We start from the raw sequence: 144,179 nt of genomic DNA on the forward strand, positions 1-144,179 counted from the left end.
TTAGATTGCATGGACACAGACATGCACAAAAACAAAAAAGAAAATCCTTAAGGAAGAAAGAAAATATTTTCCTAATGTTCCATAATTTTGCAAGACCACTGCACCAAGGCCAAGCCAAATATTAGAAACTACTACTTGGTTTGGCCCATGTAACATTTTAGACAAAGGTCATCTTCCTTCTCAGGCTGTGACTGCTTTTGTTGGTGGTGTCTTTGTTCCTCCAGTCACATTATATAAAGTCCAGGAGGATAGAGGTAGTTCTCAATTTTTGAATGATAGACACTTTGAGAAGCTGATAAAAGGGGTATGGACCCTCACTCTAGAGAAATGCACACTGTCATTTCTTGCTGAGTTTCAGAGGTTCACAGATCCCCTGACCCCAACCATGGGCCTGGTTATAAAATCCCAGTTAAAAAATCAGTTAGTAGAGATGGTTTTAAGGTTTCTTTTTGCTTATCTTTATTTTCTAACTTTCCCGAAATGGAATGGATTATTTGTGTTAAAATATACAAATGTTTTCTAAAAAAACCACTCCATGCTATATGGTAAAATTAAAAGATCTTGCAAAATATGTTCATTATGTAGTGAACTTGCTGAAGACTGACAGAATTTGAATGAGAAATGGCTGCCGTGTAAGGCACTCAGTTTTCCCATCTGTAAAATGGAGTAATTAATATTAATCAGTCATTATGTTGTGTAGACTAATTCTTGCAAAATTCCAATCACTGTGACTTGTCTGTGCTCCCTCTGGTAGTCTCTGTGATTTCGGCTGTAGTTTTCCTCCCTAGTCTTGAAGCAGATATAATGCCCCAGCTGTTTCTTCAGTTATTCTGTTTTCTGGGAAGAAACACCTGCTTAGAATGTACCTAAGGAGTTATTTCTTTGTTTTTTGATAATTAAAGCACTGCTATGGTGATGGGTGACATCTGGATTCACTTTTAAAGACTTCGCTGTGTTTTTCTGGCTCCTGGGAGATTCATGAACTCTAAAGCATTCGATGGAAATGTGGTGAGGTGCTTCATTTTGCAACAGCAATTTTACTCTGGCTTTGTTATTTCCCCACTGCAATGAGTGAGAGCCCCCACTCTGTTACTGCTGCTAAGAGATTAAGGGAACGGAATTGAGCTCCAGAAATTTAATACGCCATATAATGCCTGATTTATTTTGATTCTGGCTTTGACTTGAATTGATAAACTCATTTGGGACGGCTCTGCAGAGTCAATATCCAGGGATTAAATTTTTTTTTCATAAACTGGTTCTGAAATTATTTCTTCTGGGCAACATGAAAGCCCAAGTTCTCTTAACTATTTCCCTTAGTAATAGAGAAGGAGAAATTTGGCAAAAGTATCCTAATATTACATATACTCTCCTCAAAAGCTGCATTTCTCAATCTCCACTGAATTATAGCTCACTAAGCTTTTCTAGGATTTGCTTTCCAGAATTATGTACCTTTGTTTAAAGTGATTATAATTATACTGTTACTGCCTCTACCTTGACATTCTTCTTGGCCTGTTACTCCCAGGTAACAATGCTTCAAATGCAGAAATGTGTATCAGTCAGGGCTCCTAGGTGCAAGTAACAGAAGCTCATTCTGGCCGAGTGAGCAGAAAATAAGTTTACTAAAAGGAGATGGGAGAACTCAGAAAATTGTTGGGAAGCTGGAGGAAGAGCTATGGAACTAAGCTTCCAGGAACGATGCTTGCAACTACCCCATAGAACTGGTCCACTGAGAAAGTCAACGCCACTACTTACCACTGCACCAACAAACCTATAGGCACCTGCTGCCACTCCCACTGCCCACCAAAGCTGCTTCTGCACTAGGAATTCAACCTCACAAGCACTGCCACCCCCAAATGTCAGATGCTTTTATTGGCAACTTGGCTTCCAAGAAGAATCTTTTCTTCCCCAAGCTTCTAACTTCCAAATCTCATGCAGGTGTGCTGAATGGGGATGCCTAGGTCACACGTGTGCCCCCAGCTGTGAGAGCCTGGAGATTTCATTTTCAGAGTCTAGCTTGGGGAAGCAGCACTTATGTTAAGATTGGAAATTCCCTAAACATAGCAAATATGTTCAAAACATCCTGAGAGGCCAGAAAATAAGACAATATTAATTACAGGAGAGAATTAATATTTGTTGAGAATATATGCTAAGTGCCAGGTAGTTTAGATACATTACATTACTATATTATTTAATTCAAACAAAATAAATATTTTAACCCTATTTTAATTATGGGAAAACTGAGTCTCAGAAATTGTTACCAGTCCAAGATCATTTTATTGGTAAAATAGAGAACCTAGATTCATGTCCAGGCTTTCTTCCCTCAGAATTCTTCCTTGTCTCACAAGGTAACTCTGATTTCCATTTCCCAAGTTCTAATTCATAAATAAGCAGAGGTGTACCAAGTGGTGGGGTGGAAGGGAGAATGGAAGCATCAGCTCCAGGTGCAGACAGCAAGGGAGCATTAGCTGCAAGAAAATTTAAAGACAATGCTACAACAGGCTAAAAATAGGTCTACTTTATCATCATCATCATCATGTGACAGCAATTCTAAACGATGTCAGCAATAAAATATTCCTTCTTGCTGAGGTGAACTGCTCCCCACTCCTCAGTACAGCAGTATAGATAAGAAGCCCTCAACTTAGCTTTCACTTTTTTTTAAGAGAAGCTTGTTTAGAACTTGTAATCGGAGTGCCATAAACAGTTTTATGTTCCTGGAATAGACCATAAAGTGGCCATTTAACATATGAGTACCTAAGTACCTATCTTTTAACACTACTTCTAAGAAACGACGAGCTGTAATTTTCATTTTAGTAGTACCTCTCTCCCGGGGCGGCAGTGCGAGCAGCAGCTCCTCTGTCTCTAGCAGCGTCAGAGGCTCTGACAACAAGGCAGACCCTCCCGGGAGAGGCCTTTGGTAGTACAGGCTCTCTTGGTGAGATCGTTGCTGGTGGTCAGGAGGAAGGAGATGGATCCTAGCAACACATACAGTGGAATAGGAAAAAGTATCTCCTTAAGTCAGCATGAGAAAGTTACTGTTCAGATGATCCCCCGTGTAGAGAATATGAGAGCTTAAAGAATTACTTTACCTCCTTATCAAGTTTTATAAATTCTATCTCCTAAACCTCTCAAAGCTGTCCTCTCTTCAGATCCTAACATTGTTTAACCTAGACTACTGCAACACCCTGCCAGCTGGTCTCCCTCCCTGTCCTTAGGCCCAGCTAACCCAATCTCTGATCCATATAACTGTCAGAGTGATCCACCCATGCGGGAGTGAGATCATGATATTTCCTTGCTTAAAACCTTACAATCATTTTCGTGTCCTTCAGGATAACAATGTAAACTCCTTTGCAAGGCTCAGAAATTTCTTTGAGTATCCTACCTTTTTATCCTCTGCCTCTCTTGAGCTCAAACACTGTAGTATAGTGAACCCTGCTTCACTCCAAACCCGCGATGCTCTCTTAGGCCTTCCTGCTACTGCCTATGTTGTTAATTCAGCAGCCTGACTCCTATGGCTGTCCTCTAATATGTCTTCTCTCCTTCCCATACTTACACTGTATTAGGTACTCTGTACTCTGTGCTCTGCCCCGCAGTACTGGAGGTTTACTTTCGTATTAGAACTCAAATTACAGAAAAGTAACTGCACTCCGGTCTGGCCTCTCCTCCTAGACTATAAACTTTTTTAAGTCAGTGGTGATGTCTTTTGTCTTTGCCACCCCACGATTTAGTGCAGTTTTTGGTATAGATATTATGAACTCAATGAAATTTTTTAAATGAATGTCAGGGTCTACACAGTATACAAGATGTCAAGAAGACAACTGTCTAGTAGTAAGGATGAGTCAAACTCATATAACTAAAACACAAGGCATAAGACGTGCCACAGCTGAGGTTTAAATGAAATGCTTCAGTTATTTCAAGGAGGGAGCACTCAGTTCCAGTTTTAGGGTGAGGTGGGGATGCAAAATTGAGAAGGGTCAATATAGAAGGTGGCATTTGAGATGGCCTCTGACAAAAGGAATCTTAATACTTGGAGATGCAGCAAGCGTAGGGAATAGGTTAGGTCACATACTGATAGAGTAAAGCAGAGAGTGTAATAGAAGATCATAGAATAGCCCCACTGAGCATCGAAGAGAGTACTAGAAAAAAGCGGCAGAGGTAGGTTAGGCTTTAAATGCTTAATCTAGAAGGGAACTGTAGTGTAACTCAAGGCAGTAATTAGCAGAAGGAAGACTATTAGAGCAACTGTAATAGTCTGAGTAAGGACTATCAAAGTCATCTTTGACAGGCAGTACTGTAGAGACAGGCAGACAGACCTGGGTCACTCACTAGTGACATGATCTTGAACATATTACTTAAACTCCCAAACCCCAAGTTTCCTCATTTATTTCAAAAGACTGTTGTGATTAAATTTATGTAAAGAGATTAGCACAGTGCTTGGCATGTACCAAGTGCTTGAATTAATCAGTGATATTTCAGCAGCAATTGATAAAAATTCAATTCAAATCAACATAAGCAAATAGAAATTATTAGACGGCGACTGACAAGATGATTGGAACAGAACAGAGAGCCCAGAAATAGAATCACATAAATATAGCCAAATGATCTTTGACAAAAGAGCAAAGGTAATACAGTGGAGCAAAGACAGTCTTTTCAACAAATGGTGCTGGAACAACTGTACATACATATGCAAAAAAATAAATCTAGACACAGATCTCACACCCTCCACAAAAAATTAACTCAAAATGTAAATGTAAAATGCAAAACCATAAAACTCCTGGAAGATAACATATGAGAAAATCTAAATGACTTTGGGTTTGGCAATGGCTTTTAGACACAACACCCAAAGCACAATCCATGAAAGAAAAAGTTGATAAGTTGATTCATTAAAAACTTCTGCTTTGTGGGGCCAGCCCCGTGGCATAGTGGTTAAGTTCAGCACACTCTACTTTGGTGGCCTGGGTTTGCAAGTTCAGATCCTGGGCACAGACCTACACCACTCATCAGCCATGCTGTGGTGGTGACCCACATATAAAGTGGAGGAAGACTGGCACAGATGTTAGCTCAGGGCTAATCTTCCCCAACCAAAAAAACAAAAGAGGAGGATTGGTAACAGATGTTAGCTCAAGGCTAATCTTCCTCAGCAAACAGAAAAAAAACCTTCTGCTTTGTGAAAGACTGTTAGGAGAATGAAAAGAGAAGTCACAGGTTGGGAGAAAATCTTTGCAAAACACATATCTCATAAAGGATTGGTATCCAAAATGTATGTAGAATACTTAAAACCCAGCAAAAAGAAAACTAACAACTCAATTTAAAAATGGGCCAAAGATCTGCGCAGACACTTCACCAAAAAAGATATACAGGTGGCAAATAAGCATATGAAAAGATACTCAACATCATATGTCATCAGAGAATTACAAAATAAAACATTGAGATAACACTACACATCTATTAGAATGGCTAAAATCCAAAACACTGACAAAACCAAATACTGGTGAGGATGTGAAGCAACAGGAACTCTCGTTGTTGGTGGGGATGAAAATGGCACAGCCACTTTGGAAGACAGTTTGGCAGTTTCTCACAAAACTAAACATACCCTTACCATACGATGCAGCAGTTCCAGTCCTTGGTATTTACCCAAATGACTCGAAAACTTATGTCCACACTACAGCCTGCACGCGAGTGTTTATAGTAGCTTTACTCACAATTTCCAAAACTTGGAAGCAACCAAGATGTCTTTCAACAGGTCAATGGATAAACAAAATGTGGTGCATCAGTATGATGAAATATTATTCAGCAATTTTGAAAAATGAGCTATTATGTCACAAAAAGACATGGAGGAAACAAATGCATAGTGCTAAGTGAAAGAAGTTATTCTGAAAAGCCTACACACTATATAATTTCAGCTATATAACATTCTGGAAAGGGCAAAACTATGGAGACAGTAAAAAGATCAGAGATCGCCAGGGGTTCAAGCGGAGGGAGGGAAGGGTAAATAAGTGGAGCACAGGAGATATTTAGGTAGTGCAGCTATTCAGTGTGATACTGTAATGGTGGAAACACAGCATTATACATTTCACAAAATCATAAAATGAACGATGGATTTAGTTAATAATAATGTAACAACGTTGGCTCATCAAACGTAACAAACCACACTAATGGAAGATGTATACAATAGCACAACTGGGGTGAGGGGCTAGAGAAAATATGGGAATATCTCTGTATTTTCCACTCAATTTTTCTATAAACCGAAAACTGCTCTAAACATAAAGTTATTAATTTAAAAATTCACTAAGCAGTATATATCCAATTCATGCACATTAATAAAAAATGAAAAAGTTGTGCTTTAAAAAAGAAAAGGCTACTGAGGTAATTCCGAAACAAAAGCAGCCTAGGCCTTCAGGGACTAAAACTAGGGATTTGATCATTCTCTAGTTTTCCTTTGTTTTCATTCTCTGGTAAATGGTCAGGTTTTCTTCACATATCAGGAATAATGACATTCTCCCCTGCCTCCCCCACCCCCACAAAAGGCCTACATTGATATTTGAGGCTGGTGGCAGTGTGGGGAATCTGGAGTACTACACAACCACGAAATTATATTGCAACCTTGAAAAATGGTGACCAATGTTATGTGATAACAAAACTGTTGCCTGCAGTAAGAAGATCAAAAATGAGCCTGATGAAATTTTTAAAATTAAACTTATTTTCAAATGACTGTAGATTCATGTGTAGTTGTAGAAATAATACAGAGAATTCCAGTCTATCTTTTGCTCAGGTTCCCTTTATGGTAACATATTGCAGAACTATAGTAATTCTCTTTGCTCTGAAGTCTACTTTATCTGATATTAATATCACCACTACTGCTTTACATTGTTTAATGTTTGCAAGATATATCTTTTTCCATCCTTTTACTTTTTATCTGCCTTTATCATTATATTTGAAGTGAGTTGCTTGTGGATAGGATATAGTTAGGATGTGTTTTTTAATCACCTCTGCCAATCTCTGTCTTTTAATTAGTGTACTTAGACCATTTACATTTAATATATTATTGATATGTTTAGGGTTTCAGTCTGCCATTTAAAGTTTTGTTTGTTCTCTTCCTCCTGGTCTGCCCACACCTGTCTTCTTTTTCCTACTTTCCTACAGGTTGCTTGAGCATTTTCAGAATCCCATTTTGATTCATCTATGGTGTTTTTAGTGTATCTCTTAAAAGTGTATACTTTTAAGTGGCTGCTCCAGGTACTCCATTATATATCCATTACTTGTCACAGTTTACTGGTATCATCATTTTACCAGTTCGAGTGAACTATAGAAACTTTACCTCCCTTTGCCCCTCCCCACTTATAATATAATTGTCTTAAATATTTCCTCTATACATTTATATATGTATATAGAAGAAAAATTATAGCATCAGATTGTTATAATTTTGGGTTCAATTGTCAAACATAACTTAGAAAATTCAAGAGGAAAAGGAAGGTCTATTGTATTTACCCATATTTTTGCTTACTATGTTCTTTCTTCCTTCCTGATATGCCAACATTCCTTCTTTTATTGTTTCTTTTCTGTTTAGAGAATTTCCTTCAGCCATTCTTTTAGGATAAGTCTCCTGGTGACAAATACTCTTAGCTTTCTTTCTTCTGAAAATGGCTTCATTTTCCCTTCATTCCTTAGAGATATTTTCACTGGGTATAGGATTCTTGACAGTTCTTTTCTTTCAGCACTTGAAAAGCATTGTGTTACTTCCCTCTGGCTTCCATGGTTTCTGATGAGAAATTTGCTGTCATTTGAATTGTTTTTCCCCTGTGGGTAAAGTCTCAGTTTTCTCTGGATGCTTTCAAGGTTTTTCATTTGTCTTTAGTTTCCACAAGTTTAACTATGATGTGTCATGGCATAGATTTGTTTGGATTTATCCTTTTTGGGAGTCATTCAGATTCTTGAATCTGTAGGTTAAGTCTCTCGATAAATTTGGGAACCTCTTTTAGCCACTATTTCTTTAAGTACATTTTCAACCCTACTCTTTTTATCCTCTCTTCCCACTCTAATGGCCCAAATGTCAGATATTTTGTGATACTCTCACAAGCCTCTAAGGCTCTGTTTGTTTATTTTTTTTGCAATTTATTTTCTCTCTGTTGCTCAGATTTGGTAATTTCTATTACTCTATCTTTAGGTTCACTGATTCTTTCCTCTATTCACTGCATTCTGCTTTTGAGCCCAACCACTGTATCTTTTATTTAGGTTCTTCTTTATATCTTCTATCTCATCGTTGAGACTTTTTCTTTGTTGAGACTTTCCAATTTTTGTTTCAAGTGTGTTTGTAATTGCTTGTTGAAGCGTTTTTATCATTGCTGCTTTAAAATATTTGACAGTTAATTCTAATATCTCTGAAGTCACACTGCTGTGAAATTGGTTGTCTTTTCATTCAGTTTGAGATTTACCTCATTCTTGGTATGACAAGTGGTTTTCAAAGGAAACCTGGAATTTTTCATATTATGTTATATGACTCTATATCTTATACAAACCTTTGGTTTTAACTTGCTTTCTTTGATACTACTCCAGCAGGGGAGAAGGGTTGCTATCTTGTTACTTCCAGGTAGAGGTAGAAGTCCAGATTCCCCACTTGGCCTATTTCAACAATAAATAAGAGGGAAGGGCTCCTTCTTACTGCTGGATGGAGATAGATATTCTGGCTCCCCATCTGTTCTATAATGACACTGTGGTAGGAGTGGCTCATAAATTGCTGGTCAGTGGTCAAAGTCCTGACTCTGCATGTGATATCCACTGACACCGTGTGGGGAGGAGAAGGCATGTTACTGGTGATGGAGATGAAAGTCTAGGCTCTCTCCTTGGCCTTCTCTGATGCCACCCTGGCATGGATGTTGAGCCACCTCGTTATAACATGAGGGCAGAAGTCTAGGCTCCCCTTTTAGTCTTTGCTTGTTGGTTGGGACCAGTTTTTTCTGTGATATTTGGCTGGAGTAGAATGGTTATTTTCTAAAACTTTTCTATCTTGCAAGGCTTCCCCTTTTCCTGGTGTTTTGTTTAGAGAGAGCAGGCTTTTCCTGAGACTTCTATTGTCTTTGCCATTGGAGTTTCTGAGTTGCTGGGTTCTTTAGCTTCAATTCTGCAATTTATGAGGCGAAAAAGAAAAGCCAAGATAATCCCCTCTTTATTGTTCCTTGATTCCCAAGGTCCCTGGCCTGTCTCCTTTATTTTTTTCCACCTTTCAGAGTCATTTTATGTTTGTTTTGTAAATAATATCTTAGCCAAGTCTACTTATTGGCTAATATCTTAGCCAAGTCTAATAAGTAGACTTATTTTATTCTCCTTGTACTTCAGTTCAAAGATCTCTAAATTCTAATGCATCTAGAGTGAAACCTGGGTGTGATTGTTTTAAAATATGTCCATGAGAGTTTTGACACTCTTCCTTAAAAACGTAGAGCCTATTTCTCCTCCCCTCAAGTGTGGGCTGGACTTAGAGCCTAGGTTTTAATTAGTCCTCCTCCCCAGCTCTATGTAACCACTAATCCAATTTCTTTCTCTATAGATGTGCTATTTCCAGACACCTCATATAAATGGACTCATACAATATTTGGTCTTTTGTGACTAGCATTTTCCACTCAGCATAATTTTTTCAAGGTTAATCCATGTTACAGTATATATCAGTACTTCACTCCTTTTTATTACTGAATAATATTTCATTGTATGAACACACCATATTTTATTTATTCATTCATCAGTTAATGGACATTTGAGTTTTTCCACTTTTTTGGCTGTTACAAATAATGCTACTATGAACATTTGTAAACAAGTTGCTGTATGGATATATGTTTTCATTTCTCTTGAGTATATACCCAGGAGTGGAATTTTTGGTTATATGGCAAAGCTATGTTTAACATTTTGAAAAACTGTTAAACTGTTTTCTAAAGTAGTTGCACGGTTTCTACCAGCAAAGCATGAGGGTTCCAACTTGTCCGCATCATCACCAACACTAGTTATTAGCTGTATTTTTTTGTTATAGCCATCCCAGTGTATATGAAGTTGTATCTCTTGTGGTTTTGATCTGCGTTTCCCTAGTGGCTAATGATGTTGAGTATCTGTCATGTCCTTATTGTCCATTTGTATATCTTCTGCAAAATATCTATTCAGATCCTTTGCTTATTTTTTAAATTGGGTTATTTGCCTTTTTATTGTTGAATGGTAAGAATACTTAATATATATTGGATCAGATATGCGATTTCCAAATATTTTCTCCCATTCTGTGGGTTTTTTTTTCACTTTCTATTAGTGTCCTTTGAACCACCAAAAGTTTTTATTTAGATGAAGTCCAATTTGCCTATTTTTTTCTTTTGACTGTTGTGCTTTTGACCATAATAAAAACGGATTTGGCTAAGGCAAGGTCATGAAGATTTACTCCTATTTTTTTTCTAAGAGTTTTATAGTTTTGGCTGATATGTTTAGGTCTATGATCCATTTTGAGTTAGTTTTTATGTATCGTGTTAGGAAGGGGTCTAACTTCATTCTTTTCATGTAGCTACCCAGTTGCCCGAGCACCACTGTTGAAAAGACTTCTCTCTCCACTGAATTATCTTGGCACCCTGTTGAAAATCAACTGACCATAAACTTAAGGTTTATTTCTGGACTTTCAATTTGATTCTATTGTTCTATATGTCTATCCTTATGCCAGTACAACATTGTCTTGATTACCATAGCTGTGTAGTAAGCTTTGAAGTGAGGGAATTATGAATCCTCCAACTTTGATCATCTATTTTCAAGACTGTTTTGGCTATTTTGGGTCACTTTTAATTTTAGGATAAACTTGTACATTTATGCAAAAAACGCAACTGGGATTTTGATAGGGATTGTGTTGAATCTGTAGATCAATTTGGAGAGAATTGCCATCTTAACAACATTCAGTCTTCTGATTTACAAACATGGAGTGTCTTCCCATTTATTTAGGTCTTTTTAAATTTCTTTCAACAAGAGTTTTTAGCTTTCAGTATACAAGTTCTTCACTTCTTTCATTAAACTTATTCCTAAGTATTTTATTCTTTTTGATGTTATTGTAAATGGAATTGTTTTCTTAATTTCATTTTTAGATTGTTCATTGCTAGTATATAGAAATACAATTGACTGTTGTATACTGATCTTATATCCAGCAACCTTGCTGAACTCATTTATTTCTAATAGTTTTTAGTGGATTTCTTAAGATTTTTTATATACAAGATCATGTCATCTGCATGATTTTACTTCTTCATTCCAATCCGAATGTCTTTTGTCTTTTTTTTTTTTCTTGCCTAATTGCCCTGGCTAGAATCTCCAGTAAAATGTTGATTGGAAGTGGCAAGAGTAGACATCTTTATCTTGTTCCTGTTCTTAGGGAGCAAACGTTCAGTCTTTCACCATTAAGTATGGTGTTAGCTATGGGTTTTTCATAGATGCCCTTTATTATGTTGAGGAAGTCCCTTCTACTCCTAGTTTGTTGAGTGTTTTGTTTTGTTTTTATCATGAAAGGGTGTTAGATTTTGTCAAATGCCTTGTCTGTGACTATTAAAATGATCATATCATTTTTATTTTTTATTCTATTGATATGGTATATAATGTTAATTGATCTTCTGATGTGAAACCAACCATGCATTACTAGGATAAATAAATACTACTTTGTCATGGTGTATAATACTTTTTTTATGTTGCTGGATTTGGCTTCCTAGTATTTTATTGAGCACTTATTAGTTTTTAATCAATTTTCCTACCCTTTTAATAGTGGGTAAAGTTCAACGTATGCAAGGATGGTCAGCTAAATCATTGCATTTGAGGATTTGAGTGTTAAAGATAATTCATAAGGTCTTGACATGTAGTGATTTTATTTTGCTGAAGCATGTGCTTAAATCATATGTATGAGAGTAGTGTAAAGGGTGTCACTTAGCTAGTGAGACAAGCCAAAAAACAAGCTTTCAAATCCCAGATGAATTTGTTCTTTAATCTCATTATATCAGGCATTTTGGAGGCAAAATTATGTTCTACAGTTGTTGCATACCTCATACGAAGCCCACTCCTCTCAACGTCCAGTTTTGGTACAGAGGAGTATTAAAATACAAAAAAATGCCTATCCAAAACAAAGAAAAATTGAAAATAATAGAAACATTTGTTGGAATCTCTCAAAGAATATCAAATGGGATCTAATTCAAATCTCATGAAAAAGCTTTTTAAAATCTGTTTTTCTCTATTCCTTTCCTACTCAATCTCCCACAGGAGTCCACATTTAAGGTCTTCTGTCTCCCCCTGCCCCTCCCCCCACCCCGCATTCTCTGCCTTACAGTATCCATTTATTTTACCTTTTAGTTGAGAAATTGCACATTTATGGTCCATAGGCCAAATCTGGCCTATGCATGCATTTAATTTGATACAATGTTTTTAAAAATTTTAATTAGTTTTCAACTTTTATAAATTGAGAAATGACACATAAAAATTTTTGTACCTCATTCCCTTTGAGAAATTTGAAAGTTTGTCAAAATGTTGCCTTCATTTTACAGCTGGCTGGTATTGAATAGCGACAGCCTTCTTCGAATATGACCTTTCCCTGTAGTTTGCTACAGTCTACCACTCCCTATTGTACTACATATGGCCAATTTTACTATTTATGATATAGCCTAGTCTCTGCAGATATTGGAGTTTGTGACCTTCTAATGCTGTCCTTTCCAATGTAATTAAGCCTTTCTCAGATTCCTTCCAATTTTTCAACTCTTTCTGTTTACTATATTTAGTAGTTTAACGAAAGTTCTGAGAGCCCCACAGGATCCCTTGAGAACTGTCAAGAGTCCAGAGATGAGCTGTGGCCTTTTGGGCACTATAAGCATAATAAAATCCCTGTGGAGATCTCTATCTGTTAGAAAGGAGGGGTAAACTCAAATAACTGGTTGCAGTAACTTTGTATACGTAAGACCTCTTACAGGGAAGGAAAGCCCAGCTCTAGGAGGGAATAAAGGGTGAAAGGGTGGGGTTGTCTGTGCCTATGCTTGTTAGAAAAGTAGTCATTTACAAAATTGGTCTTCCTAGGGGATGGAGAGAGAAAACAGATATTATGGTAATATTAATGAGACCTGTGAGAAGGAATTACAATGTCAATGACTTACCAGCAACAATATACATACCTCAACTGATGAATTGAGAGCTGTTACTTTGTCCGAAGTGGCTCCTGTAAGGTTGTGTAAATCCTTGACTGTGGGAAAAAAACTTGTGCTTACTTTGCTCTGTTTCTTTACTTTTGCCCTTTAAATATTTATTTGTATTTCTCAAAGACCTCAATTATCTTACATATACTGAGACAACCTGGTAGTATTTAGTGTTTACTATAATTAATTTTCTTTCTAAAACACAAGAACTCCTCATCCCCTTCAATACTGACAGATTCAATTAGAAGGTCCACCTAAAAACAAGGCCACAAAAATCAAAAGCTACCTTTGGAGTACATGTATATATTTGGGCTTTTGGATTACATTTCAGTAATCCTCTACCTAACAAGAGAAAGTAATAACATGTATGTGATTTGTAAAATAGACTAAAGGCTAAGGTTGCCTAAATATGGTGATAGATTCAATATCTATAATTAGCTTCTGCTTCTTTTTAGCTAGTTATTTTTAGAAAGCAGCAGATCTATCTATTAATAATAATGAAATAATTTTTGATTGGTTACACTATTATGATGTCAGATGGAACCCAACAATTTAGACCAGAGTAGGTTAGCATACCTCTGTGAAGTCACTAAGCATATATAAGTATACATAAGAAAATTATATTTCATTATTTGCTCATTTGTGTCTTAATTTAAGGCTCTTTGTTAATATTTGATATGTAAGGAAAGAAAACAGTATGTGCGCTTAAACCCACACATATACGGACTCAGAACAGTTAATATATGAAGTGCTTAGTTGGATTCTTGGCCTAGAGTAAGGCCTCAATAAACGTTGGCCATAATTTTTTAATTCTAATATTCTCTCCCCCAAGATTTTTGACAGAGCCTTGCCTCACAAGCAAGCCACTCAAGCAACTTGAGTTTAGAATACCGGCCCTCCCCTCTCCCTTCCCTGTCTTTAGCGTACATTTGGCCTATCTTATTCCTACACAACTGGCCACAGATGGTTGTTGGGGACAGATGACTTTCCTACTGTTTAAGATGATTTTTGAAAACCCTAAAAGAGCAAATCCTGTTGGCTGCAAACACCACCGACAGCAAATGCGTAACAAGTAACCCTTCACTTCCATTTGTCCTGTTCCTGTCCCTGTCCATGTGCCCTGCTCCCCGGTACCAATCACAGATGCAATAGACTTCAGCTCTAACCACAAATTCCCCATGACCCTAGAAATCTTCGTATATCTACGAAGAAAACTCGAGGGTATAAAGGGGAGATTCCCTTCAGCCAGGGCAATTGGAAGACTCCCTACAGATTTCTCTACAGGACACAATTATACCTTTGGGGCTGTGTCCCTTTCAAGGCTCGAAGGACGAGACAAACCTCACCTGAAAGGCGAGCCTACTGACGCGGGTGCACGGTAAACTCAAAACTCTCTACTCTCGATTATTGGACAGCGACCCTCGGGCCGCCCTTGCTGCTGTGCATGCGTCACAACTGCAGCCCTGCGGGCTCGGAGTCGGTGGTTCATTTACACCCTTTTCTTTTGTTCTCCTCCGGCTCTTCCCCAGACCTCCGTTCGAACTTCCCGCCGCGGCAGAACCCACCAATCACAAACGTCCTCCCTCGGGCCACGCCCCCACCGCCCTCTCGGGAACTCGGGTCGGGTTTCGCGCACACCCGCCCTCCCTTACGCACGCTGCGCGCGGACGTCGGCCTCTGACGCCGTCGTCGCCCCCGCGCCGAGTCCCGCGCGGGCCCCTGCCGCCTGCCGTTGGGCGCGAGGCCCAAGTCCCTCCCTCGGGACCTCCCCCACTCCCCGCAACCGCTCCGGCGGCGGCGACCCATGTGGGGGTTCAGGCTGCTGCGGTCGCCGCCGCTGCTGCTCCTGCTGCCGCAGCTCGGAATCGGAATCGCCGCGTCCGGCTCTCAGGCCGCAGCCATGAACCCGGGCGGCAGCAGCGGTGCGCGATGCGCGCCCCCGGCCGAGGGGCGCCGGCCGTCCTGCCTGCAGCTGCCCGCGGTGCCGGGAGCCGACCCGCAGCGCAGCAACGAGCTGCTCCTGCTGGCGGCGGCGGCGGAGGGACCGGAGCGGCGGGACCTCCCTGCCGACCGGGCGAAGGAGGAGCCGCAGCCGCCGCCCCAGCACCACGTTCTCTATTTCCCCGGGGATGTGCAGGTAACTTGGGGCCTGCCTGGGCACCTGTTCCCTCCTCTCGGGCATATGCGCATTCCCTAGATCCCGCCCTCGTGGTTGTGCCCAGGTCCTTGCCTCGCCCGGACACACCCACACATGGACTCCGGGGGGTGGCTCTGCTGTTACTCCACGGACCCCTCAACCGCACCTTCCACACCCCGGCCCCTCCTCATGGAGCCCCAGAGGGAGGGTGTCCTTGGAGGTTAGGACCTCGAAAGAGCCAGCTGTCAGTCCAGGCTTCGAGGGAGTGGAATTTGAGACATGGAAGGAACGAGACGCATAATGTATATTCATTCTATAAGTTGGTTTCTCAGAGGAGTGTCTGTGCACGCGCAGGAGATAGGGAGATGGCTTTTAAATTAACTTAGCACGTAGTGTTCCCGAAAACGCTGGTAGTAATTGAAAAGCAAACAAGTAAACAAAAGACTATTGCAAGGGTATGACACTCCATAACCCTAAGAAAGGGAGGGTGGGTGGAAGAAAAGGGACAGTAATTACTAAGCATGCCAGTATTTTGATGTTCGCCTAAATTCTGCGCTTTTGTTTTTGTGTGTGATTTTATCTTTATTATTAATTTTATAGCTGCAGGCAAATATCCGTGGATACTTGTCCTGGAAAGCTGGGTCTTAATCTAGATCTTAATCAAGAACTGTGTTGTCTAATACGGTAGCCATTAGCTATATGTGGCTATTTAAATTAACTTAAACAGAATTAAAAATCCAGGTCCCCAGTCGCGCTACCTGCATTTCAAGTGCTCGGTAACACACAAGGTTTGTGTGTGCTGTCATGGACAGCGTGAATACAGAGCGTTCCCACCGAACCTTTGCATCATTACAGGAAGTTCTGTTGGATAGTGCTGGTGTAGACAGGGACAGCTAGAATCTGCCTAGATGTATTTCTTATACCATGAAACATTATTAGTTTATTGTTTTAAAATTGATGCTTCAAAACGATATACTTAGTAACTTTGTGCCAAATGATGGTTAAGATATATGTAGTGTTTTCTCTTACCCTCAAAATAATTGACTGAGCTAGTTGACTGCCGATAAAAACTATGGAAAATCTAATATTTATATTTAAGAGAAGAAACTTAATTTACTCAGTTGATGCCCTTTTGCTCAGTTTGGGAAAAGAGCCTGACATTGCTGACAGCGACTTGCAGAGATTTGTGGACCAGCTACTGTGTGTACATCTGTAATAACGGCGATGATGACAGTAATAACAACTAACCTTTGCTGAGCACCTGCCTACTGCATGTATTTAAAGTGTGCCAGCCGGAAGGTGGAACAGTTCTGCAGATGAGGTGTAAGGGGCTAAATGCAGTTAGAGTAATATCTCCTTTCATTTTGACATCATCCATTTCTTTATGTAGGCTGAGATTCCATTAGCCTTTTGGACAGTGATATACTGTTGATTTATGCACAGTATGATGTGCTCTAAAAACCCAGGTCTTTTTGAGCAGAAATGGAGGATAATGCATCAAAAGGCTTTGAGGCCAGATTTCTTAGGTTTGAACCCTGATTTTACGTTTTTTAGGTCTAACATCTCTAACCAATTGCAGCTACCTCAACTATAAAATAGGAATAATAATGTATAGGATATCAATGAGGATTAAATGTGTGAATACCCAGTGAGTTACAGTCTCTTCTCATCTTTCTGGTGACCTTTTTAATGATTAGACTTACCCTCTGTCTGCCTTCACTCCCTTAGTGATCTCTGTCGGTCTTGTGGCTTTCATACTACTTGTACTCTGACAGCTTTCATCATTTGTCTATCTAGCCTAGACATATTCTGGAACTTTAAACTTACCACTTGCACACACCATGTTTCCTTTTGGATATTAAATAAATATCTGAAACCTAAAATCTCTGCATCTTTGCCCCTAAATCTATTATTCCCACAGTTTTCCTCATCTCAGCTAAGAGAAGCTCTTCCTTTTTACTTGCTCAAGTTAGAAATCTTGAAGTTAATCCTTTAGGCCTCTTTCACACTTCATATCTTAATCCATCAACAAATAAAGTGGCCTGACTTTCTAAATGTATCTAGAAGTGATCAGAATAATCATTTTACCATGTAAGTCACATCCTACCACACCTCTGCTCAGAACTCCCCCACAGCTTCCCATGTCACTGGGTAAAAGCAGGAAACCTCTTGATGGCCGGCAAGGCCCTTCACTGTCTTTTTCTTTTTGCACCCTGTTACTTTCCTGACTGTCTCCTTTTTCTGTTTTGCTCTGCTCCAGCTGCACTAGCCTTCATATTGCTTGTGGTAGGCACACTTCACCTCAAAGCTTCACATGCACTGCCTGGAGCAATCTTCCTGCAGGTGTCTGTAGGATTCCTGACCTCTCCAGTTTCAAGTCTCTGCTCAAAAGTTGTCTTCACAGTGAAGGCATCCTATTTAATAATCATACATATGCACAGGATGCATGTCAACTTTTCTGCTTTACTTTATCCATTTCGTTTACTGTATTAGGCATTCATTTTGGTTTTTGTCTGTTTTCCACCACTGCAACGTAAGCTTCATGTCTGTTTTCTTCACTGGTATATCTGTGATGCTGAGTGACTGGCACGTAGTTGTTTTTCAGTAGATAACTTGTTGAATAAATGAATATATGTAAGTTGCTTTGAACAGTGCCTCAAGTGCTTGGTAAGTCTTGGCTATTATTATATGAAATACTTTTAGGCTCAGATTTCCTGATCCATATTTTTGCACTTGATTCTTTTGAGCCTATTGTTTATCCTTATGACATTTACCCTGTTAGATACAGTTCATCTTTTTAGTGCATTGATCCTTTTAGAACCCTTATTTTGGTTTGTATCATATGTAGATTAAATAAGTTTTCTTTCTATATCTTTATTCTTAATTTGGATAAATATGGAACAGAATAAGGCCAAACAGAACTTTGGTAGGGTACCATTAGAAGTTTCACCTTACCTTAACACAGATTCATTATTTGGTATTAATTGGATCTGGTTGTTCATGTAATTTTAAATCCTAATTACCTTTTTTTTTTTTTTTGCTCAGTAAAATTCACTCTGAGCTAACATCAGTTGCCAATCTTCCTCCACGCCCCCCGCCCAGAGCCCCAGTACATAGTTGTATATTCTAGTTGTAAGTCCTTCTAGCTCTTGTATAGGAGCCGCCACCACAGCATGGCTACTGACAGATGAGTGGAGTGGTTCTGTGCATGGGAACAGAACCCAGGCTGCTAAAGGTGAGTGCGCCGAACTTTAACCGCTAGGCCATCAGGGCTAGCTCTGCCATTGCTTTCTTGATGTTCCTTTCGCAGTCATCTTTTGTTGTATGTCCTTTATTCTATACTTGCCCTGTCATCATTTGAATCTCAGGAAAGCTGAGGCTATAGTAATTCATACTTCGTTAGGTACCTCTTGATGTTTTTCTTATCAGTAATGATTTTGGAGGGGGATCAGGATTTTTATAAGTAGGTGCGTTTCAGTTTTCTTGAGTTATCTTGCTTTTTAAAGCCTCAAGATATAGAATTATACTCACCTCTCTCTTTTTCTTAAGTGTGAGCTTACAATTTGATGATAAATTTTGACAAATATTACAATTATGTAACCACCACAATCACGTTATACAACGTCTCCATCACCCTTGTGCCCCACTTTGGTCAGTCTCTTTTCTCAGCCCAGGGCCACCACTGATCTCCTTTCTTTCAGTATAGTTTTGCCTTTTCTAGATTTTCATTAGGAATCATATAGTATGTAGTCTTGTGTCTGGCTTCTTTCATGCAGCATGATGCTTTTAAAATTCATTCTTACTGTTTCTTGTATCAGTAGTTTATTCCTTTTTACTGCCAAGTAGTTTTCTGTGTATGTGATATACAGTTTGTCTACCAATTCAGTAGTTCATGAATATTTGGGTCATTTCCACTTTTAGCATTTAAAAAATTTTGCTTTCCTAAATGCTAGGATATATAGATGCCCCTGTCCTGAGTGTATGTCCTGGTGAGTAGGAAAAGACTCACTTCTCTGTGTCTCTCCTTTACTGCCCCACTGCTGCCACACTCACAACACTTCTGACACTAGATGTTGGGGGGGTTCTCCTCACACCAAGCAATTCTCTGCAACACCAGCTGGGTCTCCTGTAATTCAATTTAATTCTGACACTGGTTACCTGGAGTCACTGTCAGATCCCACAAGTTAAGGGCTCAGTCCCATAGGACTGTCCTTCCCCCACTTCAGATGCCAGTCACAAGTCCCAGGTTGTCACCTGTACAGCTGTAAGTTAGAGTTCCTACAACTCCCTCCTCAGGGTCGGTTAATCTGTTAGGACGGCTCACAGAATTTAGGGAAGCTCTTTACTGTTTACCCATTTATTATGAAAGGATAGGATAAAGGATACAACTGAACATCCAGATGGAAGAGATCCATAGGGCAAGATATGTGGGAAGGAGCGTCAAGTTTCCGTGCCCTCTCCGAGTGCACCACTCTCCCAGCACCTCTACGTGTTCACCAACCTGGAAGCTGCCCAAACTTGTGCTTTGGAGTTTTTATGGAGGCTTCATTGCAGAGGCATGATCACCCCTTAACTCAGTTTCTAGCCCCTCCCTGAAGAATGGGGAGTGGGGCTGAAAGTTCCAAACTTGTAATCGTCTCTTGGGCTTTCTGGTGACTAGCCCCCATCCAGGAGCCCACCAAGAGTCACCTCATTAGAACAAAGACAGTCCTATCACCTAGGCAAATTCCAAGGCTTTTAGGAGCTCTGTGCCAGGAACTGGAGGCAGAGGCCTGTACATGTGTGTGTGTGCATATGTACGTACGTATATATATATATTCTATTATTTTGCACCTGGCCGTGTTCCCTGGGGCTTCCTGTGTTGTTAGGCAGCCTGCTTAGGCTGGTTCCCGTTACGGTCCTTCTAGCTTACTTATGTGGGATATCTACTTTATGCTGAGCAAATATGCTGCCTTGCCCCATTTTTAATGGAAGTTCAGCTTGTACCCAGTATCGCTTTCCTCATTCTGCTGTAAGACTAGTCCACCTAGCTTAAATCTTTATCATGAATGTCTCCAAAGTGTTGGAGACGCATGTCAAGCTTTCCTAACAATCCTTTGTACCTTTACTGCAGTAACAGTATGGGATGGGCCCATAAGTTTTTGCAGTTCAGCAAGCATCTGCCTATGGAGTAAGCACCCCTTAATCTCTCCAAGAGCTCCTCTTGCCATCTGCCTCCCTGGGGATGAGGGGAAGTGTGCCCCAACCCCTGCCTCCTCAAGGAGAATAAGTGCATTGCATTCCAACTGGGATGAAAACTCTCAAAAGAAAACCCTATCTTCCCGGAGTCTTTGTCCTTTTATGTATTCTGGCCATGGCTAATAGCTTGGGTTGCAGAACTGGTTTTGACTGCCTGTCAGCAAGTCCTATGGGGATGTCTGGTGTCTCTTTTTAGAATATGGGAGTGCTTATCCATTGTTCTCAGATCTGGACTTTGACACAAGAGTAGCAACCCCGCTTTTACTCTTCACTATACGCAGTTCTTAGTATGAGCATTTTCCCCTTCTGATCATGTAACCTGAGGCTAACCAAAGAAAATGCCAAGTTTTTAGATTTAGCACCTCCTATGTGGTAGAGACTAAACTGAAAATCATAAAATCTTGAGTTCATTTTGGCTCATTAAATAGCTGTATCATATAAATAACTGTATAGCTTCTAGGACCTCAGTTTCCTTAGCTATAAAAGAGATTTAGACAAGCCCTTTCACATCCAAGCTCCTCTGATAACTTTATCTCTCACAAGTCTGGATGTGCAGAAGGCAGTAGCAGAATCCATAAAAAGTTAAATGATAGCCTTCTGAGAATAAAAATATTTTTTAACATATATGACAAACTATTAATATTAATGAGATACACACTGTTAAGAAGGACTTGAGCATCCTTTTGGGAAAATATCTAAGGAAATGAATAGAGAATTGACAAAAGAAAAAAATGAAAATTGCCAATAAACATACAAAACTATTCAACATGACTAGAATCAAAACAAATGCAAATTAAATCAAAAGTAAGACATCATTTTATCATAGTAGCAAAGATTTTTAAAAAGTTAGTGCTAGTAGCCAGTGTGGGTAGGATGTGGGAAAATAAGCACTCTTGCATACTTCCAGTGGTAGTGTAAATTGGTATTAATCTTTCTGATGGGAAGTATAAAAATTATGATGCAAATCTGCATTTATTTTGTTGACACAAATAATCCATAGTCAAACAATAAATCAAAATTGGGGTGACTTTATTATGAGCCAAATCTGAGGACTAGCCTGGGGCCTTCCTTCTCCAAGGAAGGAAGGGCATTGAAGAAGTGAGGTGTACAGAGTGGTTATATACCATCTTGGAACAAAGAGTACACATCACATATGATAGGAACGTCCCTTTTACAGTTGTCATGAGATGCTGAGTTAGCACAACTGATCAGTGGTCAGCAGTTGAGTGATCACAAGGTGAGCACAGCAGGTCAGTAATTAATCCTTAGTTAGGGAGAGATGCTTACCCTTAAAGAAATGCCAATATGGGGGAAGTTACATCTCTATCTGTAAATGCATCATTCTTATCTTTGGGATACACACTAAATATTTAAAGCAGAAGTACAGTGTATGTTCAACAGGCCACGTCACGCCCTTCTGGAGAAACAAGGTCAGGCGGAATTAGTTTTAAACCAAATGGCTTCCTCATATACTCCAGTATATCCTGTTGCTTTTCATTTATTTATCAATTTATATGGAATCATGCCTATACTATATTTGTAAGTGAAAATGGTATGTGTAAGCTCATTGAGGGAGAAGTAAATATGCCCTCTTATGTACACACTTGTATATATGTATGTATACTAAGAAAACTAGAATGCTAGACAATAACATTTTAATAGTGATTATTTCAAATTGGTGCTTTTATGGATGATTTTTCTCTCTTCCTTATACCTTTGTATATAGACTAAATTTTTATAGTGAGTATTACTTTTATTAGTTTTAATTTTTTAAATAGAAAAAATGTGCATATTGCTAAAAATTCCATTTATTTAAGGTTACTCATTGAAAAATAAGTCTCCTTTTCATCCCATTCTCTCTAATCTCCCATTTTTCTTCTGCAAGGCTACCACTGTTTATATATCCTTCCAGAGACATTATATGCGGATGCAAACTTTTTTCTTTCAACATGAATGATAGCATAGTCTACAGGAGTTTTTGGCTCTTACTTTATAAGCCATGTGAGTACTCATAGAGCTGCCTCATTCTTTTCAAGCAGAAATAAATATCCTTATACATATTTATTCATGCATATATGCAAGTATATCACTGAGATAAATTCCTAGAAGTGACATTACTAGTTCAAAAGAGGTACATTTAAAACTGTTCAATGTATATTGTAGATGACTGTTAGAAATAAGGGAAAATCACAACTCTACTTCTCTTTCTCTCACCCCTTCTATCCAATCCATCAGCAAATACTGTTGACTCTACTGTCAAACTTTCTTCAGAATCTGCCCCCTTCTTACCACCTTTGCTTCTACTGCCACTCTGTGTCAGGCCACTTTCTCTCATCAAGATTATACTTCAGTGGCCTCCTATTGGTTTCCCTGTGTCCAATCTTGCTCCTTCCCACATAGGAACCAGAGCAATCCTTTCAAAATGTAGATTATATTAGCCCTCTGCTCCACACCTGTCAGAGCAGAAGCCACCATCGGTGCTCACCGTGTCTTATGAGGCATGATCAGCACCTTGCCTCCTCCCCACCAAAATCCCTCTGACCTCCTTGGCGATCACTTTTGCCCCTTGTTCACTGCACTGGAGCTTGCTGGCCTCCTTGCTGGTTTTAGTTCCACCAAGCATGCTTCCACTTCAGGGCCTTTTGCCATTGCAGTTCCTTATGCCTGAAATATCATCACTCCGTCCCTCAGGTCCCTCTCAACTCTCGCCTTATTGGAGGCCACCCTGTGTTTTAAATAATCATCTTCCACCCTCTACAGAATCTGGCGCTCCTTTTCCCCTGCTTTATTTATTCTACTCCGTTGCCCTTAATACCATCTAATGTTTTGTGTTGTCCAGCCGCTGGCCATTTGTAATGTTGTTGGTCTAATCAAGGAACTAAACCTTCAACTGTATTTAACTTTAAATTTAAATCTGAAAACTGATACTCAGTTCAGGCCCTGGAAAACTTTTATTTGAACAACTTAGGTATGTGAATCTTCTTTTTCAACCGTACGTTTTATGAAAACTCAACTCAGATCAAGTATTTCCAATGAAAATTTACATCCAAATTGAGATGTGCTGTATGTGTAAAATATGCACTGGATTCCAAGACTTAGAAAGAAAAAGAAATGTAATAATCTCTCAGTAGTTTTTAATATTGGTTACATGCTTAAATGATGGTATTTTGCATATACTGGGCTCAATAAAATATATTAAAAATAATTTCACCTGTTAACTTTTTACTTTTATGTAGCTACTACAAAGTTTTGTGTGTGGCTCCTGTTATATTTCTGTTGGGTAGTGTTGCTCTGTTGACTTACGGAGTTACTCATTGTATATCTCTGTAGGAGAGTGTGAGCTCCATGAGGGCAGAGGTTTAGTCTCTTATGATCCATGCCCAGTCACTAGATACCCAATACTTTTTATTAGAATAAATGAGTAAATTTGAATGAATTTCTCTTTTTTTAAAAGAGCCATTATGAATAAAAATTAAAAGGAAAACAAAATTTACATGCATGTCTTAGAACCTAAACAAAAAGCTATTAATATATATAGAATGCTTATGAATAAATAAGATTCAAATAAAAAAGGGCAAAAGATACGAACATCCAAGTTTTCAGTAAATTCAGTTTAGAATTAGTTATTCTGTGCTTATGAAGTTTAACAAAGATGAAAGGAAAATGATACCTACTTCTCTGGAACACTGTATTGTAGTCTAATAACCTTAAATCACGAAGCTCCTTCCACCCAGTTTTCCATATTTAAGGATGTAATCACAGATGTATAAGATTTTTCTGTAACATTCACTGCAGCTTTGTTTGCAATACCTAAATTGAAATTAAACATAGCATTCAGGTTAGAGTAATCCAAAGAGGGAGGGGTTCAGGATAGCAGCTTTAATAGAAAAATACTTTAAAATTATGTTTCGGTCAGAAAGTCTGTCTAGAGCCAACCCTGACGGCCTGGTGGGTAAAGCTCGCACTCTCACTGCTGCGGCGGCCTGGGTTCAGTCCTGGTCTAGGAACCACACCACCCGTCTGTCAGCAGCCATGCTGTGGTGGCGGCTCACATAGAAGAACTAGAAGGACTTACAACTAGGATATACAGCCATGCACCGGGGCTTTGGGAAGGGAAAAAAGTGGAAGATTGGCAACAGATGTTAGCTCAGGGCGAGTCTTCCCTGCAAGAAAAAAGTCTGTCTAATAAACCAAATTTGTATTTTCAGATAATGTGTTAGGAACTGTTATGTAGACTAAGTAAAATTTATTAAAAATCTCTGTAATCCTTCTAATGTGTTTCATTTTTAAAATTCCTGCTATGCTATTTAGCTATATCTTATAACCTCTGCTTTGATGGATTTGAGGCTTAAACTGAAGAAGTGATTTGTTCAAAATCTTATAACCGGAAAATAATGACAGATTTATAGTTTTCATTTCTAGTACATTATCCAGAGGTCATTATAACATCTGAGCTTCCTCCAAAATAAAAATGGGAAACTATTTTGTGGAAATAATTTTAGATAAATGTATATTTAATACTTGTTTCATCTTTCTTACCTTTCAGAATTACCATGAAATTATGACTCGTCATCCTGAGAATTATCAGTGGGAAAACTGGAGTCTAGAAAATGTTGCCACCATCTTAGCCCACCGATTCCCCAGTAGCTATATTTGGGTGATAAAGTGTTCTCGGATGCATTTGCACAAATTCAGCTGCTATGACAATTTTGTGAAAAGCAATATGTTTGGTGCTCCAGAACACAATACTGACTTTGGAGCTTTTAAGCACCTTTATGCATTATTAGTTAATGCTTTTAACTTGAGTCAGAACAGTTTGTTGTCAAAGAAGAATGTGAAAGATTTGAATAAGGACTCCAAAGGATCTAATTGTAGATCCAGTTCTTCTCATACTACTAATGGTTGCCAGGGAGAAAAAGAGAGGACCTGTGAAAAATTTGATGAGTCTGCCGTGAGTTTTTATCCACCATCACTAAATGGTGCATCTTTTACTTTGATTGGATTCAGTAAAGGTTGTGTTGTTTTGAATCAGTTGCTTTTTGAATTGAAAGAAGCCAAGAAAGACAAGAACATAGATGCTTTTATCAAAAGCATAAGAACAATGTACTGGCTGGATGGTGGTCATTCTGGAGGAAGCAATACTTGGGTTACTTATCCAGAAGTCTTGAAAGAATTTGCGCAAACAGGGATTATTGTTCACACCCATGTAACACCTTACCAAGTACGTGATCCAATGAGATCTTGGATTGGAAAGGAGCACAAGAAATTTGTTCAGATACTTGGAGATTTTGGTATGCAGGTAACTAGCAAAATTCATTTTGCAAAGGAAGCTCCTTCCATAGAGAATCACTTCAGGGTTCATGAAGTATTTTGAAACTACAAGAATATTAATGTACTTGTTCAGTGGAAGAACATAAGCACTTTGAATGCTATAAATTCAGATAATGAGACGTAATTCATAGATGCATTGTCAGTGGTTTTTTTGGGGGGGAACACACATTCCTAAAATATGAGTGTAATGTGCAGTAGTATTTCTTGCTTGTGAATGTGAACAGTTTTTATTTGGAATGAGTTAGAATTAGTTCATTTGAAATCTAAAAGGTGGTTTGTGATAATCCTATGAGGAGATTTAAGACCTTTAAGAATGAAAGTTAGAATACAATCCTTACAAAAGGTAATTAAAATTGTTATTGTTGGAAATAGTTTATTTTCTTGAGTAATGTTTGAAACTAATTTTGGTGACACTATAACAGTAATTAGCTAATTTTGGCACTCTAAACTTTTGAGTGGAAACACTCCATGTCTCTTCAAACAAAGTCACACTGATGTTTTCCATTGTTTTGGAATAACTGTACCCTGCTTTTTCTGTTTTGTAAATTCATGGAGTCATTCTTTAATATGCCACCAAGTGTTTTTTCTTGAGAGTCAAAATATATTTGTTTCCAAATATCCAAGAACGTGTAGTAGCATAAAGTTGAGTTTTAAAAACATTACGCTTAAGCACTGTGGCTTACTTTTTAATTGACAACTTTTGGATAAGACATTTTGGAGTTTCTTGAATCTTGTCCAAAAACCAGTTCTTTTGGAAAATTGTTTTAAATTGAACATAATTATGTATATTGGATGAAAATATACATGTATGCTGGATAAAAATATACTGCAGATTTAAAATCTTTTCATCATTTCAGTCTTTTGAAAGAGATCAACTTAGGTGAAATAAATAGATAATACTCTATTTGTTAGTGCTCTATTGAAAGGGAGACAGATTCTATAGATCTAAGTCAGTGTTTCTCCAGAAGCATGATTTTGTCTGCCAAAAGAAAGCAGCTCTCTTTGGCCAAAATGCAAAATTATATTGCTATAAGAAAAGTTACAAGGGAAAGTTTGAAGACACAAATGATTTAATTTTGGCTTCAAAACTGAATTTGCTTAACACTGCTACATAATTTGGATGAGGTCTCCTTCTGCCCGTTTTTCTTGACCTAGATTAAATACATTTTGAGAAACCAAGATCTATTGAATGTCAGCCTACATTGAATCATGGCTGTGTGATTACAGTAATAGATGAGCGGTCATTTTTTATTGTTTATTAATAACTAGCTTTTCCAGGTCGTGAAATAATGAGGGAGGGAAGTAACATGCTGCTTTCAGACTGAAAAAAATTGACACTGAAGCTTAATATCTTAATAACCCAGAGGACCTAAATTTATAAAACAATATAGAATTAAAATGTTAATTTCTTGGATTCTTCCCAGAATTATATCTTAATGACTCTATAAATACATTCCAAATATTCAGAGACCTAGGAGAAAAGATTAATTACCAAATGCTTAAAAATAACCTCCCTTAATTCTGTAAACTACTACACTCTCTCAATGGTATTTCTTTTTTTTTTTTTTAGGACAAAGTAGTTTTATATTGCTTGTTTCTTTAAATACCTGCTGTTTCTTTTGAGACCAAAAATTCCTAACGAGAGAAGTAGTCAGCTTGATCTAGCATTTTATTTATTCCCTTGTCTTAAAGCACTATGATTGATTGGATGGCTTCTTTCAATATGTTTAATAATCCTTGCTAAAACTCATGTGTATCTAATGTAAAATTGCTAAGTTACTGAATGCTCTAATGAGGGGGGGAAGGAAAGGTATTCATTTTTACAGGATCGACTAAAATGGAAAATGTAGGACTTTTAGCAGAAGGATTCATTAAAACATCTGAGCTACTTAAAAATCTGGGTTCTTTAGCTATCCAGTCGTGTGAATGCTTTATCATAATTATTATATGTTGAATGGATATTAAGAATAACTCACTGGACACCTGGGAGTGCCATTGCATCAAAATGAGACAGTTCTAAAAAGTAGAAATATTTTCTTAGAATGAAAATATATTCAAGTTGACCCATATTCAGATATTGTTTAATATTTCAAATTTGTTCTCCATTTTTGTTTAAACTATTGTAAATGTTAATGTATCCTTTTGGATTGTGCCTTTGTGTTTGTGTCCTGAAAGAGCCAACTGAGAAAAGTAGTCATACAAATAATGTGAAAGTTGTTACCACCACAGCATGAATGTACAATTGTATTAAATTTAATCCACGGAAGCCTGTTTGGATGTACTTTATGTTATTAGATTTGTTAAAACTTCAGATCATCATTTGGAAGGAAGCTATTTCTCTCCACTTTGCCAGTTTGGGTTTGTATATGTTTTCATTAACCTCCATGTTTTTTCAAATGAGCAACTTTGTACCTTTCCTGTAAAAATACATCTCTCCTTTAAATTGCTCCACAAAAATTTGCATTATTTCCATTTCTTCTGTTGGACTTCCTAGAGAACAAACTATCTCAAAAGTAAGTTCATCCTTTTCTGTGCTAAGCATCTCAGATATCTGTATTCCTTTAGCTGTCCTTAAGAGACTTGGTTAGAATATAGTGTGATCTATTTTTCATTTCATTCATGTATCTAAGCACCCACCATTTCTAAGTACCCACCAAGGGCAAGGAAGTGCTAGGCACTGAGGATACAGTACAGACAAAACAGTTCCAGCATATGAGAATGGAAATGTATAACAGATTAAAGTTTACGAGGTAAAATATGAAACAAAAGGTAGTATTCTTAAAAGAACTGTTCTGTTATACTTCATTTAAGGGCCTTAAGAGAAACCTGCTGTAGAGGACAATATACATCTTGATAGACCTCACCTGTCAGTTCAGGTTGCTCTTTACAAAGGCAGAGAAGCTTAGCACCTCTTAGCAGTAGACACAGGCAGAGTCACTTAGGATGATCATTTTGATAACCCATTTAAAGGAACTTTAAAAAATACAATTTAGGTGTATTTAAGACACCTAACCACTCATGGCCTGTATGCTTGAAACAAGACTTTAAGGTAACACCAGAGATACGTGGGTGATTGCCAATCTACATTAGTTCCTCCTGACTACATCTGGTTTTAGCACTGGGAAGTCACAGCAGAGTTCCAGCTCCATTCAGACCTGCACTCCAGCTTCTTGCTTTTTTTTTTATCAACTTCTTACATTCAGCTTCCGTGTCTATTGGCAACTTTAGATAAGTGAGAGAAAAGCCTCACTACTAAGGTTCTTTCCAAATGTTCACATAGCTGCTGTTCAAAAGGATGGAAAGATACAAAGTAAGTCTTGTTGACTTTGTTTCCCTTGTTTTAAGATTTCATGAAAGTGACAAGTTTGAAATTAATTAGTGAATAAATAGAATCCCAATGTAATTATGTACCAAGATGAATACTATTAATGTTCAAGAAAAGCTAATAATTACAATCTACACATGTATTTTTAAAATTTATTTTGAATAATAGATACACGGGCAAAAAAAAAAATCAAATACACAACCACAGATTCCAGTCTACCCACCTACTTGTCTAACCTCTTCTCAGAAGCAGTCACTATCACTGGTTTCTGTGTATCCTTGTGGAGATAATTCTGTGCGTGTACAAATAAACGTTTAGTTCCAGCATACCTTTGTTTTACACAAATGGCAGCACACTAATAGTTTCAAACCTTCTTCTCATTTAATTACCTTGGAAAAATTCCTTGCCAGTACGTACATAGATGTCTGCCTCATTCTTTGACTTCCTAGTATTCCATTTTTATATTATGCTCTGCTGTCTACTTGTTCATCATTAGTCTTATTTTGTATCCCTTGTCTATGTAGTACGCAGTACAGTGAGATGTTTTGCTGGCAGAGGAAAAAATTCCTTTCCTTCTCAGGTCAAGCCCCCCAAAAGTTGCCAAAGAATAACTATATAATCTATTCAGAAGTATTTGAGATGAGCTGCCCCTAAGGGAGAAAGCATGGAGAATTAGTAATCTCATCTCCACAGCTCTAAGCCCAGTCTCCATCAGCCAGCTGTGTAAGCCTGAACAATCGTTGAAGCGCTCTGGACTGATGATGATTTTTCTTTTTTTTAAAGATTGGCACCTAAGCTAACAACTGTTGCCAATCTTTTTTTTTTCCCCCTGCTTTTTTCACCCTGAATCCCCCCACTATATAGTTGTATATTTTAGTTGTGGGTCATTCTAGTTGTGGCATGTGGGATGCCACCTCAACGTGGCCTAGTGGTGCCATGTTCACACCCAGGATCCGAACCAGTGAAACCCTGGGCTGCCGAAGCCGAGCATGCGAACTTAACCACTCAGCCATGGGGCCGGCCCTTTGGAATTTCTGAGAAGTTGCAGCTAACAGATACTATGTAATATTTTATACATAAAAAACATCTCATTAGGTCTCAACCAGATAGGCAAAAACGATTGGAATACTTTGCATTTGAAATAAACAGACCCTAACATTAAAAATGATGACCAGGGAAATAATTTTAAAACTTCCTAAAGGATTCATCTCCAGCTTTCTAGATAGTAATTTAATAGTGCAACAGGAGCTACCTTAAATCTCTCAGCAAAGGAATACAATTAAATGGAAGCTAGCACCAGCCATCAACTATGTGCTTGCCCTTGAACCATCTCCTTGTACTCTTACAGCGACCCTATAAAGTACAAGTTAGTTCTACTTGAAAGATGAGGAAAATAAGCTTCATACAGATTATTAACTCGCCTAAGGTCATCCAGTTTGCTTCTCAAATAAACTAAAGTGAATATTCACTGGACAAATTGTAATCTCAGTTTTACTTTCAAGTTTTCTACATGACTCTGGATAAGTACTTTGCACTGATTCTCTTACTGGTGAAAAAAACAAACCAAGTCAAACCAAGGAGAGTTTATTAAAAAGCTGACTCTAAATACTATTCAGACTAACAGGGTTTTGTCTTTTTCTTCCCAAAGGAAAAGGAATCATTAAAGAAGTTCTTTGCTTAATCTAAGAAGCAACCAAAGATCAAAATCTAATAATTAGATCTGGCTAATGTAACAATTCCTTTTCTGACACTCTCTTTTCACACTTTTGTTGACCTGAGTAACTTCAATATCTCTTCCCAAAGACATCTAGGAAGTTCAGAATAATTTTTTATATACTTTTCCTTTCTTATTTATTGTAATTTTCTTTTTATACCTGAAATCACTCCAACTCCAATCACAGGATGTAAGTGGATGAATTATTTTTAATAGAGAACTGTTTTCTTTGTAATTAAAATGCACCAAATTGATGTACTCAGATTGCTTTAGATGGGCACATTTGTGTTCAGTAAATATATCTGGTCTTTCTTCAATGACATTGCAATATAATTACTAGGTGCAAAACAAAGAATGGCACAGATCCACCTATGTACAATGGCTCACTGTGTTCACTGACAACATTATTGGGATCTCTCATGTATTCATTATTGAAAAACTTTTTTCTCTAAAAAAAGGGATAGTGGAAAAGCATTTAGTGGGGAAAACTTCAGGTTAAAATTTAGCTGTAGGTATAAATTAAAACTGATTTGAATATTCTGACATTCAAAATCTGAAAAAGGAGGCAGGCCTGACATACTGGGTGCCAAGAAAAACCAGGATCAGATTAAACATTTGTTTTGGATGAATCACAAAACTGATAATCCGAATTACTATCATCTTATCCATATATTCTGAATCCTGACTATATGTCAAAATAACCTATGAGGTCTATCAACTAGATACCTATACCAAACCCTAAACATACTAAATCAAAACGTCTACAAAGTTGGGGCCTAGACATCTGTTTTAAAAAGCTCAAACGATTACTGTAGTAGACACTGTTGGTCGCCCACCTTTTCTCCTTTATCATCAAGAATCCTAATTTCAAAAATTATCTATCCTGCCCCCATATATACCTCACGGCACGTGAGAGGAAGACGATTCTACTTGCAGCTCCAGTAGACCCAACTGGCCTAAGAGTTAGTCCATACTGCCAGTAACTGGCTTGGGACGGACAGGTCTACGCCACTTTTAGATCAAGGAGAAGGAAGGATTTGGTGGCAAATTCTGGGAAAGCTTTTGCATATTAAGAGAGGGCCCCTGGAATCCAGCCTGACTTCTCCACTGCATGTAAATGAAGATGCACACGGCACCAACTGCTATTGGCAATCATCCCGAGACCACGAGGGTAGCCAGCCACAGGACGATGCCAACACCGTGGTTGAAAATGGGAGAAAAAACCCCAGAGGTTCTTGGTGACACTATTGAATCACTGGATCAGAAATACTGAAGCCCATTCTATCAGTAGATTATGTGTAATGATTCAATCCATTTTTTTATTGTTTAAGTCGTTTTAAGTTGGATTTTTAGTTATTTGCATCTAAAACCTAAAGAGTGGTTCCAGTACAGCATTCTTTAACCATAACGATCTGTATTATTAGAAACCACACAAACATCTCTTCATACTTAATCTATAAATCTGAGACTGATTTATCTTGCCTATTCTAATGAATGAATCTTGAAAAAAATAATTTACATCTCTTTATACTTTTCCAATATTTGAGCTGAATGGTATTTAAAAGTTTATATTCATTGCATTCACTTCATGATTTACTCAAAGTTCTTGCTATAGGCTTTGTCTTGAATGTGTAAGACCATTCGCCGTGCATAGAAGTCCCTGTATTCCTCTGGTAATTCAGCCAGTGTTTTTAAGGCTCTGTCCAAAATTTGTGCAGCTCTTGATGCTGCCGTAGGATCTTTGTTTCCATAGGTATCTGTTTTATCATAGCATTCAGACGGAAGGTGCCTCCAAAAGACATTCACTCCCACTCCAAACTCTTCAGAAATTACATTATGGAACCATAAAGCTGGAAAAAGTTTAAAAAAACAAGTTAAAAATAAAATCTACAGTTTAAAAAAAACCAAAATGTCAGTGAAATATCACGAATTGCATATAGCCAATGTAAGAAATAATTCTTGTATCTAGATCCCTTCGTTAGCACACTCCCAGCTTTTAACAGAATCATTTTAACTTTTATGAATTGCCAACCAATTTAAAGTGTCAATAGCACAACCCTACGTTCGAAACCTTTGGAAATAGCAATTTTTCCTTTTAACTTGAAAGGCATCATAAAGTTGTAGTTCTGTAATTTGGGGCTGTGTCTGTGTTACTTGTTTACACTTCCTGAGTCACATAACCACATCAAAAGTGTTTATTTTGTGTACACAGAACATTTCAATTATTTGAAGAGTATCTTTGACCTTTTCTGACTCAGTACAGTACTTTTGTTCTCAAAGACTTCCCATTCAGGCTGCATTTAGTTTTCTAACTTGCTTAAATTTGGATTCATTGTAGCCTCAGTTTTATATTTCTAATGCAATTATAATTGTCTCATATTTCTTTCAGCTCCTTTACAATAAGTATATAAAACTAAAGCAAATATTTTGGTGGTGGAGAGGATGAGTAGACTTTATCATATTATAAAGATAATTAATTTTTCCCTTCCAGTAGAAAGTCTACTTCTTTGTTTTCAATTGAGTCTAAACATTTTCAAAATATAGGTGCTACAGGAATACTAAAGCAACACCACAATGTAACAAAGATGAAACACTAATTACACCAAAAAAATGTTTACTCCTGTGAAAGGGAGGAAGGAAGATTTACAAGATGCTAAATTTCAGAAACAAACTCATTCTAACAGTGCTCTAGGAAAAACAAAAGCTTACAATATTTTGATTTGCAAAACTAGTTTTCAAACATGGTTTTAATCTTAACTACTCTTTCTTTCAGAATCTTTTTTTTCCTTATTCAATATAACAGGGAAAAAAACTAAGCATTCTATGTTAAATTTAAATCCAAAGATGGGGCTTTTGCTTTTCAAATATGTACAAATCTTCAGCATTTCTGGCTTTTTTTTTCCCCTTTAAGTTGTCTACAGAATAAGGGAAAACTGCATAGCCCTTAGCCATGCTCTGAGGATACAAAACCAAAAATTTAAATAATGGCAATGGATTTAAAGACTAGTCTGCTGGTTGTTTTCAATATAAGCGAATATAAGAATAAGAAGTCAATGTATCAAATTTTTGTAGACAATCAGTTATACAAAGGACACTGTATCAGGCCCCTTGGGGAATACAAAGATTAACAAAACATGGTTCTTGTCTTCAAGGAATTTATAATCTAGCCCCAAATGAGGGCTATTATATATTATTAATATTTTTTTACTTAATTCTATCATAGAAAAAGTATTAATGATTATTAAGTACATTAACTTGGATATGGCAAATACAACTACAGGCATACCTCACTTTATTGTACTTCGCAGCTATTGCGTTTTCTACAAATTGAAGGTCTGTGGCAACCACGTGTTGAGCTAGTCTATCAGCACCATTTTTCCAAGAGCATTTGCTCACTTCATGTCTCTGTGTCACATTTTGGTAATTCTCTCAATATTTCAAACTTTTTCATTATTATTATATTTGTTATGGTAATCTGTAATCTTTCATGTTACTATTATAATTGTTTTGGGGCACCATAAACCACACCCACAAGACAGGGAACTTAATAAATGTGTGTGCTCTGACTGCTCTACTAGCTGGCCGTTCCCCCATCTCGCTCCCTCCCGTCGGGGCTCCCTATTCCTAGATACAACAATATTGAAATTAGGCCAGTTAATAATCCTACAATGGCCTCTAAGTGTTCAAGTGAAAAGAGTCCTACATCCCTCAATTTGAATCAAAAGCTAGAATTAATTCAGCTTATTAAGGAAGGCAAGTCGAAAGTCAAGACAGGCTGAACTAGGCCTCTTGCGCCAGTTAGCCAAGCTGTGGATGCAAAAGAAACGTTCTTGAAGGAAATTAAAAGTGCTACTCCAGTGAACAAACAAATGATAAGAAAGTGAAACAGCCTTATTGCTGATACGGAGAAAGTTTTAGTCGTCTGGACAGAAGATCAAACCAGCCACAACAATCCCTTAAGCCAAAGCCTAATCCAGAGCAAGGCCCTAACTCTCCTCCATTCTCTGAAGGCTGAGAGAGCGGAGGAAGCCGCAGAAGAGTCTGAAGCCAGCAGAGGCTGGTTCATGAGGTTTAAGGAAAGAAGCTGTGTCCATAACATAAAAGCGCAGGGGACGCAGCAGGTGCTGACGTGGACGCTGCAGCACATTATCCAGGAGATCTAGCTGAGATCAGTAATGAAGGGGCCACACCAAACAGCAGATTTTCAATGTAGATGAAACAGCTTTAGACTGGAAGATGCCATCTAGGACTTTCACAGCTAGAAAGGAGAAGTCGATGGCTAGCTTCAAAGGACAGGCTGACTCTCTTGTTAGGGGCTAATGCAACTGATGACTTTAAGTTGAAGCCAATGCTCATTCACCATTCTGAAAATCCTGGGGCTCTAAAGAATTATGCTAAATCTACTCTGCATGTGCTCTATAAATGGAACAACAAAGTCTGGATGACAGCTCATCTGTCTACAACATGGTTTACTGAATATTTTAACTCCACTGTTGAGACCTACTGCTCAGAAAAAATAGATTCCTTTCAAAATATTACTGCTTACTGACAATGCACTTGGTCGTCACCCAAGAGCTCTGACAGAGATGTACCATGGGGTTAGTGTTGTTTCATGCCTGCTAATACAACATCCATCCTGCAGCCCATGAATCAAGGAGTCATTTTGACTTTCAAGTCTTATTACCTAAGAAAGACACTTTGTAAGGCTATAGCTGCCATAGATAGTGATTCCTCTGATGGATCTGGGAAAAGTAAATTGGAAGGATTCACCATTCTAGGTGCCATTAAGAACATGCATGATTCATGGGAAGAGGTCAAAATATCAACATTAACAGGAGTTTGGAAGTTGATTCCAACCCTCATGGCTGACTTTGAGGGGTTCAAGACTTCAGTGGAGGAAGTAAGTGCAGATGTGGTGGAAAGAACTAGAAGTGGAGGCTGAAGATGTGACTGAATTGCTGCAATCTCATGCTTCTTATGGGTGAGCAAAGAAAGTGGTTTCTTGAGATGGAATCTACTCCTGGTGAAGATGCTGTGAAGACTGTTGAATGACAATGAAGGATTTAGAAAGTTACATAAACTTAGTTGATAAAGCAGCGGCAGGGTCTGAGAGGACTGGCTGCAATTTTGAAAGAAGCTCCACTGTGGGTGAAAAGCTGTCAGACAGCATCGCAGGCTACAGAGAAACCCTCCAGGAAAGGAAGAGTCAGCTGACGTGACAAACTCCATTGTTGTCTTATTTTAAGAAATTGCCACAGACTCCAAAACTTTCAGCAACCACTACCCTGATCAGTCAGCATCCACCAAGATCGAGGCAAGACCCTCCACCAGCGAAATGATTATGACTTGCTGAAGGCTCAGATGATGGTTAGCATTTTTTAGCAATAAAACATTCTTAAATTAAGGTATGTACATTATTTTTTTAGACATATTATTTTTTAAACATAATGCTATTGCACACTTAATAGACTATAGTATAATGTAAACATAACTTTTATATGCACTAGGAAACCAAAAAATTTGTGTGACTTGCTTCATTGCAATATTCACTTTATTTGTAGTGGTCTGGAACCAAACACACAATACCTTCAAGGGATGCTTTTATATAAATAGAATTTGTTAATGCAGCCCTTTAATCTTAATTATGAATTTTATAATCTTCAGATATTCCTTCTGAATAATCACTACCAATGTTAATTATATCACTAGTTACTAACTACAACTAATGCCTATTTATTGTACAAAGAAATTAAGTGATACTAATTCAGACTAGAAAAGTAACGCACACAAAAGACATCACAGGTGTTGAGATTATAACACTTTGATATTTAATAAAATCTCTAATCTGTTTTGGCTTTGAAATATATTGACCATTTCTTAGTAAAGACTTAAGTGACATACTTCTAAACTATGTAAATATTTAAGAAATAAAATGACTAAAGAACAACCAAGTATAACCTTTTCCCAGATATAAAGTGACTTGCTTGATGTCATTTAATAAAATAACTTAGAGTATAATAGTATATTTTTAGGTTGCCTTTGAAACACAAGACTGTTAGTTTTATAAGACTGCCTAAGCATACTTTAAACACACAAACACAGTTGTATATAAAAATCATCGTGTATAGGACAGGATACATGTAACAAATATACTTTTGTACTAAAAAATCATATAGTGGAGGGGTTACAGAGTACAGAATTTATAAACAGCAAATTACTGAGGTCTATAAATCTTACCAGGAATGAATAATACATCTCCAGCTTTAAGGGAACATTCATACCTTCTAGCCTTGGAAAACAGTGGATATTTATCTAAGTCTGGGTTATCTATATTCAGTACTTCTGATTTAGTACCTGAAAAGTTCCAAAAAAGGATAACACAGTTTAAGCCAAGTTACCATTTTTTAAAAAGTAACCACAATTATAAATTTGAAAATTTATTCTTTTGTGTACAATTACTTACTATACCCACACTGTGAGAACAATTACTATTCTCCTGAAACCTAAGTCAATTTTCAATGACCTACCCTTTATTTATCACCACTGACATCTATGTAATATAATTATGAAAATCTCATTCTTCACATACCTATCATTACATGTATACATAAACACAATGGAGAACACAATACATCATAATTAGAAAGAAGCCCCAAAATGTTCTTCTGTGAGCATAAAGAGATTTCTCCAAAAGAGTAACTGAATAAACTAGATTTCAGAAATATAAACTTAAAAAAAAGTACCTGATAAATATAAATACTGGGCATCTCGAGGACTGAAGAGTACAACACGCTTTTTTCCTGTCACTTGTATTAAGACATTATCCATTACCTGAAGACCAATAAGAACTTATGGATAAGCAGTATCTAAAATTCAAATAAACAGAACCAATGGTATTCTGAACAGTTAACAGTAAATCTTATCCTTTAATAAGACTTGACTCTCATTATCTAAAACTCTTATAATATTCTAACAATGAAAACATCTGTATTCCAAACACAACTGTGCCTTTATTGAAGATATTTCTGCAGCGCTGCCTTAAAATTGGTAGGACTGGCAAGCCATCAGGAAATCTGACATCAGGAAACTATCTGCCCTTGCCCCACCATGATGTCAGGGAGGGTGGCTACACCTATCTGAGGCTCTCCTGGTTAGTACTGATCTTTTACTCACCTGTCAAGGAGTGCTATGAGGCCACATTAGACAACAGAGTGAAAGCACTGAGGAAGGCCAGGCGCTGGGAAAGTGCTGGGCACTGCTGCAGCCCCTGCCCAACTCTAAATACAAGGCTAACCACACTTGGGTTCCTGGTATCTTGATTTCCAGATTATTTCTAAAGGTCTATAACTTGGCAAATTTTCCTGATGTACTTGTTAATGGAGCAATCTTGACTGTTCCTGTGTAAGGGTATACTTTGTTGGTACAGACTGAAAAATGTTAAAGGCAGAGCTACATAACGCTCAGCTAAGCAGTTAAAATATTTATTGAGCAAGATATATTCAAGATTATTTACATATCAATTCTACCTAAACATTTCTCCTTTTGCCACTAACCCTTTCACTTAGGTAAACCTTAACTATATAACTAGCATCCCTTTGACCTATTTTTAAGAAAAACTTTACAATATTCCATTATAACTCAAGATAAAAGGGATACTACTTAAAATTTAAAATAGTCATAGAATACAGTTAAAACAATGTATTTGAGTTATCACATCATTTTCTCACCATATCATTCATGTAAAACCTTTAAAAAATAACATGCTAAGATTTTATGTCTATCTCATTTAATTATAGTTACTATGTTAAAATCCTCCCAAGAGGTCCTCACCTGAATTATAAAACACACTTATAAAATTTCACATAGTTTGATTTAGAACTTTCTAAAAAATTCTTTTAGCTTTAGAAACCTATTACGTATTGCTTTAACTTCCTAAATTTCTCCAGCTAACACCAAATCATACACACAACACCAACTCATACACAATAGTAGACTTTTAATGTTTTTAAAATATTTATATGCATATATTTAAGTGAACAAAATTATAACACCATAGAATAAATGATTGAGATCAATATTCTACACAACTTGCTGCTCAACAAATATAGCAGACATTTGACACTCTCAAGGGACATATATCCTAAGACCATCAGATTCTTAAAATTGGAAATGGCTCTCCACAAGCTTCTGCCTTTCTCCTGAATAAGTTCCATCTAATCACATGTATCATTTCGCATCTTCATACCACCACTTTATCACTTTTTCCACTTTCGCAATTTCCCCTCTCATCTGGTGGCCATTTTTCTCACGTAAAAAAAAAAATCACTTCATACAACTTAGTCTATGTAGATATATATATATATGATGATGAGGACCACAGAGAAATGTAACTATGAGAAACTCACTAGGCTTTGGCATTAGCTAACTAATCACTCTCTTGTCTCTGCCTTGCAGAGTACCTGTTTTCAAACCTTATGTTTCAGCACATTACATGTCAGAGATCTTTAGGGTAGCCTAAAGAAAGCTGAAATTATGAATGTTAAATCTATAGATGCTAAGATCTACTATCGCTTTAGATTTCTCATTTATGTAGCATACATCATAGTGGGTCCAAAGCTGTAATCCTGCTGAGCTAAGTCGAAAAACACTGGAAAAGAACTGCTCATCTTTGAAGAATTTTGGAAACTTAATATCTCCTTCCAATAAAGGAAACTGCTTTCTGATATCTGCAACATCCTGCATTGAGAGAAACATAGTAAGAATTTTAATAATAAACACAATACTGGCATAATGCTTATTTTAGCTAAGGCTGCCATCGGAGCCCACGATATTAAGGAGGAATGAAGCAAAACTCTGTTCACTGCTTTAAAACACTAGGATGTGACCACAGCCAACATATGGTCTTTCAAACGAAGGAATAACAGACTGTAACGAGACTGCAGATTCAACAGCATCACTGCTGTTAAGCTTAATATGCTTCATTAATAGAAAGGTTCTACCTACTTTAAGCAAGAATCATACAACTGTCATCTACTCTAACATTAAGTTTTAAGTTTCGGAGTCAACAACCTGAACATAATCAACAATGTGAAACCTGTGAGTTCTACTGAGGGAGGAAAATAAGAGAAGGTAAAGAGCTAAATAGTGCCATGAAGGGAAAAAATATAATCTTGATCATTTTAGGGACCACTCCTTAATACTGTAGCCATATTAATTTGACTCTAAATACATGTCAAAGCTTATATAATGAATTATTCAGAATGTTTATAATTATTTTAGATTCTATTTTATTAGAGGAAAGACAACTGTAAAATATACAGTAGAAAGGATGTCTTAATTGTGTAGAAATTAGAGTAGATGACTAAACACTAAGATTCTATTGTCCTACTTGAAAACTCATCAACTTTGAATAATCTTACTCATTCAAGGGCATAAATCATTGAGAAAAGAACGGAAAGGTATAAAACAGGTTATATGTCAGGCAGTAAGTATAAAAATTACAGTTCCAGTGAAAATATAGACATCCATTCAGGTTTTAAGCAACTATTTTATGTTGAGAATTCTTACCTTTCTAGGGTCTTCCCCAAGCGACCGTAAGTAGTACTTCTCATCCTTAAACATCCCAAAGAAAAACAGCATCAGTATTCACTTAAAACTATCAGAAAGCAAAGATGTTAGGAAATAAGTCTTCAAATCTAACCCAGCTAAGCCGTTTTTGAAAAGTTCCATTTTCTTACCCTTCCTGCTAATGCTCTCTGGTGGCCACCTGAAGGAATGTCCTTATATGCTGCTTGTAATAATGACTGGGTCCAGCAAACATTAAGGAAAATAAGTTCTAAAGGCAGCACACACACCACATCTAAATCCACATGCTTAATTTAGGCTTTATACTCAAAATTATTTAGACTCTCAACAGTGTCTTAAGACTTAAAAGAATTCCCATTTGTAATTGCACACATGATCTCAAGGTATTGTTGAGGGCTAACAATAATCTTCTTTAATATAAGATAAACACAGAATAGGAGATAAAATACACTTTTTAATAATAAATTTTTAGAAAATCTAGAACACTGCATTTTATTAAGCAAAGCCTATCCCCAATCATATAAATTCTCAAGCCAAATCCTTAAGAGTCAACTCATGTGTCATTCATAACAGCAAATTTGAGTTCGTATTTTAAAAACTTGTCAATTATACTTTATTCAGTAGCTATAATAGGGAACTGTTTGAATATAAAACATTACTGTTGCCTGCATTTCCTATAAGAATTAGAGAACTGAGATATACCAGGTCAAGTACAAGAGCAATCCAACTCAAGAATTCTGCCTCTTTTATACTTACACTCACCATTGTAACACAAACTTCAAAATACATCTTATTTACCTTAACAGCATATTATAAATCTATGATCATAAATTTAACTAAACTCTTAGATTCCCTATTTTTATCTTTTTAGCTAGTACTATATCAGATAAGTTCTACAAATTTATTACTGGCTAAAAAAGTTTCAAAGTATGTTCCTCAAAATTCTAAGAGTTTTCTACCAGTTCTAATGTTTCAGGATTTAAAAAATAAATTCATGTGGCAGACACAGAGATGCCCTGTTCAGATGCCCTTCAAGAAAGGATTCACTGCTTACGGCTGCCAGCTGTTCACTCCTTCAGGTCCACCCCGGCCTTTGAACCAGGGTCATGCTCTTCTTGGAGCAGCCTCAACCAACATCTCAGCAAGATGGTAAAACACCCAGACGCTGCTACCCAACACAGGACTCCTCTAACAGGCAGTCTGAGCCTGCACAGACTCTCAGATGTGCAGGGCCATCTGACAGCTTCCCGTACCCATTCCTTTCACATGTATTACTACCCCAATTGACCTTTGGCACTCCTAACTCCATCTCAGGATCTGCTTCAAGGAGGACCTAACTGACAATCCATATTTATCTTATTCACATACTTTCCATAATTCTTAGACTTGAATCCTTTATCCCGTCTCTATATTTCCTTTACTTCACTTAACATTTCACAGCTGTTTAAATCTGTGCTGCTCACTACCCTTGGACAGGAAAGTACCAAAGGGCAACTGAATATACATGGTAAGGCATGGCTATAAAATTAAAAAACATTTTTCAGGAACAGCTAATGAAAGTAGTTTTGGTAGACATTCCAGTCATACTACAGAATTACAGATGTGCAGAGTTTGCAGGGATCCTGGTGGTAACCTAGTGCACCCATCACCTGAGGAAAGAACTGTGAAAACGCACCCCTTTGACTATCAAACTGACCACCAGGCTGGGTGGGTCAAATGCAGACAACAGCTTTATTCAAAGCTTAACAAGCAGTTTATTTTTAAAATGTGCTTTTGAGATGACACAGTGGATTTTTTAAAAATATATTTATGTATAAGCCTCAATGCCTTATCTCAAAATACTTAAATTATTTAAATAATGTAAATAAGTAGAATTCTTCTGCATTTAATCCTGAACAAATGTCATAGCAAATACAACAGAAATCACATTTAATCCTTTAATAAAAATAACAATAAAATATACAAATCATCTATTAGTCAGTAAGATATGAAAATAAAGTTCTCCATGAGTATTCGAACTTGTAGTATCAGATCAATACATTTTCAAAGGAAGTGATATTAATAACTAACATTTGGTGAGTAGTTTCTACTATGTCAGGCACTGTGCTAAGTACTCTACAGATTTTATTTCATTAGGTACTGCTATTATTCCTATTTTATAGATGAGTATACTGAGGCACAGAAAAATAATTTGGCCAAGGTTTGAGATCTAATAAAGAGCAGAGCTAAGATCATATGCAACCAAACCTTAAGAATGGCTATTGGAGAAGGTTACAGCTCTTGTACATCCATTGTTCTTTTATAAGAAAATCCATTTGGTATATAGATATTAATGCTTTCTAAAGAAAATATGTTAAAACCAACTACCTCTGAAATGAAGAATTCTTTATGCTTTTCTTCAGCTGCCCTCTGAATCAACTTGTCAAAAGGTAAAGTTCTGAAATAAACACAAAAGAATCCTTAGACTTAATAACAATCAATCAACTGTTAATACTCTAATCACTATATATATAAGCTTGCTGGAGTTGGATACGATCTTCTGTTTTACAATATCCATAGTTTTTCTTATAACTTATTGTGTGGAATTCTAAATTTTCAAAATTCATTTAGCAGTGCGCTTATTTGACATAGGTTGTCTGGAATTTTGATTTCAAAAATTAAAGATTTTTAAATCTATGGTACAGATGGATCCTTCTCATCTATCAATATCCTCCTATTCCAAGTTACTATTAGAATAATGTTTCCATGGTATCTGGTTACCTTTGGAAATTCACAAACTTTCAAGATCTTATTGCTACCTATTTTCAAGCGTCACGGCAAAACAAGCCTTGCGATGAATGGGGCAAACTACCAGTTTACTTCAGAAGAGACAGCAGGCAAATGGTCCAGTGAGGATCAAGTCCCTTCCCTCTCAGTGATCCGCCTCCTGGCACTACCACAAAACACAGACGCCTTCCAATAAAGGAAACTGCTCTCATCCTCCTGTACCACCCTCTGTGATTTTAAGGCTTCTGAGGACTATCTCAAGAATTTCAGTGAAGTGACCAAGTTTTACTGTTCTTCAATGTTTCCACCCAATGTCTGTTTCCTTCCATCCTGGGAACAGGGCTGAACACGGTAGAAGCAGTTTTGTCTCCTTTACCTCACACTCTTGAGCCCAGAGGGCTATCTTTTCCCCGGGTCCCATCCTATCCCTTCAACCTTCTAGAATCAAAAGTACTGCCCCCTACATGAAGATGATACCTTATCAGTAACAACAAGACAACGAAGTCCTCAAAAGCATCTGGGTCAAAAGCCTCCCCTCCCCTCTCCCCTCACACTGCCCTCCAGCCTCCAAACCTCTGATGAGAGTTGTAACCTTTTCACTCTTACTACCAAAGATCTTTCCACTTGAAATCTGTATTGGGGAGGTGGGGAGAAAGGGTGAGCAAAACCCTTTCTCCTCCTCTATAAGATGACCTTGGGCTTACCTTCTAGCAGTGTTTTCCTAGAAACATACTGGGTTAAGATAAATGTGGAATGGCAGCTGTGATAGCAGGTAACACTGTTTATTGTAAAAATGACCACTGATTGGCGAACTATGTCTGGACAAGAAGACTGGTAAGTGGACTATAAACACTTGTCAGGAAGCAGGGATTTGGCTTCCCTATGTGCAGTGTAACTCTTGCAACTGACTATGTCCCTTGGAGGGACCTAGAAGCTAAGTTCATGGGCTGTTTCATGCTACTGGTGTCTGTGGACTATGGGCTTAACTAAGCTAGGGTGTTTCTTTACTCACTTCGGTGGTCTTTGTTCCCTTACCACTAAGCTCTCATTTGGTGAGCCAAAAAGGGGCTCCTGGATTGGTATAAAGACTCCCCCTGATACTATCCTGCTAGAATGCTGTTTCCTGCCTTGTATCCTTTTGCAAAGCTATGTGAGTCTGATGCCAGATTATGGACAAGTGGGTCCCTAGGGTGTGAAAGTCAATCCAAACTTGAGGCCACTGCTGGTAATTACATAAAGTAAGCACTATAAGAGAGAAGAAAGGAGCCTGCTATCTACTCAGACTAATCTCCTACTATAGTCTCTGGCTAATTATATCAACACATTTACTTGGCATCCTCCTAGTCAATGTTTTCCATCTCTGACCTCACCATGTACCCTTCCTTCCTACCAAAGCATCTTTGAAGAGTTTGCGAACAATGTGGAAGAGCCTCTTGCTCAGAGCCACCTCTGTAAGTGGTGCAGTTGCCCAGGCTCAGCTTTTCTTCCTAGAATCCAGAAGTGTTCCAGACCTTTACAAGAACAGGGAAGATAGAGCTCAATCCAGAGAAGCAGAACTTGGGTGCCGGCAGCAACCTTCTCCCTTAGGCAGTGGTACCTGCCAGACCTTCTGCAGAAGCCAAGCTGAGATGGGGGAAATGAGGTATAAGAATTGGGAAGTCCCTTGGCCTTGAGGTCTTAGCTACCCTGTGCAAGTTTCAAAAAGAAGGGCACGTGCTATTGAGATGCATTTGTCTGAACTGGCATACAGACCAGTAAGGGAAGTAGTATCAAAGAGGGGTCAGGATCACAGGTTCCGTGGAGTCAGGCAGACCTGGGTATAATTCCTGGTTCCATCATTTCCAGGTTTATGATCCTAGGTGAGTTTTTAAGCTTCTGTTTTCTCCTTTGTATAATTATTATAAAATAATCTACTTCACAGATTGTTCTGACGTTTAAGTGAGTAATACAATCTAGGATGTTTAGCACAGTACCTGATATACAGTAAGTGCTCAGTAAAGGACGGATGGAGGGGTTAACGACAATGATAATGTACCCCTTAGCAGCACATAAGTAGTTACCAACATTTAAAAAAAAAAACTTCACTGTCCTATTCCCCATTCAGAAAAGCTGCTTTGCAAAATCAACATCAGGACCGATGAAAAGTATAATAAACAGTAAGAGCAGGATGACAACAGGAATTAGAAGATGTGACAGGGAGAGGCAGCAAAGCAAAGCTTATAGAAGAGTCAGACTTTTTTTTTTCTTTAAATCTATGACCAGAAGGATACCAACAATATCCTTTCAGCACACAAGGCTCTTCTTGTTCATAGCATCCCGACTCTGGAAGAACAGTGAGAGCTACCAAGAAGAAAGCAATGAAAGCTATGACTTGGAGATGTATTGCTCTCCAAGTGTTTACCAAGCAGAAGTGCAGCCGTGAACTGAAGTGACGGCAGTGACAGGCGTGTGCAGGACTTCTCACTCTCCAGTCTCTCTGTGGCCTACATGCCTCCCTGCTTTCCTACTCCCTGGTAACTGCCAACAATGACTACATCTATTTTTTTCCTTGTACTAAGAAAATAATCTTGCAATTCTTTAGTAGCTCTAGTGAAAGCTTTGGAGGAAGCTGCGACAGGAACTATTACATAATGTATGTGCTTCAAAAACAAGTTCGAAAAGTTTATAGGACATGACAAAACATCAAGGCAATTCAAGATGAAGTTTCAATACCCACTTGTGATGGCATTTGGACTATCTGGAAAATAAACACCATTAATTGCTGGCTGAAAAACACTCATCATTCCAGCACTTTCTTCCACTTTCTTGATTTAATACAAAATGAAATGTCCTTATACTTTGAAAAACTTCTGGCAATTAAATTCAATTCATGGCCTATTAAAAACCACAACTATAATGGTGACTATTCAAAGGATCAAAACCTGAGAAATGCTTTGGCAAGCTCCTACACGAGCTTGGAAAACCCTAATGAGAAAGGAAGGACCTGGACATTAGGCACTCTGCTGAACTCATCTCTAAACTCTGCCAGGCAGAGCGGGAGTTACCTTTCTTTAAAAATCACTCTTTTGTGAACGCCCTGGTTTTGCAGCAGATTAAACTTGCTGGGAACTGCATGTGCTCAGAATTTGGAAGACGTTTGTTTTTTAATTTAACATCTTTAATGAAACTCATGGGAATAAATAGCATATTAAAACTATAAGATCACAGCATTTAAAGCTTTCAAGTTCAGACATTCAGCAGCTTTTAACTATCTCTTATTTCCTTTTAAGAGATTTCAAAGCATAAAATGACAGCCATGAGGGAAATTAAAAGTATTTAAAATTATTTTGTCAAAAGAGAAAATCAAGTATGATTTTTTAAAGTTATCCAAGTTGATGAAAGATTATACCAAACTTAGCAACTACTTGTCCTATATTTCTGGAGAGGGCAGAAAAAGAAAATATGGGTTTATACCTATCTAAAACCAATCTGGAATTAGATAATCTTGCAAAAATAAGGGCATTAAAAATCAAAATAGGTTATAGAGGAAAACTTTAGAATTTTTTACTCTAGATAACAATTACGAACTTTCTAGGATGAATTAATTAATGAAGCATTGAATGAATACAGCACATCCAACTTCAGGTGTAATCTAACTCGAGTTTTCTATTCCTTGTGTGAAACTGGAAGGTATTGTTTGTACACCCTATTTAAAAATGGTCTTTGGAAATGTCTCTGTATAATTATGTAAACTCAGAATTCTTGTCTTTTAAAAGTCATTCTTTAAAAATTAGTAAGCTATTCCAGGATTATAAAAAACTAGCCAAAAGATGAAATGCCATATGGTCCTTGTATAATAATGGAAACATATTTTAAAGGCTTAAAAAAAGTTATTTGTATCCCCAGAGTAAACCTCAGAAGAAAATACCTATATACAAAGTTCTTACTAATGAAGTCCATCTGGGCAACTGCAGCAACATGAATCTTCACTTCTTTCCTCCCTCCAACTTGACTTAGGTAATCCACTGTCCATTTGCTTGTACATTCCCCCAAATCAATTCCTTCCAACACTAGAGGTTTTCTCTGTAAGTGGGGAAAAATATAACAAAAAATTAGGGAAAACCAACAATATACCAAGAGCTGTATTTGGCAATAAAACGACAGAAACAACCAAGAAAAGATTCTTGATCCCAAAATGCTCAAACTCCAATCTTTGGACAATTCATGCTGTAACTAAAACAGGAAGAGGACCCATGTAATACACTTAGAACAAAAGTTTAACATTAGGAAAACAAAATCAAACAAAACAGCAGTACCATCAATAGCCTAGAAACAGGAGAAATCTGAATATTATTTAAAGAATTTTCATGAGTGTTATGACAAAAATATAAATGATTAAAATTTGTACTTTATAGTCAAACAGTTTGTGACTTTATTTTGATACCATTTTGAACTTATGGAAGAGTTTCAAGAACATTACAAAGAACTCCCATCAACCCTTCTGATTTGCCAACTGTTAATTTAACATCTGCCCCACTTACTTACTATTTGTTCTCACTCTCACTATGTGTGTATAAAGAGGGACATATTATTGAAGATAATTTAAATTTTTTTGAACTATTTCAGGGTAAGTTGCTGACATCATACTCTTTTTTTTTTTTTTTTAAAGATTTTATTTTTTCCTTTTTCTCCCCAAAGCCCCCCGGTACATAGTTGTATATTCTTCGTTGTGGGTCCTTCTAGTTGTGGCATGTGGGACGCTGCCTCAGCGTGGTTTGATGAGCAGTGCCATGTCTGCGCCCAGGATTCGAACCAACGAAACACTGGGCCGCCTGCAGCGGAGAGCGCGAACTTAACCACTCGGCCACGGGGCCAGCCCCCATCATACTCTTTTATAACTAAAAACTTGAGTATATGTCCTGAGAACAAAGACATTCTCTTATATAACCACAGGATAATTATCAAAATTATATTTAACACTGATATAAATACTATTATCTAATCCAAAGTCCACATGCAAATTTTGCTAATTGTCCTAATAATATCTTTTATAGTTTTTTTTTTTTTTTAACCTATTTCTGAGATGCCACAGTGCATTTAGTTGCTATGTCTCTTCTAATCTGGAACAATCTTCAGCTTTTTTTTTCCTGTGACCTTGACATTTTTGATGAGTACAGGCCAGTTATTTTGCAGAAAGCCCTTGAATCTGGGTTTATCTGATGTTTCTTCATGATCAGATTCAGGTTTGGCATTTTTAAAAGGAAGGTACCACAGAAGCAATGTTGTGTCCTTCTCAGTGCAACACATCAGGTGGCACAGGATATTTTGCCCTATTACTTGTGATATTAATTTTGATCAACTGGTAATTCTTGTTGGAATCAAGTATTACTATGGTAAGTGCAAAAATAATGATTTTTTTAAAAACTCCATTTTCATCTACATTCATTAGATGGCATTCTAAAATCAAAATGAGCTCTAACATCTCCATTTACTTATTTTATTCCCTGGGTTATAATCTATTGATATAACTTTGATGCTCAAATTATCCCAGATTTGGCCAGTAGGAGCCCCTTCAAACTGGCTTTTGTGATTTTCTACCTGAGCACTTCCTTAGTTTATGGAAAAATAACACAATCCAGCATCCTTTCATACTTTCTCTGCCCCAGCCCTACAGTCCTTTCTTCAAGCAGCTCTGGTTTCTTTTAGTGACAAATGCTATTTAGAAACAATGATCTGGGTGCTAAGCGTGTTCATTGTTATTGGAGTGTCAATACTTCTAGGCCTTCTCAGTGGACAGAGCTAGGAAATATGTGAAGGGGTGTGTACACTCACTCCCCTTCTCCCCAAACCCACACACACACACAGTTAAGGGATGTATGTAGGAACCATGATACCTCCAATATCGACACCTCCAATTCCAATCTTATACCACAAGATTCATTCTAATCTTTACTGTTATCTATCTGTAACTCCCCTCTCTAATAGTGAGAAACCTGGTTCCTATCATTCTCAATGCTTCATCAATTACACAATCCCAGAATCCACAATAAGTACTTTCACAGTTGCTAAGTCAAACCACTATAAAAAAAACAAGGCTACTAATAACTACAATTCGGTATTTACAGTTCTTTTTGTCTCTAGACTGAGAGACTGAGGACATATAATTAAAGTACTATGTTCAAAAGTGACTTGGGTACTTAGATTCACTTGTTTTTTTACATTCTATATTAGAGTTTTGCTTTTTAAAATCATTCCACATCCTGTTAATTTTATTATTACTATTACTTTAGAATGTAAAACATTAATGTGATCTCCAAAGTCAAAACTATACAGAAAGATCACCTCATCCACATTCTTCTACTTCGTATTCACTCACCTCCTAGAGATATTAACCAGTCTCAATTTCTGGCTTATTGTTCCTGTATTTTTTTTTTTTTTTTTGCAAGCTGATCAAAGACATATATACTTTATTTCCCCTTCTTTTTTACACAAAAAGTGGCATATTATGTATTTTCTTTTCTAATTTGCTTTTATTTTAGTTTAAAAATACATCCTGGAAATCACTGCTATTAGTTCAGGTTATCTCCCTCATTCTTTTTTTTACAGCTCAGTACATCAGAGTGTAAATGGACTATTTAATCAATCATTCTCCTATGCATTGGTTTTTAGGCTATTTGCAATAATTTATAAGTATAATAAACACTATGTAGACATTTTTATATGGTTGGAGGTGCATCCCCAGAGTAAATTCCTTAATAAGAGGGACTGCTACATCATGAAGTAAACACGTACAGTTTTGTTAGATATGCCAAATTCCCCTCCCTAAGGGCTGGACCACTTGGCATTAAGCGTGAGAGTGCCAGTTTCTTCACAGCCTCACCAGGAGGGGATCATGAAAGCCTTTGATTTCTGCAAGCTGATAGATAAGAAATGGTCTCTTGGTGCAGCTTTAACTTCTCTTATGAATAAAGCTGAACATCTTTCCGTATGTTTAGAAGTCATTTCTATCCTTTTTGTCAACTGCTCACTTTTTATCAGATTTTTGGCCTTCCCTCCCCCTTAATTTTTAAAAGTTCTTTACAAATGTGGGCTAGTGCCCTTTTATGAAATACATGTTGCAAATATTTTTCTCCCAGTTTGTATTTTATGTACTCAAATTTTAATCTTTTCTTACACCTGAATTTGGAGTCATAGTTAGAAAGCTCTTCCATAGACCTAGATTGTAGGGGAATTTACCCATGTTTTCTTCTAGTACTTGTGTAGTTTCATTTTTCCATATTTAGATCTCTGATCCATTTGGAGATTACTCTTGCGTATGGTGTCAGACATAAATCTCATTTTATCATTTTCTAAATGACTATACAATTGTCCCAGCACCATTTACTTAAAAGTTCATCTTTCCCACAGTGACTTTTAAAATGTCATGTTTATCACATACTAAATTTCCCTATGAACGGTAATTTATTTCTATATATATACACATATATAGTTTACTTCTATATATATATATCGTGTGCGTGTATATATATACATAATCTCCAGACTTTCTCTTCTAATCTTCTGGTCTATTCATGCACCTATACCACACTGTTGATTATTAACACGTTTCAAAATCTGATACCGGGGCCGGCCCAGTGGCCGAGTGGTTAAGTTCGTGTGCTCCGCTTCGGCGGCCAGGGTTTCACAGGTTCAGATCCTGGGCGGGGACATGGCAGCGCTCATCAGGCCATGCTGAGGCAACGTCCCACATGCCACAACTAGAAGGACCCACAACTAAAATATACAACTATATACTGGGGGGATTTGGGGAGAAAAAAGCAGGGGAAAAAAAAAAAGATTGGCAACAGTTGTTAGCTCAGCTGCCAAAAAAAAATTCTGCTAAGACTATGCCCTCTCATAGCTTCTCTTTAGTGTTTCCCAGCAGAAAGGTCTTGTTTTGCAATTTGGTTATTAAGTCCTAGTTTTATTACATTGTGACCAGTGTTGTTGGTAACTTTTCACTTTATGAAAGTTAGTGACAATTTCTTTTTGACATATTATGTCTTGTCTGGGAAGATTAAATTACAAAATATTTCTTGTTATGCCTCTTACAAAGCACTTTCACACCCTTCAGTGGATCTTCACAACACTGCCCTGCAAACATCTTATACTAAGGTGTCCTGAGTCGGGGCTGGAAGGGGCAACAACCCATCCAGCACTAGTCCCCCACATAAATGAAGGCTCCAATCCTCTGCAGGTTTCTAACTCCTAAAAGAAAAAACTTCATCCCAGACTTTCATAATACTCAGAAAGGTAGCTCCATGACCACTCTTACAGATGTAAATATCAAGTGAAATTGCTGGGGTCGGTTCTACCATAAGCAGACTAACGTAACCTTGTGGCCTTTTTCTTTTAAAACATCTGCTGGGAGGGCCAGCCAGGTGGCTATCGGTTGAGTTCCCCCACTCCACTTCGGCTGCCCTGGGTTCACGGCTGTGGATCCAGGGTGAGGACCTACACACCGCTCATCAAGTCACGCTGTGGTGGGGTCTCACACATTAAAATAAAGGAAGATGGGCATACATGTTAGCTCAGGGCTAATCTTCCACACCAAAAAAAAAAAAGAGAGAGAAAGAAATATCTACTGGGCTCTTTATTCTCAGTTTTTCTGAAGCCTGGACTCCCTTCCAAAGTACTGCAAGCAAAAATACTTCTTTTTCCCCGTAATATTTTTCTCTGAGTTTTCTTCTAAAGAGCTGAAGTTCCAATTACACATATAAGAGATTCCCACGTGTGAACTAGAACTCAGGTTACTCAGAATCCAAGACTCGTGGAAGATTTCTGGGGGATTCCCACTGTTCCCCTCCTGGTTCGGCGCAGTGAAAAACTGTTCCTCCAAATCCAGTAACTCGAGGAGACTCGCAGGCGCCCTTTGCGCTACCAGGGGGGCCGCGAAACCTCCTCTAAACCTTAGGAAACCCGAGGCAAGACTGGGAGGCCGGGCGGGGGGGCGGGGGACGCCGGTGGAAAAAGCTTCCTTCGTTGCCACGGAAACGGCAGAAGCCTTGATGGAGGGCTCCCACAAAGCCGCTCTCCGCAGCGAGCCGTGCTTACAGGCACAACGTCTCTCGCCCTCAGCCCCGCGGCCATCCTGCCCCCGGGAACGTGGAGCTGTTCTCTCGGGAAAGCGTGACGGACGTGCCGATCCTCACGCCCCAGCACCCCGCCCTCGGCTGCAGGGCCACCCGGCCCTCTCGGGCCGCGCGCCCCTCCTCCCCACGCCCTGGGCCGCAGGAAACCACCTCGGAGCCGCCCACGTGGTAGGGACGGGCACTCCTTGGCTTCCCGCGGTGCCCCCCGCGCGAGGGCCTCACCTGCGGGTAGAGCTGCTGCATGAACTGCTCCTGCGAAACGCCGGCGAGCCGAGGCACCGGGAGGCGCGGCCCGGCCATGGCGGCTCCCGCCCGTCCTCTTTAAAGTCCCGCGAACCTCGGCCCTAATGTGTCCCTTAGCGCGCGATCCGCCTGGAAACACGGCCCAGAGAGAAAAGGTCCGCAAAGCCGGCGGACTCGCGAGAGCGGCGGGTTCCGAGCGCTGGGCCGGGGGCCCCAGGGCCTCTGCGCGGGCTGTGTGCTGGAAAACGGGAATGGGGATGACTCATCGGAGGTGGCAGCAAGGGGCCAGCTTTAATCTCCAGGCTCTCTCTCCGAACCCCGCTGAGGCGGTTTCCCACCGACTATCTTTCGGGGCAGCACAGGCCGGCACAGGGGTAAAAGGTCATAAAGATGGCGCTCGCCGTTCGGCTGCTGCCCCGGTTGCTGCTCTCTCGGCCTGTGCCCGGCGGGGCGACCCGACCCCGGCCTCCGGGTGCGGCTGGACTTTGCTGCTGCTGCCGTCGCCTCCTGGGCTCGGGCGCGGCCCCGTCTCCTCGCGGCCCTGGGGCCCCGGCGGCCTGGGCGCTGTCTGCCCGGCGACCCCGGCCTCCCCCGCTCTGGGCTCAGGGACGCGCCGCGGCGCTCTCCGCGCTCCCCGCGTGCCCCGGGCGCAGCTACAGCACCGAGGAGCGGCCGCAGCCGCGCCAGAAGACCAAGATGATCATCCTGGGCTTCTCCAACCCCATCAATTGGGTGCGGACTCGAATTTACGCCTTCCTTATCTGGGCCTATTTCGACCGGGAGTTCAGCATCGCAGAGTTCTCGGAGGGAGCGAAGCAGGTGTGTTCCTTTCCCTGGGGTGCCCTGTCGCCGCTCCTGCGTTCCGCTCTTACACGCCCGAGTGCTCACTGGGGAGGCCTACCCCGGACCGTGCGGGGTGAGCCGGCCGCCTTTTGACTTACATTACGCTTCGGGGTGTGTCTGCACCGTCGCCGAGGAGGAGGGGTTCGATTACGACCCCCGGGAATCCCCCCGTTACCTTTTCCACTCCCTACAGGTTTTGAATCAGGAAAAAATGGATTCAAAGCCCGTTTCTGCTACTTAAAAGCTACATGGCTTTATCTTTTCTGGATGTGATTTTCTGTAAAATGAAGAAGACAATGCCCGGCACGTAGTAGGCACTCCGTAAATGTTGGTTGAATGAATGAGTGAGGGGTTAAGATGGTGTTGAAGAGTGAATGAGATAACTCTTCCAAAGTGCTATGATGTCAGTTTGAGTAGAAAGACAGAACTTCTTGTCAGCTATTTGACAGAGCTCTGTTGCCCTTTTCTCCAACACCACGCGACCCTGCCCATCGTAGTCTTTAAAGAATAACCTAGAATGAACAGTTTTCCCCTTTCTAAGAATTTATTGAGACAACCTGGTCACTGAGAAGTGCACAGCACTCTGCACACTGAGAAATAGCCTTTGGTGATTCAGAGCCCGGACCCCGACGCTTATGTCCCTCTTTGAGCGGCTAATGATACCCTGCCTTTAAGCTCTTGCCTCATAACAGTAGCTTTGGGTCCCCAAATTATTCGAAGAGTTTGTGTGTACATGCATTTTTCTAGGATGAAAGTCCATCTATAACTTTCTTTTGAATCTCTTAGAGTTTGTTATTTCCAAACATTTCGGAACTGCTGATAAATAGTAGAGATCTAGTTTATTTCTCAGTTCATACCGCCATATACTTTAAAATTATGACATCAGTGTAATCATTGTACAATATTGATTGTAGACTAGTATTGGTATTTTTACTCCTAATTTATTTCAGATGATTTCTGTAACCAAAGCCATCTATATTTACTTATATGACCTGTGAGTTGTAAATTAGTTTTCAACTTTATATAATCAGTGTCCATGTTAACTCCTGCTTCCTGCTTCCCTGAGTCAGTTCTTCACTGCTTTATAAAAAAGTTAAAAAGCAAAGGGCAACCTGGATTAATAGCATCCTGAGGGGTAAGCCTCTGCTCATGTCAGTTCTCAAAATTTTTTGTCCCTGTGTAGGTAAATTGGCATTATCCTCCTGTTCTCCACAATGTCCACTGGTGACATGTGAGCTCATTGGTGACAGACATATGTGACTGTACCAGCTCATTTATATGTCAGTAAGGAATGGAAATCCTCTCCCCACCTGAGCAGGAATCAGGCCTTGGTCCCTATATTTCCTCTGAACACATAGAGGAGCTTGGGACACTTTTTAGTCACTCTCTGATCCTAGAGGTCCTCCAGCTGTTACTTATTTTAAGCCCCTCTCCTTGCTGTTAAGTAATATCTCCACCCCTTCATCAGCCCGTCTTTATACAGTTTCGCCTCATCTAAGTCCATTTTTGCACATTTAACCATTCTGATTTCCAAAAAGAATGTTGAGTCATCCATGGCAAATATTTAGTGATTCCCTTAAAACATTGGTTGCTTAACATGCCATTCAGATCAAGCAAATCAGTTTTTCAACACCTAAGATTTATAAGGACACGGTCAGAAAACCTCCCTACTAGATCTCATGATGCACCTGCACCTTCCCATGCATGCGTATAATTCTAGGGCTTGGGAGTAATCTGGTGCAGAAACATTAGCTAGTTTGTCTGCTGTCATGGGCTCACTTGCCCTTTCTCCTTAGGCTAACCCCCAGCAAGATATCTTGGGCTGTGACTATCAACTTATCAACTGGATCATGTTCATTAAGATTTGTCTTTCTTTAATCATAGAACATGAAAACAAAAAGGCACCTTGGACCTCATCATTCTAGTCTAATCCTCCTTTACAGATCATAAAACCAAGTTCCAGAAAGGTGAAACGATTGGCTTAGGGATGCATAGCTAGCGAGTGCTGAGAGGCACTGTCCTGTGACCCACTCTGCAAGCAGTCTTAGTCCTCCAGAGTCACCGGAAATCAGGATGGTTAAGTACAATCAAGGCAAGTTTTTATTCATCACGTGAGCCAGGGGAGTAGGTGATTCAGTGCCGTACAAGCCATAACCAGCTGTGTTAGCTCCACTGACCCTGTTTTCCACTGATCCACACATAGAACATGACGTCTTCCCTGTTACTGTCAACAGACCATGTGAATCATATACTGTGTGTTTCTGTATATCATGCTTGCACATTTTAACCTTTTTGAAAAAAGAGGGTTATTTCCTAGAAGCCTGTTTAGGTTAGACACTCCTGTGGCATCAAGGCATTATCAGGGCAGCTCACAGCAGCTCTGACTCTGTTAATGCAGACCACACGGGTTAAGGGCTCACTCCCAGAAGATTGCCCCAACTTCAGACACCAGTCTCAAGTCCAGGCCTCCCATGCTTTTGACCATCCAGCTATAAATTAGGGGTTCCCACATCCCCTTTCCTCGGGTTCCATGATTTGCTAGAATGGCTTGTAGAACTCAGGAAAGAACTTTACCTGCTGTTTCGGTTTCTGGTAAAGGATACCCCTCAGGAACAGCCAGATGGAAGAGATGGGTAGGGCAAGACATGCAGGAACGAGTGTGGAGCTTCCATGCCCTCTCCGGGCACACCACTCGCCCACACCTCCATGTGTTCACCAACCAGAAGCTCTCCGAAGCCCTTTGTTTAGGGTTTTTATGGAAGTTCCATTCTGTAGGCATGATTGGTTAAATCACTGGTCACTGGTAACTAACCTAATCCCCAGCTCATCTCCCCTCCCTGGGAGTCTGGAGCTAGGGCTGCGAGTTTCAGTGCTCTAATCGCATGGTTAGTTCCTCTGACAACCGACCCCGTCTTTCAAGAGTCACTTCATTAGCCTAAACTCAGAAAGGGTCTTATTTTGAATAACAATAGACATGCGTCTCACCCATTTCACTTGGGAAGTTTTAGAAGTTTTAGGAGCTCTGTGCCAGGAACCAGAATGAAGACTAAATATGTATTTCTTATTATATCACAGTATCACACCACTGATTTGTGCATATATTTCCCTCTTAACTGCCATGAAACCACATCAGTCATATGCTGTTTTTCCTGTATCTTGCTTGCACATTTTAGCCTATGCTATGAAAAAGAGGGCTATTTCTTAGAAGCCTCTTTAGGTTAGTCACTCCTGTGTCATCAAAGCCTTATCCGGGCAGCCTCTTAATGGTTCATTATTACCTTATGGAATCATTTGCTCATGTGTGGTTCTCCTTGGCCACACAAACTAGAGTCTAATGGTTGGGTTTCAACATGATGGTTATGGTCGTTGTTTCTTTTGTCCAAATAGCACCCATCTTCCACGAGTGAAGGCTTACTAAAGAATACAGTGTCCCTGAACCCGAGGGCCTCCTAAGTGCGGGAGGTTCTTGAATCCATTTGGATGTATGCATTTTCTCAAAATTCTACTCCGTTATTGTCCTAGTTTGCTAGGGCTGCCTTAACAAAATACCACAGTCTGGGTGGCTTAAACCACAGAACTTAATTTTTTCATAGTTCTGGAAGCTAGAAGTCGAGATCAAGCTTTTGGCAGGTTTGGTTTCTTCGGAGGCCTCTCCTTAGCTTGCAGTTGGCTGCCTTCTTGCTGCGTCCTCACTCGTTTTTTTTTTTCTCTCTGTGTGCATGTGCTCCCGGTGTGTCTTTGTGTATCCAGATTGCCTATTCTAAAGATGCCAGCCAGATTGGAGTAGGGCCTACCTTCATGGCCTCATTCTAACTTATTCACCTCTTTAAAGGCCCTGTCTCCAAATACAGTCACTTCTGAAGTACTGGGAGTTAGGGCTTCAACATGGGAATTTAGGGGGGATAAAATCCAGCCCGTAACAATTATGTGGTATTGTCCGTCAGGCATGCCTGTGCATCCTTTCTCCTGCCGGTCCTTCAGATTTCATCTTAGAAGTTACTTTCTTTAGGAAGCCCCCTCTGATCTTCCCAGATTGGCTTAAGTGGCTCTTCTGTAAGCTCTCAAATCATCCTCTTCTTACTCTTACCACATGGAACTGAGGTTGTCTGCCCAATGCACATAAACAAGCCAATTAATTGTGGCATCAGCCTTTAGGGGGGAAATCAGCTTTTATTCTGCAAGATGGATCTGCAGGGAGACAGGGGGCGTGTGCCCTCAGAGCTCTCTCTCTGATTCAGGATTTGGGGTGAAATTTAAGAGGTTAGGGAGGACAGGCTGGCCTGCGGAAATGCTCGTGGGACAGGTTTTGGGCTTCAAGCATTTACGGTAAGGTTTACACATTTATGACAGGGTGGGGAAGGAATTTTAACACCGGATCTTCCTGAATGAAGGACCCCTCGCTTCTAATAAGAGTCTGACTTTCAAGTTCCAGTCACATCCTCGTCCTTGGGTTCCATGGGGAGGAGAATCTTTAGTTCCCGGGTCATTTCAGGTCATGAATTCTTCCTTTACACATACTCTAGCTATGTGACTTTGCAGTTTTTCTGAAAGATAATTCGTAATCACTCTGTTGATAAGAGATGGGGTGAGTTGAACTGGGCCTGGAGGGCCTGCGGATACATTACCCCCGTCATAATCCTCGCACTTCCCGGTTTACTTGCCTCCCTCCTCAGGTAGACTGACAACAGGTAGAGTCTATGCACAGTTTCATTTCTCACTCCTGGGAATGTGGGGGATTGCAGTTGGTTCCCCCTCACTTAAAGTGGGACCTCATACTTCAAGTTTGGATCCACTGTATTAGACTGTAAACTCACTGTCTCTTCTCCCACCTTCCCAACCTGTCTTACCTATCTTTATTTATTTATTTATTTATTTTGGTGAGGAAAATTAGCCCTGAGCCAACATCCATGCCAGTCTTCCTCTATTTTGTATGTGGGGTGCTGCCACAGTGTGGCTTGATGAGTGGTGTGTAGGTTCATGCCCAGGATCTGAACCCAGGAACCCTGGGCCACTGAAGCAGAGCCCATGAACCTAACCACTATACCACCAGGCTGGCCCCTGCCTTACCTGTCTTAATGAGATTCAGACTGCACCCCAGATCTTCAGACGCCCCATGTGGTCTGGACTGTGCTGCTTCCCCCTGCTGTCTGCGTGATCAAGAGGGGGTCACGAACAGTGAGGGTGGTTGATTACTTCACTATTTTAAGAGGAGATATAGAGGAGGATTTTTATCGAGGATCTAGTGTGTATACCACAACCTCTTTTCCCACGTCCTGAGGGTGGATACATAATTAGCAGTCTGCTCACTTACTACTATATATTGGGGAAGGCTGTATGAGAAAAGAAAAGCCAACCAACTTTGAAGGAGTCGTGCCTAACGTTGATGTATTAGTGTTTGCTGTTGTTTATGGCCTTTCTCCTAAAAGAGTCTCTGTTAGACTTAGCCGTTGAAGTGTGAGCATTATACATTGTATGGTATTTTGAAACAGTAATCAACATCTACCCCCTCACTATTTTTTTAAGGCTTTTGCTCATGTGTCCAAGTTGCTGTCACAATGTAAATTCGATCTATTGGAAGAATTTGTGGCCAAAGAGGTAAAGTATATTTTTAATTTTCCTTTAAAAATAAATGTATTATTCTCTTGCAATAAAATTATGTACATTGTTCTCATTTATGCTTAAAAATAGTGTGTGCACCATCAGCCAAAGTAGAGTCCCTGTGTCTTTCTGTTTGGGTGCTTTGGGTCATATAAAAGCATAGAATGACTTGGTACTTAAGGCATAAGTAAGGAAATATGTCTTTCAGTTGTTCTTATATTGGATGTTCTGTTAGGAATTATCTAGTTGAATAATTAGATGCCTTTCATCATTGCTTTTGAAGATGAATAAATATGGTAGTAAATTTAAAAATAGGTTCAGAAAAATTCATTCCAATTTTGAAAGCTTTCATAAACTCAATAGGTGAATTATGGTTTGCTTTTTGCAAACTCAGGTGCTACATGTGTTGAAAGAAAAGGTGACGTCCCTACCTGACAACCATAAGAATGCCCTTGCTGCTGACATCGATGAAATCGTGTACACGTCCACAGGAGACATCTCCATCTACTACGATGAGAAAGGTAACTGGAGCAGCAGAGTCAACTGTAAATGAGCCAGTATTGTCCAGAGAAGCTAAACTAGGGGATAATCATGGAATGGTGGGGTTTTTTTGGTACAAGTGGATATTTATAGAACTTTAGTGTAAAAAACGTTCTTAGTGATAAATATTTTCTTCTCCCCTAATATTTCAAATTGCGTGTCAGCACCATGGTCACCCCCTGATTTTTACACAGGACTTTGTCATAATCACCGGTCATAGCAAAGTGAATTAGGAGGGAATGGAAGGCTGTCTTCTTTCTGGCAGTTGGGGTAAAGTTAATTATTTAGCAACAAGAAATGTGTTTTTCCCCCTCATATTTGGATTGACCACAGATATCTGTTATTATAATTTTAGAAAATGCCACAAATTGAAAGTAATCCACGTAGTACACTCCGTAAATAGTACATGCTCAGTAAATAGTAGCTATGATTACTGCGATGCAGAGAAGAGGCAAATAGGTCATAAACTCTTAAGAGAATTTTCTGAAAATAGAAAGGTATCGGTACAGGTATCTTAGGTTAGGCTAGAATCAGCACACAATTTGATCTGTAACACTGTGTAACTACTGCCAACTTCTGATTCCATTTTGGATATGTGGATGATAGATTATTGTGATTTGTATTTGTATGTGTGTGTGTGTTTTTTCTCTAAGGAAGGAAGTTTGTTAACATCCTGATGTGCTTTTGGTATCTAACCAGTGCCAGCATCCCCAGTGAAACGATAAGTGGAGCCAGTGTGTTCCAGGTTAAGTTGGGGGATCAGAACGTGGAAACTAAACAACTTCTTAGTGCAAGCTACGAGTAAGTCTAACCACAGTTCATTGTTTCCTTTCTCCAGAAAATGGAAAGTAGTATGAAGGTATGAAAACTAAAGGGAGCTTTAGGAAGAAAAGGATTGAAATTTGACAACTTATTTATGAAGAGAGGAAGTCATAAAGACATACTGGCCATGAAACAGGAGTGTTCAGAAATTAGAAAGAGGTAATATTGCTGAGTTTAATGAAACGATGTTTCAGCGGTCTATTGCTGCGTTACAAACCACTCCAAAACTCAGTAGTTCCAGACAGCTGTTTATTCTGCCTGCTGTTTTACTGCTGAGGAATTTGGAGAGGCTCAGCCGTGGGGTTTTTGCTGCTTCACCTGGCATCGCCTGGGGCTGCAGAGGCTGGAGGATTCCTTTCCACGAAGGCACCTTGGTGCTACTTGGCTTCTTCATGTAACGTCTCATTCTCCAAGGCCTCTCTTCGTTGCTTGGGCTTGTGGTAGTCTCAGGCTAGTCACAGATTTCACATGGTGGTTGGCTTCCAAGAGGCAGAAGACAGAAGATGCTAGACGAGTAAAGGGCTATGCCCAGGACTGGAGCAACACCATTTCTTTTTTTTTTTTTAAAGATTTTATTTTTTTCCTTTTTCTCCCCAAAGCCCCCCGGTACATAGTTGTATATTCTTCGTTGTGGGTCCTTCTAGTTGTGGCATGTGGGACGCGCCTCAGCGTGGTCTGATGAGCAGTGCCATGTCCATGCCCAGGATTCGAACCAACGAAACACTGGGCTGCCTGCAGCGGAGCGCACGAACTTAACCACTCAGCCACAGGGCCAGCCCCCAACAACACCATTTCTGCCATGGTTTGCTGGTCAGCACAGTCCCAGGACCTGCAGAGCTGAAAGGGCATGGAGCGACTCCACCTCTTGATGGGGTAACAGCACGGTCACATTGCAGAAGAGCACATGGGATGGGACATAGGCCTATGGCCATCTCTGGAAAATAAAATCTGCCATAATAGGCACGTGGACCATCCATTCATTAGACATTTATTGACATCTGATTACCAAGTGCTCTGGTGTGGGTTCAGATACGAAATTGAAAGGCTCCTGCCCTTAAGGAGGTACTGTCTAGTAGGAGGTTAGCAAATTAATTTAAAAAGACACTACAGTGTATTTTTTTGCTAATAAAATTTGGAACAGTGAACATATCAAGCAAGTTAGTGGAGACATAATTTAACATTTATTTAAAAGAGAATGTTATTATGTGACCAAAGTTGTACAAATTTCCTTTAAAATAACAAATCCCAAAAATGACCAGAGAAAGAAAGTATATTGTTTCACTAAGGTAAAAGGGAATTATAGCCTCATTTTTTTTCATTTTTCTTGAAAGAAATGTGCTTTTTGTCTTTTTTGAATCTTGCTTTATTTGTAATTATCAAAAATAGTCTATATATTTAAGTACTCATTTAAATCTACCGAGTTGTCTCTTTTTTAAGACAGCATATGTAATTAAAGAGCACTATAATCAACACCAACTTTCAGTTCTTCTGATATTCCCTACTTAGATCATGGGCAGCTCATAAATACTGTTATTTTCAAGATCAATCTAATGTATATAAACCAAATTCCACTGAAGTGCTGTTTGCATCCCCATAGTCCAGTGTATTTCTCTTCATATTAGGCATATTATAGCTAGTATTTAACAACAGAATAATATCTAAGTTTCTATCAAGGACTGGCAGATGTTGGAGTTAGATAGTCCATTAAAAATACTCATTTTAGCTGAGCATGTACTTCTCATTTTATGAGGATATATTTTGTGATTGAATTGGTAGATTAAACTCCTTTTTGGTTTTGATTTTTATTTACCATTAACTATTAGCATGTTGCTAAAAACTGCCTCTAATGTACACTTGCAAATTATATAGTTATTCAAGAGGTATTTGGACTGATGTAAGATTCACATTATTTGTAATTTTTTTCTCAGATTTCAGAGGGAGTTTACACAAGGAGTAAAGCCTGACTGGACCATTGCACGGATTGAACACCGAAAGTTATTAGAATAATCTTTCTCAGAAAAATCAGCTTATTGGACTGTTAGCAATTGCCGTGAAAAGCTAAGGAAGAAAAACTTTTGGATCAGGTGATCTTCATTTAATGCAGTCTGTGGATTACTGTGGTACTGTCTTGAAATACTCCTTGTAGTATACTGGCATGATATAATAAAGCATTTCCAAAGATTGTCATCACCTTCTCCAAAAGAGCTCAAAGTCAAAAAGCTACACCACCACAATTGTTGGTGTCATATTCAGTATAATTTCTAATCTTAGATTTATATGTATATATACAAAAACTAATTTTATAGACATAATAAAGTATTGAAAAAAATATTTACACATTTCTAAATTAATAATCCTTAAATGTTTTATTTGTGGTTAATACATTTATACCAAGAATTCAAGTATGTGTAAGATGTGTTGTTGAATGTCGCTGCCGCTGTTTGAGTACCTCTGGCCACTAGCCGGATGAGGAGGAATGGATGGAATTACAGCACACTGGTCGCTGCGGAACTAAGGCTCAGCGAATGTGAAGCTCACTAAAGCACAAAGCGAAAAACCACGGCTGTGCCTCAGCCCCTGTGGGGTAATATCCAGTCTTCTGTTTGTCTGGAGACCCAGAAATCAGGGAGGGAGACAAAAACAATGTGAAAAATAGTGTTTGAAAATTTTCCCAATTGATGGAAACTATAAACCCACAGATCCAAGAAATCCAACAAGCAGAGTAGCGAAGAAAACCTCACTAAGGTACATCATAATCAAATTATTGAAAACCAGAGAAAACTAAAGCAGCTGGAGAAAAAGACACGTTCCATACAGAGAATGACTGTGTAGTTCTTTTCTCAAACTGCAAGTTGGAGACCTTGGCTTGACATCTTTAAAGTGCAGATAGAAAAAAGACCTGTTGACCTAGAATTCTATGTTCAGCAAAAATATTCTTCAGAAGAGGTGACAAAAGACTTTTTCAGACAGGGAAAAGATAAGTGAATTTTTCCCAGTAGACCTATTTTATAAGAAATGTTAAGGGCCAATGGACAGAACAGAGTTGAGAAATGGACCCTCCATTTTGGAGTCCATTTCCAAATGGAATCCATTTGGAAACCATTTCTGAATTCCAGTTTCTGAATTGTCCAATTCAATTGGACAGTTGATTTTTAACAAAGGTGCCAAAGTAGTTCAAGGAAAAGATAGTCTTTTTAACAAATGGAATAGCTATATATTCATATGGGAAATAAAGAATCTCAACTCTTGCCTCATACTATACATAATTTTAGTGCAAAATTTAGATTGAAAAATGGATCATAGCTAAACAAAAGCTAAAACCTTAGAAATTCTAGAAGGAAATATAGAAATTGCTGTCTTGGGCTAGGCAAAGGTTTCTTAGAACACAGCATGAATCATGAAAAAAATCAGTAAATTGGAATTTATTAAAATTAAAACTCTTTCAAAGACGACAGGAAGAAAATGAAAAGCCAGGTCACAGATTGGGAGAATACACTTGCAGTACGTATATTTCACAAAGGACCTGTATCCAGAACTTACAAGTAATGCTTATAGCTCAAAAAGTCAAACAGCCCAATGAAATTGAAGAACTTGAATAGATTATTCATAAAACATGTTAAAATTGTTAATAAACACATGAAAAGATGCTCAGCACCTGTAGTCAATCAGAAAACAAAATCACGTGGAGATAACCACTACAAACCAACTAGAGTGACTTAAATAATGATAGGAACTGCCAGGACCAAGTGTTAGTGAAGACAGGGAGTAACTGGGACCCTCAGACACTGCTAGTAATAATGTAAAATGGTACGGCCATTTGGAAGATATTTTGGCAGTTTCTCATAAATTCAAACATCTGCTTTCCCTAGGACCCAGCCATTCTGTTCGTAGGTATTTATCCAAGAGAAGTAAAAACCTGCATCCACACAGGGTTGTATGTGAATGTTCATGGCAGCTTTTTCTTAATGACTCCAAACTGGAATGAGCCAAATGTTCGTCAGTAGATAACCGGATAGACGAGTGAAAGAAGCCAGACGCAAAGGACTACTTACTGCATAGTTCCATTTCTGTGCAATTCTAGAAAAGCTTAATCTATAGTGAGAGTAAATCAGTGGTTTCCTGGGGCTGCGGTGGGAGTAGTGGTGGAGGAGGGGGTGTGACTGCAAAGGTGTAAAAAGGTTTTGGGGGTGATGAAAATTGTATATATCTTGATTATGGTGGGGATTACAGGCTTTATACAATTATCATGACATTAAAACAGTGGACTTAAAATACGTTCATTTTATTATATGTAAATTATTGTAGGTATTTTCTGCAAATTTACCTAAATAAAGTTTGCTAAGACGTTTAGCAAGAAAAATAAGCTCAAATGGTTCAATTTTTGTAAAGTATAAAAAAGCTAATCTGTTTTAGCTAATCTTAGATGAAATAGATAGGCTAATAGATCAATAAGGTGCATATTACTAAAAAGAAAAAATGCAACCAATTAAACTATCACTTGTTATCAACTATAAGATGCATCTCCAATTCAATGATTTAAAATAGAAGGAGAATGTGTGATTTAGAATCAATGAAACAGTATGATTTATCATTTGTGAATATATGTGTGTATTGCAAAACTTTTTAAAAATGCAAGAGATTAATAAGGCACTAAATTCATTATAGTGGCAACCATCTGGGGAGAGAGGGAGTGGAATGTAACTAATGTTTTGTTTCTTCGAAAAAAGTATCCAATGCCCAAACTGTGGTCTTTGTATGTGGTTTCCCAGCAAAAGGAGCCAGGCTTTGGGAGCAATTCCAGATCTGTATGGAAAATAAGCAAAATTAGCCTGAGAGATATTCTTGGGCCAGAAAGCAAGGACGCTATCAAAAATGACTGGAGTAATGTTGAAAGGACACAGGGGCAACTTGAAAGGGCTTCCTCTGGGTAAGGTGGGACAATGTGAGCGTCAGTAAGAGTCATGGCTGCATGCAGTGAAACACCAAATATTTTTAAAAGCTGTTAGTTCCTAATGAAACTCTGAACACACAAAAACATTACTGGATAGCTTTGGCAGTCTTTGGGGCACTAACTCATTTCATTATTCTAAAAATTGGTAAGAATTAAAAGTCAAGCATTTATCGGCTTTTCTTGTACAAAATTGTTCTAGTTCTTTATTGCTGTTTAACCAACCCAAAATGTAGTTGCTTAAAACAACAATCACTTAACATTACTTGTGAATTTGGGCAGGGTTTGACTTGGCAATTTTTCTACTCCATGATGCATTAACTGGGGTCATTTGGGGATGTTCAGCTGAAGGGCAGGCTGGTATGGAGGATTCAACGTGGTTTTATTCGCATGTCTCCCTCCTTATTGGAGATGGTCAAAAAGCTGCATGCAACTGGGTCACTTTTGGTCTCTGACCTGTCTTTAAATTTTTTTCCCAAAATTATGTAGGTTACAGATAAAATAGAAATTGACGTATCTTCCATTATCCCAGACAAAGTCTCCCATCTGTTATTTAATGCGGCCAGTTTGTTCCTATTGTGATGGGGATGGTTTCATCAAAAGTTTGGGCCCTTTAAGGTTGTGTGGGAGGTGCCCTCAGTGTTTGTCTTGGCCTCGCCAGCTCTTATCCTGATGGATCTTACAGCCCAATTGCTTCCTGTGGTTTTTTTCCTTTTTTCAGCTTTATTGAAGTTTAACTGTCAAATAGAATTATAAATTGAAAGTGTACAACATGGTGATTTAAGTATACATCGTGAGAAGATTCCCACAATCGAGTTAATTAACATCCATCATCTCACATATTTACTTTTCCTTTTCTATCTGTGGCGGTGAGAACACTTAAGATCTACTCTCAGCAAATTTCAATTACACAATACAATATTATCAACTGTAGTCACCAGGCTATACATGAGATCCTCAGACCTTATTCATCTCATGACTGAAAGTCAGACCCTTCCACTACCATTCTACCACAACTTGTTTATCCATTCATTTGTCAGTGGACACTTGGTTTGTTTCCACACCTTGGCAATGAGCATGGGAGTACAGATGTCATTTTGAGATAATGATCTCATTTCCTTTGATGTATATATATCAAAAATATATATATGTATATATACACACACAGATAGGATCGCTGGGTTATATGGTAGTTCTATTTTTAATTTTAATTTTTTTTTTTTTAAAGATTGGCACCTGAGCTAACAACTGTTGCCAATCTTTTTTGTGTGTGTGCTTTTTCTCCCCAAATCTCCCAAGTACATAGTTGTGTATTTTTAGTTGTGGGTCCTTCTAGTTGTGGCATGTGGGATGCCGCCTCAACTCAGCCTGATGAGCCGTGCCGTGTCCACGCCCAGGATCCGAACCAGGCAAACCCTGGGCCGCCAAAGCAGAGCACGCGAACTTAACCACTCGGCCACAGGGCCGGCCCCCGTATTTTTAATTTCTTAAGGAACCTGTATACTGCTTTCTATAGTGGCTGCACCAATTTATTTTTCCACCAACAGTCCACAAGGTTTTGTTTTCTCCACACCTTCTCCAGTGTTTATCTCTTGACTTTTTGGTAATAGATATCCTAACAGATGTGAGATTTTTATTTGCATTTCCCTGATGATTGATCATATACCTGATGGCCATATGTATGTCTTTTTTTGAAAAATGTCCGTTCAGGTCCTTTGTCCATTTTTTAATTGGGTTATTTGGGTTTTTTGCTATTGAATTGCATGAGTTCCTTGTTTATATTTGGATATTAACCCCTTATCAAATATGTGGTTTGCAAATATTTTTTCTCATTCCATAGGTTGCCTTTTCATTTTGTTGACGGTCCTTTGCTAAACAGAAACTTTTTAGTTTGATTCAGTCCCACTTATTTATTTCTGCTTTGGTTGCCTTTGCTTTGGTGTCAAATCCAAAAAATCACTGCCGAGACCAATGTCAAGGAGTTTACCTCCTATGCTTTCTCTAGGAGTTTTATGGTTTCAGGTCTTACGTTCAAGCCTTTAATCCATTTTGAGTTGATTTTTGTGTACAGTGTAAGATAGAGGCCCATTTTCATTCTTTTGCATGTGGAGATCCAATTTTCCCCATACCATTCATTGAAAAGACCATCCTTTCTCCATTGTGTAGTCTTTGTCAAAAGTTAATTGACCATATATAAGTGGATTTATTTCTGGGCTCTCTGTTGTATTCCATTGACATATGTGTCTGTTTTTATGCCAGTACCATATTATTTTGATTACTCTAGTTTTATAATATAGTTTGAAATCAGGAAGTGTGATGTCTCCTGCTTTGTTCTTTCTTAAGACATCTTTGGCTGTTCAAGAGTCTTTTGTGGTTCCATGAAAATTTTATAATTTTTTTATACTATTTCTGTGAAAAATGCCATTGGAATTTTGATAGGAGTTGCATTGAATCTGTAGACTGCTTTGGGTAGTATAGACATTTAAACAACATTAATTCTTCCAATCCATAATCACAGAGTATCTTTCCATGTTGTATCTTAAGTTTCTGTCATCAATGTGTTTTAGTTTTCATTGTATGATCTTTTACTTCCTTGGTTAAATTTATTCATAAGTATTTTATTCTTTTTGATGCTATTGTAAATGGAACTGTTTTCTTAATTTCTCTTTCCAGTAGTTCATTGTTAGTGTATAGAAACACAGCTGATTCTTTTTATTTCTCTTTTTTTGAGGAAGATTAGCCTTGAGCTAACTACTGCCAATCCTCCTCTTTTTGCAGAGGAAGACTGGACCTGAGCTAACATCCGTGCCCATCTTCCTCTACCTTTTTTTTTTTAATGTGGGATGCCTATCACAGCATGGCGTGCCAAGCAGTGCCATGTCTGCACCCAGGATCCAAACCGGCGAACCCAGGGCCCCTGAGAAGCAGAACATGCGAACTTAACCACTGCGCCACCAGGCCAGCCCCTGATTCTTTTTATTTCTTTCACTGGCTCTTCTGCTTGCAACATCTACAAGTGTCCCTAGACAAAGCACTTTATTCTTGAAGAACAGAGGACCTTTGGTCTTATTTAAATTTGGGGCTAGTTATTTTACCCAAAGCGTCATAAGTTTGGTTTGTTTCTAGCTAGTCTACTTTTTAAAGCTCTTCGAAAAAGTTCAGGTTCATGTTGGAACTCTTCAAATTGGCAGTTTTCCATTCCATGGTACTTTTTCTGATTAAGACCCCTTTCAGATCTGAGCCCATCTACAATGAGAGAACAAGACTCCCATCATTCCAGGCATTACGTCTATTCCCACTGTCTACTCTGGCTGTTTAAACATTTCCTGAAATTTATTTTTAAAGTCTTTTATTAATTTATTATTACTTCCTTTACAATTTTGAATCTTTGTTCAATTATCCATAAAAGAAAAACCTCGTGTCCCTATATAGTGTATTTCTACCTCCCCGCCCCCCGCCCTTCAAAGCCGTTTTCTTTACGTGTACATAGCTGGGGTGTTTAAAGCTCCTCCCGATGTTTCCCACCCTGCTGCTTTTAACCATTTCTTGCTTTTTGAGAAGCTGGAGATTAGGCAAGATAACCGTGTAAATTACGCAGCACAGGAAAACACGTATCTAACAAAATCTCAAATTCTGCAGCAAGTCTGTGTTGGCCTTACTGATTTTCTAAAAAATTCTTTAGTTATGGCCCTTAAACCAGCTCTAGACTAAGGTTTAAATTCACCTTCTATCAATCTGCTTTCTGGTCTAGCAATTAAGAGGATATTGTATGATAGCCTTTCCTGAGAAAAACCCTAAGGAAAGAAGAGTATCATATTTAGGAGATCAAGAGCAGAAAGATAGAAAGGGGTTAAGTGAAGGAGTTACCCTGAAGATCAGGGAAAGAAATGTATTTCTATATCCATATCTCTCATCTCTCTCTCTAGATACATATAGGTGTTCAGAAAATAATGAGTCACAGTAAACTAGAGACTTTGAGAGAGACTGTCTTGAAATCAGTGTTTTAAGGCTTTGATATACCAAAGAAGTTGACTACTGAATTGTGAATATTATTTTTCCCAATTTTTCCAGAGCTCTGCTTTAAGGTACTAATTTTGAATATCAGAAGTTCCTCCAGAGTGGCCATTGGTACTTTAAGTTAAAAAATATTTTTGTCATGCTAAGATGAGTACGCAAGCTCATATCATAGTGAGAATTCACGTAAGAAGCAGTTCTGTCAGGAAGGAGGTATGACTTTGATTTAGAAAAATTCATGACAAAAAAGAAGCCATTAGAGTCAGCTAAAGACATATGCTAATGAATGGTGTCTCAAGTCACCTGAGCAGCCAGAGGCCAGGAAGGGGCTGTAAGATGAACGACATGATGATTTTTGTCCTGGTATATGGACTAAACAAAATGACCTTCTTTCATGAGTTGCTAAGAAAGGAAGTGTCTCCATGAAGGTTTTTTAGGAGCCAGAAGGCAAAGTTTGACTATGAATTTGCCGACATTTTATGGACTCGTAGTCCTGGGGCTCAGCTCGGATTGGGCTGGAGACTTAAGGGACCTATTCCTCCATCCGTTCCCTGTGGCGAGCTCACTTACACATCCAACAGGTACAGAGCTATCAAACACAAAGCAACAGAAAAAAACACTTGAGCTGAAACTTTGTGCAAATAGATGAACTAAAAGCAAGATAAGCATGCAGTTGAAGAATAAAGAAATCAATGGCCAAAATATTTACCGAAGAGTGCATATCTCAACCAAAGTTCTAAGTACCCTACACAAAGAGTTATCTAGATAGGAGTCCTCATTTAACAAAATAAATTTAACAATTAGTGCTCAGCGAAAGAGTCAGAGCACAGATCAATTTTGAGACAAAAACAACTTGAAACAAATCTAAAAGGTAAATGAAATGTGGATACCACCAGCCTGGTGAGCACACCTGAATACTGCTAAGTTAGGGTCTTTAAAACAACCAGAATCAGTGGAATCTCAGAATTGTCAAAACATGAGACCACTACTTAAAATCAATACACAACTCCAATACTGAGTTCATTGCTAACTAAAGTAATGACGGTTTTCGTTCAAGCAAAGCAAACTGCTGATCTTACAGAGGATTTTGGGGGAAGAGTTGGTTGTATTGATTAAAGAGGCAGGAATGGGATTGTGTCAGCTTTATTTCAGATGTAGTTTTCACCTTTGGACATTCCATTTGTTTCTTTTTCCTATCTTCTGTTTTTCTCTTATGTTTATGTTTTCCTTTAATTTCTTGAACATAGTTATGATACAGTTGTTTTAATGTTCTCTTCTGCTAGTTGTACTATTTCTATCATTCTTACATATCTTTTTAGTAACTGATTTTTATTTTGGTTATGGATCACATTTTACACTTCTTGGCTAGTCTAGTAATTTTTGGTTGGATGCTGAACTTCCTGAATTCTAGATGGTTGAGTATCTGGTTTTGTCTTACTTGAAAAGAATGTTGAACTTTGTTCTGGTAGGGGGGTAGTTCAATCACATGTGTTTTAATTTGATCCCTCCCAGGCTTGTCTTTAAGCTTTGTTAGGGTCTCCCTAGAATTGTCTTTACTTGATGGAGAGTTTAGCCCCATTATTTAAAAAGAGGCTTTATGAGGTCTCCACTGGATGCTCTGAGGGATAAAACAGGACAGGAATCTCCTTGGGAGCTGGTGGGAGTTGAAGTAAATTCCGGCCTTTGAGCTCTCTGGGAGTTAGCCAGCTCCTAGCTCCTGGCCACTCTTTGCTTGCCTTCATAGTTTCACCCCAAGGGCTCATGACTTAGTGTTCCCCGAAGACTCGAGGAGCCCCTGCACCAATTTCTATAAGTCTTTACTGCATAGCTCTTTCTTCTCTGGAACTTTGCCTTATATCTTCTGTCTCTTCAAACTCTCTAAACTTCTGTCTCTGTCTCCTCAATCAGCAAGTTTACCATGTTCAGCTTGGGACTCCTGTCCCTGCTTCGTGGTCCAGAAAGCGCCCCAAGCAGAAATATGGGGGCAGAAAATACGTCTTTGACTGGGCTTCAGCACACCCATTGCTCAGTTAGGGTTTCCTTGAGGGTGTCAGCTCCGCTTTCTTGATCAAAGGAAGACAGTGAGCATGGACAACCCCTACCTGAGAACTGGGCGCTGCCCCTGCCTTTCCCTGGGTTTGGGACACACCCAGCTTGTTAGGCCTCAAGTGCTGGTCCCCTGCACTGCTGTGCTGGCCTTGCAGGGGCTGGTGGCTCCTGAGGTGTCTCTACAATGATCCCCTGGGAAGCCCCCTGGGCCTCACAAGGAGCAGCTTTCTCCACCATCTCTGTCCACATCAGTTCCCACCCAGGATGGGAGCCACAACCTTCTCCATCCCCTGGGCCTCTGCCCAATGAGGGTCTCTACCTTGTCCCCCATAGGTCCTGCCCTCCTTCCTGCAGGCTGTCCCTGGAGGAGGTGGGTGGGTGGGTCTTCGTCCCCCTTCTGAACACTCCCTCCCCACTTCTGAGGGTCTGTGGCTCCTGCCACAGTGAGGCCAGAGTCAGACGAGCCCCCTGCTGGTCAGAGAAAGGCCACCACGTCCATCCTCACCCCCTTGCTGGAGTGTCAGCTCCCAGGCCCCCAAGCACACATCCCAGCACTAAGCGCTTCAGTTTTGCACAGGGTGGAGAAAACACACATCAAGCTGACTGTAGACTGCGGGGTCTGGGAGAAGAGTTTGGGGAGGTGGGCGCTTGCTTTATTTTTGCGTTGCCTCTGCCGCCAGCCACAGCTGGACAAGGAGCAAAACAGCTTTGGGCACTGCCTTGTGAAAGGTTGGCCCATCTGCTAGGAAATCCAGCTATGGGCAAACAAGGTTTTTATTTTAAAAAGAACGCAGCTTCCCAGCGTGTCCTCAGTGCCTCCCCAAGCCTGTCTGCTGTGTTTGTGACATTCTGCACAGGCCTTGCCTGGTGAGGTGTCTACTCTAGCAGGGGCATGGCAGGATGGCTGGCAGGGCCACCTTCACAGACCCAGCTCCCGTACCGTGGCTGGGGGCCTTACCTCCACAGACAAAGTGGGACCTCCTGTCAGCACAGGGTTCTGCTGTCTGGCTACAAACTCCAGAATCTGACCATCTGGGCCCGGAGACATGAGGCCCGGTGGTCACTAAGGGACGTGATTGCCCAGCCTGCAGGACACGGCCTCTGTGTGGGCAGGGCTGTGTCATCTTCGTCCCTGATGTACCCCCCACCCAGTTCCCCACCATGCTGCTGGCACAGAGTCGGTCTTAGACAAATGACAAATAAATGTGCTAAATGAACGCAGGTGTGGCTCCCTGGACCTTTTCGTTAATGACTTGCTCTTCGCCAGGCGCTGTCCTAAGTAACTTATCCACGTTGATGGATGTCTTCTTCACAACCCTCGAAGATGGGTACTGTTACTCTCCAGCTCTCAGGGGGCGAAATTGAGGCACAGAACAGTTAAGTGACTTGCCCATCCTCCACAACTCCCTGAGCCAGACAATATGACCTCCTTCCCCCAGGAAGTGGGGGGACTCTCCCTGAGTCCAGCAAAATGGGGATCACAGGCAGTGCCCTGTTTGCATTCTCTATGGGTCACAGAACTGGGCTTCCTGTTGTCCAATGTTTGAGGCCGTGGCTCATGTAATCTGGTCAGTTTTCTAGTGTTTAAGGTGTCTGGGTAAAGATAAGTCTATTTACTGTCTCCTGGCCAAAAGCAGAACTCAATATATTTTTTCATAAGCATATTTTCTGTTGGTTACAGAGGAAGAAAAGAGTTTATATCATGTTCACTGGAGTGAATTTGCCACCCGTCGTCTGACTTTTCCTGTGTGAGGCTGTCACTGACTGGCTTTCAGAGCCAGGTTCCCTGAAGTGGCTTTGTCATCCATACCTGCAGCCTGGGTCCGAGATCCTGTGTCCAAGAGCACTCTCCCGAGACCAAGCGCTGGTCGGATGTCCTGTACTTTGTCCCCATGAACTTGGCCTGCAGGTGTGGTGCTGCGATGCCACAGGAAGAGGTTGGCAAGGACCGCTTTCAGTGGCCACTCCCTCGCCCCGCACCGAGCACAGCCCCCAGCAGAGCAAAGCCTCAAAACTATTTGCAAACTGACAGGTGGTGCATAATTTCAATCTGGCTAGACTCAGACTCCTCTCCATAAGGGCTAATTTTCTCTGCTACAAGCATAGCTATGAGCACCAAGACACTGCACCTAAAACTCCTGAGGGCTCTTATATTTACCAAAATTTAAATTTTTTTCTAACTTTTTATTAGAAATATTGTCAAACATACTGGGAAGTTGAAAGAAGGATATTTCATTAGGGTTCCCCAGAGAAACAGAACCAATGGGATATCTACATATATATCCTATTAGATATGCGCTATATATATTACATATATATTATATATACAGATTACACATATGTGTATAATGTGGAGAGAGAGAGATTGAGATACTTTAGGGAATTGGCTCATGAAATTGTAGAGGCTGGTGTGTCCAAAATTTGCACAACAGGCCAGCCGGCTGGAGCCCCAGGGAAGAGTTGATGCTGCAGTTCAAGTCTGAAGCAGGTCAGCTGGGGGAATTCCTTCTTCTTCTGGGGAATCGGTCTTTTTCTATTAAGACCTTCAACTGATTGGATGAGGCCCACCCACATGATGGAGGATAACCTGCTTTACTCAGTCTGCTGATTTAAATCTTAATCTCATCTAAAAAACACCTTCACAGAAACATCTAGAATAATGTTTGACCAACTATCTGCATACCATGACCTAGCCAAGTTGACAGATAAAATTAAATACTACAAGTATGATGCACAACTATATACTCTCCTCTTAGAGTCAACAAATGTTAATATTTTGCCGTATTGTTTCATCTCTGTCTCTCTTTTTCTCTTTCTCTCTCTTTTCACAAACACACACACACACACACACACACGCACAAATCTGGTACCGGATTCCAGTGTGTGTCTTGTGTGGGGGTTCCCCACACCACTAAGCAATTGTGGGACACCAGCTGGGTGTCCTACAATTCCACTCAATTCTGACACTATCTGCCTGGAGATAGCAGGTTCCACAGGCTAAGGGGTCAATCCTGCAAGATTCCACCCGCCCACCTCCACACCCCCACACCAATCGCAAGTCCAGGTTATCACCTGGGCTTGTGATGACTTCAAAACTTCGCTGTAGATTGGAGGTCGCAATGACCCTCATCTTGGGTTCCATTAATTTGCTAGAGTGGCTCAAAGAACTCAGAGAAACATTTTACTTTCTATCTCACCCATTTGATATAAAAGGGTATAACTCGGGAAAAGCAGGTGGAAGAGATGTTTAGGGCAAGGTACGTGGGGAGGGGCGTGGAGCTTCATCCTCTCTGAGCTGCCGCACTCTCCACATCTGCGGGTGTTCACCAACCCGGCAGCTCTCTGAACCTGCTCCTCTTGGGTTTTCATGGAGGCTTTCATTACATAGGCGTGATTGATTAAATCATTAGCCATCAGCAATCAATCTAGCCTCCAGCCCCTCTCCCGTCCGTGGAAGTCAGAGGGGTGGGGCTGAAAGTTCCAGACCTCTAATCACAGGTTGATTCTCCTGGAAACCAGCCCCCGTCCTTAGGTTCTCCCAAAGTGAACGCATCAATATAAACTCAGGTGTGGTCAGAAGGGGTTTGTAATGAGGATCAAGACCCCTCTATCACTCTTATCACTTGGGAAATTCCCAGGGTTTTAGGAGCCCTGTGACAAGAACCAAGATGAAGACCAAATACGTATTTCTTAAATGTAATTTTTTTTCTTTTTCCCTGCTTTTTTTTTCCTCCCCAAATCCCCCCAATACATAGTTGTATATTTTAGTTGTGGGTTCTTCTAGTTGTGGCATGTGGGATGCCGCCTCAATGTGGCCTGATGGGTGGTGCCATGTCTGTGCCCAGGATCCGAACCCTGGGCCGCCGAAGCAGAGCACGTGAACTTAACCACTCGGCCACGGGGCCGGCCCTCGTATTTCTTATTATAAATTGCAATTATCACACATGCACACACACTGCTTTTATCTAAACCATTTGAAAGTAAGGTTCATACATCATAAACTTTACTTCTAAATATTTCAAGATGCATTTCCAAAAAATAAGGACATTATCCGATATAAACATAAGAACATTAGCAATATTCCATATCATCAAGCCAAACTTAAAATTCCACCAATTGTCTTTAAAATGTCTTTTTGAACCAAGATCCAATCAAGTGTCACATATTGCATTTGGTTACTATGTCTTTTGTCTTTTTAAAAATTTTAGAATATCCCCATCCTTTTTTATGACATTGCAATTTTGAGGCATCTAGGGTAGTGGACATACAGCAAGTCCCACATCCCAAATGTCTGATTATTTAACTATGGCGTCATTTCTGTAAGATGGAAGTTAGGGCTAAAGGCTTGATTAGATTCAAGTTAAACCTTTTTGGCAAGAATATCTTATAAGTGGTTTGTGTACTTCACATTATATAACACATGGGGCTTTGCAGATATGATTAAGGATCTTATGATGGGGAGAGTATCCTGGATTATCCAGGTGAGCCCAATGCTGTCACAGGGTCCATATAAAAAGGACACAACAGGGTCAGAGTGAGACAGAAGGAGATGCAATCATGGAAGCAGAGGTTGGAGTGATGTGGGGCCATGAGACCCAAGGAGTATAGAGAACATCAGAAACTAGAAAAAGGAAGAATCAAATTCTCCCCAGAGTCTGCAGAAGGAAAGCGGCTGTGCTGGCCCATTTTAGACTTCTGATCTCCAGAAGTATAAAATAATAAATGTCTTGTTTTAAGACACTAAGTTTGTAGTAATTTGTTACATCAGCAACAGGAAATTAACATTCAAGATGATCCTTGCATGAATCGGTATTCCATGATTCTCTGATTCTATAATATCTTCTATTGGCATTCTATAAAACAGAGCCTCTTTCCCTTTTTTAAAAACATATCACCACAAACTCATGAATTTTAATCATCAATGTAATATCGGTTAGAGTTATTACTCTTCATGATACTTAAGCAGCCCCCCATTTGGCAGTTGGAAGCCCTATAACCTGTTTTCTGTGGCAGGTTAAAGACTAGCACAACCCTGTTATTAGTCTTTGAATGCGTCTGCATTTTCTGGCATAACAGTATGTCCCAGGATCTTCTTGTCCCTTTCCTGACTCAGACCTGAAAAATCAGTGGTTTCTCTAAAGAGTCGTGGTTTGTTTTCAGGCAGCGGCTATAGGCTGAATATTTGTGTCCCTCCCAAATTCATGTTAAAATCCTAACACCCAATGTAATGGCATTAGGAGGTGAGGCCTTTGGGAGGGATTAAGTCACGAGGGTGGAGCCTTCATGAGGAGGATTAGTGGCCTCATGAAAGAGACCCCAGAGAGCACCCTTGCTCTTTCTGCCATGTGAGGACACAGTGAGAAGATGGCCATCTAAGAACCAGGAAGGGGCCCTCACCAGACACCGAATCTGCTGGCACTTGATCTTGGACTTCCTAGCCTCCAGAACTGTGAGGAATCAACGTTTGTTGTTTAAACCACCCAGTCTCTGGTATTTTGGTCATAGCAGCCTGAACGGACTGAGACAGAGCGATGTTTAGAAACCAAGATTTGGGCATCTTGAAGCATTTTAACATTTTAAGTCTGCAAGAGAATGTTCATATTTACATATAGTTGAGATTTGGATCATTTATCTAAAGGGACGTTGGGAGGGCTAAACGTGGACTGTTTGCCTTTACTTTTGTCAACTTTATTTAAAATAATCCCTCCTCCGTCGCCCTCTATGCCCTATCCCAGATTTATTTTGGGTTATGTAACTTCTCACATCTGACACTATAGCATATATGACTTTGTCTTGTTCTGTCGTCTGTCTTTCCAGCTCAGGCAGGAACTTTGTCTGTCCTGTTCACTGTGAAATCCCCAGAGCCTGGAATGGTACCTGGTACGTAGTAGGGCCTGATAATTATTAGTTGAATGAAGAAATAAACAAGCCAGCCTCTCTACTGCTTCCTGGCTCACAGGACAGGAACATTTTCTGTCTTGTTTTTGATTTGATGCCCAAGCGAGCGGGATGTGACTTCTTTTATCAGGCACAGTCCCTCTCTCAAGGGGTGTGCGGTGGTATTGGGTATGTGACCTTGCTTTTATAGTCCTATAGGGAATGTCATTCATTCTAAACACCACACGGTGGAGCTCGTTGTACATGGAATCTAAATGCCGGGATCCGCCGTAAGTTTGATGAGTCTGAAGTCACTGAGGAATGAGGATTGCTTCGCTTACTGACAGATTTTTGTAGATAGATATGTTATGGGAAACTGCTCAACAAAAAAGTTTATGAGCAGAATTTATTGACGTTGAAGGGGTTAAGTGTATGTGTCAAATCAGAGGGAACTTTCACCCACAGCTCTTCCTGGTTACTGGAACCAGAGACTGTCTCATTGAGGCCCTGCGTGATTACCCCATCCTCAGGAGGCTTTTCCGAATGGTGTGTGTCAGTCAGGATGACAGAGATTATGCTGCAGTAACAAGCAGTCTCCAAATCTCAGGGGATTGAAGCAAAATAGGGATATTTCTTGTTCACACCGCATGTCCAGTGGGAGACACCTGGGGACTCTGCTCTGTGGTGGCATCTCCCTCCCTCCCAGACACAGCTGATGGGCAGCCACTGCTATGATACACTACTTGATACACTGCTCAATACTATGGCAAATGAAAAAATACAACTCTGCTGGGTCTCACATGAATGTTAGACGCTGAACTTGGAAGTGACACAATCCATTGGCCAGAACAGAACGCTACTGAACCAAAAAGATCCAGGAAGTACAATTCCATCAGGTGTCTGGAAGACGGAGAGTGAGAAGCACTTGGTGAGCAGCAGCAATGATTACCACATGCAGCAAGTAACTGTTTCTCTAGTTTGAACGCTAGGAATGGCTGCTGGAGAGCCAGTCAGCGCATACTATCGTATCAGAGAAATCAGAAGCCTAGGAAGAGAGAGGGACTTCCCGGAACTTTTTGCAATGTTCTATTAGCTGAGAATTATTGACTATTCTGCTAAAGGAGCCTGAAGATCAGGGTCTCTATTTATGTGCACCAATGATTGCAGATGTCTTTTAAGTTTTAAATGAAAAAGCACATAGAGCACCTGAATTTCGTTCTCTTCATTTGATGAGATCTGCCAATGTGCATTAAAAAACCCCTTCGATGAATGGAGGCACCGTATGAAATCAAAATTGGTCAGCTAAGACCTAATACAGTGTCAATCTTATTATAAATTGTTTGTTGTTTCAAAATAATTTTAAGAAACTTAGATCAAATAAGACTTTATGGGAGTACTTACTCTTGGTCATTCAATCTCACAATGTGGGAAGATTATGCAAACATTGGTGTATCATTTAGGATTAGTTCCGACTGCATAAAACAAAAACTTTAAAAATCATGACTTAGATAATATAGAAGTAGTTTATTTCTCTTACACATAACAGAAGTGCAGAGATAGGATACTTTGGATTGATATGCCGGCTCCACAAAGAACCTGGGGGTCCAGGCTCCTTCTAGTCACCACTGCCTTCCTTAGAGTGCGACTCTGGCCCTCATAGTACAAAATGGCTGGTAGAGCTCCAGCCACCCTATCCATATTCTAGGCAGCAGAATGTGGGAAAGGAAAGAGTGAGCAAAGTGTTTACATCAGCTGTCTATTAAGATACTTTCTCAGGGTCACACAAAACACTTCCACTTAATTTCACTGGCTAGGAATTTGTCATATGGCCACACACAATTTTGGTGGGTCTGGGAAATATAAATATAGCCTTTTAGCTGGGTAAATTTTATCATCCCCCTAAAAACCTGGTGGTCCTAAGACTAAGGAAAACGAGAAGGCCACTAGCACTTTGCCCTAATTTGGCTGCTTGAGTCACGAATGAGCACAGACTCTGGGAAACAGCTGGCAGGCTTGCTTTGCCAGCTTCACTATCTCACAGCGAGATTTTAGAGAGTCCAGTCACTTTCTAACTGGGGTCTGGAAATAGTCCTAAACATTGCCAGCTAACTTTTAAAACCGAAATGTAATGAGCCCCCAGAGAAGACTTTGATTCCAGAGCTGTTTAAGGATGCTCCAAGTCAGATGTCCAGACGCGCAGGGCCCATTTCCTGTTGTTTACAACACATGCACACATTCCTGCCTGTTGCAGTCTGGATACAGTTCATCCTCATCTTCAGAAATAGAAGCCTCCTCTGCCTGCCCCCTCCTCCCATTTTATAAACCAGTCAGTCTATTGGACACTCTAGCAAAATTTCCTGCATTGGTTTGCTTAGTAAATTACAGCTCCGGCTCAGTTTGATGTGAGAAGTAGCAAACCATCCTGTGTTACTTTTTGCCTTCATGTAAAGAAATCACCAGGAACAGCGGAAGAATCAGATGATAGGTTCCTTTTATGATCCTTTGCTTAGCCTCCGGCGTTTCGAGTACAGGTTACCTATGGGCAAAGCTGTACAGGGTCAGCAGGACACCGGGCCTGCCTTCTCCCCATCCCTAGCCCGGGTTTGAAGATTCTCAGCATGTACCTTGCAACACTGCATCCTACTCAGGGCAGCTGAGAAGCTGCAAGGGAGCAAAATGGACCTGTGTTCTGGTCTCCCTCCTTTCTAGCTTCCTTGGGTCTGTACTGCATTTGAATAAGCCCCCATGCCCCAGAGAACAGGAAGACACGATGTGGTTTATCCCGAACGGAAAGTAACCAAATCCAATAATTGAGCTGTTAACTAAACCATTGCTAGGAAAGAGACTTATCATTGCTTCCTAAAGGAAAAAAGAAACAACAACTTTAAAACCAACTTAAAATTTCTACCACCCATGAAATCACATGTTTTAGTTCCCGTCAAGTCCTCTGAGGCAGTGTTTTTTTCCTTGGAGGGCACTACGAAGCAGCAGCGTCCAGAGGGAGCCCTCCTGTGGGGCGGGCCTCGAGCTTTATTTGACTCCCTGTCTCCATCCTTACCACCACTCTCTACCTGCCCTGCTCTCTGTGCCTCAGTCACAGCAAGGTCGTCCCCCTCTGGGCATTTGCAGGAACTGCCCCTTCATCAACTCTGCTCTTTGCTCAGCTCTTCAATGGCTGGTCACTTCTCATTATTCGGTTCCAGTTTAATGCCATCTCCTCTAAGAAGACTTTCTGCTCATCCAGTCTAAAGCAGCCTGACCCCACCCCTCTCTATCTGCCACCCTGTTTCGTTTTTATCACAGCATAGACTGTCGTCTAATAGTTTCTTGTTTATTTACTTCTTATTGTCTGGCCTGCCTCCATCAGGGTGGCGGCTTCCAGGGTCAGCCTAGCGCCTCATCATATCTGGCAAAAGAGTCTGCCTCACTGGTGTTCAGCGTAGGGCAGAGTCTCTCAACCTCGGCACTCTCGACATGCGGGGCCACGTAACTCCGCGTGTGGGGAGCTGTCCTGTGCACTGAGGATGTTTAACAACATCTCTGGCCTCTACCCATTCGATGCCTTCTACTTGTGGCGACCAAAAATGTCTTCAGACGTTGCCAAATGTCCCTGGGGAAGAAGCTGGCCTGCAGTGGAGGAGCACTGGATTCGGCTGCTGGCTGTCTTGTTGCCGCTTGGACGTTCGCAAGGCAACTCAGACAGTCACAACAGCTGTGAGCTGCTGAACGCCTACGGGTACTGGGCACTTTTCTGCGGGTTTTACATTTAATCGTTACAACAACCCTTACAACAGGCACTAGTTATCCACATTTTACAGATAGGGAAACTGAGGCACAGAGTGATTGATAAACTTGTCTAAGTTCTTACCGTTAGTAAGTGGTGAAGCCGAGAATTCAAACTGGACAACAGGCTCCAGAAGTCTGTGCTAACAGGAGTGGACAAAGCTGTGGCCTCTCACGGTCCTGCCTCTGGTGGCCGAGACTGGACATCAGAAGGTCTCATCCCCCAGCCCACGCAGTCATGCATTCGGAGTGAACATGGGCAAGTGACAGCTTTCCTCTCCAAGCCTCAGTTACCTCTGTGAATAATAACAACAATATTAATAATCATAATAAATTTCCACGCAGGGTTGCTTTAGGAATTGATTGCAATAGCTTATGTGAAAATACTCAGCCTGGTTTCTGGCGCATAGTGAGTCCTGAATTCGTCTCTCCTTCATTTCCCTTGGCTCCAAGCTCCAAGCATTGAAAGCAGGTCATAAAGACCCGGGTCAGACAAACCTGTTGGGAAACCTAATCTTTAGGCAATCTGCAGGGTCTGTTGGTGCTGACCAGGAGGGGAAAGCAGTCCCCCAGAAACAGCCTGCCATGCTGGCTTCTCCTCCTCCTCGGCTAATGACCAGCAGCACAAACCATCAGCACTTTCCCATTAAGTCAAATGGGGCTTTTAAATCTGTGCTGATTAGATGCCTGGGGGCCTGGCTGACAAGCAGCCTCCCGCTCCATTTCTCGATGTGAGTCAGTGAATTAATTGCCTGAGCTATTGTTTTCTAACATGGCCAATTAAATGAGTTTTTGGGTGACTAACATGAGCCTCTCTGCCAGCAGGGGGCCTCCTTTGCTAACATAATTGAGTTGTGATGTCAGGCTGGCGGGGAGAGCCCCACCAGAAACTGGGTACCTTTGAAAAGTTCCCTGAGAACAGGGGTTCTAAATTTGGAGGCCACCGATCTCTACAGATAGAATTCTGTGAACTTGGACAGGGAAAAAAACTACGTGTTTCTTTTCACTCACCTCAGCTGAACTTTAGGATTTTCTTTAATTATGAATGTGTACAACCAATCACGGGTATTTGTAGATCCCGCTACAGCGGCTGCAGAGATCTTGAAATACCATTTATGTCCCTCAGGACATCAAAGTTGCAGCAGCTGGAGGACCTGCTGTAGATCTTGTTATTTGATACATTAATAAGAAGCACATAGAGACCTTATCACAAATTTGTTGTTTTTGTTGTCGGTATTTTAATAACTGTCTTTGGATACCATTAGTTTGGTTTGCAATCTTACGTATTTTGCTTAATTTAAAAACTTATTCTTTTTTTTTAGAAAACAAGATTTTATTTTTCCTTTTTCTCCCAAATTCCCCCCCCACCAGTACATAGCTGTGTATTTTTAGTTGTGAGTCCTTCTAGTTGTGGCACGTGGGACACCGCCTCAGCGTGGCCTGATGAGCGGTGCCATGTCCGCGTCCAGGATTTGAACCGTGAAACCCTGGGTCACCGAAGCGGAGCACGTGAACTTAACCATTCAGCCATGGGGCCGGCCCCGAAAACCCTATTCTGAGAAGAGGCCCATGGGCTTCACCAAAGTGTCCAAAGGGTTCATGGTACAAGAAAAGGGTAAGAACACCTGGCGGAGAGGCTGGTCCTTGAGGGGGGTCTTTATACATAGTCATTTTGAGTCATGACTCACCTCTTGCCCTCCGAACTTTTCCAGTGATATATACAGGTGCCACACATATCAAAACTCTTAGCTACGATGCTCGGCAGTGCACAGTTTACAACACCAGAATGAAATTTTGCTGTATCCAGGACTGTGTTCACTGAATTCTAGAACATCCAGGATGCCAGGACTGTGTTCACTGAATTCTAGAACATCCAGGATGCCTGTCCTCCTGGCCGTGGGCAGGAAGGGGCCTAGCTTTCCCAGCTGCCTTCGACTTCACATTTTTGTTATGCCTGGTTCACTTCCAGGGCTCAGGAATCTTCTGAAATCAGAGGAGTCTTTCTCCACACTCAGCAGTGAGATTCCGCTGCTTTCAGTGAAAAGCCCTCAGCACCCTGGCAGTGTAGCTTCCGGGATCAGTTCCCTCCCTACTCACATAAGAAACATTCTGAAATAACTATTGAGAAGGGGAGGAGGAAGTAGGCACTTGGAGTGTTTCCTTCCCCAGATTCTTCTGTTTTTTTCTCCACTCCGGGGAGATGGCTGGACTGGGCCAGGCTGAGGAGTCGAGTGCTCATGGCCAATGCTGATGGCTTATCCCAGGCTTGGCCTCCAGGGGCACAGTCGATGACTGTCACCTTAGCGCTTTCTCTCTACTTTCTGAGGCTCCTATTTCTCTCTGCTGCCCGTTCCCCTACTACTCCTCAGGGCTACCCTTTCACTCCCAAATCAAACCTTTCTCTTCGCTCTCTAGAAACACAACGATGACCCTCAAAGCAGTAATAATAACCAAAACCAATAACCACCCCCTTTATTTATTAAAGAGCTACACGTAATGTGCAAGTATTGTACGAGGCGCTTCTCATTTACCACCCCCTAACCAGCGATCATGGGTTGATAGTGCCCCCCCCCCATTCATGTCCACCTAGAACCTCAGAATTTGACCTTATTTGGAAATAGGGTCTTTGCAGATTTATTAGTTAAGGGTTGAGATGAGATCATCTGAATTAAGATTGGCCCTAAATCTAATGATTGATGTCCTTATAAAAAAGGAGAGGACGCAGAGACGCAGAGAGAAGGCCATGTGATGATGAGGCAGAAATTGAAGTGATGCTGCTGTGAGCCAGGGAATGCCCGGGGCCACCAGAAGCTGGAAGAGGCAAGGACGGATTCTTCCCAAGAAACCTCAGAGGGAAGCCAGCCCTGCTGATACTTTGATTTCAGACTTCCAGCCTCCAGAACTAGGAGAGAAAGAGTTTCTGTCATTTTAAGCCACCTCGTTTGCAGGACTTTGTTTCAACAGCCACAGGAAACTAACCCCAGCCTGCGAGATGGGTATTATTACCCCCATTTGTTACATGAAGAAATTCGGGCTCAAAGAGGCTTAGTACCTGCATAGATTTGCACAGCTGGTGGAGAACCTGGGATCTGAACCCCTCTCTAAGAAACCCCTAAGGCCTTCCACTGTCCTTTCAGTAATACGGGATTCGATGAGTTATCAACACTGATAATTGATGAAAGCAATTCATTTTCAAGTTTGAGGTGGACACTGGGCAGAAGATCTGGTAGGTGCATTGTAAAGAGGAGCATAGAAGCCTGTCTTCTCCTAGGCTGTCTCGGGAGGGAAGGGGAGAAACAGGAGCAGCTCTCCACCCTCTTTCTGCTGAGCTATTCTTGGAGTAACTTAGGTGGACCCTGGACCCTCCCCTGGGAAGCTTTGCTCTCCTCCTTTCACTGTTGTTCCTATCCAAACTATTGTAGGGGGCTCTACAGATGTTCAGATGAGGACCAAAGACCTCTCTCTGAGGCAAGCCCCTTGTGAGTACAGCAAACCCTCTATTTCCCTGCAGATTAGGGTCCAAAATGCTAGAAGGAACTTTTTTATGAGCCCACAGTGGCACTATAAAAGTGCAGGCTGAAGTCATCTGTTGGCCAGACTGTTGAACAGAGAGGGGTGCTGTCGCCCAGCTGTGCAATTTTTTCATGGGGACATTTCTAAGAAAATGGGTATCTGTCCCTATGAAGTCACTCCATTTCTGAGGCTCTTGGAGGTTTTGCTGTATTCCTCGTACCAGGCCCCGGAGTGTGGTGTGAAGTTCCCTGGGACGTTAGACGCCTGTGGACCCCAGAAGGTGGTAGCATGGTGCGTGCTGGCCTGGGACTTGTTACGGTGATGCTACCAGGATTCAACGGTGTCGGGTCACTTGACTGAGGGGCTGGCAGTTTATCAATGTCCCTATCCCTGGCTTGTCTAGAGTTACAAGGTTATACACTGACAGGAGAGTTTTTATTTAAAAAAGAGGATTTCTGAGACAAGATCAGTTTTAGTCTTAGCAGCCCTGATACTGTCACTTTGGGTAAAACTCATCACAAGTTCAAATCCAGCTTAGCTCTTACCAGGTGGGTGTCCTCAGGCTAGTCCTCGAGCTTCCCCGGACTCTGGATCTTTCCGCTGTGAAAATACTAACCCATCTCAAAGGCTTGTGGGAGACTGAAAATTTAAAAATCAAACAGGATATAAAAATGGGAAAGAGCAAAGTAATAAAAAATGTGTGTTATCCCCTTCATAATTTAATATTGAGGGTTATGGTCAGATGCGGATGTGGCCACAGATCTACTTACCAAAGGCAAGAAATAGATTATCTTAAATGAATTTTTTTTTAAAGCTGTCGATCCTCTTCCTTGTATTTCGCATCTAATTCTAGCAGGCGGGTAGAAAGGGGGAGTAATGACTTGGGTTGAGTGGGCCATTTTTGTACTTGTGTGCCAGATTTGCTGTTCTGGACCTCATGAGATGAGGGGTCTGTACACACGGAAGAGGAGTCTTTCTCTAGTCGCGTTTTAGCCAGGACCTGGGGCTCTTTTGCAGTGGGATCCTAGTGTCTTGCAGAAACGGCCTTCAATGTCAGCTGGTCCCACCTCCTCACCTGACAGGAAACGGAGGCCAGAGAGTCATAGCCTCTTTAGGCTTCATTTTCCTCATGTGCAGAATGGGAGTGACAGTCCTTACCCCAGAGGGTTTTTGTGTTTTAAGGCCGTGAAAAGGTACCTGGCATGTGATGAGCCTCATGTAAATGTCTGAGAAGCAGCATGGCTTGGTAATGAAGAGACAGTCAGATTTCTGGGTTCTTACTCTGGTCTTCCCCTTCCTGTTTTGTGACCTTGGGTGAATTAGCTGAAGTCCCTATTCCTTCATAGAACTGTTGCAAGAATTAAATTAGTTAATATATGTAAAACCCTTAGTGCCTGACACATGAGTGCCATACAGAAATTAATTCTTACTATTGTTATTTTAAAAGAGATTATGTGGTTTATATACTATTGCCTACTTAGTGGCAGAGGCGGAAATAGAGTAAAAAAGTTGGCTCCCAATTGTGCGTGTACCCTCCACCAAACCAACGCTCCTCTCCCAGGGAGCTAGTTACACAGGAGCACAGGGTCCATTTCTAACTTCTTTGAGGCCACTTCTGACTCCTATGATTACGATAAAGCTGCGTTGTTTATTTCATCCACCGGGATGGTAGAATGCAGCACAGCTTAATCAATAAGCTGTAAATAAGGTTCATCGATAAGCTGTTTGCATGCCCCTGGGACTGAGGAAGAAGCTTGGCCACTTGACTCCCTTAGGGAGAGCCAAAGGGAGGCCGAAAGGTGGAAGGAAGTGGATGAACTAGCGGCTTCCTGTTCCTGTCTGGGTTGCCCAGCGATGGCCCTTCACCCTGACTCTTCTCCAGAGGCAGTGAATTCCAGTCTGCAGTTTTCCCAGCCTCCACAGGCACACCCTGTCAGAGATCGGAATCTGTCCCCTGAAAGTCTGAGCACCAGCACCCGCCAAGCTCCCTTCCAAGCTCCTAGAACTTAGTGACCCCAACCTGCTCCCTTCGTGCCCAGCCCGGGTGGATGCTGCTGTGCACAGTTCCTGCCTCTCTGACACTTCAGTGCCCTCTTTCTGCCATTTCTTCTTTAATACCTAGTTAAAAATTCTTTGGGTTAAATTCTCACTGTTAAAATAATTGGGGTGGTTTATTTCTCCTAACGGAGACTCTGGCTGATACACAAGTGAATATGCATTTACAAAGATAAAAATAATACACAAATGGAAAGTCCTCTATCGCCTCCTGCCCTCCTCAGGCCACACTGGATGTGGGCATGCAAATTAGGTCTCCTGTGAGTGTCCAAGTTACTTCGTTCCTTCATTCCCTTGCTGTCTGTTAGTTACTCCATTCCCTAGAGGAAATCACAGTTATCAGCAGGAGTCTGTCCCTCCAGAACTTTAAAAAATACGTTGATATACATATATGTATGCAGTCTTATATTGTAGAGGATGATCACTTATGGAAAACAAAAGGAAATAATGTGGTATAGATATAATTATACTTAGCATTTTAAAGTCCTTTTTCTCTCTTCTAGGAAAAGAGATTTCTTTCATTTTCAAACCTTAGTTAGAATTAGATCCCGGTTCTCTCCTTTTAATTTGTTCCTGCTTCTTTTCACCAGTCAAAATGCCACACTCTCCCCTCAACTCTTTCATTTTTTTCTTTGCTGTTGACATAACTGATGCTAGGAACGCAGTAAGTGCACAATAAATGGTGGCTATTATTATTACCACGACAGAACCTCACTGCCTGGTTCTCCTTGAAAACCAAGCCCCAGGATAATAAGGTGTGAGAGCTCATTATAAGACGCTTGTGTATACTGATTATAAGGTGAGAACCCTAACTCGTTTTTAAACCATTACCAAACAGTGCAGTGAGAGGTATTAAGGAAAAACACAAAACCTGCAAGATGTTATTCTTGCCTTTACATTTCTTATGATCTAGCTGGGTACCTCTGCCTGGTGTTTAAACAATGTCAGACGAGGAAGAGTTCAGAAGGGGAAGAAATCACTTTCAAGTGGAGAAGCCAGCAAGGACTTCACAGAGGAAACGGAATTTGGGCTGAGTCTGGAAGGATGGCTTGGACTTGAAATAACAGAAGAGAAAAGCCAGAGAGAGTAATAAGAGGTCTGACCAATGTGATCTGGATCCTCCGTCACAGGGAAACAAGCTCCTTTCTGCACCACAGAGCAGGATTACACAGAGTCCACCATGAGGTGGAGCCGAGAAGGAAACGTCAATTTCTCCAGCCTAGGGTGGCATGATTCCATACTGCCATGTCCGAGATGCTGTAAAATTCATTTTCTTCTTTCTTCCACCTTGCCACAGTTCTGACAGTTACTTCCCTGTCCCTCTTTCCCGTTCAACACTGCTCAAGGACCCTCTCCCCAACCCAAAATCCCCAAACTCTCCTCCAACAAACAAAGAGGCAGGAAAAAATTTTTAATTTATATTTTTATTCACCTGAATCTGCAGACCCTGGGCTTACATTGAAAGTCAAGCAGCCCTGTTGCATTATCATTTGTAATCCCTTTAGATTTTTCCTTAACATCTCAATGAAATTCTCTCATAAATCCCCTTCCTTGCTGACCAAGTGCTGTGCAGTTGCTGATTTTGCAAGATACGCGTTAATGTAAAGTATGTCTCCTTTGAGTCTCTTTATCAGCTGGTTGCTCTCTGCTCCACCTTCTCCATATTTATGTCCTTATCAGAGCTACACACAGTATTTCAGATGAGCCTCACTGTTCCCCCTGCCATGCTGGAATATTGACTGTAATCCGATAGCCTATCTTGGACTTGGTTTGAGCGACTCTTTTTCTCATTGTGGTTAAAATGGCTTGCCTTGTAAATGCCAGAATATATTTTTTGCAGATTAGGGTTTTTACAAAGACTGGTGTCAAATGCTTTCCAGAAAGGTGTTTAAATTATTTGGATAGGCTGCATCTTCCATCAACATTTTCCTTTGCAGTTTAACCTCACAGGTTTGCAGGACACTTTCCCCACTGAAAATTTGTGCAGATTTCTTTGTAATTAAACATAACTTTCTTAGCGCTTCTTGTATTCAAGCTGCGGCTTAGAGCTTCACAACACTTTCCCCTGCTGTTGAAATCTTGAAGTCCATGGTCTCCCAGATCTTTTTTAAAAGCCTCTTTTCACAGAGAAGAAGCCTTCACAGCTTCTGTCCTATTCAGCTGTTGCCACTGATAATTTCAAAGACATATGCACAGGCTCTGCTCTGCATCAGGCAGCTGTTCGGTGGGTGCTGGCTGTTTGTGTTGGAGTTTGGGGCTCCGTATCTCCTTTCAAGCTCCCGCTTGCATGTTGGATCGCCTGAGAAAGGTTTGGTGCTTTCCCGGGGAGCGTTCAATACCGTAATCATTTTTTCATTTCAAGTTCCTTCGAGGCTAATTCACTTAACTGTTCTGACGCCTTCTCTGTGTCTAAATTCACATTTCTGCAATACAGTTTTGGCATTTATTTCATATGAGTAGAGCACATTTCACTTCTGTCTCATCCTTATCATTTCTCTCCACTTAATTTATCTAGGCACATGCCCCCCACTCCCATCCTTCCAGACCAAAGACCTAAAACCTCAGTTTTGCTGTTCTAGTGCTTGGACCAATGTCATGATGATTTATAAAGCACTTATTCCAGCATCGTGGGCCATTGATGCCACCCATTTAGCACCTTCTGCATTGCTCACCTGGGCTTGCCTATTGATTAAGGCCACTACCAGCTGCAGCTCGCTCCACATGTTCCATCCAGCAAGCCCTGGTTTATCAGCCAGTCATTTATGATGAGCATCATTTCAGTCATCATTGCACGATGTGCCTCTGGCACTTTTTTGATTCACATTCATAGACTGCAGTCACCCATAATTAAATCCTGTCGCTGTTGCATGAATTATTTTATCTAGTCATATTTAATTCACCTCTTTCTTCTTTTGGAAATCTGTAGATCTTTTGTCTATTCTGAAGCTCGAGCTACATCGGTTACACATTCTGGCCTTTGAATACTTTGTGCTAGCCATCATGCCAGGAATGAAAAGCAACCTGTTACCAATCTAGTTTCCTCCTTTATTTCTCCTGTGGTACCCAGGGGTTTTCAGATCCCTGCAATTCACCTGAAGACGGTAAGTGTTACTCTAGACCAGTGGTTCTCAACCAGGATTGTTTTGTCTCCCAGGCACATTTGGCAATTTCTGGAGACAGTTTTGGTTCTTTACAACTGGAGGTGGTGTACTATTGGCGTCTAGTGCATAAAGGCCAGAAATGCTGCCAAACATCCTACAATGCACATGACAGCTCCTTACAGCAAGAGTTATTCAGTCCCAAATTTCAATTGTATTGAGACTGAGAAAGCCTGCACCAGACCATATGATTCTAGGTGGACTTAAATATGGTAATGACATATCTCTACATGCACCTTCCTAGATCCTTGGTACCTGTTCTCTGGGTTCAGGCACCATCAGACAATCCTTTGATAACGTATTGGTTTTCAAGTTCGGTTTTTAGGATTACGCATAGGTTGAAGTTGTGTGTGAGGAGCCCACATTTGCTCTTAATCCTTGCTAGCTTCTTAATCTGACCGGAAAAGAAATAACACAACCAGCCAGTGTACATTTCACTCACAAATATTTTTTGAGTGCCTGTTCCGACAGGCACAGTGCTAGGTGCTGGGGAATAACCATGAATAACACTGGTGTGCTTCTTGCGTCCTCGGAACTTGCAGTCTAGCGAAGAAGACTGACAAAACTGAGAAAAGCATTATGAAGAAAACAGAGAGCGGTGATACAGAATAATGGGAGGGAGGGAGAGGAGAGCACGGGAACCGGTTCTTAGTTTAGATGGGGAGGTCGGAGGAGACCTCTCGGAGGAGGTGACCTTCTGGCCAAGGAGTTTCCAGTCACGCAGAAGCAGAGGTGGAGGGGAGGATGCATGCAAAGGACGCTAGGCCAGACAGGCTCAGTGTGTGGGAGGGACCAGTGTGGCCACCCCACAGGGAGCAATGAGCAAATGGGACTATGCAAGGGCAGAGAGAAAGGGGAGGGCCACCCCATGCAGGTCCTTTAGAGCCATGGAAAACAGTGGATTTTATTCAAAGGGACCTGGGTCCTCCCCCACCCACACAACCCCCGCCAGCCCTTCCTCCCCTCATTCTTTAACTGCAGTTTCCTTGATCGTAGGTAAATGAGACACGCCAGTGCCTCTTCCAACCTACAGAGAGATTCTGAAGCTGCCTCGCTTTGGGGGCCTTGGCAGGCAGCGACACGGTCGGCTTAACAGATCTTCCAGGCTGGCGTGTGGAACACACAGCGGGAGATGGGAGACGGTGGGGAAGCGGCTCGAACCCGCTGGGGCAGCATCTGGGCTCGGGCCAGGCTGGTGATGTGGCGTTGGAGGAAGAAGGTGGCTTTGAGAAATCGATCTGAATGTCTTGCCTATAGATTGAATTTGGAGGAAGTTGAGGAAAATGTGGAATCATCTCAAGGCCTGTCCCACAAAACCACTCATGAGGGCATGAAAGGACTCCGGGTCACCTACTGACGGCAAACATCCGTCCAGAGGCCCCCTAAGTCCCCGCTTCTGGATCTCTCCGGCGAGTTATGCCTGAAGGTGGAGGAGAAGAGAAGAGGCAGGAATTCACTTGGTCATTAATTCCGACCAAGTGACCTCCATGGACCTGGGCCAGGGAGGTGGGACTCAAGGAGGAAGAGGCACAGAGGGCTGGGAAAGAGGAGCTGGAGGTCAGAGCAGCGCAAAGACCCTGACTGTAGCTCTCTATATCCCGGGGACTGCGGCCAGCCCCAGGGGACAGTCCCCAGCTTCCTTCAAAGACAAAGACTCTGTCTCTGTTTCTCCTCATTTCTCAGACTTAGCTTACAGAGGAGATGCGTTGGGAGAGACAGCGAGCTGGGGGAAGCACTGGCCCTGCCTGCCATCTGTCGGGAAGACGAGAGCCACGGGCCCAGCAACGACCTCTGGGTTCTCCACCTTGCTCTGGATGGTGGGACATCCTACCTCTCTCCTTTCTAGAATGCTCGGCACGTATCTCACTCAGTAACCCACAGAAAAATTCATGCAGATCATTCCATTTATATTCCCCATAATTTAAGTAAGCCAGCAAGGGGTCAGAGCTCTCTCTAAAGGATAAATTCTTCTGTACTCAGAGACCAAGTGTTTTTGGCCTGAAAGGCCTAAAATATATCTACTTGTACTTAGAACAAAAGAGAACCTACCTCAATCCCAGACTGAAGTCTGGGAGTGCACTTTGCTCTGAGCTCTGGGGAGTCAGCTCTTGCCTACCTCGGGTAATTTAAACATGACCTTTCCAAACGTTTTCATCCCGAGACAATGGTTGCAATCTCTTTCACCAGAGGAACAGAGCTCTTTCATTGTTTTCTTTATTGTTTCGGAGATGTGTGAGGCTTCCTATGTGCTCAGAGTCGTCCTTTGGAAATCAAGTCAGACCATTCCCGTCGGTGTTACACTCTTCACATCCAGACGAGGATTCTTGTTCTTCCTTGGCTCCAATCTTACCTGGAACCTGTGTAAACATCTTTAAACCCTTTCCTGAGCCCACTCTACCAGGCTCGGTTTCTTGGTCCACCTGAGCCAAGGTGTAACAGGTATCAGCATGAAGGGGTGGGGGGAGGGGTAGCTGCAGGTTCTGTCAAGGGGCCTCTTCTCCCTGGATTCCAAAGTCAGGACTCATTGAGAAGCGCGTCCACTAGACTCTGGCCTATCCACAGGAGTTCTTTGGAAAACAACCAAAACAATTGCCCCCAATCTCTCTATTTCTGTCTCTAACTCTGTCTATCTCTATCTGTATCAACTCTATCTGTCTCTATCTCTATATATCTCTCTCTCTCTCTCTATCACTATTAATGTAGGCACATATGGCAATAAATATACGTCCCTTAATTGGTGCACAGAGTGTGTAGGTAAAATGGAGCAAAACAAGTGCTTTTTAAACCACAATGACCTGAATCCACTCTGTTCCTAAGGGACTGCACTATTTCTCTGGGAGTAGCTTGCCCTCTGTTTATTGAAAGGTAAGTGTCCCTGTTCTCCTCCCGTTCAGCCCCCTCCCACTGCTGCCCTGTCTGGTTTGAAGGGGCAGGAAGAGAGCATTAAGCTGCTCTCCAAAACAAATGAGAGGAAGAGCAAAGGGAAAGGAGAGGGGTTGACAAATGTCACCAGTGGAAAATCAGCGATGGCAGGGTGGCGGTGGAGGTCACTAACGGACTTTTCAGGACAGGAATGTTTAATATTGAAGTTTCAAGCTGTTTGTTTCCTAGAGCTGTAGTGTAAACACACTGTTCTTCCCTGGCTGCCTCTGCTCCATCCCAACCGATGCTGTCAACACGTCAAGAAGTTCTGCTCTGTCCTCAAATGCCTAGTCGGGTGGTGTTTGGGGCCAATGAGAAGGAGAAAGCTGGGTCTCTCATCTGGGTCATGTTGGAGCAGAAAATCAAGAACAGCTGTGTGAGAAGAGATGTGAATGAGACTGAAAATTTGCAGGAGCAGCATGTTAAAGCCAGAAGCGCGCTTGAGAACACGACACCAGGAGTTCACAAACATCCTGAGGAAGGTGTCGGACTTTTGCAGGAAAGGGAGTTCCTCTCAGCTCGATGTAAATCTGAAAGAATGGATAGCTCGGCTGCTATCTGAGTCCCTTAACATTCAAAGGACTGTGCAGGTAGGACCAGATACCTCAAGAATGCACACGTAACTTGACAGGTGAAGCACATCTGAGTCATTTATTCATTGTTCAATAAATATAGAGCAAATGCTATGTACCAGACCCAGTGGCCACATGATAGTGAACAGGACAGACACGGTCCTTGACTTTACGGAGGTGAAATTAGTGTGGGAGGAGTGGAGGAAAAGGTGGGGAGAAATGATAAACATTTAAACAAAATAAATGGTCAAAATAATTATAGATCCTATTCAATGTTAACTCTGGGAGGACTGTAATAGAAAATACCAAGGTGGGCTATTTCAGGTAGGATAGCCAATGAGGTCTCTTGAGAAAGTGACATTTAATCTGAAACCAAAGGCTGAGAAAGAACTTTCCATGTAGAGAGCACCTGAGGAAACCCTAGGGAGAACACCCTAGGCAAAAACAACAGTGAGTGCAAAGGCCCTGTGGTAGAAAGAGACTGGACATTTCCAGGAATTCAGAGTAAACCAGTGACAAAACTTAATGAGAAGACTTGAAAGGGTATGAAATGAGGTTAAAGACTCAGACAATGGCCATTCTAGGTTTTGTAGGCCAAAGAGTGGAGTTCATATTTCCTTTTAAGCCCAGGGGGAGGTCTCTGAAGGAATTTAAGCAAAGCAGAAATACCATCTGGTGCTGTAAAGAGAACAGATTGGCCGGGAGCTAAAGTGGAAGCGGCAAGGAAAAAGAAAGGCTATTTCAGACCTCCAGGGAGAGATGGTCAGAACGGCCGCTGTGCAGTGGAAAAGTGTGGCCGGTGGGGAAGATGGTTTGGATGCATAGTTAAACAGACTTGCCAATGGATTGGATGTGGGGCCTGAGAGGAATTAGGGAAATCATTCCTTCAACAACTAAGTGCTGAGTGCCTGCGGTGCCCCTATTCTACTTGCCTGGGACGCATCCACGGTAGAAAAGGCCAAGATCTCTTCCCTTGTGAGCTTACACTCCGCGGGGATCACAGGCTTGAGCAACTAGCTGAGTAGAACTGCTATGCCTTTGTCGTGGTTGAGGAAAGCTGAGGGAGAAGGAGGGGATCCAGGGAATCCACAGCTCCATTTTGGCCATTTGAAAACACCTATGAAGATATCCAAGGGAGAATTCTAGTAGTGAGCTGAGTCTGGAGAAGAGAAGTCTGAGGAATAGTAATGAATTGAGGAGTAACCAGTATACAAATGGTATTTAAAGAGATCTAAGCCCACAAGAATGGACGAGACATATGAGGTCCCTGAAGATACGGTATAAAAAGGAAGAAAATGAGGTTCTGGGCTGAGCAGTGAGCCGCTCCAGTATGCAGGGGTTGGCTAGAAGAGGACGTGCTAGCAAAGGGGATGAAGAGAGTGCGATCAGTGAGTAGAGAAGAAAACCAGTGGACAGCGGTGTTATGGAAGAGAGAGAGGAAAAGCTTAAAAAAGGATGGTGTCCACTTCTCTGGCGGCCGGTGTTAGGTCGGGCAGGATGAAGACAGAAAACATTCCCCTGGATCTGTCAGCATGGAGATGGTTGGAGGTCTTGATAACAATAGTGTCAGCAGGGAGAAGGGAATGGAAGCCAGATCGGATCGTGTTGTGGAGGGAAAGAGGGCGAGGAAGAGGAGACAGAAATGGGATGGTGGTTGGGGGATGATGTCGGGTGAGGAGAGGGTCTCTGTTTTGTTTTGCTTGTTTATTAGTTGGGAAACGATAAAGTAGGTTTGTGTGGCATTGGGAACGATCCGGTCCAGAGGGAAGCATTGAGAATGAAGAGGAGAGAGGGGATAACTGAAGGAGAGGGGATAACGTGAAGGACTGGGACCTGAGCCCAAGCGGTGGGCTGGCTGTAGGGCTCCCGGCATGGGGCAGAAGGAGGCAGGAGGTCAGGCGGATGCAGGTCTCGCCAAGTTTGTCTTACTGAGGGAGCAAGTCAGGACCAGGAGCAAGCTCTTTCATTTCCACCACTCTAAGCCTCGTGCGTTACCTGCACTCAGTGTGGCCAGGCTCCTCTGGCCACTGTTAATATCGCCCACCAAGAGGCAGAGGAAAAGGGAATAGGGGTTTGAACTGCAAACAGATGCAACAGTCAAGGAGGAAGTTTCTGGGGTTCCGGTCTCTCCATTTAGTCCTGCATTCTGCTCTGATCCAAGAGAAGATTTTGCTCACTGGGGGGGTGTTCCGGAGGGCCCTCGGAATCAGGGGACATTCCACCACAGGACGGCATGTTTCACAGCTGCGGACTGACTCGCACCCTGGACTGGCCAGGCCCAGGTCTTCTGGGCTAAGATATTGCTTAGCTGATGAGCAGTTTTGGGGGAGGAGAAATGAAAGCCTTCCTCCCTCGGTCTCTCTGGGGCCGGGAGAACCTGACAAGGGCCGGGCACTGTTGAGAAAAGACATTCTGTGACTGGTGAGCAAAGAACTGGGTAAGCGTGGGGCTCAACCAGAGAGCTGGGAATAGCAAGAGAGCGGAAGTGTTGCTTGGGGCAGTGCGGATGGGCGAGGATTATTAGATACGGCACGTTTTCCTGGGCAGGTCCCGCGTATGCTTCCGTGTCTCCAGCAGGGGAGCAGGGGAGATGGAAGGAAACTGCAGCTTGTGTACCTGACTGGGCCAGACCTGGTCTAGGATTTTATTCGTATTATCTTATCCAAGTCCCACAGCAATCCTGTGAGCTATTTCTCCCTCCCTTTCACATCACAGGTAGGAAAGCTGAGGCTCAGAGAGTTACTGTGCTTAAGATCATGTAACTAATAAATAACAGCTCTGGAATTTTAATCTGGATCTACCTGGCTCCACGCCCCACGCCATCCTGGGCCTTCTGGGAGCGGGAAGTGGTGGAGAGGACGGATCAGTGAGAGTTGTTCTGGTAGAAGAGTGACCAGCCAGGCGATTTGGGCTCGCATTCAGCCTGGGCAGCAGCTTTGCTCACACTCCTAGGGGTTTGCGACGTGGTCTTTCCTTTCGTAACTGCTGTGTGACCACGTTCAGAAGACTTTCCTCAAGGGGCCCGCAGGACGTCTTTGACTTCTCCGGGCTGATCAGGAGGGAGGAGGTCAGACTCTCATGGAGAGACTCATTTACGGAAAACAGATCCCGTGCTCTTTCTTTGTCCCCCTTTCCCTCTCCTCAACACCCTCCCCCTCCCAACTCTGCCAGGCTGGGTTGATGGGATTTGGACCCCCCTCCCTCGCCCCCCGAGGTCTGCATTAAAGCCCTCCCAGGCCCCATTCAGCCAAACGGAACCTCGGCGAGTTCCCATGCAGAGCACATCCTCCGTGTTTACATGGTGAATAGTTTATGATTTGCTCTACATCTGATCAGGCAGAGTCAACTACCAAAACTGCTGATCCGTGGAAACTTCACAGCCTTTCTGGGCATAATAACGGCTACCGCCACAGCTCATTCAAAGAGAGAAATAGCCTTTGATGAGCAGTGCAAGGACAAATTAAGACGTGACTCTCACCCCGTGTCTAGGTAGCATCCCGCTGCTACAGGCTTTACTTGAAAAGAAATGGGGCTGGGGAGCTGGGGAGCCTTCTGCACACCCTCCTAAACAGCGAAGCACAGGATGTACAGGTGCCGCTTTCCAGTGTATCAGAAGCAAAGAGAAGCTGTTGCTAAGGCAACATGTTCTGTTATCTCTTCTCTTCCAACCTGTGGCAGAGTTGGCTAATTGTTCCTAAGTTTCCATTATCTACTTCTTCTTTAGTAATGGAATCCATAATTTTTAGTTGGTGGGGAGTGGAACCTGATTGACAGAAATAAATTCTACATTTCCCAGCCGCTTGCATTTGGATGTGGCCATGTGTCTAAGTTTTGGACAATGAGATGAAAGTAGAACTACCCTGTATAACTTCTGAGAACTATCCTTAAAGGGAGAAGTATATACTTTCTTCTTCTTCTTTCCTGCTGTCTGGAATGTGGATGTGATGACTGGAGCTTGAGCAACTATCTTGAGCCATGAGGTGGAAACTATTTTTCAGAATGACAGATAGAAGGAGCTTGAGTCCCTAAAGTTTGTGGCAGTAAGATGGCAGCCTGGACTGCCACTATATGAGCCATTGATATTTTCTGGCACTTGTAGTCAGACCTAATCTCTTAGGGTACCTTCAGATGCCCCTATTGCCCCTGGAAAGCCACATATCTCACTAAAACAGCCTTACCAAAGTGGGAGCAGCAACCGCCTTGGCACTGTTAGCAGCAGTGATGTCAGCGGCCCTGCGAAGCTCTGCTACCTTTAATGACTTTCCGCCACCTGTCGTCTAGTGTGGGAAATCCCATTTCATTTTATTTCTTTAGCTCAGTGATGTTCAAGTTCCTACTCTTTGTGGCTTTTTGATCAAACTTTGCATCCACATTTTTAAAAGCCTGCAGGATATCTCCACGTGGGTTTCTCACCAGCTCCCCAAACGTGACACATCTAAAACCAAACTGCTTGATTCTCTCTCTCTGAATGACCCTTAGACCTGGGAGAGAGCAGCTCTGGGGGGGCCTCGTTCCCCCCTTCCCCAGCTGTGCCAGGCCCCACGGGGCAAGACGTCCATGGGTCAGGGCGACGTCCCCACTGAAAGCCCACATCCCCCTTTTTAGACAACGTCCACCGAGGTATCCAGAACCCCAGAACTCCCTGTCCAGGCAGCCCCGGGCCTGCCTCCAGGGCCTGTGCAGGCATCCTGCCTGAGTTGGTCGTGCCGAGGATGGGGTGGGCAAAGGGAAGCTGGCTGAGGGAGTGTGGACGGAATTTGGGCATGAGAGCTGGGATGTCCACACATGTCCTTGCAAGACCCTTGCCCTTCTGGAGCAAAGCCAGGTCAGAGAGAAAAGCAGGTTGTGTGGCGGTTTGGGGCAAGATTTGGGGCTTGCTTCCGTGTTCTGGCATAAAACTCTGAGGAGTCCAATACATTAAATTTTCAACCTGGGCTTCAAGGACACAATAAAGGTGTATTTGTCAAGGTAGGACAATAGAACATGTTTTATTTAACAGTTGGTTGGCTTAATGTATGACTTTAAAACATTTAGACACGGACCTCATTCGTACTTCCACCTGGGGGCCCAGGTGCGCCCTGTGACACTGCCTGGGACACAAGGGCCTGCTGCCCCAGGGAGGGAGTCAGGGATACCAGCTGAGCTGGGGGTGGGGCCTGACCAGTCAGATGCTCCGACCGGTGACCAAGAGCAAGCCCTGCTAGTGCACAGGTCAAACGGGGGCAGGACAGCTTCTGCTGGAAGCAGGGAACCGGAGAGCAGCCGGTTGAGACGCCCAGGGCGGAAGGAATGTGGAGCCGGAGATGCTGCGTCCAGAACTTCTGGGCTGGGCGGTGGGATGGGAAGGAGCTCCTGTCACAAAGGCTGGCCCCAGGGACCGTCAAGGCTGGAGACAGGGAGGGTAGAGGCCAGACGGACAGGACCTACCTTAACCCGAAGCCTTGCTTCCACGGCTTCTGTTGCTCTGTTGTGTTTGCATCTTGTCTGTCTCACGGTAGCTGGCTCGACAGCTGTCTGGTACCCGGGATGTGAAGGGGAAGAATGACCCCAGATGACCCTGGCTGGTGGGTGGGGAGGGGAATGGGGGATACAGGCCACAGGTTTCACCACAGCCAGACAGAAGTGGCCCTATGCATCCAGGTCACTTTATTCCTGAGGCCTCCAGCCCCGGGGAAAAGGAGCTGGGAAGAACTTGGAAGGGTGGTGGGGCCTTGGTCAAGGACACGGGGGTCAGGGAAGCGTTCCATTGCCAGTAGGTTGACTGAGGCAGAACATCAGTTGCATGGACTTTGCCAGTGTAGCAGGGAGAAGGGAATGCCAAGGAAGAACAGAGAGAGAGCACGGCCACTTCCAGGCAGAGCTGGGGCCGGGGCAGTCACTCACAGTCTACGTCTGTTTTCCCAGGAGAATGGTCGGGTGATGGCTTGGTACTCACGCCATGCTCATCTTAAAACACCTTTTAAAGTCACCCCTGGTTGCCAGCGCAACCTCTGCTCAGCCATGGCTTGCTGTTGCCATTGGAGGGAGGGAGGTGGTGCAGCTGAGAGGTCAAGGCCTCAGTGATTCCAGGAGTAAGGGTTGAGGAGTCCGCAGGCTTGAGAGAATGGCCAACGGAGGCCATGCCTCCCCTTCCAGACCACACTCCTGGTGTCTGGGCCCCTGGAAGTTCCTGCCCTAATGGCCCCAAGCCCATTTCTCTCCCCTGGTCTGCCCTTCTGCGTGGATCGCACTCACCTGGGGGGCTCAGCCATCCCACCAGCAGCCAAAAGGACTGACATTCATGCGAGTGTGGATGGAGCTCAGGCATGGGGACTGAGGTGTCCACGCATGTGATCTGAGGCCCCTGATAGTCCAGGATGGAAGAGAAAGGCTGGACCAGGGGCCACGTATCCTGGGAAGGAACTCTGAGAAGTCTGAGGATTTCTAAAGTGTGAAACTAGCCATCAAGGTCAGTGTGAAGGCGTGTTTGTCAAGTCCGAGGATGTCATATATTTTACTTAACTACTTTATTAGCTTCCTTGATACTTTAAAAAAATATTCACACATAGGGCATGTGCATTTCCATTTGTCCTCTTGCCCCAGGTCCCACACATGTTGTTCTGGTTGTTAGCGCCCTGAGTGGATTCCAATCCCAGCGCCCCGTGCCCAGCAGAGCGGAACCTGCCTGGGCTTTCTGCGCCATCCTCTCCCCTCCCAGTGCTCTATCTGAAGTGCTCCCTGCTAGTCACTGGGTTTTCAGGGCCATTTTTTTCAGAAGTGGGTGGCCAAGTCCTTCTTCCTGGTCTGTCTAGTCTGGAAGCTCTGCTGAAACCTGTCCACCATGGGGGACCCTGCTGGTATCCGAAATCCTGGTGGCAGAGCTTTCAGCATCACAGCAAACATGCAGCCACCACAGTATGACACCCGACAGATGGGTGGTGTGGTTTCCTGACCAGGACACGACCCTGGGCCGAGGCGGTAAGAGCGCCCACCAGGGCTGGCTCACAAATGTTAGGAGGTGCTGACAAAAGGAGTGTGGAAACCCTTTTGGTAGAAGTGCATCCTGCAGGCATAGCAATGGTCTAAGGATCTCAGGTAAAGAATAAACGCAACACAGGCTGGAGAAAGCTTCCGCAGCGGCGAGAGGGAAGTTCCGAGCAGACGTGGAGACCAGCCCCTGGGAGGGCCCCGGCCCGTCTTCCTAGCACCAAGGCATCGGCGGCATTGGAGGCGTTTCAGGTCACTTCCCCTTCTCTCTGGTGAGCGCTGCGGTGACTCCTGCACTAACATCTGCTATGTGCAGGTGAAATATCATCATGAGAGAAAAGAGAAAACACTTAAAAGTGAGGCCTCTGTGGGCCAGACAACCCCTAACAATGCTGACACGTGTGGACTATCTTGTAGTTTTCAAGCCCCTTCAAAAGCGGCACCTGTTCACGCCTCATTCACACCTGCCGGGTGCGCAGGGCCGGTTTCATCGTTCCCATCCACAGGTGGGAAAACCCAGGCTTGGTGAGGTTGAAACAGTCAGGATCTCGCAGGAAATGGAAGGAAGAGTCTGGACGGGGGCCAGGCCTTTTAACCCCCAGTTTAGTACCCTTTCCACTCCGCAGAGTCCCAATTTAATTCAGAAACAGAAAGGCTGGGATAATGGGAGAAATGCATAGGGGTCAACCAACAACATGTAATTTGATAAAATCCCAGAGCTTTCAGGGAGCACAGCTGATCTACTGCACAAGGTTTCATAAGCCAAAGGTAAAACTAAAGTTAGAGAAACTACCTAAAAGTTTCTTTTTCTCAGATGGTTTCAGGATCTGATAACTTAGTAAGATTGAAAACTTTATGTGTGAAAGTTGGTTATATACAAGTCAGTAATCAGAGCGGCCAGTGTTCCTTTTGATAATGTGGTATCTGTGATGTCTCTGGTGAGCCAGGTAATGAAGACTTATGCAGTACTGACCAGGGAGCTTCACACTGGCTGTTCGCGGCATTAAGGTTCCCACTACCAGGTGCTGTAGAGTTACTGTACTGGTTAATCTGCGCTGTGTAACAAACCACCCCCAAAACTCAGTGGATTAAAACAGCAATCACTGATAGCTCATGATTCTGTAAGTTGGCCATGTGGGCTGGACTCACGGGGCTGTCCTGCTGGTCTTACCCAGGCTCACTCACGTGGTTGCAGCAGGCTTGTGGATGGGCTGGAAGGCCACAGCCCGTTTCCACATCCTCTCATCCTTTAGGAAGCTAGTTCAAGCTTGTTTCATTGTTTCCAAACAACGATTCCAAACCCCAGGATGCAAGCACATTTCAAGCTTCTCTTTGCATCACATTTGCTAACGTCCCATTGGCAAAAGCAGGTCACAAGACCAAGTGTTAGTGGGAGGAAATTTGAAGAAATAGTGACCCTATTTTGCAAATCTACTACAGTCTTCACAGGCCCCTAAAAGTCTCATGTCATTATAGCATCAGACTTGAAGTGCAGGATTTTGTTCTCGAAATCAGGTCTAACCACAGATGAGGTGCTTCAGATTTTACTCCTCCAGCATAGCTCCTCTTGATCTGGAAGCTCGTGAACTAAAAACACGAGTTGTCTCCATCCCCTCCCTCCTGCACACAGATCCTACGTCAAGAGTGACACAGGGAAAGGATACGTCAAACACTCATTTATAAAGGGGAAGAATGGGAGGCAGAGGGCAGTCGCTGGCCCATAGCAATTCTGAAATCCAGCTGCGCATGTGCTGCCAGGTCCCCCTTCTCTGGAGGCAGCAAATGTTCTTGCTTAGGGCCCAGTTTTGTTCCCTGGGAGCAGTCCTTTCTGTCCCTTGTCCTCCTTTGCTCTCTGGAAGTATTCACCAATCCATAGTCTTGTACCAGTTCCTGCGAAGAAACTCAAGACACAGTGGAAAAGATCCTGCCCTCAAAGGGCTTAACACTTAGATTATACAAAAGTCACAGATGGTTCATACAAAACGTTTAACCTGCAGACACACAGCTTTCCAGAAGATTGGAAGCACAAGACAGATTAGGATCCGATGCCATGTTAGTGATTTCTCAGGTGGATGAGGCACCTAAAATGGGTGAACCCTTTTGATTAAAACCTGGCAGGTTTGGCCTGTATGGGCTGGTACCTGATTTTGGTTTTCAATAATATAGTGATTAGTTCTCTAGACCAAGTTCTAATTTTCATGACATTCTTATTTGCTCTCAACTTAAACTATTCGAGGGACTTGCAAGTTGTCTCTTCTCTCCCTGCCCCCAGATTCCAGTCTTGTTTGCTTGAAACTTGTACTCGCTAAAAGTATGAGATACCGCAAAAGGACTCATTAATTGATCCTTTATATTTAAATGCTATTTCGTACTCAGATGCCCTAACATCATGTCTCTCAGGATGCCTTCCCTTACAGCCATTTGGAAATATGGAGAATTTTCAATTGTCACAATGTTTGAGGGGTGTAATTCGCTCATTAGCTAGGTGTCAAGGATCCTGTACATTCTGCAATATCCAAGACAGTCTCGTATCACGAGGAATCGAGGCATGATCTACAGGACTTTTAAATGTTCCAGAAGACATCAGTGTAGGTGAAAAATCTGTTTGTAATTATCTAAGCCTAGAGCCTAACTCTGTTTTTATATAAACACGGACTATTTCGAGTACAGTTTAAATATATACTGAATTTTCCATGAGTGTAACTACCATGCAAATGGAGGGGAGATTATTCTTTGCTTTGTTGGGAACTTAACAAGAGTCGACAGTCACTTCAGAAAACGGTGCTGCTGACAGCAGCCCCGCTAGAGCACTTGAGTTGCCAAGATGGCATCCATATCAGTTGGCATCTTTGGCCGTCACAGTTATAGTAATTCTGCATATAGGTGCAGACATCTGACTTTCTCATTCCATCTTCTAATGCAGTCATGTCTGAGCTTCTATATATGGAAATACATATTATTTTAATATAAATTGCTTTCCTTTTATTTCTTCGTAAAATTACAGCTATGGCATATTGATTTTTAAAAAATTATGTGTGAAGGTGAGATACATTATCTGTGATTTTAATCTCACATAGGCAAGAAGGTGTTGGAAAATACTCGCTCTAAAAGGAGACCTTGGGTCTGCTGGGGTTTCGAAGAACCACCTACCACAAACTCATCAGGATAGACTTTCTCTCCGAGGCCTACGGGGCACAGTTCCACGATGAGAGCGGCTGCTCATTCTGTCAACTCATACCCGGGGTCATGGGTAAAGAGAAATGCTTCAAGGTTTAACACTGGAAATGCTTAGGAGCTAAGAGAGACTCTGACAGGTTTTCTTAGCAGACTGGTCAAGAATGTGATTTTCTTTTTTATCCATTTAGAAAGATATTTCCGTATTAATTTTTATTTCAGCGTGTCCCAGGATTTAGCCATATCTTTCTGACGTCCTTGGGTTATTTCAGTCAGTGGCCTTGGGCTCCAGATGTCTGGAAGCAGCTGTCCTGCACTCAGTTCTTCATCCTCCTCCTCCGACTCAGGCTCGGCTGTGAGGGCTGGTGCAGCTCTTGCCTCCAGAGGGGCCAGGAAGAACTGAGACTCCAGCCAGGCACTTGCTTCGACAGTGTTCAGAGACAGGGTGAGCCAACCTGATGGCTGCACAAGGTAACTCTGGCTCTGACACTGGCTGCCTCCAGTCCTGGCTGATGTCCTGGTTCCTGGGTTTCATCCACATTTTGGCCACATCAACTGTACTGATGCTAAGGTTAGCATGTCACAGCCTCTGTCTGGGCTTTTTGGTGTGCCCTACTCCAAAAAGGGGAACTTGAATAAATCCTCAGGGGAGACTGATGGTCTGTGATATCCCTAATTCAGACAAGAAGTGGAAATTTGGTTATTTTTTAGTCTCAGAATCATTTATTTGTTTCGGTTTGTGTAAACGAAATTTAAACAATGTGGATTCCCAAACACTTCCCTAGACTGACCAGATTTGATTGTGATGGATGGCAATTTTTTCCCCACAAAAGAAAGAAGTTGATCAATCTGCTCGCCCAACCCCTTTTCATCAGTGTGAGCCCAACAGGAACACTTCACTCTGCTCTGCTTCTAGACTTGCCGAGGCCTGGCAAAGCCGTTAATCTTTTGTAGATAGTAAATCAGTAAATTTTACTTTTTTTGACACCTTCCTTTTCCATCCCGGCAGCACTGATAGAGTCCATAAACTAACTGGCTGGCATTTTAAAAGAGCCCTTCTTTCTTCTATCCTAAATTATGTCTTTTGGGAGGTGGATGTATCTTACTTGGCTATAAAAGTTTTCTTTTTCAACCCTTGGTCTGTCACACTTGGTAGGTGTCTTATAATCTGTTGCCAGCTTTGCACTCTCTACACCATGTCAGATGTGCCAAGGGATGCCTTTAAAGCCATGGAAATATTTGGGCTGAAGAATGTGCCATTCTTTTTGGAGGAAGAGACAATCCTCCCAGCCATTGTTGGAAGTATCATGGCAAAGTGTTGAAGACTTGCTTAGCAGGCACAGTTCTATTCAAAGCAATGGACAAGGAGGGGTACCCGTGCTTCAACTACCTCTTAGCAACACCTTCCAGTTCATGGCCATTTTCCCTTTCCTGTAGGGAAACTAGCCCAGACAGAGATGGAGGGACCCAGAGCAGCCATGTCTCATCAAGTAGCCTTCCCCCATGGCCATAGCCGACTGATACAGCAGTGGACGCTTGACCTAAGCTAAGCAAATCGGATTCTCTTGAGAATCTCCATTTCAGGATTTTGAACAGAGACTTACAGAGATGAAGTCACTCGGAGCTGACTCATGTCAATGGCAGTGCTCTGGAGAGAAGGTCCACAGGTTCCTGCTGCCACGGTTTCAGCCATCAGGCTTGGCTGTTTTCTTCAATCTCAGATTTCGGGAGCTGCCTCAGCATCCTTTCAATAAATTACCTTTTTTACTGAGCCAGGAACTGTTTCTTTCACTTGCAACCAAAAGAATGTTAACTAACATATAGACTCTGGCAGAGAATACCAATGTGGCAAAATGTCTGCCACGTGTAATGACAGAGGATGGAAGACAGACAGTCTGTGCAACTCTGGGCAGTGTTTTCATCACGAGCGTACTGGTGACCTTGGTTTCCGAATTATAAAGTGGGAAACATGGTCTGCCTGGTATGAGTATGTTCACAGGGAAAATAGCATAACATATTTGAAGGCAGAAGTGTCTAGAAATACATAATATGTTTGGTTACTTGATGTCTAAATGTACATACAGGACAGAGAACAACAATGGGGCATAGAGAGGAGGGGAATACCAGAGCCGCTCTAAATTCGACAAGCCACTCTAAAATTAAAATTTAAAAACCCGCTTTACCTCACCCTGCGATGGCCCTGCTTTCTCCTGGTAACCCCAAATTCAACTTTGTCTCGGGAGGGAAAAGGAACAGCATATTAATGAGAGTTCAACTTCACATTCTTACGAACAGTGAGAACAGCCGAGATCGCATTGGGTCACCTTCCTGCACTGTTGTTTGTTTTAAATGCCGCAGAAAAGCTGCTTTGTCTATAGCTCTGAGGTCACTGGCTCCAGGGGAGAAAGGATGCGGAGACTGAAGGAGACTCTTTGTCATGTGTTGCTTAGAAGCGTGCCTTTTCAGATTCGAGGGGCGCTTTGACTTCTTAAACCTGATTCTATGGAGTCATCTCTAGGAGAACACGGGCCGCCCTGCTGCTGGTCCCTGAAAGAGTTAACGTTTCTCCCAAGGCCTCACAACAGAGCAGCGCTGCGGAGATGCCGTGGCAGTATTTATGATTTGCCAGGTGATCCATTTGGCTTTGTAAGTTTAATGTTTTCGGTTCGATAGGTGATAACTCTGATTGGATTTATGCATCCAATAATCAACTGGGAAATATTTCTGATTCAATAAGATACATTATACGGCTGCATCCATTTCTGTAAGTAATGGCGCTGGATTCCTGTACTCTACCAGGGAATTCATCAAATTTTTTTCAAGAGGGCTTTATCAGATTTTTAGGATAGTATATTCATCTCAGAACAAAGACAGACAATTGCCAGTAATACAAGCTGGCAAAGTTAATCTAGTTTGTAGTAATGTAGTCATTTTGAGGTCTAATTCATGAATACTGTTGTGAAATCTGAAGCTCAATGAAGCTGTTCACAGCCTTTGATCAAATGAAGGATGAACCAATAAGAGCAAATGCACGGTTCAATATTGCACTAGTATTCTGGCTAGTTATGGTTTACGTAATTTGGAGAGAGGAAGCAGACACAGCAACAGACTCAGTTAACGGGATGTTCACTGTCCAACCACTGGCGTGGCAAGAATAGCTCCTTTACCACCCAACTTGGGTACCAACACCGTGCACCCTTTCCTGGAGTTCACAGTACCGAGTTCAGAACTGCCTCTGCTCTGAATAGAAACCATCGCTGCTAGATCCCCACAAAAGTGTCAATGGCACTTTCAGAGAAATACAGGCAGATTCAATTTTTCAAAGGTCTGTACATCTTTTTCTACTTGAAAGTTAAAACTTTCACAAGAGGGAGTCCATGCATGAGGATCCACTTGCGAGCTCTTTTTGCTTTTCTGAGAAAGAACCATAAGATTCCATCATTTATCAAGCACTTCCCGTATACAGAGCCCTTTTCAAGAGCTTTGTGTGTGAGTCCTTCCATCTTCATAGAGGTCCCACTGAGTGAGTGCTCCTCTCACCATCGCCACTCACAGCTGGGAGGTGAACTAACTCATCTGGGGTCTCATCAATAGTGGCCGAGCTGGAGACGGAACCTGCATTTCGGGAACTGTACTCCCAAGTGTAGCACAACGCTTTACTGCCTGTTTTGCCCTCAAAACTGTTACTGTCAATACACATGACAATGTTCTGAATTTTCACATGTGCTTGAGTTTCACGGTAAGTATCTATTATCAGGACCTTGGAAGGAAGCGTGCCTGTCAGGAACCTTGGAGCTCAACAAGCGCCTTTCCTCCCGATGTACCCCACCTCTGTTCTCCTGTTTTACTCACTCTATCTTACTAACAGGTTTTACCCTCTTACATTTTTTTTTGTCAAATGATATCTTTCCTTTCCCCTCACGGTAAAGTGTGCAGATCCCAAGTGTACAGTTTGATGAATTTCGACAAATGTATCCACCTGTTAATCAATGTCCCAATCAAGTTATAGAACATTACCATCTCCTTAGAAAATTCTACCCTAGAACCTTCACTTCAAAGTCTACTCCCTCTGCCCTCAGATAACCACCGCTCTGATTCATGGCTCCATACATTCATTTTGCCTGTTACTGAACACACAGTCTGTAGTTTAGGCATCTCGCTTCTTGCTCTTGACCAAGTCTGTTAGAGATTCATTCATGTTGTTGCATGTGTCAGTAGTTTCTTCCTTTTTATTGTGAAGTAGCATTCCATTGTGTGAATCTGCTGTAACTGGCTTATCCCTCTTTTTGTTGATGGACAATTTGGTTGTTTCTAATTTTATGCTATAATAAATGATACTGTAATGAATATTCTTGTTTAATCTTTTTGCAGACATATGTTTTCATTTCTTTGGGGTAAATATCTAGGCGTGGAATTCCTGGATCAGGAGTTAGGTGTATTGTGAACTTTATAGAAAACTGTCAAATAGTTTTCCAAAGTGATTGTATCATTTAACAATTCCGTCACCTGTGCATGAAAGATCCGGCTGCTCCACGTTATCCCCACACTTGGTATTACCACCACTTAAGGAAAATAATGTAAAAACTCTTGACCACTTCTGTCTCCTTAGTGTTGTGGTCATACTTTTAAGTAGGGTAAGGTGGCTATGGGTCATGTGAAAATAATGCTCACCCACTGCTGCCCTAAACTGACCGGAGATCCAAACCCAAAGTGAGGCCCCCACATTTCTGATGTCAGCTTTACCTGCTTGTCTCTGAAATTCTGGCAGGAAAACGTTATAGCCATCTTTAGAAATCTTGGAAATTAACATCGTGGTTGAACAGTTTCTTATGCACGATTGCAAGGGGAAAGCCACTTAAGTTGAGCTAATTAAAGATTAAATATTGTAAGGATACAGAAGCATCTCAAGGTGCCCAAAATTAGCAAGTATAGCCAAATTTTACAGAACCAGAAAGTGATCAGTAAAATTCTTTCTTTCTCTCCCTGTCCCTCTGGGCCCATGCCCCTGTCTCTGCTGCACCTGCTTCATGCTTTTGTCTTTGGAAAATATCCCATTATGAGTGTCCCAAAAACAGCAGCTCCCATTTCTGATTACAAACAGCGTTCTAGTCTGCACATCCAAAACCAGGAGAGGGGATGTGATGGTTTCAGCTTTGGTGAGATTTCAGCCTTGGTCCAATCAGCTCACACTGTCCGATAGGCAAGGACACATTGTTTTAGGGCCTCTTCCAGTCCTGGCCAGACATGCTCTCTAAGAAGGGGGAGTGGGCAGCAAGAAAATGCGAAGTGGGTAGAGTGATGATCGTCTCCAATATAAGCTTCTGACAAGCTGGTATTTATTTAATTTCTCACTTACTATTACCAAATATCAGTAACTATTTTATCTTTAGCCTTGTAACTTGGAACAGAGTCACCAAAGAATAGACTACCCGCCTATTTCCACTTGTCAAGAAAATGTTGTTGTATATACACCTTGATTATAATTCCTCCTAAATTATTATATTTTATAGATGTTTTGGAAAAATATATAACTACTAGCTCATATTCTTCAATAGTAATTATATCTATCTTAATAAGTGCCCTCAGTACTTCACATGGTGCTTGAAGCCAGAAAGATAATTAATTTTGTTTATTTTCATTGCCAGTGCTAATGTGTGAGGCTTTGATAAAAACTCTGAAAGTGATAATTCTTGATGAAACCAGTTGAGAAATGATGCCTCATATTTAACATATATGTTCTTTTTGGGGTATGTGACATAGAAATAATTTACTTAAAGATTATCACTGAACTTTTTCCTTTAAAAATAAAAAGCTTCACATTTTCAAAGTTAGAAAGTGGCTAAAGAGCGTTACTTTAATTCCTAAAAGCAAGCTGTTAGTAATTCCCTTTTAATGCTAAAGGATTACCACAAAATTATCATAAAATTCTTCTTAATGTCTTGCTCTCTCTCCCTTACATACACACACACACACACACACACACACATGCACGCATACAGTGAATCACAGATATCATGGAAATTTTACAGTTGTTTCCTAACAAAAAATGTTTAAGAATTTTCAGTTATCTGGCTGTGACTTAGCCATTTGTAATTATCTGTGGCAAATGGCTGATCCCAGGCTGCTGTCCCACTGCCAACCAGCGTAGCTGGGCCATTCCTGCCTTTACAAATTAGCGTGTGATCAGGGATAGCAAATGACTTTGAACGTTAACCTAGGGAATATGTAATTAGGAAGACCTAGCTCCAGGAAAAGGAAGTAATTGATTGTGTTCTCAAACTAAAGGGTGGTGTGTTTTTGAATGGTCTACTGTTGGGCTTAGCTCCGTCTGGGCTCCTCTCCTCTGATGCAACGGGTTGCCGGGACTGCACCTCTGACAAGAGTTCCTGAAACCAGCAAAACCCTTCCCTGCCTGCTTCTGTGCACATCCTACTTCGGAGTCAAGAACTATATTTCCTTAAAAATAAGGGTATCAAAAATTTTCTTAAATTTATAAAGCTGATTTAATATCCTAAAAAGAAATCTGCTCCCACAGGAGAAAATGTCCTCCCAGTTAGTAGGCCCTTTCCAAAGTTGCCTTATCTTAGCTCTCTGCCTCCTGTACAGTAGGGTATCATGCAAAGGAAGGCAGGAGAGGAGAGCAGGTATAGTTGGACAGGCTCTGTAATTGCTCATCCTCTGGCTTTTTCTTGGATTCTTGGTGAAATAATTCACTTTGATCAAGTTCTTCAAAGCTTCCAATTACCTACAGGAGAAGAATTATGGATATAAATTTACATTGATCATAATTTAGAGATTCTAAGTATTTAAATATAATACTATAGAATAAATGAGAATAATTAATATTAATATTATATATTTATAGCACCTCAATTTTCAGAGTGCTTTCATGTACATTATTGAGTTCAATTTCCAAGCACTTCTTTGTGACAGTCTAAGAACGTGAGGCTAATGTGAAAATGTATGGCGATTTCCTAATAGCAAGCATGCCCTTTGGCCTCTCTTGCCAATGCTGCCTTTCTCCTCCAGCCAGTCCTGCACACGGCTGCCTGGGTAACCTTCCTGAAGACCACGTCTCCTCACTGCTCTCTTCTGCTCCTCATCGCCTTTCCTGGCAGGTAAAATTTAGACTTCTTTACCTGGTGTTCAACCTGCTACATCTTCCTAATCTTATTTCTTCCTTAGCCTCCTTCTCCACAGACCCCTGGGTTTAGTCAAGGAGGCCTCACTATTGCCCAGTTGTGCCCACTGTTTGGGTAATTCCTTTTTATCCCAAATTCCTCCCCGGCCCTTTTCACATCAATTCACATCTGATATTCCTAATCGTTTTGGATTATTATGTTTCGACATCATTATGAGGCTCATAAGTTAGTACTCTTAAAGCTTTTTGTAGTTTATAGCTCTTATCATTCTTTCTTTCCATTTAATACTTTTCAACTTGGATTTGAGTTTGTTCAACAATAATATTGCTATCACTGCTTTTTTTGTTTGTTTTGTTTTGTTTCAGTTCAATTTTCCTAGATCTTTGTTTTCAAAAATTTAAATGATTTTGTTTTAAGGTGTTCTTTCTCCTCTTGTTTTCACTTTGTCTCTCTCTCTCCCCTTACTTTAACACAACTTAAGACATAAGAATCTCTTCTGAAGGAGGAATTTAACCCATTCACCGTTATTGAGATAACGGCATGTGTATTAAACCACTTAACACTTGGAAAGCGCTGAGCACAGTCCCCAGGGTGAGGCAAGCACTGCCTGCGTTTGCTCCGTCAATCAATCCATCAATCAATCAATCAATCCTACTCCCGCCTTCTCGTGTTGTATTTTTTATTTGTGAGACTTTGTTTGTTTTTGCTTGTTTTTTGTTTGTGTTGTTTTGGGTCCTATTTTTCAATTTTGCTGATAAGATTTTCTTCGGTTCCCTATAGTATTTGAAAGTTCTAAATCTTATTGTTTGTTGTCTCAGTATTCTTAGGTTTTTAATAACCATATTTAAACTTGTATTTTCTCTCAAAATTGATATTTAATCTGTATCTAAACTCTCACTGTCCTCAAAACAAGGCAAATCTTTTCACTTAACCTCTCTATTCCTCTCTCTTTCCCAGGTTTTGTTGAAATTACTGTGAATTTTAAATTCTAATTATTATGGATTATTTTATATTATGCTTATCTTTTCCTAAACATTATAGTTTGTTTTGTAGCCATACTATCAAAGATTATTTAACTTTAATTAAAACTTCTCTTAGTATTTATTTGTTCCTTGAATTTCATTTTTTCAGTCAGTTTTTCAGTTTGCCCTACGAAGTCTTCCAATAATTGTTCTGGGAAGGATTCATAACTGGTAAACCGAGAGCCTGCATGTCCAAACGTGGCCTCCCTCCACACGCGTGGGAATGACAGTTTAGCTGAAGAAAGAATTCCAGGCTCAAAATAATTCCCTTCAGAACTTTGAAGGCATCATTCCATCGTTTTCTAGCATCTTGTACTGTAGATAAGATGTTAATAGGATTCCTACTCTCTGGTAGGAATCTGCTTTTTTCTCTCTTGTGGTTTTTGGGATTCTCTCTTTAAACTTTGAGTTCAGAAATTCATCATGATGTGTCTAGGTTTCTTTCTTTAAAAATTGTTCCTGCTCCGCACTCAGTGAGTTCTTTCAATCTGAAGACTCTTCAGCTCAGTGAAATTTTGCGCAATTTTTTCTTTTTAAAAAAGTCTAATTTATTTTTTCAAATACAAAAGCAATACACAATGTTGTCTTTTGTTTTAAAATTTTTTTACTGTGGTAAAATATTCATAGCATAAAATTTATAATTTTAACCATTTTTACTTGTACAATCCAGTGGCATTAAGTACATTCACATTGTGGTGTGAGCATCACTACCATCCATCTCTAGAACGTTTTCATTATCCCAAAATGAAATCCTGTAACCATTAAACAGTAACTCCTCATTCCACCCGACCCCCAGTCCCTGGTAACCGCTAGTCTACTTCTTGTCTCTATAAATTTGACTACTCTAAGTACGTCATATAAGTGGAATCATATAATATTTGTCCTTGTGTGTCTGGCTTATTTCACTTAAGCATAATGTTGTCAAGGTTTATCCAAGTTGTAGCATATATCAGAATTTTATTCCTTTTTAAGGCTGAGTCACATTCCATTGTATGGATATATCACATTTTGCTTATCCATTCATCAGTCAAAGTACATTTGGGTTGTTTCCACCTTTTGGCTATTGTGAATAATGCTATGAATATCAGTGTACAAATGTCTGTTTGAGTCCCTGCATTTAATTCCTTTGCGTATATGCCTAGAAGTGGAATTCCTGGATCGTATGATAATTTTATGTTTAATTTTTTGAGGAACTGCCGCACTGTTTTTCGCAGCAGCTGCACCATTTTACATTCACATTAGCAATGCACAAGGGCTCCAATTTCTTCACATCCTTGCCAACACTCGTTATTTTCTTTCTTTCTTTTTCTTTTTTTGATAATGGCCATCCTAATGGATATGAAGTGGTATCTCGTGGTTTTGATTTACATTTTTTTAATCATTAGTGATGTTGAGCATTTTTTCATATGCTTTCATAATTACTTATTTGATTTTTTTCTTGGTTTTCAAAGCTTTCTAGAACTGCAATTAGAAGAATGTTGGATCTCCTATATCTGTCTTTTCTGTCTCTTAATTTTACGTGTCTTCATCTCATTATTTTTACTGCACCCTGGGAGATTTCCTTGGCCAGATATTTTAATGTACTAAGTTTATCTTCTGCTATGTAAATTCTATTTGGGCCATTTTTATTTATTTTGGAGATCATAGTTTTAATTTCTAAGGATTCTGATAGGTTCTTCTTTCTTTTGGATGTGACGTGTTCCTGACTTTCTTTTGTTTCTTCTATTAACTCTCTTTCTTCGGGAATTAGTTCTTTCGCCTTTTGAGTTTGCTCCCTCTCTTTCATGCTATTCATTTTCTTCAAATGATTGGTGATTTTTGGTTGTATGTTCCTACTTATTAATGGTCTATGTTACCTTGGATTGGTAGCTGGAGTGCATTTCCTCAGTTCAAGTGAAAATCTCTGCTTCTCTGGCAGTGACAGGTTCTGAGTATAACAACCTTTCATTTGGCAATTGATAAGAGAAAGAAAGGGAAAGATGCACAAATGTCTTGTTTTTTTTCATTGGGGATCTCATAGTGATCATATATTACCAAAGGAGCTCCCTGCTTTTCTGCTCCCAACAACCAACTGCAATACTCTTTATCAGATTTTCCATTTATTTGGCCAACGGAAGACTGTTTCCTGTGAGCAAACAACAGAGTCAGCCAAACTGAGAACAGGGGATTGGTGCAGCTATTCTGCAGGCCTTTAATTTTTCACCCAGCCTACTACCCCACAGCCAGCTCCTTCTTTTAATTTCTACTGTCCTTGATCTTAGGATTCCAAGATTCTTCTAGACAGCTTTCTTCTTTCCTTCTTTCCTTTTGAAAATTCCTTTTTCCCTTTTTCCTTTTTTTCTGAGGGATAGAGCTCCTCTTTTCAGCTATGTGGAGTTGCAGATTCTTCAGCCTTGGGGAGATTTTCCGTTTGCTTTATACCTTCCAGAAATTCTTTACTTGCATAAAGGCACCCTCTTGGTTTTTCAGTACTGTAATGGGTTTGTTCTTCTTTTCATATTACTTACAGCATTTTGATGAGATTTGGAAAAGAAAGAAAGATGAATATATGCATTCAGTTAGAAAAGTTCAATCTGAAGTTTTCAGTTTAAACTTCATCCCTACATTTTTAAGTCATAGTCACCATAGTCCTTCCCAAAATACTCTTCCTTACCACTTAGGGCCAACAGTCTTCCCTCCATCATAGGCCTGCACAGAGCAGTTGTAGCAGAGAGGAAAATGTTATTTAAAGTTCAAGTTAACTATAGCCATTTCCTCCCCTACTCTCAACTCTCCAGGTTGAGTGGCAAGATTAAGATCCCTGGGAGAAAATATTTATAGTGATCTGGTTCCCTTGTAGAGACCAGTGAGGAAGTAGAAGACCCATGGTCTAACAGCTAGACAGTCTTCGGATGTGCCAAGGGAGGTCTGGGGCTGAATTAAGGAGAGCTGAATTGCTTTGCTTGACAAATTACTGGCAAGGAAGGAGAGAAGGAGAGAGCTGAAACACAGTGGGATGCCGGGGCCAGAATGGTTGGAAGTAGCCAAAGGACTTTTAGAAATGTAGAAATCGAGTACTTTTTTAACTGTTAGCTCTTCCGTGACGTGAGCCCCCTTCTTTTCTCCAAAGGTTAAGATTGCTATACTCAAATATGCCTTTTGTTTGTTTGTTTGTTAAGTGGGAGTATTGCTGGTTTGGCACAGAGCAAAGGCAGCAATTGTGGTACAGAAATAAAAGTGAAAATAACATTCCAGGGGTAGCAGATACTAAGATTCAAAAGTGACATTTAATGTGGAAGCCTCTGAGATTCTTCAGGAAAGTTTGGGAGGGAAAGGAATGTGGAGTTTCCGCTGACACCTGGCTTACATATTTGTCATTTGAACTTTCACTTAACAGTGTGTGCACATGTTCATTATGAACTCTTCAGGTGTAGGCACTTATAGCTTTTGTTGGGTGCATCTATCTTTTTACTGCCTACACTGCAGCATGCACATAATATGCTTTCATTAAATAGCTTTTGAATCACTCAACATATTGAGTTTCCACTGATGCACTCATACCCCTACTTCTTTGTGAAGAAAGGAAAAGACACCCATTCTGTGGTGGGGAAAGAGGAAAGGATTAAAGGCAGATTGTCCTGTTTGAGGATTAAATCCATAACAAAACTACCCTACAACCACATATTGAGGATTTGAAAATGATTCATTTTAGTGAAGTAAGAAAATAGGTACACAAATAGATAAAGACATAGTAGAAAGCACAACCAAATGAGTGGGTTAAAATAGGATTTACCTGTGTAGGGGAGGAAGACAATTCCTCTACCCTCTAGATCCTTCTGGCTGGTCTCAGAATTAAATTGACATGAAGCAGAATAACAGGAGAAAATCAAACAAAGTTTAATAACATGTATACGTTGGAGAAACCCAGGAAAACTGAGTAACTTGCCAAAATGGCCAAAGCCACCACCTTAAATACTATCTTCAGCCAAAGACAAGGGAGGATATTGGAGGCAGTGTTTTGGGATTTCAAAGAGGAGGGAGGAAATTTACATGGATGAAAAAGTAAATGTTTGATAAACAAGTGTTTGCTGGGCCATCTGTGGGGACCATGAAATGGGACCTGAAAGAGATCTTTTGATAAAGTGGCCCTTGCTAGATGCCTTCGTCTACCACACCTAGAAGTATCTATGGTGAGAGCTCCTTCCTGGCACAGGCCTTTTATCTCAAATTCTTTTAGGCAGTTAGCGGGAAGTTCAATTTTTTTCAGTCTTTTTTTCTTAAAAATAAGCTAGAGAGATACATTTTTAAAAAATTTTATTGAGGTCATAATAGTTTATAACATTGTGAAATCTAAGTTGTACATTATTATTTGTCAGTCACCATATGAATGTGCCCCTTCACCCCTGGTGCCCATCCCTCAACCCCCTTCCCCTCTGGTAACTGCTAAACTGTTCTCTTTGTCCGTGTGTTAGTTTATCTTCCACATATGAGTGAAATCATACAATGTTTGCCTTTCTCTGTCCAGCTTATTTCACTTAACATCATACCCTTAAGGTCCATCCATGTTGTTGTGAATGGGATGAGTTTGTCCTTTTTTATGGCTGAGTAGTATTCCATTGTATATATATACCACATCGTCTTTATCCAATCACCAGTTGATGGGCACTTGGGTTGCTTCCACTTCTTGGCTATAGTGAATAATGCTGCAATGAACATAGGGGTGCATAACTCTAAAGAGACACATTTTGGGGTGGCCAATTCTGATCCTCCATACCTATTTTGTTTAATAATCATTGATTTTCTAATTCATACAAGGTAATGAAATATCTCTAGAAATGAATACCTGTTTTTGTTTTGTTTTTGTTTTTACCTGCCCAGAATCCCTTTCCCTTTCTTTGGGTAAACAGTCATTTGATTTTCTTTTGAGAAAACATACCTCCTCTGTTGTGGGATTTTCAATCAATGTGCCTCCCTTCCCCTGGCCAAGACTCAGGTTGAGCCAGTCAGACTCATCCTGGGATTTGAAGGTTAAGCCAGTGAGTGAAGGATTAGAGCTAATTCCTTCCGCTGTGCTTCCCTTAATAGAGCATTCATTCGTTTCTGCTACCACGATCCCCAGAGCTGCCCTGATTATTGTCCTATCTGAGTCCGGGTTCTTTAAGTTCTTTTTTTTAGTTTCCTAAGCTACTCAAATCCAGCCCAATAAATCCCTTTTTGGCTGAAGTCAACCAGAGTCAGTGTCTATTGCCTGCAACCAAAGAACTCTAGCTCTGCTTGACACAGTTGCTATACAAATGGTCCGTAGTTAGAGTTTCTATAAATATTTGATAAATTAATAAAAAATTTGGAGGGCAACATCTACTCAAATAAAAATTGTCTTCCTTAGTCAATAACACTAAGTGTCCAGTTATTTGGTGGTCTGTCAAAAAGGACAGCCTGTTTTCCCAGGCTTCAGGAAGGGGAATGAAAGGGAAGGGGGCATGTTTCTCTATTTCTGGAGCACGCAGACTGAAGGAGGACATACACAAATACAAACTGTATTGTTCCTTCTCTATTTTTGTTTGTTCCATTAATGACGTCCTACTGTGGTATAAGGACTAAAAGTAAGGCCCAATATGATGTGTGCCTTGACATCTAAGGAGAGTTGAGAGGACCTTGAATGGCCTAACCACAGGTTCTCCTCCCTACTCTGCTCCCATGGATAAGGTCTTTTAGCCTACTAATCACTGTTATCCTGGGGACCAGGCACAGTGCCTGCTTATTCCTGAGGGACAGGTTCAGTTTCCTGTCAGTCCATGGAATTGTTCAAATAAGCTAGTCATATCCTCCCATGAAAATAAAGGGCGACCTCACCCTTTTGATGCTACAATGCCTGTCTCCCACAGCCCCCCTGATTGTTCACTCTGTGTCCGAGTGCAACCCCCATGTGGCCATGTGTGGTGGGTGGTGGCCTCCTCTCCCAGGCTATGAGAATATATGACTAATAAGCTGCTGTCAGTCTCATCTGTGCAGTGTTGGGTGTCATGGGTTCGGTCATCTCCGTAACCCTAGGGCAGGAATCCTTTCTTCACCAATGGGGTGAATGGGGGGTGATTAAACACCTACCTGTGGAAGAATTCAAAGCTTTCTCCCTCAGGCCAAGAGAAATGCACGTGAGAATGAGACAAGGACACACTATGGCCAAAGGCACTTCCTTATGAAGCCTTTCCTTTGTTTAGGAAATAGTGTTAAGGATTGGAGCAATGGGAGATACAAAAGCTAAAAGCTCTCACTCTTAGTAGAGAGCTGGGAATGCCTGGTTGGTAACGGGGCAACGAGAAGGCCAAGGACTGTCTCCTGCCTGGCTGCTCTTAGAAGGCCAAATGGGAACCAGGGCTCACCATGGCCCATCCCACCTACCAGGAGAGCACATTGGGCTTTCAGACCTGAAACCAGCCTTGTAGTAAGAAATGCACCTTTATTTAGAATGTTAACTGTGCATGTCCACCTCTCAGGTAAAGATTTGAGGATTCAAAATCCAGGTCATCTTTCTGTTGATCACACTTGGCATGTGCTGTTTACAACCACACCAAATGAGTGACTATCAAGGCATTTGGTTGACGGATTGTTCTTTCCCATCACTTTTACTAGTTTCCCTCCCTCAAGGCCAATCCCATCTTCTTTTATGTCCTGACCACCAAGATGCATACAAGGTATCATCTCCCTTTCTGCTCCCCTTTTAATATTATTTTGATTTTAATAAGGGGTTCATTTCTATTTACTTTAGTTCATTTACTTTATCTTGTAGTGGGTCAAAAATGGAGGTTGGAGTCTGGAAGATTTGAGCTTCCATCCTAGTTTGGTCTCTTATTAAGCTGCGAGACCACGGATAGGCTTTGGATGTTGGTTTCCTCTTGTGTAAAACAGAGATAACATCCCATCCTGGGTGGGTTGCTGTGACTATTTAATGAGGTCATGTATGTCAACCCCTGGCGCAGTGCCTAGTGCATAACGGATCCTCCGCTCACATTAATTTCCACTCCTATCCATCCCTTTAGTTTGTAAATGGGTTTCTTACTCATCAAAGTTTACCGGATGTAACAGAGCCAAGAAGACTGCATCTATATGGAGCGTAAGACACAAAGAAGTCGATGAAAGCTTTGTAGGGGGTTTTAGGGGATGTGCACTGCTGTCTCCTAGAAGTATCAATGAAGTTAATTACAGCGTAAAAGAACGGGCAGTGAGTAGGGCCAGTCCTGTGTGGGTGTGAGCCTTTTACAGCTAGAAAGATAAACATGAGTTTGCTATACGTCTGTGTCTTCAGGCAGGCCTATCAGAAGTCAGAGGGACACTGCTTATGGCCTTCTTATAAAGTCCCAGAGTCTCTCCAACCTCATTGCCCTCCTTTAGACTTCCCACACCCATTCCTGTTTGTCTTCTTGAAACACTTCCGCCCTGTCTATCCAGTTATAAAGGATTTGAAGAATTCATTGACACTGGAGTCGGTGATTGATAACCCCATAACACCTTAACATGTAATTCCCTTTAAAGGAGATTGGCATTTAATAAGGGACTGTGTCTTATGCCAAAGAAATGGCTTTCTAGTGGTAAAATTTATGAGTAAAGAGCCGGGTATATTGTTCAGAAGTTGCACTCTGCAGTTAGAAATGTCCAGATTCGAATCCTGGGTCTATCACTTAATAGCTATGGGGTCTTAGGCAAGTTACTTATCTTCTCTAAGCCTCAATTTCCTTACGTACAAAATAAGGATAATAATACCTACCTCACAGAATTATCATGAACATTCAGGGAAACAATTCCTGTGAAGCATTTAGTCTCATGCTGGCACTTAATATATGTTAGTTGTTATCATCCTTATTGTTTTTACAGCTTATGTGAAGTCCCATCTCATTGGCAATAATCAATTCCATTCGTGTGTAAGGCCAATCCAGTATCCAGAAAAGGTGGAGGATCCATTTAATCTGAATTAGTTATGCAAAGTGGCATACGCAGGTCATTTGGGTCCCTGACCACCTAGGCTGAATTCATGGCTCTCACAACGGAGCCAGAGCATTTCTTGTCTTTTCTAGCAGAGTGAAGAAGCTGCATGTTTCACTGCTGATGAGCTTAATTCTAAGATAAAATATTTCACCTGTTTAGCATATTGTTAAATTAAGCTGCCTCCCAATCTTCTGAAATGCACATTTTGGCATTGATGGATTTAGAATAATTTTTGTTTTTTAGGTTTTGCTGACCATAGGTTTAAGTCATTAAGTCTTTTCATCTCCTCTGACAAGGGTAAACATTGACAAAAATATATTCAGTGAGTGGCCCATTTGAATAAAGCGAAACAGTCGAAGGAAGATATAATGAAGCTTAGGGTTTGGTGGTTCTTGATTTCCAGGTTTGCTTTTTCAAGCCATAGCCAGCCAGCGGGAGGTCAGGGATGCTAAACTCGCCCTTTGTGAGTGAACCGACAAATGACTTGGCCTTTCATTTGGCCGGCCCTTGATCTCCTGAGTTAAACAAAAAAGTGTAAGCCGTTCCTCCTTTGGAGCAACACTGTTCGGGGACAGCTGTTTTCCGGCTTACTGGGAGGAAGCATTTCTGCCTGCTGCCTGGCTTTGGCTGAGCCCTTTGCAGACTTCCTGAGCCTCCCAGTTGGCGCTGATGCATTCCTGCTTGTCTGCGGTCGCTGGACTGCTCTCTTCGTTAAGAGAATAGGGATAAAGGATCAATTTCAAAATCACAGACATCTAAATGTGTGCAGAATTCGGCTATTTTAGACATAAGCGCTTACACGAAGATGAAAAATCTCAGAGGTAGCAGATGATATCATGTTTCAAGGAATGGAGAAAACTTCCCTACTGAAAGGGCTGCCTTAAAGAATAAACAAGGCCTTGACTGAGAAAGAATTCCTGCTGCAGGGTTACATTCAGAGTGACTCTGGGGAATCATTTTGATAATTCCGGGTTCTCCATCTCTAACACAAGTACAATCGTTCAAGCCAGACTCACACATTAGTTGTGAGAACTGTATGAGAGACATAATTTCATTCCATTATGTTTTGTATGTGGAGATGGAAAAAAATTCCAGGCATTTATCCCAGAGAAATGAAAATTTAACATTCACACACAGATATGTACACAAATATTTATAGTAGCTTTATTTGTAATAGCCACACCCTAAAAACAACCCAAATATCCTTTAATGGATGAATGGATGAATAGACTGTGGTACATCCATGCCGTGTAACACCACTCAGCAATGAAAAGGAATTGATATGTGTTTCGATTTGGATGGATCTCAAGTGAATTATGCAGAGTTTAAAAAGCCAATCCGAGAAGGTCACATACTGCATGATTCTTGACATGATATGACAGTCTTGAAATGATAAAATTTGAGAGATGAAGAACAGATTAGTGGTTACCAGGGAATAGAGATGGGGAAAGAGGATGGGGGCTGTGGTCATAATACGGCAGGACAAGGGATCCTTGTGGTGATGGATCTCTTCTGTATCTGCACAGTGGAGGTGATTACATGAAGCTATACGTGCAATATAAAATTGCGTAGACTTAAATACACATGCAAATAAGTGGGTGTGGAACCTGTGAAATATGAATAAGACTGGTGGATTGTATCAATGTCAATTACCTGGTTGTGATATTGCACTATAGTTAGACAAGGTGTTGTCATTGGGGGAAACTGGGTAAAGCGTACATAGGATCTCTCTATATTATTTCTTACAACTTCGTGGGAATCTACAACTGTCTCAAAATAGAAAACATTAATTTTTTTAAAATATAGACAGTAAAAAAAAAAATCTTTCTTCCATGACTGACCCAATAAGATATTAATCCCACCTTTTAGGTCAATTGAATTTCTTCGCACTCTTTCTGTATTTCTGTATTTTATCCATCATTGCTACATGTTTGGAACAGAGTGAGTTTTCAAAAGTGAGTTCACACTGCCACATTAACCCAGCAGACCTCACCTTAATGACCTACAGAACCATCAAAAACAGGCCGTATTCAGATGCAGTGCTGGGCAGCAATTCCATCTGGACAGTCCTCCCATGGGGCTAACATCTTCAAGCTAATCTGAAGTGTTTACCATATTACTAACTTCTTTACAACAGTTTTATTAAGTTATACAAGTAATTCATTTTCTCTTGAGAAAAGTTAAAAATTCAAATAAGCAAAAGTGAAAGACAAAAATTGAAGAACTCAACTAATTTCTAATCTGATTTTGGAAAGTTAACTTGTCACCTGAAAATAAACCTCAAAACCATTTTGCTGTTAATTGAGACTTAGCAGGAGGTTTATCAAGCCAGAATATGGATCTTATTAAATGGGACTCAATTTATAATCAGCAGTTGGTTCTTCCCTTTTCCTTCTACTCCCACTTATCAAAAGAAGTGACTGATAGTCAGAATTTCACACATCCGGATGAAAATTCGTGCAGACTTGTATGAGATAAGTGGAGGAAACGTAGAATGCAATATAAGGAATAGGGTAACACTTCATAACTTGGGCATAATCTTTTGGGGAGATATAAAATAAATCAGATCATTCAAGTGAGATATTCAGAAAGGTTGTACTTGAATGTTCTGGGCCTCGATGGTACAGGACAGCTGCCGGCCTTAATGAACATAATCATATGATGGCAATTCTATGAGGGAGTTGCATGTTGGTATCTATAAAAAGAGGTGGAAGAGTATTAAAGATTCAAATGAGGTAATCATTCTTTAATAAGTTCTTTCTAAGGCTGTAACTTTAGGCCATTAGAAAAGAATTTGATGAGCAACTGTCAGGCTTCCAAAATAGTGACTAGTATTTGTATTAGAAGCAGTCAAGCATATGTCCAGACCTCAGTGCTGTTACGTGAGTGTGCAGGGATGGAAATGGCACACGGTCTTGGCTAAAGAACAAATCAGCATCCCATGATAATGAGCTTGGGGTTAACGCTAATGCGGGTTATATTTGGAAACACTAGCAGGTCCTCTGGAAAAGGCTTAGGTGGTAAAATGCTGGTCTCCAAGGAACGTAAAGAGATGACAGGGCTCCCAGCTATCTGAATGGCAGTGAGGGTGCTCCACTCAGCTCTGAAGGCACAAATGCCTAAGAGTTATTACTGGCAGATGCTGACTTCTTAATATCCCCGTAGGTCTTTAGGTCCAAACCTCTCTGACTCTTAATGCTGGCGGAGTAGGCAGACATGTGGGCTATTTATGGACTCTGTTTGCCCCATTCACTTAAGGATTAGATAAACAGGCCCGACAGCTAGCTCTGGGCCCCATTTCTCCCTGGCCCCACCTCGTCGTCCACTCAGCCTTGACATGGGAGAAGCATTTCCCAAGCAGGAGCCCCCCACCTCATCTTACTTTTCAGTTGCCCAGGAGGAAAGAAAGCTGGAGAGACCCAAAACAGAGAGAGTTTAACTCTATTTTGCTCCTCCTTTGGAAGTTTCTATTCCTTTATCACAGAAGACCCCTTATGTCTTCTTGAAAAGTGAGTTTGGGGGAAAGGGAAGCCATGAATGTGTCCTGGAGGTCGAAGTATTTGACCAGGAGCTCATAGGGAGGTGGCTGTCTCCTTCTATCCCCTTGTCTGCATCGCTACACTCTGAAGCAGGACAATGGGGAGAGTCTCGTGTCCGCTGGGTCTCTCCTGGATGGCTCTAACGTGCCGATGACTCGCAGTAATACTTGGCTGGCTTTTCTTCCTCTCTTGGGTTTGCCTGACTCCAGACAGAGCTGATCCTCTGTCGCTGCCTTAGACCTTCAGCTCCTGGGACGCTCTGCATTTCTCCAGCTTTTTCGTCTCACTGGTGGGTAAGTTGAAATCGGAGCAAGAGGTCGAGAGTCGCAGACCAACTTTGCCACTACTGTACTGTGTTCCTCATTTGACTTCTTGAGTCTATTTATAAATTGGTTGGAACTCACAAATGAGGAGGAGTGAGCGACTGGTCCCTCCCCACTTCTAACAGCAAAGTAAAACAGGGGTGTCACTGACCCCAAATGTGATAAACAACCCCTGAGAGAGAAAGAAGGAGCCAGCCCAATTCTTGAGAGGAAATAAATCTGACAGGAAAAAAAAAAAAGAAAAGAAAAGGAAAGAATACACACATGCTAGCGTGGTGGCGAAATTTCCAGAGCTACATGGAACGCGGGGTGGAACGCCTAGCTTGGGCGTATTTGGGGAAACGTTGGATGGGCCACCCGGAGTCTATTTAAATGAGTCTGAGAAAATTTATGAGACAAAACGGACTTATTCTAGAAAAAGGAATCAGGCTTAATGCTTTGAATTAGAAGGTTACTAATTCTTAAATCTGGATGAGAAGGGCAATTCCGAGTATAGCAGAGTGTTTATCTCTTCGTCTTGTCTCCCGACCCAGAGCTCCCCTAGAAATGTGTCTGAGTCTGCAGTATGGCCTGTGTGGGATTTTATTCCGAAACAGTTCAGTATAAACAATGTGATGTATGTGTGTAAATTAATTTTAACCTACATCCAAGTGTTGGTTAGCATTTGAAATTCCCTAATCTTCAATCCACACTACAAAAACAGCTAAGAAACTATTTCAAGTATCTTTATCAAAATATAGCTGAGCATTTATCTTGAATACCACTAATCTCACCACTGAAATATTGTGTCTAATATCTTTTGTGCTGATTAATCAAGTCACATTGCTGACATTCCTCGAAGAGAGTCTCACACTGGAAGGAGAAAGAGATATTTTTCCCCTCCTTAGCGACAGCAGCCTGGGGTCAAGGCCACTTGCATCGACACTGGAAGCCTGTGATTTGCTGGGGGAGGAGGAGAGCCTGTTGGATGGGTGATCCGGCCAAAGGGGTGGTCGCGTCCAGCCGCGGCAGTGGCATCCAGAAGAGAGGAGGAAACAGCAGAGTCGTGAGGAAGCCTTGGCAGATCCTACAGGTTCGGGAGAGTCTGACGAACATGGCAGCTCCCTGGGGAGGCAGGATGGAGCCAGAAGAGAGAATGAAATCAGCAGAAGTCGCTAGTGGGTCGTCTCCAAGAACTCCTAGAAATACTTGGTGGAGGTTTGGTTGGGATTTGAGAGTCAGAACATGCAATCGTGCATTGCATGTGTCTAATTGCCTTAGAGTAGGAAAATACTTCATGAAAATACTTAATTGGCATAGAAATCAGAAAAGAATCTCCCAAAGGCTTCCAATTTCCATACTTGGCCCAGCCAAAAACAGTTGTCTTGACTCCTTAGAAAAAAAGAATAAAAGGTGCCTGATAGAGACAGGTTGTCATAGATGCATCTAGTTCCCAGGAAGGCACATGGCTAACACAGCTGAAACAGTGTGCAGCTGTGACTCTAGGTGTCTGTGAATGACTCCAGGCCTGACTTGGGTCCCCCACCTAAGTTCAAAGCAGTGATTTCCATTGGGAGGCACGTTAGGGGGGAAGGGGTAAATATGCAAATCACCTGGAGAATCTTTTCAAAATACAAATTCCTCAGGCCCTATTCTGGATCTACTAAATTAGGATTTCTGGTAATGGGATTGTGAATGAGTATGGGAGCCCAGATAATTCTAATATGCCCAGCCCACACGCCCTTCCCTACTCTGGCGGAGGACCCATTTTCTTTGTAATGTGCCATTATTCAAGGAGAGGGAGTTGCAAGAGAAAGAGAAGGGAGAGAAGAGATTCACCAGGAAAAAGTCAAATCATATCAACAAAGGGTGAAGATTTATATGTATTTTATAAACATAATCTCCAAAAAGTATCTTCCTATACAAATATATATGCCAGAAGTAGTTTTCTTTTTTCTCTTTTTTTCTGATTCAATATATTGAGTGAGTTATATCTATTCCTTTGCCTATGTTTTCTCATTAGTACTAAAATCAAAATAAGTACAATTATCTCAAATTTACAGACAAGGAAACTAACAGATGAATGATACGTAAAGTGTTAACATTCACACAGCCAGTAAGCAGGGGAATTGGGCTTTGAACACATCCCTGCCTCATTTTTAAGACTCTATACTACGAATATGAGAATAAAATGAGAAACCCAGGGAACATATTTAAAAGAATAGATTATTGAAATTAAAACAATATCCAAAGAAGGGGAAAGGGGAAGCCAATGGCCCCCAAACCTCTCCAGAATTAGGAGGTAAGTGGAAGGTCAAGGAGTCTTAGGGGAGAGGCAGGTACTATTTGCTCATGTTAATAGGGGCTAGGTAGAGAGGATCAGCCAGGAGACACAGAGCCTGGGGTTCCAGAGGAGATGGAGGGAAGAAGGGCAGGGACCCAGGTGGCCTTAGAGGGAACAGGAGGAGGGCACTCCTCTCTGGAAGAAAGAAGGTGAGAAAAGGGGTAGGTGTAGATGAGCCCGAGCTGAAGGGAGACACAAATAGTGTGAGGTCGCGATTGAGGCTCGCCATCTCCTCTATGGTAAAGATTGTAAGGCGTGGCTGATGGCAGAGAGAGAGGCGGAGGGAGGTTCTGAGGGGTGACGTAGTTCTCTGAGCTTCTACGAGGGTGAATGGCTGATCTGGGCTGCAAACTGAGGTCCGTCTAGGTCCACAGTCCCCGCTCTTCCTCCACCTCCAGCAACAGCGTTCTCTGTCTTGACTTTGTGCAACATTGTCTCACCAAACCCGGATACTATGCCTTTCTAGTTAAGTGCCCTCCTTGAAAAGTAATTTTCGTCACAATTAATTTGATGGATGCTGGAGACAAGACAGCTTTTTACATTAAACTAAATTGTTTCCACTTCTCTACAGTCATTTCTTTGCCTCCAAACTGCACTCCTGAGTCCTTGGTTAGCTAGGATCTGTGATCTTTCTCACTTAATGTGACTTTCAATTTGGGAGGAATCCTTCACTTTCTTGGTAACGATGTACAATTGCCATACGTTTTTGATCTGCCCCTCTCCTCCTCAATTATCCTTCTAAAGAGAAGTCTCTCTCTCTTTTTGTCTTCTGGGATTTTTGGCTGCCATTTGATTCTGAAAGAGCACAATAGGAAAAACAGATTTTCCGTTCCTACCAACTTAAACCTTCTCTAAACAAGGTACAGAGCACAGCGTCCCTCCCTCTGGCCCACGTGTATTCATATTCCCAGAGAAGCCACTGGGCTTCTGAGTGCCGAGTCCCTGTTGCCCATCTGGAGTCTCTGTCCACATGCCATCTGTATGACAGGAACGCTGCTTTCCCTGCTATGACCTCGTCATAGAAACTGCATCCAAACACCCTGAAGAAAGAGCCCACAGATGTTCAGGCAAACACACAATAATCCTCGGCTGATTAATTTAATATCCTTTGGAGACATTCTATAGATCACTAGGCTGCTGTTTTATTCGGGAAGCTGTAGCCTCCACCATTCTCGCTCCTGTAATGTTTCATTTTGATTCATCTCAGGGCAAGGCAGATGATACCCAAACTATGAACAAAGGGGCTGGAACATATATCATCACCTCCCTGATAAGGCTATCAGTGCCCAGGAGAGAAGCCTTCAGCATCAAGTTGAAATGACACTTGAAAGGACAAACGATGTGGGGAATTTGTCAACTATTTCAAGTCTTGCCAAACGACGTTGCATATTTGGGATTTTTTAAGATTACAATTTACTTGTTTCTATGTTATGTGTTTTTTATGTTATTTGCCTAGACAATAAACCTTACTTTAGCTTTCCATATAATAAAGAAAACAACAGAGGTATCTGACACAAATATACTGATTGTGTAGAGTTGTTTTATTACCCCATCTGGTAAGTCTGTCTAAAGTGGGAGTTGGCAAGCTTTTTCAGTAAAGGGCCAAAGAATAAATATTTCAGGCTTTTGAGGCTATACAGTTTCTGTTGCAACTAGTCAAGTCGGTTATTGTAACACAAAAGCAGCTATAGACAATATGTAAATAAATGTGCATGTCTGTGTTCCAATAAAACTTTATTTACACAAACAGGTCGTGGGCCGGATTTAACCTATCAACTGTAGTTTGCTGACCCCTAGAATGTAAGCTACATAAGGACAAATGAGTCCTCTAACATACGAAGGTTGCTGATGATGGATGGGGAAAAATAGCTACTGTTATTGAGAACTAAGTATGTGCTAGGCATCATACTAAGGGTATATAAATGTTGTCTAGTGAGGTGGGTATTACTACTCTATTTTATAGATTGAGAAACTAAGGGCAGGGAACTTAAGTCACTTACCCAAGATGACATGGCTAAGTAGTGGTGTCCACGGCCTGCCTTTCTATTGGTGAGGGTGTGGCATGACGGTGTAGTGAGTACTCTCCAGCACTACGCTAGGATCTGTGTCACACCACTTATGAGGTCCTTGGGCTCAGGACCCTAGGGACTGCACCCTCGGTTTCATATAAAAGCTAAGCAGTCTTGGGCTGGCCCAGTGGCGCAGCGGTTAAGTTCGCACATTCCCCTTCTTGGTGGCCTGGGGTTCGCCGGTTCAGATCTCGGGTGTGGACATGGCATCGCTTGGCATGCCATGCTGTGGCAGGTGTCCCACATATAAAGTAGAGGAAGATGGGCATGGATGTTAGCTCAGGGCCAGGCTTCCTCAGCAAAAAGAGGAGGACTGGCAGAAGTTAGCTCAGAGCTAATCTTCCTCAAAAAAAAAAAAAAGATAAGCAGTCTTGCGGTAAGAATTGTAACTGCTGCCCTTAAAGTGTCTAGCAAAGTGGCTACGTGTGTGTGTGCTCTGAGCCCAAGCGCCCAGGTTCAGATCTCAGCCCTGAGATTCACTGGTGTGACTGGGCAGATGGGTTGATGTCTCTGCACGTCAGAGTCCTCGTCTGTGAAATAGGGATAGTGGTATTACGACCCAGCAGGGCTGCTGTGTAGATTAAAAGAATCAATACGTGTGAAATGCTTAAAACAGTGCATGATGAGCATTGCTATTTCAACACCAAATCTAGGTCATGGCAAAAAGAGGCTGCCTGTACATGTGGCTGGCCGACAAGGCTTGTGATCAGTGGGCAGGCAAAGGAGAGAAGGAGGAAAAAGAAAAACGATGGGAAAGATGAAGAAGGAAGATAAAGAGTAGTAGGAATATGCACTAATGATACGAGTGTGATAAGGGGACGGGTCTTGAAGATGATATTTCATGCAGGTAACAATAATATAGGCAGGTTGAAGAAAAAAATGAATAAACCCATAAACCCACTTACCCTAGGCATATTTGGTATATCTCTTTCCAGAATTGTATATCTCTCACTTATGTGTTCTAGAGAAGCTTCATATATTTTCCAGCCTTTCTTTTAACATTAAAAGAATAATCACTTGAGCTCCACTCAACGTGAATAAAGGAGAGCCAGCACTTCTCCAATATTCCTGCACAGGAAAGATGGCATGTTCCACCAACCCTCCTGGCTGCTCTTCTCGCCTCTGGCTCTGGACTGGCAGCCACTCTGTGCTTCTCTCTCAGCATCTCTTGTTTGTGCTTCCCTAGGCTTCTGCTGCTCACTTATGCTGCTTTGCTGCAAAGTATGGGGACCAGCGCTCTTCTTATTCCCCCAACCCAGCTCCCACAAGGCAGTCATTTCACAGATTTTAAATGTCCTGAGGACCACAGAAGGGAATTCAAGTGCAGGAAAGGAAACTTACAACTGAGCATCTGCCATGCTGTGTCAAGTGTCCATTGGCCTACATATCCCACTGGATGTCTCGTTCTCAAAACCCTGACTTATTGCTGCTACCAAGAAAAAGATATCAGTAGACAGCATAATGATGATGACCAATCAGACTGCAAGCTCCATGAAGGCAGAAACTGTGTCTCTGTTGCTTAAGGCATCTCCCCTTCACCTAGCACCGTGCTTTGGCACACCGTGGGGGCTCCATAAATGCTTGTTATTTGAAGGCATGGAGGAGCTCTGTAGAGGATCCCACTGCCCACAATGAGGTGGTCTTTGGTAATGAGGAACTGAATTTTTCTGCAATTGGATTTGGATTATTCCACTGGTTCAGAGATTCCCTGAGGACAATGGCCTAGGCACTTCCCTCTGCCACCTAAAACCAAACTAACACACATTTCAGCTTCTATCCTGAAATTCAGAAACTGCTGAAGTTTTAAAAATAACATCTTTTCATCTCCAATATGTGTTGGATGTATTATTTTACATAGTAGAATCGTGGTGTAGCCATCGTTCTGCAGCCTCTTTTCACTCCCCTTTGCCCTTGAACATCATTTTGTCAACATGATTTTTAACGACTGCATAACATCTGATAGAATGTGGTAGATATACATAATTTGTTTCATAATTCTTTCATTGTTCATTTGGCTATTATAAATAGTGTTGCAATGAACGTTCTTATATTTAAGTCTTTGTCCATGGTTTATACTATTTCCTTAAGACAGATGTCTGGGAATGAAATGATGGGAAAAAAATACGTGAATATTTTTATGGCCCTTGTACCTCTTGCCAAATTGCTGTCCAATTTATACTCTCACCATAAGGTATGAAAGTGCTTATTTCATCAAATCCTCCTCATTACTATCATCATTTGAAAATCTCTATTAATCTAACATATGAAAACTAGATTGTTGGTGTTATTTTATATTATGCTTCTTTGATTACCGGTGAGTTGAAAGAAATTTTTAGAAGCCAGGTTAGCATTTAGAGTTTCCAGCAATAATAGATACTACGACTATTAATGTGTATGATTTCCTTTAAGACCAGTACCCCTGCTGCTGAGCAGAAGGCTATGATGGGTTATGCAGACCAATCTCTGCCATATGTTTGGTGCTTATGATTAAGCCCAACTACTGAGCAAAGAAAGACATAATTAGCCTTTTTGGGAATCATTTTAAGCCTTCAGCAGTAAAAGGCCTAAAGTTGATTTATTTCCCAGAATCTATTTGTATTTGATGCCTTTTTAAGTCAAGTCAGACTAAATGACCAGGCATGGTTTCAACCTTCTGTGAAGGCATTTCTTGAGTTCCAGGAAACAGTCAAAAATAATCGCCTTAGTGCCTTTGCACGTCTCTAAGATACCATTTGAAGACAAAAGATTGAGTGATTTGAAAAGAGACAGGACCAGTGGGGTGCTGACAGAGACAGCACAAGTTGAATTTATGTCAAATTACCAGTGGTTGATGTGGGGACACTGAGCCCTGGGTGAGAGAACCATGAGCTCAGCTGAGGGGACCTTGGCCTCTGCTTCTAAGGTGGGAATTAGGAGAAGGCGTTCTCTCTAACAGAGACACGTGTTCTTTCATGGGACTGACTCAATTAAGAAAGCTGCTTCTGCCAGTGATTATCCTCAGCCAGACTTGAATCTGTGCATCCAAAACAAAAGCGAGTTGTCTGATTCTAAAGCCATCCTACACATTATTGTGCTTCTGAAGACGTCATTGTTTTGCAATGGTAGGAACCGATTTTTACCCCCAGAGCACTTGGAAACACATTGTAATTCCCATCCTCACTCTCCACCCAGATTGTTGTCTAGATGATTGCTGCTCTTCGGGCCGTTACTCATCGATGGCACATTTGGAAACAGAATCCTGAGGTTGTCACGGGTCTGCACATATTTACATAGTTCTCCAATGCCAGAATGATAAACACTGTGCAGATGTTCTGCAGGACAGTAACCCAGCCTGCCTCTGGCTGTTTCACACGCAAATGACTAAACCATCAGCTCTGGAAATAGATGCTGCAGTGTGAGTTCACTGACTGTTCTTTCCATGAAAAAGTTAGGGGCCAAGATTAATTAAAATCAGGAGCCTGTTACTTTCAAAGATTTCATCATGATAACCATTCCAAAATGTTCCTCAGTCTGCAATTGCAGCATGCTGGGGAAAGCTAGAAAGTGAGGATATAAAAACTACTGGATGGAAGTCTGTGGCCAGAGGCCAAGCCTATTTGCATGCCCATGCAAATATTTCTTGGGCAGACGTAGTATTTTTTGAATGAATAATTGAATGAATGTACAAACGAATGAATAATTGGAATAACTTCTCCCCGCTGTGTTGCCCCAGTTTATGACGCAGCATGTAATGAAGAGCAATGCTGGCCCCATGCACTGGGGATTTACTGGGTGCTTAGCCCAATACATTTTGAATAAATAAATGTTGAGTGCTCCCCACACTTCTTCTCATACATCCTTCACAATAATGCTACAAAGCAGGCATTTCTATTTATGTCTCACGAATGCAAAGATTGACATTTAGGGGGGAAGATGTGAAGTGTCAGGACCAGGATTCAAACCCAGGTCTGCTGGATTCCCAAGCTTGTGTTCTTAACCCACATCCGAGATTGCTGCTTACCTAACAACAGGTCATGGCCAACAAAACGTCACCATCCTTTCCTGGTCTCCATTATCATTTCCCCGGCCACCGAATCTGGTGTTACTAGATTCGGGAGGCTCCTGAGAGATCACTCGGCCCCAGCGCCCTCATTTCATAGATGGAGAATTGGAGGTTCTGTGCGTGTCCGTGATTGTCCAGCTGACCTGCGGAAGTGAGAGGTAAGTCTGGAACAGGTCAGCTCATGCTTGATCTGACACTTCCCCCACCTCACCACATTGGAGCTAAGGTCAAAATGGGAATCACGTAAACTAAGATAATGAATTTAGATCATGCATATTTTCCAAAAATCAGTTGAACCGACACCATGGTAACATCATCCTTGTGCACATAATTCCTACAGTAAAAGTCAATGTTAAGAGGATAGATGTATGAGAAGTACTTTCACTTAAAATTTCACTTAAAAACATTATTTTATTTATTTATGTTTTTGAGGAAGTTTAGCCCTGAGCTAACTGCTGCCAATCCTCCTCTTTTTGCTGAGGAAAACTGGCCCTGAGCTAACATCCATGCCCATCTTCCTCTACTTTATATGTGGGATGCCTGCCACAGCATGGCTTGACAAGCAGTGCCATGTCCGAAACCAGGATCCGAACCAGCGAACCCTGGGCCACCAAAGCGGAACATGTGCATTTAACTGCTGCGCTACCGGGCTGGCCCCTAAAAACATTGTTAAAATGGTAAGCACACGATGAACTTACTAATTGTGCAATATCTTCAGAAAATATTTGAATATGGCCTTTAAAAAAATCCATGTGTGTGCGGTTACAGGTTCTTGACAGTGGGAGAAGTGGTGATACGTCACTGGTTAAAGTGAAAAGCAGGAGTGAAGTTAAACGTGGAAAACGTCAGCCACCAATTCCTGCCGCTTTGTCACTCTGGACCGTGTAAGTGGGTCTCCTTGACCCTCCGTTCCTTCTGGCTCTGCCTCCACTGCCAACCAAACCCCTCAGCATCCTTCAGACGGACCAATACAGCTGCTTCCCATCAGGCCACTGCCCCCGGGCCTGCCCCTCACCGTTTCTAAACCGTCTTTGTCTACAACGCAGCCTGCCCGTGTCACTTATCTACAGAAGGCCTTGCCTGGCCCTCACTGGCCAAGCTCCTTTGTGCTTCCCAACCTCACCTCCTTTCTCCCCTGCCTCTCTCCTTATGCTCCAGAAACACTTATAGTTGGGAAAGAGTCCTCATCCAGAAACGGCCATGCAGGATCTTCGTAGGCAGGTCACCTCCCTACTCCAAAGCTACAAATCACATGACAGGATCGGCCAGAACCTCCAGGCCTCCCTCCAGCTCTGTGATTCTGTGACTTGGATGCAACACACAGCTCACAACCACCAAGATGCTTATGAAGAGGCAGAGCTTTAAGAAAAGCTAGGAAAGAATTTCTCAAGGAGAATTAAAAAATACAGCGAATGCCTTCTACCCTTCATGCTGAGCCAAATTCCTGTGACGACAGCTGTTGTCTGTCTGCTCGTGAGTCTGCCTACTGGCGTGAGCAAAATTGCAAAAGACGTGCAGGCAGGTTCTGGAGGAGACAGCAGAGTGAACTGCTGTGGTGATTAACTCTGCCTGTTGGGGAAGCTCTCCCACCGGCGCTGCTGAGATGGACACGGGGCGCTCTTTTATGTCCTACGCCCCGTCCACCCCACTTTTCAGTTGACAGACGCCATCTCCCTGGCCACAGGAGTAAACATGTGCCCACCTCTCATTCCAACACAGGGTGACCCAAGTCATGTACACAGAACCCAACTAGAGCCAGAGTCATTCTTAGGGGGGAAATATGCTCGTTGGCAATGGTTGCTAATCTGGGGTTTCTGGCAGCCATGCCTCCTGTTTCAAAATAATAAGATCAAAAAAAAAAAAAAAAGAGGGAGAAGTGGAGAGAAGTAGTCAACAGAAGGAACACAGAACACTGGCAGCTTTGAGGCCCCAGTTACAGGTTCTGAGACCCTGCTTCCTGTACTTTTCCTCCAGTGCTGTGAGCTCCACATTCCAGTTAGAGGAACTGGGAAATCCCTGTTTACCTCATTAACCTAATTTGAATTTGATTTCTATTACTTGTTCCTGAAAGAGCTCTTGACTCATCTAGAGAGGATTCTGGTTCCAGGCTTTATCTTTTCCTTAAATACCACGTGCAAAATAGAGAAGGGTGTACAGGAGAGCAGTGTATGATGCCGCGAGAGAGTTCACCTCTTTTTATGCACGTGTAGACTTAGGAATCATCTGTGGCCAAAATAGAATCCCGGAGTCCTTTCTCTCTGCTTTTGGATTATCTTCTTACCACTTCTCTACATCATAAAATCAAAGGCTTCATATTACAGATGAAAAATCCTAAACTAGGTGAAAAACAACTTGTCTTAGATCAAATGGCAAAAACCACTTATTGTGTATTGAGCTTATGGAAATTAATTTTAATATGAGCCTAAGATAAAAAATGAGAAGGACAGATTGGATGTCTAAAAATCTAATGTAGTCAGTAGGGAAATGTAAATGATTGTATTGCTTTTATGGCTTTTGATGGTAGCAGATCACAAATTGGAGGGCCTGGTTGTCTGTTAGTGATGCTCCTGGCAGTTATGTCTATGATGACCCTCTTTCTTCTGCTGTCAGGTCCTGCCGCTTTGGCAGCTGGGCTGGGAACACGACCCAGGCCTGCTCAGTCATAGAACTCATTCCTCCTGGCCACAGGGCCAGGCCTGGGAAAGGGTCATTAGCCGAGAAAGAAATAACCAGTGGCTAAAGGATAGTACGATTAGACTCCTATACTGAAATTTGTTTTTTATTAGATCTGATGGGGAACACGTTTCCCTCTCTAGTTGTTGAACTGGGAGAATGTGTGTCTGGAATGCTCTGCACCCATTTTTCCTACCACATGGGAAAAATCTATCTGTAGTTGGAGGAAAAAAACAACACAAAGAGCGAAGCAGAAACAAGTGGCAGACGTGGTCTTTACGACTTTCAAATCCCCAGGTGCACCCCTTCCTGAGGATGTCTCTCTTTAGAAGGGCCAAAAGATGTCTTGTTTTACCAAAGTCATTTTGATGGAAATTTCTGATGCTTGAAACTAAAAGAGTGGTTTTATTTCATTTGTGACACTCCTTTTCTTTGTGATTGGCATGGATTATTGAAAGTTGCCTGCTTTTAATTTTGTTAAGTTGATAACAATCTGGTGAGAGCTAACAGAAAACCCAAGGGTAGGTTTAAATTCAATAAGCATTTGGGGAGAAAAAGTCATAGCAACCTCATGCAATACTCAAAAAATAAATTTTAGCTTTAGACTGTAATATTAAAAAAACCCTTAATGGGGGGCCAGCCCCATGGCCGAGTGGCTAAGCTCGCGTGCTCTGCTTGGGCAGCCTGAGGTTTCATCGGTTCGAATCCTGGGCGTGGATGTGGCACCACTCATCAGGCCATACTGAGGCAGCGTCCCACATAGCACAACCAGAGGGACCCACAAGTAGGATATACAACTATGTACTGAGGGCCTTTGGGGAGAAGAAGAAGAAGAAATAAAAAGAAGATTGGCAGCAGATGTCAGCTCAGGTGCCAATCTTTAAAAAAAAACCTTAATAAGAAAATATACGAGAAATGCTAAAATATATTTTAGGGTAGGGAAGGCCTTCACAAGCAAATCTAAGACCCAGAAACCATAAAGAAAAATACTGACACATTTGACTGGGGAAATATTTAAAACTGTTGGAATATAAAAAATTGCTATTAACAAAATTAAAAGACAAGTGACAGAATGGAAGAATATGTTTGCAAAATAAATAGTTTATAATGGGTTCATGCCCATAATACATAAACAGTTTCTACAAGTCAATAAGTGAACATAACACAAGAAGAGAATAAACAAAAGTTGTAAATAGGCAATTCTCAGAAGAAAATAGAAAAGTGGCTGATTTCAACCTATCAGTGCAAGGAACACAGAAATGACGTATAAAATAAAATCGAAAAAAATCAGTTTCTTTTGAGGAACCCACCTTTGCCTGCAATGTCCTTTCCTCCCTTGCTGGCCTGGAGACTCACTTGTATTTCTCATCTCAGGTCCAAGCAGAACCCATCAAAGTCTCCTCTGTGCCCCCAGAACGGCTGTGCATGCCTCTCTTGGGAGCCCCAGTGCCTGCACTCAGAGCTCTCACAGGTTCTTTTGCCTCCCTGACCAAAGGCTGCAGCCATCCCTTGTCTTAGTGACTAAGACTTAGTATCTTTGAATTCCTGATACCTCACCCAATGTGTGTCCATGGAATAGACTCTCCATAAATGTTCGGTAAGTGAGTAAATTACAAATATTGGGTCTTCATGGATACCATTAGAATCAATACTTACATTCTGTAGGAAAGTGCCTAACTTTCGCTTTCATTTTGACTGTAGATATTGACACGTTTTACTCATATGAGTGAAGGGAAAATGTCACAGGGAAAGTTCTGTATTTAACCAATTCTAATTGACCAATATTTGGTGTCATTGCTCTGCACCCGTCAACTAGATTATTATTCCTGATGGTATGACAACACAAAGTCAATTTCTTGCTGTTTCAGTCAACAAATGATTCAACTGTCATTTGAGAAAGGACTATCCATCCTGGCTGATGGTTGAAAGAAAACCTCTCATCTCGTCACTTGTAAGATCCAGGAAGCGCCAGCGTGAAAACTTGTGGAAAGAGAGTCAGTGGCTTAAAAGATGATTCAGCATCTCCAGCACTTTGATGCCCGGAGGACGCTGTTGGAAAAAACACAGCCAACTGCAATTATGAGTCAAAAAGCAACTCAGGGAGTCAGACTCAGAACGTGAAGAAGTTTAGAAATATCTTAACCAATTTTTTTTGCTCGTATCTTCCTCTTTACACATGCATAAGGGTGCTGTGTAATAAAACATTTATCTCCATCTGAAAAGACTGTCTTGATAAATGTAAAATAAAACTTCTAGCTAATGAAAAAGCAAAAGCATTACATCATACTTGTATAGCTGAACTGGCAGTGGTTGGTTTTTTCTTTCATAGTGGTATACCCCATCATGGTGCATCTCACAAGCACTGACATATTAGATTTGATGAAATATGGTAATAATAACACCTAACATATGCTGAGCCCTTCTTTTTCCAAGGCATCATCCAAGGCAGTTTCTGTGCACTATCTTATTTAATTGTTATAACAACTCGATAGGCAGACTATGATTATCCCTGTTTTACAGCTAATGAATCTGAGATTTAGAAGGGTTAATTAGCAGCAGAATTAAAACGTCTGAGTGAATCAGAGCCTGTGCCATTAATCACTGCGTGAAGGAAGCAGAAACTGTGATTTCTTAGGACACAGACATTTTTGCAGGGCTTTGGATTTGGGGAAAGTTTTCTTGAGTACGCAGTAATGTATTTAAGTGCTCATCCTATTAAAACTATAGTAAAAGCAAATTAAAGAAAGGTGAACATGCATTCGTGTTTATAAATAATAAACATGGATGTCTATTGTAAACATGACATGCCAAATATAAAGATTTGTTGTACAATGGGAGATGTGTTTGTAGAGCTGAAAATATGCCAAACAGAACAACTGTGACAAAGCATCCTCTGATGTGGCAGAGTCAGTCGTCTTGTCCCCGTAAGCATGGCAGAGCATAGCTTGCCCCTCTCTCTATCATAGAGCACGCAGTCACCAGCTGCCATGTCACACTTCAATGGCAGTTCTACTGTATTTTAAAATCTAACATAGTGCGACCTCACAGAATCAATTTAATAGGAAATAAATCAACTTCGGGCCTCCTGATAATAAGTATAAAGTCAAGTTAAAAAAATGCTGCAAATGAGAATTAGCTACGGAAGCTGTATGAATACAAACCATCTGGAATGAACAGGAATCTCAGCTAAGAGTGAATTAACTCCTAGGACTTCTCTCCAACCTTCTAGCAGACGGTCTGTTTTAAGCCCTGACTTGACCTTATTAGAAAATCATTTGGAAAACTGCTTTATTAGTTACAGAATATCTTTCCAGATGGTAAAAGTCAATACAGAAATAAGTTTTAAGATTTTTCCTAGATGTCAGGAAAAGCTGTTTGCTTAAACTCTTACTTACATAGTTTTCTATTTATGAACATCGCTGTCTCTTGAACTGATATTACAGTGACAGCTTCGTCTGAATGTTAATTAGCTTGGGGGTGAACACATGTCTATGTAAAGGTATTATCCATCAGGTTTTAAGAGTATTGCTTACTTCTTATTTTATCCAGTCTGCATCTCCTCCAGTACCATCCATACGAGTTTGTAGTTTCCTGCTGGTGGGTTGCTGGTGTCAGTAGCAGGCGTCCTCAAACTCTGAAGGTGCAGTAAGATTAGTGGTTGCAACCCAGAGTCAGGGTTTTTAGTACTTTTATTTCAAATTCTGTCAGTGCTTAACCATTTGTGTTGTCCTGCAGTTGGGAGAGCAGTGTTAGCTCTTGGCCACAGGCCGTTTGAAACCACGGCCAGGGAGGTGGCATCAGAGGGCGTGGAGGGACTGGTTCCCTGAGCTTTCCTGTTGCATTTGAACTTGGCCAACAGGACATTGGAGGTGGTTTCTGTTTCCTGGCACTTGCTCCCCCTTTTTTAAGGCAATGGGTGAGGTAGGATATTCTGTTCTTTTGTTTCTATTAGGAAGGAATTTTTCTCATCTCTGTTTTTTATAAATACAAATCTGGGCTAGTCACTAGGATGTCAAAGAGCCAGAGAATTAAAGCTGGAACAGCTTTAGGTATAATCCAATTAAATGGTCTTCTGTGTCCTTTGAAATTTTGATCCGTTAGGGAACCACCCAAGCTGAAAGCCGTAAGGTCTTGCCTGGAAGGAATCGGTGCTCCTGGCTACAGTTGGCCAGTAGGATCATGTTTTTGGCTTTTGGGCTGTTTTTTTGAGCACTGCCCAGGATCATTTCTCTTCACCCACTTTTCTTCCCTATTTGGGAGTTTTAAACACTCTGTGAGAAGTGAAAAGACTTTGTGAGCGAATATGAGAGTAAATCAATTTGTTCTGTGTCACACTGAAAAGGCGATCTTCCCATGGGTTTTCTGTGTAGCAAATACTTCATAGTCAGGGACTTTGTCGTGTTGGTGACTAAATCCCTACTTCCTAGAACAGCAGCTGGCACATGGCAGGCATTTAATAAATATTTGCTGAAAGAATGAATGACTGAATGACAGTTATTTGGCTAAACTTGAGACATTAACTGTAATGTGCTAAGGACGATTGCTTATTTTCTTTATTATGATCACGGATGAACAGGACAGGCCAACATAAATGTCTGTCAAACCGTCGGATTGTTAGAACGACACTTCACCATCATAAGCAAACAGGTCCACCTCTGTGGGAACCTCATCCCCAGATCTGGTAAAGCAGAGCTACCCGGTAAAGGCAATCATCCCCATACGAATCTCTCTTAGCGGTTCTTCTGAGTTGACCAAAGGATTGTTGGGTTGTCCCACTGCTCTGCCGCTTTATTAATTCAAGCGAGCGGCACGGAGAATCCTCTGTTTCCTACAGTTGAGTCAGGGATCATTACCACGTCTGCTGCTCCGGGTGAGCCTCTGAATGTCCATGGCGTGCCCTCTTCTCACTATGACTTCAAGATCAAATGACGAAGAATTGAACAGCATTTGATTCTGTGCTGGCGAACAGTCTCCCCAACAACACAGGCTTCAGACAAGGACAGCAGGCTAAGAACTCATGTCCTCAAAGGCAACTGGGAAGGAAGGGTGACAAGCTGGATCCTTTCCACTTTTTATTGTGACCTTCCCTCATTTTTATTCTCCTCGTCATCTTTTACTTGTTTTCATCTTTATCTCCTTCTCAGCTTTTATTTCTTTGATGTTCTTTTTTCTTCTCAGTTTCTTTCTTTCTTTTTTTTATCTTGAGGGAGATTGGCCCTGAGATAAAAATCTGTTGCCAATCTTCTTCTTTTTGCTTGAGGAAGATTGTCACTGAGCTAATATCTGTGCCAATCCTCCTCTATTTTCTTAGTTGGGATGCCACCACAGTGTGGCTTGATGAGTAGTTGTAGGTCTGCACCTGGGATCTGAACCTACAAACCCTGGGCTGTTGAAGTAGCGTGGGTGAATTTAACCACTATGCCACCAGGCCAGCCCTCTCTTTCTTCTTTTTTTATTTTTATTTTTATTTTTTTAAAGATTTTTCCTTTTTCTCCCAAAGCCCCCTGGTACATAGTTGCGTATTTTTAGTTGTGGGTCCTTCTAGTTGAAGCGTGTGGGACGCCGCCTCAGCATGGCTTGATGAGTGGTGCCATGTCAGTGCCCAGGATTCGAACTGGCAAAACCCTGGGCCACTGAAGCTGAGCACGCGAACCTAACCACTGAGCAACAGGGCCGGCCCCTCTTTCTTCTTTTTGAAAAATATAATTAAAAAAAAAACTTCATTAGCTCTGAGTAGCTCTTCAACCAGTGGCGTTTCTTTTTTTCTACCTTCAAACACCTTAAAAAATTACTACCCTTCCTGAATACCAGTTTAAAGACTTTTTTGTTTGTTTTTTATTGAGTTAATGATAGGTTACAATCTTGTGAAATTTCAGTTGTACATTAATGTTTGTCATTTGTGTTGTAGGTGCACCACTTCACCCTTTGTGCCCACCCCCCACCCCACCTTTCCCCTGGTATCCACTAAACTGTTTTTAGTCCATAATCTTAAATTCCTCATATGAGTGGAGCCATACACAGATTATCCTTCTCTCGCTGGCTTATTTCACTTAACATAATTCCCTCAAGGTCCATCCATGTTATTGCAAATGGAATGATTTTGTTCTGTTTTGCAGCTGAGTAGTATTCCATTGTATATATGTACCACATCTTCTTTATCCATTCGTCTGTTGCTGGGCACTTAGGTTGCTTCCACGTCTTGGCTATTGTAAATAATGCTGCAATAAACATTGGGGGGCACAGGACTTTTGGGATTGCTGACTTCAAGTTCTTTGGATAAATACCCAGTAGTGGGATGGCTGGATCGTATGGTAGTTCTATTTTTAATTTTTTGAGGAATCTCCATACTGTTTTCCATAGTGGCTGCACCAGTTTGCATTCCCACCAGTAGTGTATGAGGGTTCCTTTTTCTCCACAACCTCTCCAACATTTGTTACTATTAGTTTTACATATTTTTGTCATTCTAATGGGTGTAAGGTGATATCTTAGTGTAGTTTTGATTTGCATTTCCCTGATGATCAGCGATGATGAGCATCTTTTCATGTGTCTATTGGCCATCAGTATATCTTCTTTGGGGAAATGTCTGTTCATGTCTCCAGCCCATTTTTTGATTAGGTTGTTTGATGTTTTGTTGTTGAGGTGCAAGAGTTCTTTATATATTATGGATATTAAGCCTTTGTCAGATATATGACTTGCAAATATTTTTTCCCAGTTAGTGGGTTGTTTTTTTGTTTCAACCCTGTTTTCATTTGCCTTGAAGAAGCTCTTTAATCTGATGAAGTCCCATTTGTTTATTCTTTCTATTGTTTCCCTTCTCTGAGAAGGCATGGTGTCCAAAAAGATCCTTTTAATACTGATGTCAAAGAGTGTACTGCCTACGTTTTCTTCCAGAAGCCTTATGGTTTCAGGTCTCACCTTTAGGTCTCTGATCCATTTTGAGTTTATTTTCGTGAATGGTGAAAAAGAATGGTCAATTTTCATTCTTTTACATGTGGCTTTCCAGTTTTCCCAGCACCATTTGTTGTAAAGACTTTCTTTTCTCCATTGTATGCCCTCAGCTCCTTTGTCAAAGATAAGCTGTCCATAGATGTGTGGTTTTATTTCTGGGCTTTCAATTCTGTTCCATTGATCTGTGCACCTGTTTTTGTACCAGTACCATGCTGTTTTGATTACTGTAGCTTTGTAATATGTTTTGAAGTCAGGGATTGTGATGCCTCCTGTTTTGTTCTTTTTTCTCAGGATTGCTTTAGAGATTCGGGGTCTTTTGTTGCCCCATATGAATTTTAGGATTCTTTGTTCTAATTCTGCAAAGAATGTCATTGGGATTCTGATTGGGATGGCGTTGAATCTGTAGATTGCTTTAGGTAGAATGGACATTTTAACTATGTTTATTCTTCCAATCCATGTACATGGAATGTCTTTCCATCTCCTTATGTCATCATCCAATTCTCTCAGAAAGGCCTTGTAATTTTCATTATATAGGTCCTTCACTTCCTTAGTTAAATTTACCCCAAGGTATTTTATTCTTTTTGTTGCAATTGTGAATGGTATTGTATTCTTGAGTTCTTTTTCTGTTGGTTCATTACTGGAGTATAGAAATGCTACCGATTTATGCAAATTGATTTTATACCCTGCAACTTTGCTGTAGTTGTTGATTACTTCTAAAAGTTTTCCAATGGATTCTTTGGGGTTTTCTATATATAAGATCATGTCGTCTGCAAACAGCGAGAGTTTCACTTCTTCCCTCCCTATTTGGATTCCTTTTATTCCTTTTTCTTGCCTGAGTGCTCTGGCCAGGACCTCCAGTACTATGTTAAATAAGAGTGGTGATAGAGGGCATCCTTGTCTCGTTCCTGTTTTCAGGGGGATGGGGTTCAGTTTTTGCCCATTGAGTATGATGTTGGCTATGGGTTTGTCGTATATGGCCTTTATTATGTTGAGGTAGTTTCCCTCTATGCCCATTTTGTTCAGAGTTTTTATCATAAATGCCTGTTAGATCTTGTCAAATGCCTTCTCTGCATCTATTGAGATGATCACGTGGTTTTTATTCCTCAGTTTGTTGATGTGGTGTATCACGTTGATTGATTTGCGGATGTTGAACCATCCCTGTGTCCCTGGTATGAATCCCACCTGATCCTGATGTATGATTCTTTTGATGAATTGCTGAATTCTAGTTGCCAAAATTTTGTTTAGAATTTTTGCATCTATGTCCATCAGTGATATTGGCCTGTAGTTCTCTTTATTTGTGTGTCCTTGTCAGGTTTTGGGATCAGCGTGATGTTGGCCTCATAGAATGTGTTAGGAAGTGTTCCATCTTCCCTAATTTTTTGGAATAGCTTGAAAAGGATAGGTATTAAATCCTCTCTGAAAGTTTGGTAGAATTCCCCGGGAAAGCCATCTGGTCCTGGGGTTTTATTCTTTGGGATGTTTTTGATTGCTGTTTCAATCTCTTTCCTTGTGATTGGTCTGTTCAAATTGTCTGCCTCTTCTTGAGTGAACTTTGGGAGATTGTAGGAGTCCAAGAATTTATCCATTTCCTCTAGGTTATCCATTCTGTTGGCATATAGTTTTTTGTAGTATTCTCTTATAATCTGTTGTATTTCTGCAGAGTCTGTTGTTATTTCTCCTCTTTCACTTCTGATTTTGTTTATTTGAGCTTTCTCCCTTTTTTTCTTTGTAAGTCTGGCTAGTGGTTTGTCAATTTTATTTATCTTCTCAAAAAACCAGCTCTTTGTCTCATTGATCCTTTCTATTGCCTTTTTTGTTTCAATAGTATTTATTTCTGCTCTGATTTTTATTATTTCTCTCCTTCTGCTGACTTTGGGCTTCATTTGTCCTTTTTTCTCAAGTTCAGTTAGGTGTGCTTTAAGGTTGCTTATTTGGGATTTTTCTTGTTTGTTAAGATGTGACTGTATTGCGATGAATTTTCCTCTTAATACAGCTTTTGCTGTATCCCATATGAGTTGGTATGGCATGCTATCATCTTCATTTGTTTCTAGGTATTTTTTTATTTCTTCTTTAATTTCTTCAATGATCCATTGCTTGTTCAGTAGTGTGTTGTTTAGTCTCCACATCTTTGCACCTTTCTCAGCTTTTTTCTTGTAATTAATTTCTAGCCTTATAGCACTATGATCGGAGAAGATGCTTGTTATTATTTCAATTTTTTTAAATTTGTAGAGGCTTGCCTTGTTTCCCAACATATGGTCTATCCTAGAGAATGTTCCATGTGCACTTGAGAAGAATGTGTATTCAGCTCTTTCAGGGTGAAGTGATCTATATATGTCTATTAAGTCCAATTGTTTTAGTTTTTCATTTAGCTCCACTATTTCCTTGTTGATTTTCTGTCTGGATGATCTGTCCATTGATGTGAGTGGGGTGTTGAGGTCCCCTACTATTATTGTGTTGTTTTTAACATTTTCCTTTAGGTCTGTTAATAGTTGCTTTATGAATCTTGGTGCTCCTGTGTTGGGTGCATAGATATTTATAAGCGTTATTTCTTCTTGATGAAGTGTCCCTTTGATCATTATATATTGCCCCTCTGTGTCTCTCTTTACCTGTCTTATTTTGAAATCCACTTGGTCTAATATGAGAATTGCAACACCTGCCTTTTTTTCCTTGCTATTAGCTTGAAGTATTGTCCT

General features: G+C 41.3%; 3 protein-coding genes and 2 long non-coding RNA genes across 9 annotated transcripts; 2 read left to right on the forward strand and 3 right to left on the reverse strand.

Annotated features, from left to right (window-relative positions):
- Positions 1–2,256: 2,256 nt before the first annotated feature.
- LOC139076850 (uncharacterized) lies at positions 2,257–14,685 on the reverse strand. Its single transcript, XR_011528865.1, has 4 exons — positions 14,510–14,685; positions 13,143–13,210; positions 2,818–2,972; positions 2,257–2,465 (listed from the first exon to the last, which is right to left on the reverse strand). It is a non-coding gene; the product is annotated as an uncharacterized lncRNA (long non-coding RNA).
- A 110-nt stretch (positions 14,686–14,795) lies between these two features.
- On the forward strand, positions 14,796–28,326 carry C17H2orf69 (chromosome 17 C2orf69 homolog). Its single transcript, XM_008535036.2, has 2 exons — positions 14,796–15,300; positions 25,085–28,326. Exons 1-2 carry the CDS (start codon positions 14,968–14,970, stop codon positions 25,910–25,912), a joined length of 1,161 nt encoding a protein of 386 aa, XP_008533258.2. The 5' UTR covers positions 14,796–14,967; the 3' UTR covers positions 25,913–28,326.
- A 1,006-nt stretch (positions 28,327–29,332) lies between these two features.
- On the reverse strand, positions 29,333–52,725 carry TYW5 (tRNA-yW synthesizing protein 5). 2 transcript variants are annotated; one of them, XM_008535038.2, is made up of 8 exons: positions 52,592–52,725; positions 47,167–47,321; positions 42,861–42,930; positions 40,476–40,520; positions 39,507–39,644; positions 37,652–37,739; positions 37,146–37,262; positions 29,333–32,758 (listed from the first exon to the last, which is right to left on the reverse strand). In XM_008535038.2, the coding sequence occupies exons 1-8, from the start codon at positions 52,667–52,669 to the stop codon at positions 32,502–32,504; spliced, it is 948 nt and encodes a 315-aa protein (XP_008533260.1). In that variant the 5' UTR covers positions 52,670–52,725; the 3' UTR covers positions 29,333–32,501. The 2 variants fall into 2 exon arrangements, with proteins under 2 accessions (XP_008533260.1, XP_008533261.1); XM_008535039.2 differs by lacking the exon at positions 39,507–39,644.
- A 232-nt stretch (positions 52,726–52,957) lies between these two features.
- MAIP1 (matrix AAA peptidase interacting protein 1) lies at positions 52,958–64,778 on the forward strand. Of its 3 annotated transcripts, none has more exons than XM_008535037.2 (5): positions 52,958–53,431; positions 58,979–59,050; positions 59,448–59,574; positions 60,247–60,394; positions 62,344–64,778. In XM_008535037.2, exons 1-5 carry the CDS (start codon positions 53,003–53,005, stop codon positions 62,420–62,422), a joined length of 855 nt encoding a protein of 284 aa, XP_008533259.1. In that variant the 5' UTR covers positions 52,958–53,002; the 3' UTR covers positions 62,423–64,778. The 3 variants fall into 3 exon arrangements, 1 of the variants encoding a protein (XP_008533259.1); XR_011528507.1 differs by having other exon boundaries at positions 53,003–53,431; positions 60,293–60,394; XR_011528508.1 differs by lacking the exon at positions 60,247–60,394 and adding an exon at positions 60,432–60,574 and having other exon boundaries at positions 53,003–53,431.
- A 13,309-nt stretch (positions 64,779–78,087) lies between these two features.
- LOC139076672 (uncharacterized) lies at positions 78,088–82,906 on the reverse strand. 2 transcript variants are annotated; one of them, XR_011528509.1, is made up of 3 exons: positions 82,775–82,906; positions 81,172–81,382; positions 78,088–78,203 (listed from the first exon to the last, which is right to left on the reverse strand). It is a non-coding gene; the product is annotated as an uncharacterized lncRNA (long non-coding RNA). The 2 variants fall into 2 exon arrangements; XR_011528510.1 differs by lacking the exon at positions 78,088–78,203 and adding an exon at positions 78,806–79,839.
- Positions 82,907–144,179: the final 61,273 nt, after the last annotated feature.

This window comes from Equus przewalskii, chromosome 17 (genome assembly GCF_037783145.1).
Source record: "Equus przewalskii isolate Varuska chromosome 17, EquPr2, whole genome shotgun sequence".
Classification (NCBI taxonomy): domain Eukaryota; kingdom Metazoa; phylum Chordata; class Mammalia; order Perissodactyla; family Equidae; genus Equus; species Equus przewalskii.

Excerpts from the sequence above, each read along its gene's own strand:
- MAIP1 (XM_008535037.2), top strand. The coding sequence starts at position 53,003 with ATGGCGCTCGCCGTTCGGCTGCTGCCCCGGTTGCTGCTCTCTCGGCCT. Across the intron at positions 53,432-58,978 it reads TCTCGGAGGGAGCGAAGCAG|GCTTTTGCTCATGTGTCCAA; the intron begins GTGTGTTCCTTT and ends TATTTTTTTAAG. Across the intron at positions 60,395-62,343 it reads CTTCTTAGTGCAAGCTACGA|ATTTCAGAGGGAGTTTACAC; the intron begins GTAAGTCTAACC and ends TTTTTTTCTCAG.
- C17H2orf69 (XM_008535036.2), top strand. The coding sequence starts at position 14,968 with ATGTGGGGGTTCAGGCTGCTGCGGTCGCCGCCGCTGCTGCTCCTGCTG. Across the intron at positions 15,301-25,084 it reads ATTTCCCCGGGGATGTGCAG|AATTACCATGAAATTATGAC; the intron begins GTAACTTGGGGC and ends CTTACCTTTCAG.
- TYW5 (XM_008535038.2), bottom strand. The coding sequence starts at position 52,669 with ATGGCCGGGCCGCGCCTCCCGGTGCCTCGGCTCGCCGGCGTTTCGCAG. Across the intron at positions 40,521-42,860 it reads AAGAATTCTTCATTTCAGAG|GATGAGAAGTACTACTTACG; the intron begins GTAGTTGGTTTT and ends GGGATGTTTAAG. Across the intron at positions 39,645-40,475 it reads TTGGGGAAGACCCTAGAAAG|GATGTTGCAGATATCAGAAA; the intron begins GTAAGAATTCTC and ends CTCTCAATGCAG.